This window comes from Monodon monoceros, unplaced genomic scaffold (genome assembly GCF_005190385.1).
Source record: "Monodon monoceros isolate NGI ecotype Baffin Bay Population unplaced genomic scaffold, NGI_Narwhal_1 Super_Scaffold_12, whole genome shotgun sequence".
Taxonomy (NCBI): domain Eukaryota; kingdom Metazoa; phylum Chordata; class Mammalia; order Artiodactyla; family Monodontidae; genus Monodon; species Monodon monoceros.
In genome coordinates, this window is record NW_021703768.1 from 161636893 (window position 1) to 161753298 (window position 116406).

General features: G+C 52.0%; 2 protein-coding genes across 3 annotated transcripts; one reads left to right on the forward strand and one right to left on the reverse strand.

Moving 5' to 3' along the window:
* The first annotated feature begins 21577 nt into the window (after positions 1-21577).
* Positions 21578-24164, forward strand: CCL25 (C-C motif chemokine ligand 25). Its single transcript, XM_029218537.1, has 4 exons — positions 21578-21680; positions 23282-23399; positions 23475-23611; positions 23946-24164. The coding sequence occupies exons 1-4, from the start codon at positions 21608-21610 to the stop codon at positions 24077-24079; spliced, it is 462 nt and encodes a 153-aa protein (XP_029074370.1). The 5' UTR covers positions 21578-21607; the 3' UTR covers positions 24080-24164.
* A 2876-nt stretch (positions 24165-27040) lies between these two features.
* FBN3 (fibrillin 3) lies at positions 27041-87286 on the reverse strand. 2 transcript variants are annotated; one of them, XM_029218591.1, is made up of 64 exons: positions 87108-87286; positions 86891-86973; positions 86202-86300; positions 85753-85848; positions 85414-85509; positions 83417-83614; positions 83180-83305; positions 82917-83042; positions 80291-80443; positions 80048-80179; positions 79527-79670; positions 79326-79445; positions 79081-79206; positions 75444-75566; positions 75046-75321; positions 74704-74757; positions 73006-73131; positions 72792-72917; positions 71505-71624; positions 71253-71390; positions 71091-71141; positions 70695-70820; positions 68673-68897; positions 68369-68494; positions 67889-68017; positions 66732-66857; positions 65677-65802; positions 65104-65226; positions 64809-64934; positions 63698-63823; positions 62230-62352; positions 61909-62031; positions 61308-61433; positions 61068-61190; positions 60420-60542; positions 59886-60047; positions 58816-58884; positions 57611-57736; positions 54027-54152; positions 53499-53648; positions 51062-51133; positions 48824-48949; positions 48412-48537; positions 47830-47955; positions 47356-47472; positions 45550-45678; positions 44932-45051; positions 44081-44206; positions 43260-43412; positions 43050-43115; positions 42705-42830; positions 41945-42064; positions 41700-41822; positions 40744-40878; positions 40453-40578; positions 39309-39515; positions 38641-38766; positions 37962-38084; positions 37667-37783; positions 32930-33058; positions 32722-32841; positions 30809-31043; positions 29911-30058; positions 27041-27425 (listed from the first exon to the last, which is right to left on the reverse strand). In XM_029218591.1, the coding sequence occupies exons 1-64, from the start codon at positions 87251-87253 to the stop codon at positions 27093-27095; spliced, it is 8472 nt and encodes a 2823-aa protein (XP_029074424.1). In that variant the 5' UTR covers positions 87254-87286; the 3' UTR covers positions 27041-27092. The 2 variants fall into 2 exon arrangements, with proteins under 2 accessions (XP_029074424.1, XP_029074423.1); XM_029218590.1 differs by lacking the exons at positions 51062-51133; positions 85753-85848; positions 86202-86300; positions 86891-86973; positions 87108-87286 and having other exon boundaries at positions 61068-61433; positions 61909-62352; positions 85414-85492.
* Between the last annotated feature and the right edge of the window lie 29120 nt (positions 87287-116406).

Below are 116406 nucleotides of genomic sequence, written 5' to 3' on the forward strand. Positions count from 1 at the left end.
CCGTGGGCCAGGCCCCAGTCGGCCCCCGCCGCGGCCATCGCTGCGCCGGCGCCGGCGACGGCAGCGGCGGCTCCTCCTCAGCGCGCACGACCCGCTCCGGCCCACGGCCCGGACACGCCCCCCCGGCGCGCGCGCCCATTGGCCGGCGTCCGCCACGGCGCGCTCCTCATTGGCCCGCGTTGCTGTCGCGGCGAACCGGGGCGCGCGGCGGAGGCGGGACTTCCGTCTGGCGCCGCCTGAGGAGGGCTCGGCTGCAGGCAGAGACGCGGGTGGCCAGCGATGGCCGCGGAGGGGGCCGACTGGGGCCTGGCCCACGGAGGCCGATGGATGGCGGTGGCTGAAGAGCCATGCCCCTTGTCGAGGGCATGCTGTGGGTCTCGCGCCTGTCTGTCCCGCCGCCGCCGCGGCCGCCGTCACCACCCTGCGAGGTAGGAACGGTAAGCACGCCAGTGCTCTGGGGACAGAACCCGGGTTCGAATCCCGGCCCCGACGTTTCCGCACTACGTGCCGTTGGGCATGGGCTGACGTCACGTCGCCGGGCCTCAGTTTCCTTATCAGGTGTAGTGAGGAAGTGGGGCCTGGGACGTGATCAGTGTACCATCAGTGTTGATTATTAGAACTAGCGGGTTTCCAGAGGCTCTGCCTAACATCCATTTATTAAAATTTAATTGAGCGCCTACTATGTGCCAGTCACTGTATGGACAGTGAACAGACAAAAATACCTGCCTCTATTTGGCTGACATTCTAGACTGGCGCTGTCCATGAGAACTGTAAGCGAACCACAAATGTTACCCACGCGCATAATTTAAAATTTCTCGTAGCCATACTAAAGGATAAAAAAAAAAGAGAAAGAGAGAGAGAGAAACAAGTGATGTTAATTTTAATCACGTGTTTTATTTAATCCAATTTATGTCCAAAATGTTATTTCAGCCTGTAACCAATATAAAAAGGTATGAGATCTTTTTACATTCTTTTTTCTTTTCATGCCTTTGAAATCTGGTATGTCTTTTACACTCGCAGCCCATCTGAAGTTAGACTGGCTACGTTTCAAGGGCTCAACAGCCACAACTGATAGCAGCTACCGCATCGGACCATGCAGAGCTAGATGGGGAGGCAGGAAAGAAATCAAGTGGATTCCACACCAAGTGGTGAAAAGTGGTAAGACTGAAAAGTAAATTGGACATAGGGCAAGGGTGGGGTGTGGAGGTTGCACTTTGAAAGAGGGCTGTCAGGAAGGTTGAGAAGATAGGATTTGCAGAAGGACCGCAAGGAGTCAAGAACACTGAACCAATAATCATGCCATTTATGGTTTTGTGCAGTGTGCGTCCAACAGAACTTTCTGTAATGATGGGCATGTTGGGTTTTTTTTTTTTTATCAGCACTGCCTAATTTAATAGCCACTAGCTCCATGTGGCTTTTCGGCCCTTGACATGTGGCTGGTGGCACTGAAGAACTGAGTTTTTAATGTACTTAATTTTTATTTAATTTAAATTTGGTCACCTAGAGCTCGTGGCTCCCAGAGTGGATGGCATAGATTTAGTAGAATGTCGACAAGTCCAGTGCTCTGAGTTGAGCTTGTACTGTGTGCTGAATGCTTTATGTGGGTTCTATGGAGTCCTTACAATAGCTCTGTGAGAGGGGAGCTATAGTCACTGTCACCGTGATGAATAATGTAGTCTTTCATTCATTCATCTGTGCTTTATCCTTGCTATCATTAATAGACTTTGTTTCTTAGAAGAATTTCAGATTTGCAGAAATGTTGCATAGAAGATACAGGGTTGCCATTTTCCCCATACCGTTTGTAACATCTTTCATTAGTATGATACATTTGTTACACTTAATGAACCAATATCGATACATTATTGTCAACCACAGTTCATGTTTGTTTAGATTTCCTTTGTTTTACCTAATGTCCTTTTTCTCTTCCAGAATCTCATCTAGGATACCACATTACATTTAGTTGTCTTCTCTCTCTAAAAAGAGATATAATTGACATACAATATTGCATTAGTTTTATGTATACAACATAATGATTTGATACATGTATATATTGCAAAATGATCACAATAAGTTTGGTTAATGATTAACCTCCATCACCACACAGTTACAATTTTTTTTTCCTTTGTGATGAGAACTTTTTAAGATCTATTCTTGGGACTTCCCTGGAGGTCCAGTGGTTAAGAATCTGGGCAGTGGGCATGGGTTCGATCCCTGGTCGGGGAACTAAAACCCCACATACCGCATGGTGCGGCCAAAAAAAAAAAAAAATCCCTTTAAAAAAAAAAAAATTATTTATCTGGCTGCACTGGGTCTGAGTTGCGGCACACGGCATCTTCATTGCAGCTTGCAGCATGCAGGATCTAGCTCCCTGACCAGGGATTGAACCCGGACCGCCTGCATTGGGAGTGCGGAGTCTTAACTGCTGGACCACCAGGGAAGTCCCAAAATCTATTCTCTTAGTTGTCCTGTCTCTTTAGGCTCCTCTTGGCTTTGGCAGGTTCTCCAACTTTCCTTGTTTTTGATGGTGTTGATGGTTCTGAGAAGGGCTGGTCAAATATTTGGTAGGGGGCTTCCCTGGTGGCGCAGTGGTTGAGAGTCCGCCTGCCGATGCAGGGGACACGGGTTCGTGCCCCGGTCCGGGAAGATCCCACATGCCGCGGAGCGGCTGGGCCCGTGAGCCATGGCTGCTGAGCCTGCGCATCCGGAGCCTGTGCTCCGCAACGGGAGAGGCCACAGCAGGGAGAGGAGGCCCGCGTACCGCAAAAAAAAATATTTGGTAGGATGTCCCTCTATTGGCATTTGTCTGGTATTTTTCCGTGGTAATACTGGGATGATGGGTTTGGGGGAGGAAGACCAAAGAGGTAAAGTGCCATCCTTATTACATCATATCAAGGATACATACTATCAGCTTTATTTATGCATGTTGATATTGGCTTTCATCACCTGGCAGAGTTAGTATTTCTCAGGTTTCTCCACTATAAAGTCACTTTTCCCCCCTTTCCTTTGGAAGGTAGTCGCTTTGTGCAGCCCACACGGAGAGTGGAGATGTCTGTTCCCCTTCTCAAGGGTGGATATCTACTTAAGTTACGTGGAATTTCTGCATGAAAGACTTACCTCTTCTTCCCCCCATTTATTAGTTTATCCAATCTTTTTTTTTTTTTTTTTTCTTTTGCCGCGCTGCGTAGCTCATGGGATCCTAGTTCCCCAACCAGGGAACGAATTCCAGCCCTTGGCAGTAAAAGCACTGAGTGCTGAGTCCTAACCACTGGACTTCCAAGGAAGTCCCCAGGTTATTCTTGTTATCTCTCTAAGCACATGCTCTGAGGGTCCGTGAGATCAGGAGACAGAAAGATGACTCAGCTTGGGTTCCTGCTCTCGAGGACGTCACTGCTGCAAGGGAGAAGAGGACGTGTAGACACATAAACCCAGTTAGTGTGACGAGGGCCAGGCACAGAGCACCACCTCTCATGAGGGCAGCGTCTGGGCCAGAGGACAGCAGGAACAAGGGTCTACCAGCCAGAGGATGTGGGAAGTGGGGCTTCCAGATAGAGGGACCAGCCAGAGCAAAGGCACAGCTTTTGTTCCCGAGCGTGGTTCAGGAGCAGGGAGCGGTGGGACACGCCAAATGCAGGTCATGAGGAAAGAGGATGGTGAGATGGGACTGGAGAGGTGTCTGTCTCCAGCTGCAAAGGGCCCTAGAGAGTCAGGCAGGGAAGGTGGGATTTTATCCATCAGACCAGGAGCCGGCAGACTACAGCCCGATTCCACCCATGGCTCTTCTTTTGTACTGCCTGTGAGCTACAAACGAGTTTTACATTTTTTTATTTTTTAATAAATTTGTTTATTTTATTTATTTATTTTTGGCTGTGTTGGGTCTTTGTTGCCGCACCCAGGCTTTCTCTAGGTGCGCAGAGCGGGGGCTACTCTTTGTTGTGGTGGGCGTGTTTCTCATTGCAGTGGCTTCTCTTGTTGCAGAGCACGGGCTCTAGGCGTGCAGGCTTCAGTAGTTGTGGCGTGAGGGCTGAGTAGTTGTGGCTCACGGGCTCTAGAGCGCAGGCTCAGTAGTTGTGGCGCACGGGCTTAGTTGCTCTGCGGCATGTGGGATCTTCCCTGACCAGGGATCAAACCCGTGTCCCCTGCATTGGCAGGCGGATTCTTAACCACTGTGTCACCCGGGAAGTCCCTACATTTTTAAATGGCTGGAAAAAAACAAAAGAAGAATAGCATTTTGTGACATGGGAAAATTACATGACGTGCAGTTTCAGCATCCATCAAGTTTGATGGTAACACGGCCGCACCTGTCGTCCATGTGTTGCTGGTGGCTGCTTTCAGGCCGCAGGAGCAGAGGTGGACTTGCTCAGGCAGGGCCCGCTTTCTGGCCACGTAAACGATGCAGTGACACAGGGCCTTGCACTTCTGCTGTCACTGTTCTGAAATTCTTAATCTATGAATGAGGAGCCCCATGTTTTTATCTTGCACCAGGCTCTATAAATTGTGTAGCCAATCTTGGCAACAGAGATCAGATGGCCCACAAAGCCTAAAATATTTACCCTGGGGCCCTTTTCAGAAAAAGTAGGTTGGTCTTGCTGTGGTGGGCAGAATAACTGCCCCACAAGCGGTCCATGTCCTGGTCTCCTGGACCTGTGAAGGTGTTCCCTGACCTGGCAAGAGGGACTTTGCACATGGGATTAAGGATCTGGAGGTGGGCAGGTGACCCTGGATTATCTGTATGAGACCAGTGTCATCACAAGGGTCCTTATCAGAGGGAGGCAGGAGGGGCAGAGAAGGAGATGCAGCAGTACTATAAGCAGTGATGCCATTGACATCTTTGAAGATGGAGGACGTGGCCGTGAGCCAAAGAATGCAGGCAGCCTGTAGAAGCCAGAAAAGGCAGGGAAACAGATTCTCTCCTAGCACCTCCAGGAGGACCGCAGACCCACCGGCACCTTGATTTTAGCCTGGTAAGACTAACTTTGGACTTCTGACCTCCAGGACTGTAAGATAATAAATGTGTCTTGTTTTAAGCCACCAAGGTTGTGGTCATTTACTGTAGCAGCCACAGGACCCTGATATTCCTGCCATAGGCAGTGGGCACCTAAAAGAATTTGTCTTTCAGCCAAAGAGAACTTTAAATGAGACACTTAACATGATTCTTTGCTTATTTGTTAGAAGGAAGGGACCCAGAGGCAGGCGGGGTGTGCACTCTTCAAAAGAGGCAGGCTGTCAAGAAAACCCCTCGGGAGAGCTGTCAAAGCAGGCATGGGCGGGATATGGAGAGGAGGAGGATTCCAGATGTCTTAGAGGTGGGATCTCTGGGACTTAGTGACAGTCACATGTGGAGAAGGTGGTGGCCCGAGTCATTAGGCACAGCGATGGGGAAGCCATGACATCTGGACCACTTACAGGGCTCCGAGTGTGTGTGTGTGGGTATCTTGGGGACATAAGAAATGGGTTTAGGGAACTCCCTGGCAGTCCAGTGGTTAGGACTCAGCACTTCCATTGCAGGGAGCACAGGTTCGATCCCTGGTCGGGGAGCTGAGATCCCGCAGGCTGCGCAGCACGGCCAAAACAATAGGTTTAAATGTCAGGGGTGCCGTTCACTGGTCAGCCCCCAAACAGAGCCGAAGCATTGAAGCAGAGCACCCATCCTGCTCTGGACAGAAGCCAGGCAGCCTGGTCGAGCCCAAAGAACCTTCTGGCACTTGAGCTCTTTGGGGCCCGACTTCAACCTGATTCCATCGCAAGTGCTGAATAGGTGAGTTATTTAGAAAACCAGAAAGCTGTACTGACCTTTCCCTGGACGGTTGAGTTTAGTTTTGGGTGGGCAACCCTTTGGGGCTCATGGCCCTGATTACTTCAGTGTTGGAAGAGTGGGTGGCCACGGGCGCTGGCTCCTTCTGGGTGTGGGTGGCCCGTGCTTCCTACTTGTACACATTTCTCATCCGAAGAGCCCGGCCCTGGAGCGGGCACGGAAGCACAGGGCTTTCGTCCAGGAACTGCTGTGCTGATAACCTCCCCGAGCCTCCGTGTGCTTATTTGTAGAAAACAGGGGGCGCCAGGGACACACGTAGAGCAGGCCCCAAGCAGAGCACATGATGCCCGGGACAACCACTGTGGTGCAGCCCCGTAAAGGAGATTCTATGCTTAGTGCCCGGGAGAGCAGGAAGGGCTCCCCAACTCGTCTGAGAAGCGAAGTCCCCAAAGGCCCCAGCATGAGATCCCACGGGTCACTGACCTGAGTGAGCGTGGCGAGTGTTGGTTTCCAGAATTACCTTTCTGGATCTGACCCATGCCCCTTACACTCGGGTGACCTTCCGGCAAGAACAGCAGTGGCATTTTGCATTTTATCTCCCACTGGGTCAAAGGTTAGAACAGCTTTGATTCTGAGGGTCACCGTGTTATTGACGGTGATCACTTTCACTTCCACCATCATGTCACCCTCCTCATTTCTGCCAGTGAGCAGGTAGTAACCGCTGTGTGACTTTTTTTTCTTTTTTTTCCATTTTTAAGATTTCTGGGTTTTTTTAAAAAACCCAACTGTCCTTTTTCATGCCATACAGGTTCTCCTTCTTGCTCTGTCTCTAAATGTTTTACATGTCTCTGCTGGGCTTTTTGCAGTGCTTCTTAAAAAATAAAAAAAATAAAAAATTAAGCAGAAATTCAGTGGTTTCTAGTATATTCACACTATCTCATTCCAGCACATTTTCATCACTCCAAGAAGGAACCCCATGCCCATTAGCAGTCCCTCCCCTAGCCCCTGGCAACGATTAATCTACCTTCTGACTCCATGGATTTGCCTGTTCTGATCACCTCATATAAATGGAATCATACAATATGTGGCCTATTGTGCCTGGCTTCTTTCCCTGAGCATCATGTCTTCGAGGTTCATCTGTGCTGTAGTGTGATTTAGTACCTCCTTCATTTTTAGGACTGTGTAGTATTCCACTGTGTGGATGGACCACATTTTGTTGATCCATTCATCCATCAATGGACGTTTTCTGGGCTGTTTCCACCTTTTGGCTTTAGTGAATCATGCTGCTGTGAACGTTTATGGACAAGTGTTTGTATGAACATGTGTTTTCATTTCTCTTGGGTAGATACCTAGAAGTGGAGTGTCTGGATGACAAAATAACTTTAACTTTTTGAGGAACTGCCAGGCTGTTTTCCCAAATCTTTTCCTTGTAAATGAGATGGAGGCTGCGTGCCTATCAGTCGTTGGCTCACCTGGCTGTGACCATTCTCCAGCCCTGTTCCTTGTCCAGCCTCCCATGGGAAGCAGGCCAGGGGCCTGTGGATTTGCCAGGGTGCCTCCCACCTGTCCCGACGTGCCGGGCAAGTGCAACCAAGGGTGGGTGTTCCCATTACGGGACCTCTGCCCCACCCTGGCAACTCCCACATTCCATGTAGCAGGAAACCCTCAAACCACCCAGCTCCCCAGACGAAAGGTCCAAAAGCACAGCCGGTGGCATGTCTCGGAGTGCTTCACGAGTGCTAACCTCTGATCTCGCGTAGTTAAGAGCAAGTTGCGCCGGAGGAAAAGCCAGGTGTGTTATCAGCTGTTAAAAGCTCACGCAAATTGATAAGAACCAAAGGAGCAAAGATCAGAAACAGACAGTTCACGGCGGGGGTGGGGGGGAGTCAACAAACCTCAGAGTGGCCCTCGGGTGCGGGCTGGTTAAGAAGATCATTCCAGGGCTGCCGGGACCCGGACACTGGCTTTCCTCAGGGTGGTGGCCGTGATAATCAGAAAATTCCAAAACCTTTGGAAGATACTTACCTAGCATCTTACAGGGGTCATAGTCTCACCCTTTGGTTAAACCACTGAACAGTGTCCTGAGCCCCCAGTGGAAGGGCTATTCTTACAACCTTTAATGAGTAGGGGTTGAACCCAGGCCATGGCAGTGAAAGCCCAGAGTCCTAACCACTAGGCTACCGGGGAACTCCTTTCAACAAGTAAAAGGTTGGCAGTGATCTAGACGCACAGTGACGCAGCTGGCTTGGGGAATCGCGCGTCCTCTAGAAATGATGGGCAGGAGCCCCGCAACCACGTGGAGTAAGAGTGCCTCTCAGGCGTGGGCTGAGCACTATGGGGACGCAGTTTAATCCTCACCATAAACCTGTGAGTTGGGTACTGTTGGATGGGCAGGAGGAAGGACTGAGCAGGACGCAGATAACTCGGGGGTGGGCGTGGGAGCTGGGGAGAGGGGAGGGCCCGGGGGGATGGTTTTCATGGACCACTCTGGGGAAGGAGAACCCAGCTGGGGTGGAGGGTCGTGGTTTCGTGGTAGCACCTGTGGGGTGTTATTTCCACTCCTCCACCCAGCCAGGGCCCAGCGGCTTAAGATGCTCGAGGGTGAAGGGAAGCGGGCATCCTCAGTGGTGCAATTAAAGTGATGGCTTCAGGTTCACACGGGAGGAGGAGGAAACCAAGGCCATGGAGAAAGGGTCCATCTTCATCTTTGTCCTCCCCACACACATCCCTAGGCACCCAATGGGCTGCCACCTTACTCAGGTGCATCCTGGGTGTGTGAGTTCACTAGGGCTGCCAAAAGAAAGCACAGGCTGGGGGCTTAAACAACAGAAACACATTTCCTCACAGTTCTGGAGGCGAGAAGTCCAGGGTCGAGGTTGGTTTCATTCGGAAGTCTTTCTCCTTGGCTTGCAGACAGCCGTCTTCTCCCTGTGTCCTCACGTGGTCTTCCCTCTGTGCATCTGTCTGTGTCCTAATTTCCCCATTTTATAAGGACACACATATGACTGCATATTGGATTAGGGTCCACCCTGTACTCATTTTTAACTCTAAGACCTCTTTAAAGACCCTAGATGCAGGGACTTCCCTGGTGGCGCAGTGGTTAAGAATCTGCCTGCCAATGCAGGGGACACAGGTTCGAGCCCTGGTCCTGGAAGATCCCACATGCCGCGGAACAACTAAGCCCATGAGCCACAACTACTGAGCCTGTGCTCTAGAGCCCACGAGCTACAACTACTGAAGCCTGTGCGCCTAGAGCCTGTACTCTGCACCAAGAGAAGCCACCGCAATGAGAAGCCCGCGCACAGCAACAAAGACCCAGCGCAGCCAAAAATAATAAATAAATAAATACATTTATTTAAAAAAAAAAAAAAAGACCCTAAATGCAAAGACAGTCATATTCTGACGTCCTGGGGGCTCAGGCTTCAACATATGAATTTGGGGGAGGGGGACAATCCAGCTCATAACACTGGGGGAGCATGTAATTCTGCCACAGCCCACTGGGTGTGGGCGGGGGAGCTCAGGTGGCCCTCATCACACACAGGCACTGCCCAGGCTTCCATAGGCCAAGGGGATTCTGGGGTTTGGGTACCGCATTCTCTGGTGGATGGAGCAGCCCTGGGGCTCCAGTGGGTGGACGGGGAGCCATACCTTAGGGGCTCTGACACAGCCAGGGGCCACGTGGAAATGCCCAGAGGCTGGCCACAGCAGGGGCAGGAGCCAGTGGTGATGGGAGAGGTGGGCCGTCACCCCAGACCAGCCCTCCCCTCCAGGAGCAGCGGTTTTCCTGGGCTCACCCCAGGGAAGTCCCACTGAATACATGCTCGCCTCCCCCTTTTCCCGGGGCCATTGCGCAGTTGCACCGGGGCTTCCTCTACCCAGATCACCGCAGCCCTCCTTCCTCCCACCCCGCGCCTTCCTCCCACCCCCTCGTCCCTCCCCCCAGAAATGCAGCCCCTCTGTTCCCACGCCACCTTGGGAGATGGGGCGCCGGCACAGGGTTTGGCTCTCGGTTAAGCGGTCAGCAGAGTGAGAGCCCTGCCCTCCCCAGCCTCTGCGGGCTCTTTGAGGGAACTGCTGGCCTTATCACCCCCAGCGGCCAGCACGGAGCCTGGCACCCAGTAGGTGTCAAAGGTCTGCTGACCTAATGAACCAGAAGCCAACTTGCTCTCAAGGGCCAACGGCAGTAAGACACTAGCCCGGTTTCACCATGTCGCGGCAGAGCCCACCCCGCTCCGTCCCCCCCACCCCAACAGGGGTCCCCTCCTCAGTGGGTGAGATGGACACCCACTCCTGCCCAGACCCAAGGAAGACCCGTCGGACTCAAGGGGCCCGTATTTGAGGGACGTCACCGACCTGAGCCCTGCAGGGTGGCGGCAACAAGGAGCTGGAGGGGGGAACACCCGCACCATCTCACCCCTCCTCCCGTCACGAGCCCTGTCACCTGCTGTCTAGTGTCCTGTGGGTGAACTAGATTGTTCCCCGTCCAATGACAGATGCAGCGTCCTTAGCACACCGTCTGACTCCCTTCCCTTCCCGGTGCTGCAGGGACCCAGAGGTCAGAGTGGGTCAGGCCCGGGGTGGGGCTGCGGAGCAGGGCGCAGGGAGAAAGCGCTACTACTCAGCTCTGTCTCCCTCCCAGGGCCCCACATTCCAGAGGTAGGAGCCTTCAGCCCACACACAGGCTTCCGTTCTGGGGTGGGCCAAGGGTCAGGAGGAAGTAGAAACAGCTTTTCCCCAGAAAGGTGGGGTAGGGGTAGATGGGCCACAGGTTGCTGAGCAGAAACCCTCCATGCGGAGAGAAGGGGAGAAGCCCCTCTGGGTTTGGAGAGACAGGGCCAGAAAGCGGCCGCAGTAGGGCTTCCTGCTGTTAGGGCCAGAGGATTCTTCCTGGTGGAGACAGAACCCCGTGCATTGCAGGATGTGTAGCAGCATCTCTGGCCCCCCACCTCCCCACCCCAACTGTGACAGCCAAATATCTCTCCGGACTCCTCTCTCCAGGTTCCTATGCTGATGTTAAGGGCCCTCAGGTCACAGCCAGGTCAGGTATTCAGGGAGCCTGCTGTTTTATGTGCCCTAGTCCCTCTACCTGGAACTCTCTGCCCCCCATCCCCCTCCCTACCTGCCATCTTCCAGAACTGAGTCTACATATCACTTGCCCCCAGGAGTGTTCCCCGCCCCCCTTAGGAGGTTGACCCCCCATGGGTGCTGTGGTAGGCCAAATAATGCCCTTCCCGCAAGATGTCTGTGTCCTGACCCCCAGAACCTGGGAATATGTGACCTTACACAGCAAAAGGGACTTTGCAGGTGTGATTAAGTTAATCACACCTGGAGATGGGAGATGATCCTGGATTATCCAGCGGCCCCAGCGTCAATCATGGTGGTCCTTATGACAGGGAGGCAGGAGGGTCTGGGTCTGAGAAGGAGATGTGATAACAGAAGCAGAGGTCAGAGAGAGATTTGAAGATGCTATACTGCCGGCTTTCAAGATGGAGGAAGGGGCCAGGAGCCAGGGGATGCAGGCGGTTGCTGGAAACTGGAAAAGGCAAGGAAGCCCATTCTCCCCTAGAGCCTCCAGAAGGAACGAGCCCTGCCGACACCTTGATTTTAGGACTTCTGCCCTCCGTGACTGTAAGAGAATACCAGGGATCAGGGCTTGGGTGGACCAGACAGACCTTCTCAGGCTTAGAACGCTGAGATGGAGAAACAGACAAAATGATCACTTTTTCTGCCAAATTAAAAAAAAAAAAAAGTTATGCACGTAAAGACCGAAAAGCCCTAATCCTTGCTTCACGTAGTTGACTTTGAAAGGCTTCCCACATTCTCCAACACGTCCTGGACCAGTTCTTTTCCCCTCATCCCTAGGAGAAAACATCTCATTTTTATAGCCATACGTCTTGACTTGGCAGAAGTTCACAGCCAAACAGACATATAGTCTACGAGGCACCTCAAGCTCTTTCATCAACAGCTAAAATACCAAAGCAGGGTTTGTGCAGCCTCAGCCCTCCCAAAAAAGGACCAGGGACAGAACCTTGGGAAAATGCTCTTGTCACAGAGATGACGGACACAAAATGGGTTGTAGATAAAATTCATCGGTACAGGACGTGGCAGTGGATATAGAACTCATCAGCACAGGACTTGACATGCAGCAGGCAGATTTACAGTTGTGGTTGCAGTATTCACTATTAACGGCCAAATAGCGTGGCATTTAAAACACACATACACACTCAGCAACACGGCACATGAGACAGAAGTGAAACTTGGGTCGCCTGATTTCTCACTAGGGCAGTTGTTCTCAGCAGGGGGCAGGGGAGACAGGGACTTTTGTCTAGGGGCACTTTGGGTTGTCACAACCAGGAAACAACGCTTCGCGGCATCTAGTGGGTGGTGGCCAGGGATGCTGTTCAATATCCTATAATGCACAGGACGGCCCTTGACAGCACAACACAAAACATAACACAAAAGTATCCAGACCCACAGGTCAGTAGCACTGGTGGTTCTAGGCTTCCATTTTCTTGGCTATTGAGGGTCCCCTGCAAGTCCATATGAATTTTAGGATCCGCTTTTCCATTCTTGTGAAAAACAAAAATGGTCATTGATATTCCGATAGGGATTGCATTGAATCTCCTTCTATTCCTAGTTTGTTGAATTTTTTTTAACATAAAAGGGTGTTAGATTTTCTCAAATACTTTTTCTACAACAATTGAGGGGATCATTTTTCCTTCGTCTTATTAATGTGGTGTATTAATTGACGGATTTTCATTTATTGAACCACCCTTGCATTCCTGTGATAAATCTACTTAGTCAAGTGTATAATCCTTTTAATATTCTCCTGAATTTGGTTTGCTAGTATTTTTGTTGAGGATTTTTGCATCTATGTTCATTAGGATTATTGGTCTGTAGTTTTCTTGTGATGACTTTGTCTGGCTTTCGTATTAGGGTAATGCTGACCTCAGAGAATGAATGAGTTAGGAAATGTTCCCTCCTCTTTTTCCTGGGAAGAGTTTGAGAAGGATTGGTGTTAATTCTTCCTTAAATGTTTGGTAGAATGAACCAGTGAAGCCATCTGGTCCTGGATTTTTCTTTGTTGGGAGGTTTTTGACTACTGACTCAATCTTCTTACTTGTTATAGGTCTTTTCAGATTTTCTATTTCTTCCTGAGTCAGTTTTGGTAGTTTGTTTTTAGCGGTTTGCCAGTTTCACTGAGGCTGTCTAATGTGTTGGTGTACCGTTGTTCATAGTATTCTCTTATAATCCTTTTTTATTTATTTCTAAAGCTCAGTAATGTCCCCACTTCTGTTTCTGACTTTATTTGGTTTTTTTCCTCTCTTCTGGGTCCCTGTTTTGCATCATGTTAGCATTCCTCACATGCTATGGCAACCCCTTTGTTAGAAAAACAAAAATGAAAAATCTCCACGACAGTAGGCACCAGTCTGTCTTGTCACTGCTCTAACTACCCAAGCTGGCACAGAGTAGACCTCGGTAAATATTTCCTGAGTTACTTCTTGCTAAGGTAGGGCATGAGAAGGATTGGGAAAGAGGCTTCCCCACAGCCCTCATGGGAAGACAGCCTGGTGACTGTTGAGTCTTCTTGTGCCTGAGCTGATGCCCCTCCAGTGCATCTTCCACGTGACCTTGGCAGAGCTGTGACACAGGCCTGACCACAACCCTCCCTCTGGCTAAATCCCTCAGCAGCTCCCCAGTGCCCTCTGGATGAAGGTGGCCCTTCTTAGCTCAGCACATGAGGCCCTGAATAGCCTATCGCCTCCCACCTCATCTTCCACTATCCTCCCCCCCGCACCTCCAGTCCCCAGCCATCCCGAACGTGGCAGGTCTCTCTGGTGTCCTGCTCCATCTGGCCGCTAACACCTGCTTGTCTTTAGGTCTCCATTCAAGTTATTCCCCCTGGAGACCTGATAGGGTGCCCTCTGAACCCCTACAGCCTGCCTGTGAATGTTTTTCTAGAATGCTGACCATGTAGCCTTGCAGCATCCCACGAACATCTCCCCCACTAGCTGTGAGCCCCATGTGGGGAGTGATGCATCTGTTACCTGCCCTCTGTCTCCAACTCTCTGCATATCACTTGACACCTGTTGTATTTCTTTTTATTTTACTTATTTTAGTTTTTGGCTGTGCTGCATCACATGTGGGATCTTTTTTTTTTTTTCACATGCGGGATCTTAGTTCCCAATCAGGGATCGAACCCACGCCCCCTGCATTGGAAGCACAGAGTCTTAACCACTGGACCACCAGGGAAGTCCCCCTTGACACCTGTTTTAAACTGTAGGCTTTATAATTATTCAGATATGGTGAGGCCAACAGATCAGGAGACGATTGCCACCGAAAAGGCACTCTGTTACTCACAGAGCCCAGAAGGAGGGGGCGCACACTGTACCATGCAGGGCCACATGGGGAGGCACCAGGGCCAGTCAGGAGGCAGAGGGAGCGAGGGGGAAATGTGGGCAAGAGGCTTTATTGTGGTTTCTGCGGGAAGGATTGAGTGAGGCAGGGTAAGCAGGCTTAGGACTGGCTAGTTTGAATAATTCCAGCAGGCTCTGGGGTACAGAGACTGTCCCTAGTTGTCTGGCACCTGGCCCTGGGGTGATCAGGGCTGGAGGATAGACGCCTGACAGACGAGGGGGTTAGGGTATGGGCTCTGGATTGTCTGGTTTGCATATGAAAGGTGCCCTTATAAGGAAGTCATTTACTATCTTTGGGAATCTGCTAGCCCTGGGAGGGATAGTACTTCCACGATCAGTAAGGCCCCGGCTGTCAAAACATCAGAATAAAAAACACATGCTGGGAGCACAGAGGATTCTTAAAGCAGTGAAACACTCTGTATGACACAATAATGGTGGGTACATGTCATTATACATTTGTCCAAACCCGTAGAATATACAACAGCAGGAGTGAACCCGAATGCAAACTATGGGCTTTGGACGATAATGATGTCAGTTCCTTAATGGTAACAAACATACCTCTGAGGTGCGGCATGTTGATAATGGGGAAGGCAATGCATGTGTGGGAGCAGGGGGTATACGGTAAATCTCTGCACCTTCCCTTCAGTTTTGCTGGGAAAATTAAACTGCTTTAAACAAAAATGTCTTAATAAAAAATAAAAGGAAATGAAGCTAGAGGTAGAAAATATAGTAAGTTCAAGCACTGTAGTAACCACTCTACTCAATCCCAGCTCTACAACTTACTCGTTCTGTGCTGTTTCCTTATCTGTTAAAAGTGATAAGAGTACCTTGCTCGTAAGAACGTTGAGGTTTAAATGAATTAATGTTTCATTTATAGTAGAATCCAACATATGCAAGCCTTACATGCACTGGCTATTTCTCCCAAAATATAACTGTTAGATGGTGTCTCACTTTGGTTACAGAAATAAATGTCTTGGGAGAGAAAGATGATACTTATAACGTAAACTCTAGGCCCATCAACACAAAAATAGGTTACTTTTTCCTGTTACAGATCAATTTTTTGATCACTTTACATTATATTAAGCTCTAGTAACAAGTTTCCTGCCATCTTTTGTAAAGAGAGAGAGAGGAGACAAATTGTATGAGGGGAAGCTTACATTCTACACCACTCTACTGGTAGAAGAGACAGGCTTAGGCTCTTATGGGAGGACCACAGAACCATTAGCAAAACATTCACGTGTTCACGTATCATAGACAGTGACTTAAGTTTGTATCAACTAGTGTTCTTCCTGAACCAAGGTAACTCAAATTTAAAATGTAGAACTTTAATGTACCCAGCTGTACAAACTGCCAGAAACTATAAACTACTTTTCATTTTTAACATTTTGAAATCCTCATTCTCCTACAAACACAAAATGAAGCCAACAAGGAGAACCAATTCTTCATCATTTCAGTTTGTGAAACAGATCAAATGCTTTGTGGGCATAACCAAAGGTAAAACCTTCAGTAGCTTACATTTTGTTCATGACGAGGCCAGTGTATAAACACTACCTAAAAACATAGTAAATTTTTCCAAGAGTAACAATAAATATTAAACTAAAAAGAGTTAACAAGCATTCAACAGTTCTCAAACAGATACTCATCAAAATGAGGGAAGTCTAATGTGTCATCTGCTAAAGAATTTAACGCTGAAGTAGAAAAAAACTCATCAAAAATACCAGTCTTCATAACAGCACCACTTCTATAGTGATTTGAATTAGTAGCTGAGTTACTAAGGTTTGAGGGTGGCAGTCTTGGGGGAGAATACTTTGCTAGGGACTCAGTACTGCAAAAAAATGATTTGTCAAATTTACTCCCAAACCTCCCCCTCCCTTTTTTTCTGATTGCAAAAGTAACACATGTTTATTGTAAGGAAACCTGGGAGAATACAGGAAAACACCGAGAAGATTTCGGAGCATTCATCTTAACACTTAGTGGTAATAACTACTGCAAACATTTTCATATTTTTATGCATTTAGACTTTAAGAAATAAATATGAGATTCTGTTGTACCTATTTGTTAATGATCTGTGTTAATGTTTAATGAGCATTTTTCCATCTTAGTTTTTGACAACTTTTAGATAGCTATATAATGTTACATTGTGTGTATTACCACTGTTTCACCAATTTATATTTTGAGGTGATTTGTATTGTTTTGGTATTGTTAATTATCCTTATTGATAAAAATTTTCACAGAAAAATAAATAAATAAAAGGAAAAAGAAACAATGTAAAATTTCGAATTGACTCTAACCTGTGGCTGGAGATGCATTCTCCAATAAGATAGATACCAGCCACGTGTGGCTATTTAGCACTTGAAACGTACTGGAAATGTACAGTAAGCCATGTTTTGAAGACTTAAAAGGGAAAATATCTCATAAATCATTTTGATTTGATTATATGTTAAAATGATGTTATCTTGGATAGGGTTAAATAAAATACATCATTGAAAACAAACCCAAAAAGACACACTTAATGCAGCACCCAAGCAGTATATGTGGAATGGAGTCTGACCTGGACTTGGAATCTGACCCCCCGCTTACTTAGGTAAATTAACCTCTCTGGACTTCAGCTGATTGTTTTTTTCCGTGTCAAGTGGGGATAGATATGAATCCCATAGGGTTTGCTGTCACTTCAAGTCACTCTCTTCAGAGGAGCCCAACCCATCCCCGGCATCTCCCTGTCACGCCTTGCTTCGCTATTTGCTACCTGTGTTCTGCACTGCTTACCCTGGTACCCAGCCCAGTACCTGGCATACAGCAGGCACGCGCTACATGTCTGTTGAATGAATGAGATAACAAATGGCCCCAAACAGGTATCTGGTGAGGATCAGTGACATCACCGTCAACTTCCATGCCTGGGACACATCTCCTTGCTCACTGCAGTCACCCCAGGACTTAGCACGTGGCTGGTATGTAAGAGGTGCCCAGAAAACCTGTGTGGAGGGTGTGAGTGGAGCTCAGTAGCTTCAAAGAGGGACTCACAACCCTATGGGACCCTCTCCTCAGGGCTCACCACCCTTGCCCCCCGTGTCACCCTTGCCCCTGCCCCGGCCCCAGCTGGCTCAGCCCCCACATGTCCAGTAGGAGCAGAAGAAGCACAAGGACCGAGGCCAAGGCCACGACCAGTGCTGGTAGCCCACCCAGGTCCCCTGGAACACAGAGGCAGCTGGTCAATCTGGGGAGGGAAGCCCCTAAAGGCCGGCCTTTCAGGAGGCAGCTGGGCCATCCACATCGGGAACACAGTGAAATGGTTCCCACAGGGCCAGTCTAGAAACCAAGTCCCTGAAAGTCAGGCCAGAGGCTTGCAAGGCATCCTTAAAAAAAAAAACAACCAAAAAACACCAATTTTCCCTCCTTCCTCCAGTTGCCTGGTAACCACTCTGCATCAGGACCAGAGTGAAAGGCAGCTGGGTATGTCCAGGCCTGGCAGACAGGGCACCCAGGGTCTGATATGCTCCCCATAAGATGCGCAACTATGTAGAGTTGTTGGGGGGTGGGTTTCCAGCTGCTTCTCTCAGAGGCCACCCGAGCTGGGCCCTGCAGGCACCGTAGGTTCAGGAGGGTGGTAGGCAGCACTGGGGTGGGGGTGGGGGTGGGGGTCTGATGCAAAAGCAACTGCAGGAGGACCCCTACTTCAGCTGGTGGTGCTTCCTCAGCATCCTTTCTGATGAGCTCTGCTCAATGGCCTTCCGCCATTAGGGGACTGTCCCCCTTTCCTTCACAATATTTAAGAAATAAAAGTTGGATTTTCCTGGCCAAGAATAAAAAGTTAGAAGGGGGAATGACTTGGCCTCTCTATTTTATTTCATTTTGGATGTGCCGCGCGGCATGTGGGATCTCAGTTCCCTGACCAGGGATCGAACCCGCACCCCCTGCATTGGAAGTGTGGAGTCTTAACCACTGGACCGCCAGGGAAGTCCGACTTGGCCTCTCTGACCCTCGGTCTCCTTCTCTGTAAAAGTGGGTCAACCGTTGAGCACCTGGGAATTTCCTCCAGCAGAGAAATGAGAGGGAGCCGGTATTCAGTCCGCCCCAGAGGAGCTCACTCCAAAGGCAGTAGTTGGAATTCCCCCTCACCAAGCCCACAGAGGAGCTCACTCCAAAGGCAGTAGTTGGAATTTCCCCTCACCAAGCCCACTGGCTGCCCCAGTCTGCAGTACAGCCATCTGTGTGCACCCACTAGAGGCACCCTGAGCTGAGCTGTGCCCTTGCCCACCCCTCCCCCACCCCGGGGGCACTGCAGCCTGCCCTGCAGTCCTTGGGGTGTGGTCAGCCCCTGCGTCTGGCTCAGCAGCAGGCTGGAGGCCACGCACAACGGCCCCATTCTCTGAGCTGCTGACCGGGAGGAAGCTTCTGTCCTCTGTGCCCGGTTCACACGTGCGGAGAACAGAGTCCCCTTGCTGGAAGCAGTTTACCCTTAATGCCTCCAGCAGCTGTAGGAATGGAGGCTTCCCCTCTCGCAATTTAGCCCTGACCGTGAAGCAACTGCGGTCCTCCGAACTCTGGGTTTCAACCCAGAGCCTTTAGTCCCTAAGCATCCCGTCCACTGCCGAGACACCTGGGTTCTGAGCCGGGTCCAAGAGCGCACAATCCCTGTCTGCCCCGCGCGCGTGCTGGTTCCTCTCACCCCTTCCTCCCCGTTAAGGCTGCCGGTGGGACAAATTGTGAGGTGCAGGGAGGTGGGCTCGCTCACGGGTCACCTCAGCCAAGGTTTCGTAACGCCACGTCTTGGCCGCTGACCGCTGGCGGGGCAGGCAGGGGCAGTGGGCCGCAGCGGGGAGGCTGGCCCCGGCCCGCCACGCCGCGTCCCCACGCCCTCAGCCACGCGGAGCCGCGTCCTGGCCCAGCCTTACCCACCCCGGGAGCAGCCACTGCCACCGGCACAGGACCGCGAGCCGGGCCGCCGAGTCTCCGCGGCTGTGGAGGGGCGGGGCGGGGCCCGTAAGCCCTGCCCTGGCCTAAGCCCCAAAGAGAAAGCCCCGCCCCGGCGCCCAGTGCCTTTCATCAGGCCCCGCCCCCTGTGCTAAGCCCCACCCACCCGGCCAGACCCAGGGAGTGGGTGGCGTGCCCCACTCCCTGCCAGGGCCTCCTGGTGGAGCGCGAGAGATGAGAAAGCGGTACAGAGTGTCATAAATACTCAGGGTGGTCCATAGCTAAGGATGCGGACAATAAAAAGGTTAAAAGCAATCAGCTGCGAGCTCTCTGCAGAACCCCCTTCCCCTTCCCCGACGCTCCCCACCCCACCACCCCGATCCCCACACCCCTGTTCCGGGTGGGCCGCGCTAACCCAGGAGAAAAAGAAACTACTTCTAGTTGGGTTTTGCTTTGCTTCCTGCCTGCGTGGTTACCTGGGGCTCCCTCTTTTCTTCCAAAACCAGAGCATTGCTTTATTGTGGTCGTTAATAACAGTTCTATTGAGATTATTCTCAATGTAATATTGGGGAAAATTCATGTTCCATACATTGCATGATAAAAGAAATTTTTACATATTGAGATATAGGGAAGCCATTCTGGCTTATACATGAGTTAACTTGAATTTGATGCTACCTAAAATAGCCTGTTTGTGGCCTATCAAACATGCACTGCAGTCTGCTTTAATTATTAAAGAAAAGGGCACATTGACCAGAAGTAAAGAATGTCCACGTTAAAAATAAAGATTAAAGCCCCTCTTCCTGGGATGCCAGGGCTGGTCCTCCTTTGATGATAAGACTCCCTTCCAGGTGCCAAGGTCATACTGACTTTTTGTGTACATGCTGGTCTGTTTTTCTGAAACCTTGAAGAAATGTCTCCCTGACTTGTTTAATATTCTTTGTTCTGACAAGATATAAAACTGCCCTGAAAACCCTGCTTCTCTGGAGCAGTTTCTCAGAGTAATCTGGGAAGTGGGCTTCTGGGCTAGTCCTCAGTTTGGCTCAAATAAAACTTTCTATTCTTTTCTTTTTTAAAAAATTAATTAATTAATTTGGGTTTTTTTGGCTGCGTTGGGTCTTCGTTGCTGCGTGCGGGCTTTCTCTAGTTGTGGCGAGCGGGGGCTACTCTTCATTGTGGTGCACGGGCTTCTCATTGCGGTGGCTTCTCTTGTTGAGGAGCACGGGCTCTAGGGCGCGCGGGCCTCAGTAGTTGTGGCTCGCGGACTCTAGAGAGCAGTAGTTGTGGCGCACGGGCTTAGTTGCTCCGTGGCATGTGGCATGTGGGATTGAACCCATGTCCCCTGCATTGGCAGGTGGACTCTTAACCACTGTGCCACCAGGGAAGTCCCCAAACTCCTTTCTAATCTTAATATTGATTATCTTCGCCAACATCACCCATTGAAAGTGTACCATTCCGTGGTGTTTACTATATTCACAGAGTCCCTTGACCATCACCACCATCTAATTTCAGAGCAAAAAGAAACCCATACCTTCCCTTTCGCCCTCACCCCCCCTATTCTCCCCTCCTCCCAGCCCATGGCAACAACTGATTTTACTTTCTATTTCTATGGGTTTGCCTGTTCTCAAAAACAAGGCTTTTCTGTGACACGATAAGTCATCCCATTGTGTGGAAGGAGAGAAAAATGCGGTGAAATCAGGGCCCCATGGGAACAGGCGGCTTGGGAGTGGGGAGCAGAGGTGGAGACTTTCCCCCTGCTCTAGGCTGCCTGGGTCCTGCCCCTGGGAAGCCAGTATCCACCTAGAGGTGCAGCAAGAGAGGGGCCGGGACAAGGAGGAGAAAGGACCCTCCAGGGAGAAAGCCGGGGTGCTGGCTGAGGGGCCTGGGATAGGGGGCACGTGAGCCTTCAAGGGGGCTCGTTGAGGTCAAGGCTGTGACTGTCCACCTGCATCCGTCCACCTCTCATCACTGAAGGAGCCAAATCCCTGTCCGTCCGTGCCCCCCCCCCACACCGCCCCGTCCGAGTACTTAGTTGAAGGTGTCATTGTTTTCTGCCGAGCTCTTTGATTTGGGTCCTTTTGCCCCTCGCGCCCAACTTCCAACAGGTGCATCCTGACATTGGAGAGAGGAGCTAGAAAGACATGGGGAGAACAGAGGAGGGCAGGGCGGGAGGGAGAAGCCGGGAGGTGGAGTGGGAGAGGAGGTGGGGAGGGAGCGGCAGGGCGGGGCTCCATCTATAAAGGGTGAAGCCTGCTGGCGTGGCAGGCAGGAGAGCTTGGGTCCACTCCAGCAGGTACCGGCTCCAGGGACCCCACTGGCTTTGGTGAGTCCTCCCCCCGAGACCAGCAGCAGGTCCCTCCAGCACACTTGTCCCCATCCTATGCCACCTGCCTCCCTTGCAGAGGGCCCTGGCTCGAGACGGGGGTGCTCCCAGTGCCTGCCACTGTCCATGTTGGGTCCTCATCAACCACCTACCCCCCCCTTCCTAGTTAACCCTCAAGGCGCCGGAGGAGGAAGACCAGCCTGCACTATGAATCCATGGCTCCTGGTCTGCCTGGTGGCCTGCTTCGTGGGTGCCTGGGCTCCCACTGTCCACGCTCAAGGTACTATCTCAGACAATACCTACCCTCCCCCCTGGAGTCCCCCTGTCCCCATCCTTCTTGTGCCTCCCCTGCCATGTGCCTGTCTCCTCCTCCAGAAGCCTCCCCCATCCCTTCACCACTGAATTCATTCTCGGGTGGACAGCTCCCCCCAGCAGGCATGCAAAAACTCCCAGCATTTGTGCAGCTCCTTGGGGGTGCATGGTCCTCAGCCCCTCCTTTCAGAGCCCTGGGTGCCTCCTCCACAGTCCATGACCCAAGGCCTCCCTCTGGACTCCAGCCAGTCCAGGGACTGCGGGCAGCGGGGCCGTTTACCCCCAGGGACACACTGCAGTGACCTGAACCTGCAGAGCCAGGGGTAGGAGTTGAGATCAGAACCTGGGAGACCAACAAACATGGGTCTCCATCTCAGCTTCCCCTACTCCAGCTACCTGTGCGGTCCGGCTGAGAGTTGCTACTCAGCGTTTATGAGCCCCAGTTTCCTCCTCTGCAAAGTGGGGCTCCAAACTCCTGTTACAGAGATGGGACGTGAGGATCCGATGGGCTGATTCCCGCAAAACTCTTGACCCAGTGCCTGGCAGCAGCACGGATAACCATTACTGTTATCAATGGGGAATTCTTCTCCTGCTCTCCCTAGCTTAGGCACTTGATGAGATTAGTGACCAAAGGTTATTCTGACTGCCCCCAGTGTCCCCCAGCTCTGCCGCTGCGTTCTGCATCCCGCTGGGCCGGAGGAGGCAGCTGAGCCCCAGCAGCTGGCCAAGCAGGGCCCCTGGCCAGGTGGAAGCCCCATGGCCCCACCCACCTGCCCCTCATTAGCTCTGAGAGGCCCTAGCCCTGCCCCCAGCAGAGCTTACCCTTTGCCCAGGAGGGGACTGGGCTTCGTTCCCATTGTCCTGCTATTAGAGGTCCATTTCAGGCGCCAGGCCCAGCCTGGGCCCATTGATCCTGGGGCCAGCGGGGCCCTCAGCCCCGGGGAACTGCCTGCCTGGCACTGCAACACAGGGTCCATCTGACTCCACTGCCCCTTGCTCTCAGGGTCAAGGTGGGGGATGGAGGGAGCCTCCAAGCCCTCCCCACGGCCCTCCCAGAACTGAGATGTGGCCCCTGGAGGCACGGGTGGGCAGAGGGACAGATCCCAGAGGACCCTGAAGGCCCAGCACCTTCTCCACATTAATTCATCCTCTGCTCATTCCACCTGCTCATTCTTCCAGAACCTTCTGGCACCACCACCTCCTCCTCGTCCAACCACGCCCCCCTCCCCTTCTCAGGGCGCTGCACCCCCTCCTTGCCCTCCGCCCCAGAGCAGGAATGGAAATGGCCTTGGTCCCCCATTTATTTCGTGGTCCTGGGCCCTACCCAGCAGGGGCCTGCGGGGCCCTTTCCAACTCCCGCTTCCTGTCCGCTTATCAAGGACCAAAGGTGAGCCGAACGGCCTCCTTACCGTCTGGGCTGTCCCCGGGCCTCCACAGTGCATGGGAGGGTTGTGGTGTGCGCGCGCGGGCTCGCGGGTGCCCAAGGCTGTGGGCGTTCCTGAAGAGCGCATGCGCAGCCGCACACGCACGTGTAGAGATGCGAGCCTCTGGGCGGCTGTGTGGTCGCAGGTGCTTTTGAGGACTGCTGCCTGGCTTACCACGGCCCAGCAAGACGGTCCATGCTCCGGTACGCCCAGAGTTACCATCGCCAGGACGTGAGCGGGAGCTGCAACCTGCCTGCGGTGATGTGAGTGGGACCATGGGGGAGGGGGTGGGGACTCTCACGCAACTTCGCTCCCCGCTTACACCCCCATCCCTGCAGCTTCTTCTTCCCCCAGAAAAACAAGATGGTGTGTGGGAAGCCAAGGGCCAGGTGGGTGCAGATTGGGATGAAGATCCTGGATGCTCGGAAGAAGACCCATTTAAAGCCCCACCACGGCACCCGGAGAAACTTCCAGGGTGGGTGAGACCCCAGCCCAGCATCTAAGGGGCCGACCCTCCCTGCTGCGGGCCCCTGAGCTTCTCAACCCCCAAAGGAGGGGATGGCAGGCCAGCATCTGACAGCTGCCTGCACCCCAAAAAGAGTCAGTGGCTTGTGAGTGGGAGGCTTGAGTGAACATGCAGCTCTTTTAGTCAAGACACTTTCAATTGCTAGAGATGGAAAATTCAAGCAAATGGGAAACTCATTGGCTCAAATAACCACCCAGTGGGCGGCATCAGGCTGGGCTGGATCCACGTAATCCAAAGGTATTGGTGGAGCTCTTATCTATTTCTCTTGCCTTCTCTCTGACAGTCCCTCATTCTGGGGTGAGGAAGTTGAGCTCTGGAAACTCCACACTACCATTGTCGAAGTTTAGCGGTCCCACCAGAAGCAGCAACAGGGAAACCTCCCTCCTGAGAACAGCTAATCCAGGTCAGGACTCTTGAGCATGTGACCATTCCTCCCCTCATCACTGCTGAGGAATGAGGGCTCCTGATCAGCCCGGACTGGGTCAGGGGACTCACCTCCAGGACCACGGAGGGCTGGCTCTGTGGTCAGCCCCACAGATTCGCATGGGGGGGGGTCCTAGGGGGCTGTTCATTATTACCCTGCTCCGGCCCAGGGGGCTTCGGCAAGTGCTGAAATGAAACGCCAAGTGTGTGGACTGAAAACTTCAGGGCGCCTGACTCCACTCCAGCGCCCCCTCCCCTGCCGATCCGCCCCGTCATTCCTGCAGGACCATGAGCCCGCACTTCTCTAGGATCAGCCAGCACGAGATGGGCTGGACCTCTGTATGCCACAGTTATCACCCTGCAGCCTCAGCTGCCCCAGCCCCTCTGTGCTTCAGGGCAAATCTCAGTCCCCGCACCTGAGGCTGCATCAGTTCCCTCCCTGTCACCCCTGCTACCTCCGGCTCCTCAGATAGCTGGAACAAGGGAGCTCTGTTATTTCAAGCCCCGTGCCTACTCCAGGCACCAGAGTCACACCTGCCTGGGCAACGATTCTTGGAAAGAGCCATCACTATAGTTGCCTACCTGCAGGGACACACCTGCCTGTGTCCCTCTGGGTCTTTGCAAAGCTTCAGTTCTCTCCCAGGATGTGCTTCTCTGTAACTTTTAAATAAACCATTGGTGGGATGTCATTCCTGTCTCTGTCACCTTTCATTGTGGGGTGCGAGTCCCCAGCCTGTGTTGAAACCCACGTGATCCCCTCCCACCCCAGGATCTGTGCTCTCAGCCTGGGGTGCTGAGCACCGGGGCCTGGGGCCAGGGTGCAGACTCAAAGGAACTTCCAGGCCCCACTACACTGTATGGGTACCCAGAGCAGATGCCATAAACTCTCTGAGCCTCGGTTTCCCCGCTGTGAAACAGAGGTGATAACACTGCCTGCCTCATACAAGTCTGTGGGGACTAAATACACTGCCGTTTGTGACATACAGCACACGCACAAGCTACATGTTAACACAGTGAGTATCCCATCCACTGAGCTCAGCCATCAAATTCAATAGATCCAGTCCAACCTGGAGCCAGGCAGGATGGAGCCAGGACACTGGCATGGCTGCCCAACTTTGAATCTGGTTCTTCTACCTGTAATCTGGTGTCACCTCGGCCAAGTCATTTAACCTCTCTGAGCCTCAGTTTTCCTATCTGTAAAATGGGGATGAGAATAACAGTATCTATTCCATGGGGTCATAGTGATGATGTAATAAGGAAGAACTTTTTTTTTTTTTTTTTTTGCGGTACGCGGGCCTCTCACTGTTGTGGCCTCTCCCGCTGCGGAGCACAGGCTCCGGACACGCAGGCTCAGCGGCCGTGGCTCACGGGCCCAGCCGCTCTGCGGCATGTGGGATCCTCCCGGACCGGGGCACGAACCTGTGTCCCCTGCATCGGCAGGCGGACTCTCAACCACTGCGCCACCAGGGAAGCCCAGGAAGAAATTTTATATTCTATTACAAGTTAATCACTAAAGGGATGTTGCCTATGAGCTTAAATTATACATAATGGCCCATCTTGGGCCAGGAACCCTGCTTCCCAGGTAGTGAGCACTAAGCTAAAATACCTTTGTTTAGCTCACATCCAGGCCAGGATGTTTAGAAACATCCAGGCCAGGCCCACCTGTGAATGTCTGCAGGAAGAAATGAACACATCCCCTCCAGAAGCTGACCAGAACAAGGAAATTGGTTTGACTTTACTCCCTCCCCTTTTAGTATAAAAGAAGCCTGAATTCTAACTCAGGCAAGATGGTTCTTTTGGGCACGAGTCCACCACCTTCTCGGTTTGCTGGCTTTCCGAATAAAGTCGCTATTCCTTGTCCCAACAACTCGTCTCTCGATTTACTGGCCTGTCATGTGGCGAGTAGTATGAGCTTGGACTCAGTCACAAGGACTGAATGGGTCAGTAATTGTACAATGCTTAGAATGGTGCCTGGTACATAGTATGGGGTCAGAAATCATAAGCCATTATTATCAGTAATGGTGAACCCACAAGGGATCCAATGGTTGCCACTTGCAGCCTGGCTTTGTGCCAAACTCCCAGGTCTGAAGTTGGTAGAACCTACCTGCACCTTGGGCTGGTGTCCCTCACCCCCAGGTGCAGGATGGTCTTCACCCACCTCTCCCGTACGCACATCCTCTTCAGAACCCTAGGCAGAAGTGCATCCTTTCCAAAGCTGCTGCCCTCCTGGGGCCTCCTGCTACCCCGCCACGTGAGCCTTGCCCAGCCCTGCCAAGGGCAGCGTCTACTTACTGCCAGAACCTGCCGAGGGACAGACTTAACCCAAAATAACTTTATTGTTGTCTCTGCTCCCGATAGAAAAGCATCCTCAGAACCCTAGCCCAGCTCCCCGTGGGAATGAACATGGCTGCATGTCAGCAACTCTGGCTGGGGCCCCGTGGGCCCTTCTGCTGGGAGGGACGAGCCCTAGGCCCACCCTAGTCACCCGTTCCCATGTCCCGCCAACCCCCAGGGCTGAGCCCCCGTGCAGTGCAGAAGTTTAAGCCCAAGACGGACCAGATACAGTGAAACCCAGGGCCCTCCTTGACCCTGGCTGAAGTGGAGGGGGCACGGCACAGCAGCTGCCAGCTGTCTCCAGGAAACACCGAATGGTGGGGTCCCTCGGATAGAGGCTGGGCTCGCTTGAGGTCATAGGATAGCATTTCGCTCTTCCTGAGTTTTGGGGTTCCACCTGGTCGGCCACTGCCGCCGGGGATTGATCCCTCCCAGCTCTAGTATTTCCCGCCTCTGGAAAGGAGGACCGCATGGGGACCCTGGGGCCCATCGACGCCAGGGCTTGTCAAGGGTCTCCTGGGGGCGGGGTGGGGGTGGGTGGGGCAGGGGTGTAGCAAACAGAGTGACATCCTGTGGAAGGAGGCGGGGGGTGGGGGTGGTGCCCAGGTGGTGAGTCTGGGAAGCGGGCTGAAGAGGGGCCTGGGGCCAGGTGTGAGGCGTGGGTGCCCCTGGACTACAGCAGCTGCAGCTGCACCTTTAGCCGCAAGGCCCGGCCTGCCGGCCACCCCTCAGGCTGGGTGCCCCAGGCCCCAGCCACGCTCACCACCTCCAGCTGGTAGGTTCCTGGCCCCGGCCTCCGACGCCCCAGCTGCAGGGAGCTGAGGCCGCGGAGGTGATGCATGCGGAAGAAACCTTGCTCGTTGCCACGGGCGATGATGTAGCGGACGCGGCCCCCCAGACCCTCCAGCGCCGGCCGCAGCTCTAGGATGTGCTCGGCCCGGCTCAGGCGGGAGAGGTTCAGGCCCAAGGTCAGCGGAGCCTCCGAATCAAGGCTGGCCAGGCTCGCCTGGGGAGAAAGACCAGGTGGATGATGGCAGGGGCTGGGAGAAATCAGAATGCGGTGGGTAGGGGACCAAGAGGAGAATTTTAGGCAATCTCTAAAATGGAGGAAAACACAGACCACTCCCTGCCCTTGACTCCTGTCTAGCCCTCCCCACCCATAAAGCCAATGGTCAGCTTGGGCTATAGTAGAGGATAGAGGTGGAGGCTGGTTCCCAGGTGGAAAGGAAACTTTTTCACAGGTTGACTCCAGACCCCTTGTTTCAACTGAGGGGCCTTAGTTCGATCCCTGCCAGCCTGGTGGAGGAAATGGAGAATTTTCCCTCAGATACCCAGACTGGGAGGCAGTCAGATGGCATCTGGCCCCAAAGCACCCAAGGTCACTCAAAGATGGTCTGGGGTGGCTGGAATTATGACCAAGGGCCTTGCGGCATGAGCCAGCCCCAGACACAGCGAGAGAAACACAAGACCCTGCTGGGCCATACAAAGGAGCTGCCCAGTAGCTATCCGGTTTCTGGAGGCTGGTTGCACTCCCTGCATCTGCGCTCTCTGAGACCCCCCCCCCCTCCGTGTGCAGATGACAAACCCCTCTTTATCTGAGCTCCTCAGAATGCTTCCTGATCCTGGCAGCCGGACAGGGCCCTGAATAAGCCAGCAAACCTCAAAGGCAGGCTGACGGGGGCTGGGTGATGTATCCAATCCCACAGGAGATTATCTGTGCTTTCTTCTCCTTTGCTCTGGGCAGAGCTGTTTGTTCTGCCTAATTTACATGCTGATGGAGTGTTTTGCTGTTGCAGGAAAGTGAAAACTATTCTTGTTTCCCAGCCCTTCACCAGGACTGTTGCTCAGACGTGTGCTCTTACTGACACCTGCTGGCAATCCGTGGGTATTGCAGGCAAAGACACAGGACCCTGCCTGCCTCTGCCCAGATCTGCTTGTGTCCATGCCAGGAGCCCTGACAACCTCTCCACTCACTCTTACTGAGTAGCAAGGGCTGGTGACACAGTGGCAAACCTGACAGACACTGGGCCCTATACCTGTGATGCTTACAAAAATAACGGTAAGTTAAATGGGCATAATACGTACACACTCTTTTCCCCAGAAAGGGGAAACAACTAGAAGGAAAAGGAAAGCAAAGGAACATTCATATTTAGATAATCTAATATTGAGAGCCCCTCAGACCCAGCATTCCTTTCCCACTTCTGCCTTCATTTTTTCCCCATAGTATTTATCATGTATCATACTTATCATGTGTTACAAAATATGATGTGTTTTACATACTTCTTATCTGTCTCTCTATTAGAATATCAGTCCTATGGGGACAGGGACTTTTTTCTGTGTGTGTGTGTTTTATGTGTTGTTCACTGTTGCTCCATTTTCTTGTTTGTTCGCTGTGAGTCCAGCACAGAGTAGGTGTTCAGTAAAATCTATGGAGTGAAGGAGTTTGGTTCCAGATGTGGGTAATGGCTTCTGTGCTCAGTGATTTTTTTTTTTTTTAAATAACAGAAAGTAATGACCTCAGAAGGTGGTGGCTGCAGAGGGGCCCGGGATGACTGCCATCCTGCTCTGCCAGGTTTTAGTTCTGTAACTTGGGCATGTGACCTAACCTCTCTGAGCATCAGTTTCCCCATCTGTAAAATGAGGATGATAGTGGTACCTACACCTCCCAGGGCTGTCGTAAACATTGAGAGGTTGTGAATGAATGCAGAATGCTTGGAGCAGCACGTGTACCCAGCAGGTGCTTAATAAATGGTTAGCTTTCAGATTCTTTGGGGCATAGTGGCAAGACCAGGCAGCAGTGGCCTCAAGGACTTTTCAGCTGTAGGATAAGCAAGCTGAATTTGTGACAAAACTGCCCTCCCTGCACAACCTGGTGGCGTCAGGGTCATAGCTGGAGCGGCCCCAGGGGACAGAGGGACTAAACCACAGGGCTGCTCTGCTGTTCTTGAGAGCACGGCGGGTGGGGTGGGGGAGAGACAAGGAGGGCTCAGGAGGCCTGAGCATAGCTCCAGGAGCATTGTGGGTGCAGGAAAAGAGGTGCAGAGGGTCTGAAGAAAGGGGATGATGGAAGCGGTTAAGCTAGCTGCTCTGAGCGCTACTGGTGCTAAATCCAGAGGGGCTCTGAGGGAGGGCTGTGCCAGCCAGGAGGTGACAGGTGACAAGTTCCAGGGTGCAGGCAGGGTTGGGGGGCCCAAGGCATTTTTCTTGCATTGAAGCTCCATGGAAGGGATCCACGGGAAGCATCACACCCAGGGCCTGTGTGGGAGGTGCCTGACTTCTCATCTGGAGCAAGGTGGGGTGCTTGGGGGCCTGTGTCCCCCAGAGAGCCCCCAAGGGGAATCCTCAGGCTGGGGAACTACACGAAGACCCAGAAAGGCACCACGATTTAGGGGACAAGCTGTGACATGGAGTCTGGTCCTCTTACCCTGGCCGGTTCCCTGGCTATCCCTGCCACTCACTGTGCCCCATGCCCAGTGCATTCCCCACGGTACCTGATAGTCCCCACGGGGGCTGCGCCGTGGCCGGTCACGAGGGGGCTGGCTGTTGATCTTGCATTCATAGCAGGCTTCAGGTGAGAGCAGCTCCTCGTCTGGGGCATCCTGAGGTCCAGGGCTGAAGCCCAGGCCAGAGACACAGTGCCTGAGCCAGGACAGGGGTGGGAAAGTGTTCAGGGCAGGCTGATGGGACCTCTCCTACCACCCTCCCACCCCCTACACTCCATTTGGAGCCACTCTGCCCGTGGGGGCAACTACGAGTGTACCAAGGTGCCAGTGCGGATTTGCATGTGCCTACACGTGTGTGTGTGCATCCCTTGGCTTTCCTGGGTGGAGGTGTGAACCTGCATGCATGCAGGGGTGCAGGATATACCTGAGTGTACCCAGGGGCGTATGCGTGTATGAGCCTGCGTGCACCCTGGATGCTGACATGTGCTTGCACGCATGTGCACATTGGGATACATGAATGAGGGTGCCCGGGCATGTTGGCACAGGTGTGAGCCTCACACACACTCACATGTATTACAGGGAGGCGTGCATCCTGCACTAAGCACATACAGGACAATTACTCCACGTGGGGTGTGAGCCTGTGTGTGCACAGGTACAGCTGCCACTGGGCCTCCGCACCCATTTCTCTTCTTTGTTTTGTTTTTGTTGGTTTCTGTTTTGGCCATGCGGTGTGTGTAGCATGTGGGATCTTAGTTCCTCAACCAGGATCAAACCCACGCCCCCTGCAGTGGGAGCGCAGAGTCTTAACCACTGGACCACCGGGGAAGTCCCCTGCATCCATTTCTCCATGCACACGTATGCACGTGAACGTGTGCACAGGCGTGTGTGTGCGTGTGTGCACTCCCAGGGTTCGGGTGTCTGTGTCCACCCCGCTCAAGCCCCTCACCCTTGCCCAGCCCGGAAGTAGCCTCGGGGGCAGCCGCACAGGAAGCCACCGGGGGTGTTGGCACAGCTGTAGCTACAGGGGCCGCCCCGCCCCGCACACTCATCCACGTCCTGGCAGCCCCCGAGGGCCTGGTTGAAGTCAAAGCCGGAGGGGCAGACGCAGCGGAAGCCGCCCAGCATGTTGCGGCAGGAGGCGCTGCCGCAGGCCGCGGGTGACAGGACACACTCGTTCTTGTCTGTAGAGGGGGAGGGGGAGGACGGGGGGAGGGGCAGGGGCAGGGGACAGCCTTCGCATCTCCAGATCCCTCCACATGCATCCGTCCCATGCCCACGTGGCAACTCTGGTTCCTCCTTCAGAGCCCAAGGCCAACGTCAAAACCTCCATCAAGCTCCCGGTGAGCCTCTGGACTAGGTCTGCTGTCCCCTACACTCCTTTATCCGCCCCCCAGCAACCCCCCCCACCATCCTGTAATTCTCCTTTAAAGCGTTTCTCAAAACTTCCGAGGAATGTTAAACGGTGGGATGGTCTAGAACAAGGTTTCCCCACCTCGGCACTATTCTCGTTAGGGGCCGTTTCATTCTCTGTGATGGCGGCCGTCCTGCACACTGCAGGGTGTTGAGCAGCATCCCTGGTGTCCACCCACTAAATTCCAGGAGCACCCAGTGCCCAGTTGTGACCATCAAAAATATCTCCAAGAGGGCTTCCCTGGTGGCACAGTGGTTGAGAGTCCGCCTGCCGATGTAGGGGACACGGGTTCGTGCCCCGGTCCGGGAAAATCCCACATGCCGCGAAGCGGCTGGGCCCGTGAGCCATGGCCGCTGAGCCTACACGTCCGGAGCCTGTGCTCCGCAACGGGAGAGGCCGCAACAGTGAGAGGCCCGCGTACCACAAAAAAAAAGACAAAAAAAGAAAAAAAAATATCTCCAAGACACTTCAAAACAGTGCCCAGTTGAGAACCACTGGCCTAATTAACCCCTGTCTCCCCCGGAAGACTGAACAATGGGAGGGCAGGGATGGAGTCTGATCTCAGCTCACTTCTGTATCCATGGGTCCTGGGCAAACCGTCGCCGAAGGAATGAATGAGTAACTAATGTGGAGCAGGCTGAGAAAGAGGGCTTGGCAGCAGAGGCAATGGTCTGCGGGGTCCCCAGGGGACAAATACCGAGGGACAGAGGAAAAGACGGAGAACTTAGCTGAGGACCCACCAGGAGGGGCAGGAGGACGAGCTGGAGAGAAGGCAGTGCTGAGGCAGTGGGAGGGAGGGGAAAGCCGAGTCACAGAGGCTGTGGGTGGAGAGTCCAGGAGGGGCAGGCAGTGGTGCCCAGAGCAGAGGGGGTGGAAGGCGAAATCTGAGGAAAGGTGATGGAGAGGATGCAGGAGAGTGGTCCCTACATGGGTACAGAGTGAAAGCCAGACTGCAGAGGAGGAACAAAGAGAGGTGGTGAGGACGTGGCTGTCATTGGGAGGTCCCAGAGCAGCAAACAGAAGGGTGCAGTGGGCAAGGTTGGAGGGAAGGCAGAAGGCTAGTCCCCCAAACCAAGGGCGTCTGCAACAGCTATGACAAAAGATGCAGCATGCATGCATCCACTTCCGTTGCCACATCCATGGCAGACGCCACTAATCAATCCCAGCACTCCTTTCCCGGTGATCACAGACACCATCTCAGAATCTCCACTGAGCCCTCCAGACCATCACTCCCTAAGAAACGGCCACCACTTTGCCAGGCTGACTCTGCAGACCCTTAACTCCCCAGCCTGCCCAGCAGCAGGGAACTACCTACCTTCCAGACCAGCCCGTCGGACCTTGAGGTACTTGTGCTTATCACAACATCCTGCCATGGGGGTGGTTCCTAGTTGCCCGCTTTGGACAGATTCTGGTGGGGGGTCGGCTTCCTCCCAGCCCCCACTACTCACCCACACACTGGCCCCACTGGGAGTGTGGGGTGAAGCCCTGGGGGCAGCCACAGCGGTAACCCCCCAGCTCGTTCTGGCAGCCGTGCTGGCAGCGATGAGGCCCGTCACATTCATCCACATCTGTGAGATGCCGTGAGGAGAGAAGGCTTGCCAGGCAGCCCTCAGGACCACCCCCAAGGCCTAGACCCCACCCAAAGCCCGGTTCTACCTTTGCAGCCATGGCCTGAGCTGTCCAGGGTGAAGCCTTGATGGCACTCACAGCTGAAGCTGCCTGGGGCATTGTGGCAGTGTCCACGGGTGCCACATGGGCCAGGCTGGGCCAAGCACTCGTCATTGTCTGCAGAGGACACAGAACGGGCAGGGCCACCTGCTGGTTAGGGGGTTCATGTCAGGCGCCACGATACCAGGACTACCACCTGATCAACTGTTCCAGGCAAATCTTTTACATATATATATATACACACACACACACACACACACACACACACACACACATTTTTTGGCTGCACCATGCAGCTTGTGGGATCTTAGTTCCCAGACCAGGGATCGAACACACAGCCCCGGCATTGGAAGTGTGGAGTCTCAACCACTGGACAGCCAGGGAAGTCCCCCAGGCAAATCTTAACCTCTCTGAGCCTCAGTTTCCCTCTCTGTGAAAGGAGATCCATAACAGTTCCCACTTCACAGAACTGTCACAAACACTTGAGAGCACGCACATATAGGACTCTGAATCTCATCTCTACCACCTCAGTGCTGTGTGACGTAGGGCAACCGACTTACCCTCTCTGTGCCTCAGTTTTGTCAGCTGTAGCATGGAGATGATAATATCTACCTCATTGTGTTTTGTGAGAATTAAATTAACCTAATCACATGAAGCACTGGGACAGTGCTCAACCTAAGAGTAGAAGATTAACAAAACCCCTTTTCCTTCTCTGTGGGAAAATGACCTGGGGTAACTGTCGCACTCTGTCCTCATGGAAACCTGACAATTGTGGGATGTCAGCCAGAGTTATGGATTGAACGTGTGTGTCCCCCCCGCCCCACCCCCAATGCCACCACTGCCAAATTCCCAAAACCCTAACCCCCAGAGTGATGGTATTAGGAGGCGAGACCTTTGGGAGGTGATTAGGGTTAGAAGAGGTCATGAGGGTGGGGCCCTCCTGATGGGATTGGTGCCCTTATAAGAAGAGACACCAAAGAGCTTTACTCTTGTTCTCTCCCTACCACATGAGGACACAGGAGGAAGGTGGCCGTATGCAAGCCAGGAAGAGGCCCTCATCAGAACCTGACCCTGTTATCATGTTAATCTTGGACCTAGAGCCTCCAGACTGTGAGCAATGTCTGTTTTTTAAGACACCCAGTCTATGATATTTTGTCATGGCAGCCTGAGCTAAGACAGGTCTGGTTATCAGGCAACATTGCTATGGTGGTCATGGTCCATGGTGGTAAATTGCATTGGGATTGGGGTCATGGAGAATGAACCATACATTTCTAGGGGGAACCCTAATTTAGGCTTCCTTGACTATGGAGATTTTTTTTTAAGTTTTAAAATTTTATTCTATTGAAGTATAGTTGATTTACAATGTTGTGTTAGTTTCTGGTGTACAGCAAAGTGATTCAGTTATACATAAATATAATCTTTTCCATTATGGTTTATTGAGTGATATTGAATCTATCAATACTTCACTATGCTATACAGTAGGACCTTGTTGTTTATCCATTTTACATATAATAGTTTGTATCTGCTAGTCCCAAACTCCCACTCCATCCCTCCCCTCCCCCTTGGCAACCACAGGTCTGTTCTCTATGTCTGTGAGTTCGTTTCTGTTTTGTAAATAAGTTCATTTGTGTTATATTTTAGAGTCCACATATAAGTGATATCATATGGTATTTGTCTTTGTCTGACTTACTTCACTTAGTATGGTAATCTCTTGGTCCATCCATGTTGCAGCAAATGGCATTATTTCATTCTTTTTTATGACTGAGTAGTATTCCACTGTATATATACCACATCTTCTTTTTTTTTTTTTTTTTTTTTTTATGGTATGCGGGCCTCTCACTGTTGTGGCCTCTCCCGTTGCGGAGCACAGGCTCCGGACGCGCAGGCTCAGCGGCCATGGCTCACGGGCCCAGCCGCTCTGCAGCATGTGGGACCCTCCCGGACCGGGGCACGAAACCGTGTCCCCTGCATCGGCAGGTGGACTCTCAACCACTGCGCCACCAGGGAAGCCCACATCTTCTTTATTGAGTATAGAGATTCTTGACACCAGGCACAGCCCTGTGGGAACCTGGAATCTCTCTTGGGTACAAGAGGCATTGGGACATGGGGCTTCTAAGCCTCTGTGTGCACACGCATACAGCTGCACACACACAAATGCCATAGTAAGTGTGCTCACCTTAAGAAGGAGGGAAAATAACTTGACTGTACAGAAAAAGGAGAAATGCCAGTCATTTCGTGGCTAGGAATGCTCACTCCTCCCACAGATATGCACACGGCTCACTCCTTCACCTCCTTCAAATCTTTCCCCTTTCAGTGAGGCTTGCCATTATTCCTGCAGCCCACCTAGCAATTCCACTTCTGGGTGTATTTATCCAAAGAAAATGAAAACACTAACTTGAAAAGATATCTGCACCCCTATGTTCACTGCAGCATTATTCAGAATAGCCAAGACCTGGGGACAATCTAAGTATCCAAACATGGATGAATAAAGAAAATGTGTTATATACGTACAATGGAATATTATTCAGCTATAAAAAAGAAGGCGATCCTGCCACTTGTGATAACATGGTTGGACCTTGTGGGTATTTTGCTAAGAGGAAATCAGTCAGACAGAGAAAGACAAATGCCGTGTGATCCCACTTATATGTGGAATCTAAAAACAAAACAAGAAAGCCAAGCTCACAGATACAGAGAACAGACTTGTGGTTGCCAGAGGAGGGTCTGAGAGGTGATTGAAAGGGAAGAAGGTGGTCAAAGGTACAAACTTCCAGTTATAAAATAAATAAGTCATGTGATGTAATGTACAGCATGGTGACTGTGGTTACTAATACTGCATTGAGGGCTTCCCTGGTGGCGCAGTGGTTAAGAATCCGCCTGCCAATGAAGGGGACACTGGGTTCGAGCCCTGGTCTGGGAAGATCCCACATGCCACGGAGCAACTAAGCCCGTTCACCACAACTACTGAGCCTGAGCTCTAGAGCCCAGGAGCCACAACTACTGAGCCCGTATGCCACAACTGCTGAAGCTGGCGCGCCTAGATCCTGTGCTCCACAACAAGAGAAGCCACCACAGTGAGAAGCCCGTGCACCGCAACAAAGAGTGGCCCCCGCTCGCCGCAACTAGAGAAAGCCTGTGCACGGCAATGAAGACCCAACGCAGCCAAAAATAAATAAATAAATAATACTGCATTGAATGAGATAATGCCATTTGCAGCGATATGGATGGACCTAGAGATTATCATACTAAGTGAAGTAAGTCAGAGAATGACAGGTATTATATGATATCACTTATATGTGGAATCTAAAAAGATGATATAAATGAACTTATTTACAAAACAGAAACAGACTCACAGACTTAGAAAACTAATTTATGGTTACCAAAGGGGAAAGGTGAGGGGGAGGGATGAATTAGGAGTTTGGGATTAACATATACACACACAAAAATAGATAATCAACGAAGACCTACTGTATAGCACAGGGAACTCCACTCAATATTCTGTAATAACCCTGTATGGGAAAAGAATCTGAAAAAGAATAAGTATGTGTCTATGTATTACTGATTCACTTTGCTGTACACCTGAAACTAACACAACATTGTAAATCAACTATACCCCAATATAAAATAAAAATTAAATTAAAAAATCTGTTAAGGAAAAAGAATAATACTGTACTGTATGTTTCAAAGTTGCTAAGAGAGTATATATTAAGAGTTCCCATCACAAGAAAAAAATTTTGTAACTATGTGATGCTGGATGTTAACTAGACTTACTGTGGTGATCACTTCGCAATATACATAAATATCGAGTCACTATGTTGTACACCTAAAACTAATATAATGTTACATGTCAATTATATCTCACTTAAAAAATAGAATTATGTTGTAGCCCTCCTGATTGCCTTCCCCTGCTTTCTACTTTTTCTTTCTTTCATGTCCCACATCACCTTCTAACACGCTACAGTGGTAATTTGTTATGTTTGTTTCTAGTCATTCCCTGGCAGAAGGGATGGTTCATGAGGCAGCAAGCTTGACCCGTGTGTTCAACTGCTGTGCCCTCAGGGTCTAGAACAGGATGAGGCAAACTGCTTCCGTAAAGGGCCAGGTAGGAAATATTTTTTACTCTGTTGCAACTACTTGGCTCTGCTGTTGTAGCAAATGAGCCACAGACAATATGTAAATGAATGGGCATGGCTGTGTGCCAATAAAACTTTATTGACAAAAGCAAGCAGGGGGCCGGGCTTGACCTGGGGGCTGGAGTCTGCTGAGCTCTGGTCTAGAGCACTGCCTGGTACACAGGTGTTCAGTAGGTGTTGGCTGAGTGGATTCGTGGGAGCCTGAAAGAAGCCACCCGTGTCTAGGTTCAGCCCTTGGGGGAGGTCTGGTTCTCCCAGGTCACAAGACACTAAGAAGTGACAGTTGGATCGCGTGACCCCCTTGGCTTTTGGGGGCACCCTGGGGAGGCCCTCTGCCGAGAGACTCGGCAGGTCAAGGGTGAGGGTAGGTGTCCTGGGCCAAGGTCAGAGAGACTCCTGAGGGTGGTCTCTCAGGTCCCTAAGGCAAGGAAGGAGACTGACGTCCCGGTTGCCACCAGGACGTAAGCAGCGACAGAGCAAGGGCTTTGTTCTAATCACCCCTGTGTCCCTGATGTCTGGCACACACTGTGCATTTGCCACTTATTTGGTGAAGGCTGGGGCCAAGCACCAGCCGCGAGGGCCGAAGGGGACTCACCAAAGCAGGCCTGGTGGCGCTGGGTGAAGCCAGGGGGACAGCGGCAGGTGAAGGCACCGATGGTGTTGACGCAGAAGAACTGGCAGTTGTGCTGCCTGGAGGAGCACTCATCCACGTCTGCAGCACAGAGGGTCCCAGCGGGCTCAGGGCAGGGCCCGCCGGGACTTGGGGCTTCCCAGGGGAGACACCCTGGAGACGGCACCCGACCCCATGCCGTGGGAGGGCATGTGAGATGCCCCTGTGGGGGACAGGGACAGAGCCCCATGGTGCATAGGTGGGGAGAGAGGGACGTCACCTCTGCAGATCCTGCCATTCTCCTCCAGCAGGTAGCCTCGGGGGCAGGCGCACAGGAAGCTGCCCTTGGTGTTTTTGCAGAGGAAGGGACATGGCGTGGGGACCTGGCTGCACTCGTCCACATCTAGAGGGGACGCAGCCCTCAGGAGGGTCAGTCAGACATTCCTGGGGGCTCAGGGGCTGGGGTCCCCACCCCCACCCTGCTGAGGCCTCCTTCCCGGACCCCAGCTATTCAGAATCTGTGGGCTTACAAAAGGAACCGTTTTTTTTTGTTTGTTTGTTTTCTGTAAAAAGCCAGAGAGTAAATATATTTGGCTTGGCGGACCAGACAGTCTCAATCCCAGCTACTCAACCCTGCCTCTGTAGCAGGAAAACAGCCACAGAGGGTAAGGAAACAAATAGGCGTGGCCATGTGCCAAGAAAACTTTATTAACAAAAATAAGCGGAGGGCTGGACTCAGCCCTTGGGCAGGAATTTGCCGACCCCGACTTAGATGAACACCTGCTACACAACGTGACTGAAAAACTTAGGATGTACCAGGTAACAGGAGGAAAGTGGTCCACATGGGCTGGGGGTGGAGGGAAGAAACAAGGATGCTTTGCTTCTGGTCTCGGTTTTCTCACGGGGATGTGTGCCAGGCGCTGCACGGAGAGGCTCACGGGGTGGGGCAGGGGGCTCACCCACGCAGGCTGTGGCAGTGGTGTCAGGCGCATACCCAGCCCGGCAGTGGCAGCGGAAGGAGCCAAGGTTATTGATGCACTCGCCATGGGGGCACAGGTGAGCGAGCACGCGGCACTCATCCACGTCTGAGGACAAGCAGGGCTCGGCTGGGGCCGTCCCCCCCTGGGTCACCAGGGCATGCCGCCTCCCTTGGGCCCACCAGCCCTCTCCCGGGAGGCAAGGCCAGCCTCTGCTTCCCCTCCCGGCACCCCAGAGCTGGTGGCCTGGCCCCTGTGAACCCCACCCTGAGGCGAATGAAACTCCTTCCGCTGGACGCTGAGAATCCCCGTGGTGGGGACACGCCCACACCACAGCCGCCTCAGCGACGCCTTCTCAGGGCACCCCGTCCACATACATGGAAGCAGAGATGGACGCACAAGCATTGCACACCAATCATGCGTCTCACTAATGAGCCCGCACACACAGAACAAAGGACACACGCACACACGCTGGCTCACACACCTGCTCCCCCATCCCACCCAAGTTCACGCACACACGCAGAGCGACAAACAGGCTCTGGTTCACGCTGGTCCACACACCTGCCAGCACGGAGATGCACACACTGGCTCACGTACTCTTAACACCGGCTGGAGCACAGACACACAACCATGAACAGATCGCCACCCACCTCGGCCGTCGGCGGTGTAGCCCGAGCCGTGGGGGCACAGCTTCTTGTGGGCGGCAGTGCCGGGCAGGGGACAGAGCTCGCAGTGGGGGCCCCAGCCGCGGCCACCCCCACAACAGCACTCGGCCCTGGTGACCGCCTCGCCGCCACTGGACTGAGCCTGGCACGTGGCCTGCAGCACCTCGGAGAAGCAGGGCCCTTGCCGGGTGTCTGAAAAGAACGGGTGGGGATGGTGGGTGGGAGGAACGAGCTGTCTGGGTGCCCCTTCCCCGTGGCGTCCAGCGGTGTTGAGAGTCTAGACGTGGGCTCCCAGCATCTCCGACGCATCTGTGCCCGTGCACGGGGTGACATCTTGCAAGCTGTGGTTGCTTAGTGCTGTTAAACGCCCTCTCGGGGCTGGGGCTGGGCTGTGGCGGAAGCTGCAGACCCCAAACCGGAGAGGTACCCCTGGGCTGCAGAGGATGGCTTCCTGAGGTCAGAGGGCAGCATCCCTCTGGCCGCAGAGAGAACAAGGGACAACGTGGAGGCAAAAGGTGGTGGCGTCCAGGAGAGACAGTAGGGACAGAGCGAGGGGTGACATCCAGGGAAGTGGGGAGGAGGCCACTGGGTTACTCCAGGAGGCTGGCTTGGGGGTCTGGGTGGGAGGTAGGGCATCGCTGAGACGAGGCTTGGGGAGCGAAGATGCTGAGCTGAATCTGGGGTGCATGGGGGATGGGGGTGTCCAGGAGACAGCTGGATACACACGCTTGATCTGAAGCTGCGGGGTGGAGACTGTGCTCGGGGTCGGGGGAGAGTAAAAAGGGAGAAGAGTGGCAAGGACTGTGGGGACAGGGACAGACAAGTCTCCGGGGCAGACGGTACCACTGGGTCGCCCTCCAGGTTTAGCCCTTAGGAAGTGGTGAACCCGGGGAGGGCCAGTTCCTGGGTGTGATGATGGACAGGGCAGGGGGGAGATGCTCTAATCTTCCAGGGGGTTTGACCGAAGGGACAAAGGGAAGCTGGGGGCGTGCGGTGGACACGTGTGTCTGGATTGGCTCAGTGACCCCCTCGGTGGCCCTGGCCTTGTCCCCGCCTTGGGGAGCTCCCAGGTGGCGGTGCCACACGCTGGGTGGCTATGTCCCCCGTACCTGGGTCTGGCCACACTCACCGTGGCACTCAGTGAAGCCAGGGCTGGGCTGGAAGCCCTCGTCACAATCACAGCGGAAGCTGCCTATGGTGTTGACGCAGCGGCCATTGGCACAGAGGCTGGGCTGGGCATGGCATTCATCGTCGTCTGAGGCGGGAGGGATGCGGCAGGCCGGGGAGTGGGGGGAGGCCAGAGTCCCTCGAGCTGGCCTCCACCTCCAGGGTCAAAGTCTGCCCACCCACACCCTCTGGCTTTGAACTCTCCCATCCGTCGAGGGCAGGGAGACCCTGCATGCCTGAAGCCCTCCTGTACCTGTGCAGCCCTCCCCAGAGCCCAGCTGGGGCCGCATGCCCGGGGGGCAGATGCAGGTGAAGGTGCCGATGAGGTTCTTGCACATCATGCCCCGGGTGTGGCAGTCCTGCTTGCTGTCTGCACACTCGTCCACATCTGCGGGCAACCCCAGACCAATGGCGGTGAAGACCAGACACACCATGGACCAGCTTCAGGATGTGAGGACCTGGACCCCACCCCCCGGTGGCCTCGGTGGGCCAGAGTGAGGTCCTTGAAGCACTGCCAGGCGCCCGTTCCTCCCCCGACCGTCCCAGACCTCCTGGGAAGCCAAGGGGGGGGATCACAACTGCCCCGAACACCCGCATGCCCTGCCTACATCAGGGTCTGTGAATCTGTCTGGCCTTCACTGTGGTCCCTGGAACACTGACTCTGAAATAGCCCTTGAGGGACCAAGTCACAGGCCAGGGTTTCTACCCTCGATACTGTGGACATTTGGGACTAGAAAATTCTTTGTGGTGGGAGCCTCTTCTGCACACTGTAGGATATTGAATAGCACCCCTGGCCACTCGATGCCTGTAGCACCCACCCACCCACCCAACTGTGACAATAAAAAATGTCTCCAGACATTGCCACATGTCCCTGGGTCGGGGGCACAATCGCTGTCCCCACTGTGCTAGCCCACTCAGAGCGTGTCCAGCCACAACTGGAGAGGTCTCCAAAGCCACACTCACTGTTCTGTTAGATTGGGGAGCCAAGGAGATGCTAGCACCCCCTTTCTTAACTATAAAAGCAGAACCACTACTCACAAAAGAGGACCCATTGCACCCTCACTTGCCTCAGCTCTCCCCTCACTTTATCACTTACCGCTCATTCCCACCCTTGGAGGCAGAGGTCTTATTTCTTCATTTTCTCTCGGGACTGAGGCATGGGGAGCCCCAGGGCCCTATCCACAGCCCGCCTGCCCATACGGGTCCTACCTCGGCACATGGCCCCATCCTCTCGCAGGGCATAGCCAGACGGGCAGGTACACACATAGGAGCCCTCAGTGTTGTGGCAGCGGAAGGCGCAGAGCAGGGGATTCAGGGAGCACTCGTCAATGTCTGGGGAGGTCAGTGGAGGTGCCGGCTGGGTGGGGTCTGCCTGCAGGACCCCCTGTCCCTCTCTCAGGCCAGCCCCCCTCACCCCTATCACACAGCCCAGGTCTGGGCAGGCAGGGTCGTACCCTCACAGGTCATCATGGGACCAGGCTCAAAGCCATCAGCACAGGCACATTCGAAGCCTCCAATGATATTGGTGCAGGTGCCTTCCCCGCAGGGGTGTCCGACAGAGCACTCGTCTGTGTCTGGGGTGGGGGTAAGGGGGTGGTCAGAGCCTGCAGAGGGCTCCCACCCTTGACGTGATCCTGTCTGCCTCCTGCTGACTTCCTACAGAGTGGATAGGGCCAGATCTGCTGCACCTCTAGGCCGGACGGGGGCTTCCCTGGTGGCGCAGTGGTTGAGAGTCCGCCTGCCGATGCAGGGGACGCGGGTTCGTGCCCCGGTCCGGGGGGATCCCACGTGCCGCGGAGCGGCTGGGCCCGTGAGCCATGGCCGCTGAGCCTGCGCGTCCGGAGCCTGTGCTCCGCAACGGGAGAGGCCACAACAGTGAGAGGCCCGCGTACCGAAAAAAAAAAAAAAAAAAAATGCGTAATAGGCTGGACGCAGGGCAGGCATGCAGTATGTGTTCGATGAATAAATGAATAAGTGAATGAGTAAATGAGTGAGTGAATGAATGAGTGAAGAGCAAGTAAATGAATGAAAAGTGTGCGAATGCGTGAATGAATAAGTAAATGAATAAATGAATGAGTGAATAAACAGCAAGAAGCACGAGTCGGTGGGGGAGAGTGACAGTGGCTGAGCAGCAGGGTGCTGCCTTGGGTGGTGTCTGCCCTCCCTGGCTCCTTCCTTCCCTGGGAAGCAGGCTGGGGCGTGCTGGTCACTCACCCACGCAGCTGACACCTGTGAAGTCCAGGCTGTAGCCAAAAGGACACTCGCAGCGGAAAGAGCCATCAGTGTTGACACAAAGGCCGTTAGCACAGACGCCAGGGTTCTCCGCACACTCGTTCACGTCTGCAGGTAGCGGAGGTTGCAGGCACGGCATCTGTCATGCCCTGGCCACACTCAGGGTCTCTTCCTTCCCTCCAGGGGGGGTGAGGTCCAGGGCTACCCATGGGACGAGGAGGGAGCCTGAGACTTGGGAACCAGGGTAGAGCCCAGACAGGGCTGGGCAGGAAAAGAGGAGACTGAGGTGCCTCAGGGGGGCTCTTAGCACGTGGGCGAGGGGCTCACCTTCCCGAGAATCATCTGGGCCTGGGACTGCCCCGTGGCCAAAGGGGCACAGCTCCTGAAAGGCGGCTGGACACCGAGAGGGGAAGGGAGGTGAGGGTCTGGGGCCACGTGCAGGCCCCAGGATGCCCCTGTGTGTAGGGAAGGCTGAAGGAGAGCAGATGGGGGCAGGCAGGGAGGGTCAGGGGAGACTGGACCGGGGTGGGTGCTCACCACTGCCCTCCAGAGGACACAGCTCGCAGGGGTCATTCCAGCCCTCGCCGGGCCTCTGGCTGCAACAGCACCGGGTCTTGGTGGTGTTGAAAGCTTTGGGTACCGAGCACTTTCCAGCCTCGAAATGGGTGAAGCAGAAACTCTGCCGTGTGTCTGTGGGGTGATTCCCCAGAGAAAAGCTAGGAGGGCTAGCCACCCCAGTCCTCATGAATAGGGTGGTCCTCACCCTACCAGCGACCTATCAGAACGCTCCAGAATCACTCCATGGTGATTGGTTCAGGGACGGACATGTGACCCACACTGGGCCAATGAGGGTCAGCCCTGGGGTTTTTGCTGAAAATCTGAGAATCCCTTCCAGCAACACCCCACATTCACATCTGTGGGGGTCATCTCAGGCTGGGAGAATGGTCAAACCTAGCCATGTTATTCTTGGATCAGAACTCCTTTCCTGGAGAGGCAAAGTGACTCATTCCAGAGAGCCAGAGGACCCAGATTTCAGACTCCAAATCCTCGTTACTGACTCCCAGTCCTTAGCCCTGGACCACCACCGGCCTGAGATGTCCTTACAGATAGGTTGGGGTTTGGTTCACCACTGGCCCCCATAACAACAAATACTTGTTGAGTTGCCCTGCCCTCTGCCTTGCTGCCCTAACCTGGGAGAGAAGAGGCCAGCTCAGCCTGGGTGAGGCTAGCCCACACTGGACAAGGCTCCTGGAGATACATACAAGAAACTGCAGCCCCCTTTCTGGGTGACCCAGCTCTTCCTCACCCCACCTCCCACCTCTTCCCTAACCCTGTGTGCTCCCTGGCCCCAGACTCACCAAAGCAACGGTGCCCGTTGTCAGACAGGACAAAGCCAGGCGAACAGAGGCACTGGAAGCTCCCGGGGCTGTTGGTACAGGTGCCAAAGAGGCACAGGTTGGGCTCTTCCAAGCATTCGTTGATGTCTGGAGGGGCAGGGACGTGAGGTGGGTGGGGTGCAGCAGGCCCTCCACTGGGGTGGGCGGCCTCGGCTGCTGGGAGGGGCAGATGGAGTGGGGGGCCCAGGCAGGGAGGGTCCAGGGACTGACGCAGGGTGGGGTCCCCAGGGCTCAGGATTAGCTGGAGCACCAGGTGGGCAGTGTGTGTGTGGGGTCTTTCCTAGAAGGTGTCTCCAGGGTAGGGGTCATGGTCTGGAAAAGTTCATCTTTAGAGAGTAAATTTATACAGAGCTAACTAAGTAAGACTAGATAAAATTAGCCTACAGTGGAAGAAGTTAGCTTGCGTTGTACTAGGCTAGCCCATCTGCTAAGGCCAGGTCGGCCCACATTAGCCCAGACTGTACAAGCCTAGTCCAAGTGGATGAGTGGACCAGAGGTGTTCAGGCCAGACTGGTCCTTGACCACCACTCATCAAGCGAGAAGTTCCATGTTTGGTGCAGTGAGACCCACACCCATGCCCATTTTATAGGATTCACGAGGAAGCCTGGGGGCCCCAGAGAGAGAGCACCCTGAGCCAAGAGAGCATCCTAATAACAATAACAGTATATGGAGCTGTACTGGGTGCTGTGCTAACTGCATCTCTTCACTCACCACCACCCCAGCTGGCATTCCCATTTTACAGATGGGGGAAGAACAGAGGCCCGGAGGTACCTCCCTGGCCCCAGAGCTGGGAGGTGAGGCCGGACACTCACCGACACAGTGGTCACTCTGAACCTGGAAGCCGGGGGGACAGATGCAGCGGAAGGAGCCCTCAAGGTTCTGGCAAGTGCCTGGCAGGCAGGTTCCCGCGAGGCTGAGACACTCGTTGGCGTCTGGGGAGAGGAGGAGGAGGGGTCCCAGCAACAGCTGGTGGCAGGGGCTTGCCTGGGGCTAGGACTGGCACCTATGGTCACTGCATGATGGCCAAGGCCCCCAGACAAGCCTTTCTGGATCCAGAGGAAGGGCTGATACTCAGGAAAACAGGGACATCTGGAGAAGAATATTCTTGGTCTTGATGGGGGTTATAGGTGGAGCCAGGGGAAGGGGAAGCAAAGTTCCTAATCTCAAGCCACTTACACACCCCTTTCATGGTTTTCATGGCATCCATTCAACACCTCTATTATACCATACTTCATAAAACTTAGAGCTTCAAGACAGCCTCACCCTAAACCACAAACCCTGTGAAAACATGGGTGTGATGTGCTGGTTTTATACCTTAAAATAAATGCATGCTTATGAAATGGAACCATGCTCACTTGGAAGTACCAACTGAAGGTAAACTTAGAGTAGGGGCAGGCTGAGATGGCTTCCAGCACCATGGTGAGACTCACCTATGCAGTTCTTCCCATCACTTGTGAGCTCAAAGCCATCCTGGCAGAGGCAGTGGAAGGAGCCTGCTGTGTTGAGGCACTGGCCAAATCGGCACACCTGCCCCACGATGGTGGTGCATTCATCCATGTCTGCAGATGGAAGATGGGCCACTGGGGTCACCCACATAGCCTAGGGCTCTGAGCCTCCCTTGCTCTTCTGTTCACAAAGTTGAGTGGATGGCAATGACTTCAATTTACTGAGCACTTATATACCAGCTGTATATTAACCCTCCAACTATCCTATAAAGCAGACGCCAATATTCTCTAATATGAGCATTTTAAGGGCATGAATTTGCCTGTACATACTGCCTTAGCTGCATCCCACCAATTTTGTTATGTTGTGTTTTCTTTTTCATTTAATTCATAATGTTTTCTAATTTTATTTATGATTTGTTCCTTTTTCTATGGATTCTTTGGGAGTATATTATTTAACTTCCAAACATTTGGGGATTTTCTGGATATCTTTCTGTGACTGATTTCTAGTTTAATTCACTTACATTCCAAGGACCTATCTTGTGTAACCTCAATTTTTAAAATTTTGTTGTTTATCTTATGGCCCAGAATATGGTCTTTCCTGGTGAAGGTCCATGTGCACCTGAGAAGAATGTATGTTCTGGGATGTTCTATAAATATCACTCAGTTCTAGGTGGTTCACATGATTGTTCAGGTGTTCTATATTCTTACCGATCTTCTACTTGTTCCCACTATTATTGAGGAAGGAGTGTTAAAGCCTCTAACTGTAATTATGAACTTGTCTATTTCTTTTTCAGTTCTATCAATGTTTACTTCATGTGTTTTGAAGCTCTACTGCTAGCTGCATATGCATTTATGATTGTTATGTCTTCTCAGAGAAATGACCCTTTAATCAATATATATTGACTCTCTTTATTTCTGGTAATATTCCTTCTTCAGAAGTCAATCTGGGGGCTTCCCTGGTGGTGCAGTGGTTGAGAATCCACCTGCCAATGCAGGGGACACAGGTTCGAGCCCTGGTCCGGGAAGATCCCACATGCCACGGAGCAACTAAGCCCGTGCGCCACAACTAATGAGCCTGCACTTTAGAGCCCGCGAGCCACAACTGCTGACCCTGCATGCCACAACTACTGAAGCCCACGCGCCTAGAGCCCATGCTCCGCGACAAGAGAAGCCACCGCAATGAGAAGCCCACGCACCGCAACGAAGAGTAGCCCCTGCTCGCTGCAACTAAAATAAAAGCCCGCAAGCAGCAACGAAGACCCAACACAGCCATAAATAAATAAACAAAAAAATAAATAAATTTATAAAAAAAAAAAGAAGTCAATTTGGTCTGATATTAAGATAGGTAGGTACTACCATTAACCTTCTTTTTACAGAGAAGGAAACGGAAGCACAGAAACGTAAATGACTTGCCTAGGCTCACACAGCTGGCAGATGGCAAAGCTGGGATTTGAACTCACACCACCTGACCTTGGAAACCACTTTCAACCACTGCACTGAACTGCCAGCATCACACAACCCACGTCTTGTCTTCACTGTTCACCTTTCTCTCTGTACTGTCCATCTCCTTCTTATCGACCTGAGTGTAAGCTCTAGTGAGGGACCCTTGGTACTTGACGATTGAAGGGGTTTGGAGAACTTTACAGTTAACTAGTTTTCAATCCCCTGAGGTTGTTTTCCTGAAGGTATCCCTGGGGCGAGATCCTTTATTTCAGAGGGGTGCCCTCAAGCCAAGGACCCACTTTTCAGTGGGGGTGCACTGAGGCTTGCCCACCAGCCTGGGCAGCTCACCCACGCAATGTCCGTTGTGTGTCGCCACAAAGCCAGGGAAGCAGAGGCAGCTGTAGGAGCCGACGATATTCTTGCAGGTCCCATTTCCGCATGGCTGCTGGTCACACTCGTCGACGTCTGCCAGAGCAAAGCCCCTGATCCCCGCCCAGCTCACCCAGGGCATCGGGCAGCTTGGGCAGTGAGGGCCTGGCTGGACCCAGCCCCCCTCTCCTGTACTTCACCCTGCCCAGGTGGATGGGAAGTGATGGCTGGGAAATATCCCTATTTATCACTTCCATTCTATAGATGGGAAAACTGAGGTGCAGGGAGGTGAATAAGTCATTTACCCAAGGTCTTAGGTGCCAGGGCTCACAGCTGTGAGTCTGTGAATCAGGATGGGCACAAGCACCATCCCCACCCCAGGGGAGGTGCAGACCCATGGCCCCTCGCCCTTGGCAGCCTGGCCTAAGAGGAAGGAGCAGAGGGGGCTCTCACCCATGCACAGGGTCTGGTCTGCTGAAGCCCGGAAGCCACGGTGACACAGGCACATGTAGCTATCAGCTGTGTCCACACAGTCGCCATGGCTACAGACGTTTGGGATCTCCCGACACTCATTCCGTCCTGAGGGAGGGCAGGGAGTGTGGTGCCCCCAGAGTCCCCACCCCACAGTGTGTTGCGAGCCATCACACGTGGCAGTGGGAGAGCCCGACCGCCTACCCATTCTAGCTGCTGTCCCAGGGGAAATGCTTCACCTCCCATTTCACCCTCACGACTCCCGTTAACAGATGCTCGCAGCACCCCCACCCCAAAGTACAGCCAAGGAGGGAATTCCCGGGCAGTCCACAGCTTATAACTCCACGCTTCCACTGCAGTGGGGCACGGGTTCGATCCCTGGTCAGGGAACTAAGATCCTGCAAGCTGTGCGGCACAGCCACTCCGCCCCCCCCCCCAAAAAAAAGTACAGCCAAGGAACAAAGCCCGGACAGAGCCGTGCCCTACCCAAGTCACAGCGGGAGGCAGAGTCTGGCTTTGTCCTACACCCCACTCCCTCACCTCCCTACTGAGGTCCCCACTTACCCACACAAGCACCCCCTGGCGACAGCTTGTACCCTCGGGCGCACTTGCAGCGGTAGCTGCCGGGGATGTTGATGCAGTTGGCATTCTGCTGGCAGGGGCTCTCCCCGCTGGCACACTCGTCCACATCTGGGGAGTACAGCCAGCGGGGTGGGGTTGAAAGAGACGCTTCCCTGCAGAATCAAACCCTAAACCCAGCCCTCCCCCCCCCACTTCAGAGCAGGTGGTCCCTCCAGAAGCAGCCAGAACCACATTGAGTGGGGTGATGTGGGATGGAGCCCCTCGGAAAGGCGTTAGCCTCATACACAGAGGGGGAAACTGAGGCTCACGAGGTTTAAGAGACTTGCCCAGAGAGCACAGGCTGGGAGGGGGGACCAGCATCCCACCCGGGGCTGGGGAGGCAGGGGGGCGGCACCTTCGCAGACCAGCAGCACCCTGTTGTAGCTGAAGCCCGTGGGGCACTCGCAGCGGAAGCTCCCAATCTGGTTGATGCAGACCCCACTGGCACAGATGGCAGGGATCTCCCCACACTCGTCGATGTCTGGGGAGGGCGCCAGCTGTCAGGAGCAGCTCAGCTCCCGGCAACGTCTGGGGACCCTGACCTAAGAGATCATGCAGTCTAGGAGAAGATGTGTCCCCCAACCAGCACACACTTGAAAAATCCTGCAGTGGCCAAACTATATCTGCTCACACCGGAAAGAAATCAGGATGTGGGAGGGAAGGCAGGGGGAGAGAGCCTCTTTCTCAACAAAAATGCACATTTGCTGTGACCCAGCAAGCCTGCTTTGTGGGGTCTCCGGGAACGAAGCAGTCCCGTGTGTGAGCAGGAAGCTGCACAGGAGGACCTGTGGTGACATTTAGCGAGAAATTGGAAACATCACCGGAGAAATGGATGACAAAATGTGGTCCCTCCCTACAAGGGAATACGATTCATCCTGAAAAAGGGGTGAAACACTGCCACTCACTACAACGTGGAAGAACCTTGAAAACATGATGCTCAGTGAGAGAAGCCAGTCCCCAAAGGACAAATACCGTACGATTCCATTTATATGAAACGTCCAGAACAGGCAAATCCAAAGAGATGGAAAGCGGAATAGTGGTTGCCAGGGGTTGGGGGAAGGCAGAACAGGGAATGACTGCTCATGCGGACAGGGTTTCTTTTTATGTGATGAAATGTTCAAACTTCAATTGAAGTGATGGGGCACAACTCTGTGAATATACGAAAACCCACTGAATTGTGCGCTTTTGATGGGTGAAGTGAATTATATCTCAATAAAGCTGTTGTTTATATAAAAGAACCTGGAATCTGCCTATGTGTCCATCCATGGGGGACTGACTTATGACCTGGGATGTGTCCACGTATGGAATACTACAAAGCAGGGCAAAGAGGGAGGCAGTGCTGCGTGTAGTAACCTGGCTGGTTCTTCACGACTCTTTGCTGGGTGAGAAAAATAAGTTGCAGACAAGACATAAGAAAGCACAGAATTTATGTAATTTATGTCCAACTCCCCAGAAAACAATGCCATACATTTTCAAAGGCGGATCTCTATGTGTGTTTAAATGCATGAAGAAAGAACTAGAAAGAGGGCTTCCCTGGTGGTGCAGTGGTTGAGAGTCCGCCTGCCGATGCAGGGGACGTGGGTTTGTGCCCCGGTCTGGGAGGATCCCGCGTGCCGCGGAGCGGCTGGGCCCCTGGGCCATGGCGGCTGGGCCTGCGCGTCCGGAGCCTGTGCTCCGCAACAGGAGAGGCCACAGCAGTGAGAGGCCCGCGCACCACAAAAAAAAAAAAAAAAGAACTAGAAAGAAATACTCCAGGTGTAAAGCATAAATTATAAATAAATAAATCTATTGTTTATATAAAAGAACCTGGAATCAGCCTGTATCCATCCATGGGAGACTGAGTTATGACCTTGGGAGAGTATGAAGGAGACTTAGATTTGAGGGGGTGACTGGAGGGGGAGTTGCTCTTATCTGCTCTGTTCCAATTGTTGAAAATAAGGAGAATACAACCGTGGAATGAAAACAACTGAAAATAGGTTCATCAATGAAACACCGCACAGCTGAAATTTGGCATTCAGGTATTGAATTGTACAAAACCTCATTTAACTTAAAAAGGGAGCGTTCTGCTCCACTGCAACACGGATGAACCTTGGGGGCATTATGCCGAGTGAAACAAGACAGACACAAAAGGACAAACACTGTTCGAATCTGTTTCTATGAGGTCAGATTTACAGACAGAAAGTAGAATGGGGGTTCCCAGGGGCTGGGGGAGGGGGATGGGAGTTAGGGTTTCATGGGGACAGAGTTGCAGTTTGGGAAGATGAGAAAGTTCTGGAGATGATGGTGGGGATGGTTGCCCAACAGTGTGAATGTAATTAATGCCACTGAACTGGACACATAAAAATGGTTAAAATGGTAAATGTTACGTGTATTTTTACAGAAGTTTAAGAAATGAGTAACAATTTAATAAAAATGCTCCCATTGCTTTTTTTAAAAAAGGGGCAGGATTCCTGGCCTGGGGAGTTGGAAGAATGAGGGTGTGGGGTAGGGGAGGGTGGAAGGGAAAGAGCTGTGGGGGGAGGGGAAGAGAGGGGGCAGGGCTCTGGGCACAGAGTGACCTGGGGCTACAGACAGGAGGGTGGTGGTCACTCACCGAGGGGCTTCCCTGTGTGGATGTCAATGACGAACCCGGGAACCTGGTTTCCACACAGGATCTGGTAATCCACTGGGCAAAGGAGAATGGGGAAGGCAGGGCGCTGGGGCTGCAGCCTCCCTGGGAGGACACCTCCTCCTCCTCTGATCAGCTCGTCCATCCCTGTAGCCCAGTGCTCACCTGGCCTCTGATAACTCGTCCCTCTCCCTCCCTCCACTCTGACCAGCGCTGGGAGGGTTACGGGTGCCATTCGCCTGTGCGGTGTGATCTTCTAACACATTGGCATGACCTCCCTCATCTCTTCCCTGCATGAGTGCCACCAGCTACACCCCACTGTCCTCACTATAAAATGCAGACTCTTCAGTCTGGACCTCAAGAACCTTCACCCTCAGCCCCACCTTTCCTCCAACAGCATCTCCTGCCCTCCTCTTATATGATTTCATTCCATGTCTGGATGTGTCCTGCTCTGTCATGCTACTGGGACTTTGCATATGCTGTTCCCTTTGCTGTTCCCTAGCATAGTCCACTTCAACCTTGAGGACTCAGGGCAGCCCGCCACTCTGGCCCTGGACAGCTGATGACGCCGTCCTTTGGCTCTTCCAGGGCAATTCACTCTCTGACTGTATCCCACTGCTGACACCAAGATGCTGCTTGCCTGACCTAGATTCCCAGGTGGGTGGGTGTCCCTGGACCCACCTGATAGACATGGGCAGGCATTTGGGCAGCGCCACCTTTCCCCAGGTCCCTGCCCTGCTCCTCACTCGCTCTTCTGCCTGTATCATGATGAGAACAGACCAATCTCAGTGGCCCCTATGCCTCGTGTGGACTTCTGTCTCATCATATTCAACCTGCACCTCAGATTCAGGTGCATAAGATTCAGGTAGGTACCTAACTCCCAGCACATAATTTGTGAGTGACATTTGACCTGTCTTGACAATCTCATGACCAGACTTGGCTGTCTGCAGTTTCCTCCCAGACTGCACAGCTTGGGTCTACCTTATTCTTATTTCCTAGAACCCAGAACAGGGCCCGGCACTCAGAGACAGCCAGTAATGACCCCTTCTCATACCACTACACTGGGTTGAACAATGACCCTCCACCCTGAAAGTTCATGTCCACCCAGACCCTCTGAATGTGACCTTTTTGGGAAATAGGGTCTTTGCAGATACAATCAAGTGAAAGTCAGCCTGGATCAGAGTAGCCCTAATGCAATGATTGGTGTCCTTATAAGAAATGAAGAGACATGTGGAGACACAGGGAGAAGCCATATGAGTTGAAGGCAGAGATGGAGGAGATGCAGGTACAAGCCAAGCAACACCAAAGAATGCCTGGAACCACCAGAACCTGGACGAAGCAAGTAAGAATTCATCCCTAGATCCTCTGAAGGAAGCGTGACCCTGCCCACACCTTGATTTATGACGTCTAGCCTCCAAGACTGTGAGAAAATACGTTTCTAGTGTTCTTTTCGGTATTTGTTGCCACAACCCTAGGAAACTAATTGTCTTAGTTCAGGCTGCTATAAGGAAATACCATGAACTGGATGGCTTCAATAACAAACGTTTACTTCTCACAGTTCTGCAGGCTGGGAAGTCCAAGATCAAGGCACCAACAGATCTGGTGTCTGCTGAGAACTCTTCCTGTCTGTCTTCTTGCTGTGTCTTCACGTGGCAAAGAGAGAACGTTTCTTGTGTCTCTTCTTATACGGGCACTAATCGCATTTAGAGGGCTCCATCCACATGACCTAATTAACTCCCAAAGGCTCCACCTCCAAATGCCATCACACTGGGGGTTAGGGCTCCAACATATGAATTTTGGGGGGACTCAAACATTCAGTCCATAGCACTAATACACTTGTAACCCTCTAGTTATCCCCTCTACTCACCGCTCCATTCCTGCAGCTCTTTCTGATGCCTGGGCTGGTTGCTAGATCATCCTAATAGGTCTCATCCCAACTGCCAAAAAGTTCTTCTGCTCAGTCCTTCTTTCAGGACTTTGCTCCTGCTGTTCCTTGCCTGGAATACCCTTCTTCATCCTGACCGACATTTCTGTAATCCTCCCCAGAGCTTCTGCAAGCTTGCTCCACCCGCAGCTCATGGGGCCCTGGTGCCTCTAACCAGCTGTGCTTTTCTCTCTGGCCCTAGGCACTCACTCACTGACCGCCCCCCCCACCAAATAATCTGTGAGTGTTCAAGGTTCTTTAGCACAAATGAAAGCCTCACTGATCCATCCTGAATTCCCCGAGTCTGTGAAATAGAAGGATGCCTTGCCCTCCTTAAAAGTATTGATTTTTCCATACGTTGATTGGGATGGAACTTCAACTCTTCAGCTCTCATCAAAACAACACAGACTCATCTGGGAGTCCTAAGTGCGGTATGCCTCATTAAACACTGCATTAAAAAGGGCCAAGCTGGAATGAAGGCCAGGGAGGGGCACTTACAGCTGGCAGGAGTTGGGCAGGCCTCGCAGGGTCTATTCCAGGCCTGGCCAATGTTGTAAGAACAGCAGCACGTCTTCCGGGTCACGTTAAAGGTCAGCTCATTCCGACATGTACCGTTATAGTGCCGGAAGCAGACACTCTTCCTCATGTCTGCAGTTGGGTTGGGGTGAAGGATGCAGGCAAGAGACACCAGAGGAAGAGAGCCAGAGAGATAGGAACTCATTCACAAATCCATTTGGAAATCACTGGCTTGACTTCTCCCCAACACACATGAGGGTGCCCTTCACATTTAGCCTTTCTCGGGCAGTGCACAACCTGGACAACCATACACGGCAGCCCTGGGTCCCTGAGCCCTGCAGCCTTGCTCACTGCTGCATACCAGCATCTCAAATACACTCACCCTCCCTCTCTCCTCCCACAAACGTGCCTCTCCACACTCTTCCAAGGCTTGGAGACTCCCAGAAGCCCCTCCCACACCCGAGTGCTTTTCCCACAACTGCTGGGCTCCCCCATCATCACACTTCGTACCCATGCAGTTGTTGCCACCGTTGACTTGCAGGTATTCCGCTGGGCAGACACAAGTGTAGTTCCCCAGAGTGTTGTAGCAGGTACCAGGGCCACAGATGCCCGAGTGTGCAGAGCATTCATCGATGTCTGCAGGGTGAGGGAGGAATTGTCTGCATCCAGGAGTTGTCTGGATAACTCCCCACCCCAGGTCTGCTAGAGCCACTTCGCTATGCGGTTGAGTTTAGTTTCAAGATTAGGTTAAAATGCAGACATCTTAGTGATGTGTAAAGATACGGCACAGTATTAGGTGGGGAAAAAAGTTTACTATGATCCCACTTCTATTAAGAAAAAATATGACCTGAGCTCATGAGTTAATGATATTATCACCAAGAGTGGGGCAATCATGTGCTTCCCAGTGTGATGCAATAGGAAGCAAGAGCCCTATGAATAAAGTATTCTTGAAAGAAAAAAGTTGATTCTCAATCTGATTGATCCCTTAGTCCAGAAGCAGCACACATTTTCTGTAAAGGGCTGGCAGTAAATATTTTTTTCAGTTTTGCGAGCCAAACCATGGTCTCTGATGAGCTATTCACTTTGCCATGGTAGCTTGAAGGCAGCCAGCCACAGACAATGGGTAAACAAACTAGCATGCTGTGCGCCAGTACAACTTGATTTATGGCCACTGGAATGTGAATTTCATGTCATTTTCATGCGGCACAAAGTATTATTCTCCTTTTGATTTTTTCCAATAACCTAAAAATGTGAAAAGCGTTCTTAGTGGGCTATACAAAAACAGGTGGTGGAGTATTAGCAAGCTAAGAGTGACATTTCCAAAAATGGCAGAATAGGGAATGTCAGAGCTTTATTCCTCCACAAAAACAACTACTGGGCTGAGCAAAAACTGACAAAATTAACTTTTGAGGAACTCAGGAATCCAGTCAAAAACTTACAAAACCAGGGGATCTGATATATAAAATATCCTAGAGAACCCACAGAATGAAAACTATTAGAGCTAATAAATGAAGCGGGCACAACGCAGAATGCAAGATCAACACACTGACATAGAAATTTCAGTTGTATTTCTACAAACTACCAAAAGGCAATTGAAAAGGAAATTAAGAAAATAATTCCAATTATAATAGAATCCAAAAGATTAAATACTTAAGAATAAATTCAAACCAAGAGGTGAAAGACTTGTACACAGAAAACTATAAAACATTTCTGAAAAAAATTAGAGAAGACCTAAATAAATGGAAAGACATCCTGTGTACATGGATGAAAAGACTCATTTTTGTTAAAATCGCAATACTCCCTAAAGTGATCTATAGATTCAATGTAATTCCCATCAAAATCCCAGTGACTTCTCTTCTTTTGGCAGAAATGGAAAAGCTGATCCTAACGTTCATATGAAATTGTAAGGGACCCCAAACAGCCAAAACAATCTTGAGAAAAGAAAAAAAAGTTGGAGGAGTCACACTTTCCCATTTCAAAACCTACTTACAATGCTATAGTAATCAAAACAGAGTGGTACTGGCATGAGGATAGAACTATAAATTAGTGGAATAGAATTTAGAGACCAGAAACAAACCAAGACATCTACAGTCAATTGATTTTCAACAAAGTGCAGAAAGAAAAGTCTTTTCAGCAAATGGTGCTGGGACAATTAGATACCAACAGGCAAAAGCGTGAAGTTGGATCCCTACCTCACACCATATACAAAAATTAACTCAAAATAGAAGACCTAAACGTGAGACCTAAAACCATAAAACCCTTGGAAGAAAACACAGAGGTAAATCTTGATGACCCTGTGTTTCGCAATGGATTCTTAGATATGACACCAAAAGCACAAACCACAAAAGGAAAAATAAAACAGATAAATTGGATTTCATCAAAATGTAAACCTGTTGTGCATCAGCAGACACTATCGAGAAAGTGAAAAGACAACTCACAGAACTGGAGAAACTCTTTGCAAATCACATATCCGATGGGAGTCTCATATCCACTATATATAAAGAACTCTCACAACTCAACAACAGAAAGGCAAACAATCCAATTTTAAAATGGGCAAAAGACCTAAATAGACATTTCTCCAAAGGTACTCAACCTCATTAGTCATTAGGAAAATACAAATCAAAACCACAATGAGATACCATTTCACACCCACTAGGATAATATTTTAAACAATGGAAAATAACAAGTGTTGATAACGACGTGGAGGAACTAGAACTCTCTTATGTTGCTGGTGAAAATGCAAAATGGTGCAGCTGCTGTGGAAAAGTTTGGCAGTTCCTCAAAAAGTCAAACATAGAATTACCATATGACTTAGTGATTGTAGGAGTTAGACAAAATGTTTGACAAGGACTGGCTACAGAATTTGTCCAGGGCAAAGTATATGAAGAATTTCAAGATGGTGACAGCAGAGCATTAAACAAAGCGGGGGTGGGAGGGGTGGGGGAATGGCACCCTTTGGAGTACAGGGCCCTTGAGTCTGAAAGCTGGGAAATGCTGCAAGCCTGCAGCCCTCAAGGGCACAAAGTGGCCCTGCGAGGCTCCACAGCCAAGGTTAACATTCAGGTTGAAGTCTCCCTGCCCTGTGACAGTCAAGAAATGCAACACAGGGCCATATCTGATGACAGGACTTTTCCCTTTTTCCCTTGAGAGTCTACGGAATAGGGGAGGCAGGGAGGGATGAGATATTTTTCAAGCATTTTGGGTTCTGACTCTGGTTTGACAGCTCCCACCTCCATGTAGAAAGGAAATTGGGCTATCAATCTTAGATCTCTCCCTTCTTTCACCATTTCCTTGAGTTTCTAAATTAGAGTGCTGATCAGAGTGAAAGATCTACTGTCGTCGTGTGCCGATGTCAGTGTCTGGTTGCGTGCAGGTGCTCAGTTAATATTGTTGAAAAGAAGAAAAAGGATGGATTGGTGGACAGATGGATGGATGGATGAAGGAAGGAAGGAAGGAATTTCATATATTGCATCAAAAGAGCTCAGACTCAAGGATAAGAATGGCTGGGCTCAAAGCCAGTTTCAATCACTTACTAGCTGGTACCTCTCAAGTGACTTAAGCCCCTTGAGCCTTAGTTTCTGCATCTGAAAAATGGGGTCATAATAGGAACATCTTTCTCATGAGGCTGTTGTGGTGAATGAACGAATGACAAAGGCAGGTGCTCAGCACCGTGGTGACGTGCAACCACAGACACCAGTCAACTGTTGATCGTTACTAAGATGCGGAAGAGGACAGTAAGGAGACAAGTGAAAAGGAAAGGCATGGCTGTTCCTTTGGTGTCTTTCCCTTCCCCCTCTTAGCTCTGGGCCTTGCTCAGCTTTTAATCAAAGGGAAGAAGGGCATGGTCGCTGAGATAAAGCCAGGTCATTTCTGAGTGGGAAGGAGGCTGGAGGTCAGGCAATGGAGAGACGGGCAGGGGGCAGCGGAGCAGAGGGTAGATTGGGACATTCCGAGGAAACCTTCCCAACCCTTCTAATGGGCCCCAGGCAACAAAGCAGGTGAGAAGACTCCAAGGGGCATGTGAGGCCCCAGTACCTGAAAAGGAGGTGAGGCTGAGCAGGAAGGCAGGGAGGATGGGGTGGGTTCAAGCTCACCCTCACAGATGCGGGTGTCCTCATTGAGGTGGTAGCCAGGTGGACACTCACACTGGAAGCTGCCAAAGGTGTTGACACAGTTGCCCCCCTGGCACAGCCCTGGCAGCTCCTGGCATTCGTCAATGTCTGTCAGGAAGTGAGGAAGCTGTGATTGGAAGGTAAATCCAAGCAGAGGACTTGGGGGACACCCATGCCTTGCCCTGGGCTCTCCAGGGTTCTGGAGAGCCAGTCCTGCTTCTTTAAGAATACTCAGGGACTTCCCTCGTGGTGCAGTGGTTAAGAATCCGCCTGCCAATGCAGGGTACATGGGTTCGATCCCTGGGCTGGGAAGATCCCACATGCCATGAAGCAACTAAGCCCGCGCGCCACAACTACTGAGCCTGCGCTCTAGAGCACGCGAGCCATAACTACTGAAGCCCACGCGCTGCGAGCCCGTGCTCCACAACAAGAGAAGCCACCACAATGAGAAGCAAGCACACCGCAGTGAAGAGTAGCCCCTGCTCGCCGCAACTAGAGAAAGCCCATGTGCAGCAATGAAGACCCAAAGCAGCCAAAAATAAATTAATTAAAAAAAAAATACCCAAGAGCTGTTGGATATTTGGAGGCTGCACCCAGACTCTCCTGGGTCAATGTCACCCTGAATTCATCCTCTTTCCCTTCATTGGATAGAACATCCTTTCATCTATCCATCCATCACAAAGTTCCGTCTTGATGGAATTCTCCAATCTCATTACCCCCATGGATGGATGGATGGATGGATGGATGGATGGATGGATGGATGAATGGATATGGGAGGATGGATGTGTGGATGGGTACATAGGTGGATATGAAAAGTGCTAGATGGGTGAATAAGCAAATGGGTCAATGGACGAAAAGATAAATGAGTGGATGGATGGGTGGGTGGGTAGGTGAGTAGATGGATGAACATACTTACATATATGGATGGATGGATGGATGAATGGATGGAAGGAAAGAAGGAAGGAAGAATGGATAAATAGGGAATGGATGTATGGGTGGGTAGATGAGAGATGAATGGATCGATGGGTGGATGGGGGTTGGATAGGAGGATGAATCAATAAACCAACAGGTGGAAGAGGAGATGGCTGAGAGGATCTGCCCCCAACCCCAAAGCTGCCCAACTCTGTTCCTCGCTGAGGGGGGAATGAGAGGAAGGTCAATCAGTGGATGGTCTACCAGGAACTCACCTTCCAGAATGACGGTGATGGGATTGGGCCGGAAGCCCTCACCCCCCGGGCACAGGGTTCTGTACTCAGCTGCAAGGGCAAGAGGTGCTTGTGAGGGGCTGGGGGATGCGGCATTTGGGCAAAGCTCAGGGGAAGCAGGGCAGGGGAGGTCCCCTAGAAAGGGCTCAAGAGTGGGCCTTACATCCCTTTAGCACAGAAACTACATCCCTTACCTCCTCAGCCTCTTGGGGCCAAGAGACATTGATCCAATCCTGGGGGATCCAGTGTGTGTGTGTGTGTGTGTGTGTGTGTGTAAACATGTGCTCACAGTTCAACATGTGAGCAGATGGATCTTGTGGTAGTAGCTGGAGGTAGGGAGGGATTCTTTGTGATCCAAAACCAGACCCTAGTGTGACCACAAGTTTCCCCCATGAAAGGAAGACCCTGGATGTACACACACACACACACACACACACACACACACACACACACACACCTGAATAGGTGGACAGCTGCCTCCCTACTTCACACCTGACGACTTTGCACATGCTCTTCCCACTGCACCCCACACCCTTCCCCCTACTCTGCCTGGAAAACTCCTACTCACCCTTCAAAACCTCATTCAAGTCCCTATGTTGGGAAGGCTTCCCTTACCCTCTTCCTGTCCATGGCTTCCTCCTGACCCATCACTATGCCTCAAACAGACCCTTAGGATAGTTCCACTCTCAACAGTCCAGGGACTGTTGGTTTACGGGTAAGGGGCAGTGTGCAGCAGTTGTGGTCCATCCTTCTCTAGGTCCCCACCCCTACGACAGGACACAGAGGAATGCTCAACGTTTGTTGATTGACTGAGTGAGCAAGTGAATATAAACACACAAAGAATTTGCAGGAAGAGATGGCAGAAGGAGACTTTGGGGAGAGACCTAGATGATGAACTGCTGAGAATATGCTGTGTGACCCAGGGCGAGCCCTTCTCCCACTCTCGTTCCCAGTGTCCCTCCCTTAGCAGAGATGACCCACTAAGCCCTGCGGGAGCCTGGACCAGGGCTAGGTCTCTGCCTTCCCCCGCCCCCACTCCCCCAGGGACTCACTGGTATTGGCCAGCGGGCACAGCTCACAGGGGTTGCCCCAGGCCCGTCCCAGGGAGCAACAGCAGGATGCTCGGGTGACGCCAACCCCGATCTCCACGCTGCAGGAAATGCCACCGTCCCCTCGGTCCTGTGTGTCCAGGAAACAGTTCCCGACCCGGGTGTCTGAAAAGGCAGAAAGGGATGGTTAGCAAGTGGTGGGGGAGAAATGCTGTGTGTGTGCGTGCGCGTGTGTGTGTGTTTGTACTTCTGTGTACGTGTAACTGTGTGTTACTCTATGTGTGTTTGTGTGTGCATGGGTGCCTCTGTGTGTGACTGTGGAAGTGTGTGCATGCATATTTCTGTGTGCATGTGTGACTCTATGCATGTGTCTGTCCGTCTGTCTAGAGCAGAAGGCTCTATCTCAACAGACGATCGGGATGATCACTCTGGCCAAGGGCCTGTGTGGCAGGAGCAGGTGGATCTGGGTGACCCAGGCTATGGCCCCATCCAGCCCACTGACCCCAAAACCCCACCCGGAGTGGAGTGCGTGCTCACCCACGCAGCCCACCCCGCTGGGGTTCAGCTCAAAATCCTGGGGGCAGTTGCAGAGGTAGCTGCCAGGGGTGTTGACACACAGGCCGTTGATGCAGTTCACGGGGTCTGCACACTCATTCACATCTGTGGGGTGGGGGCACCGTCAGCAGGGAGCCCTCCCTTGACCCACTTCCCTCCTGCCTTCTTCCCAAGGAGTCGAGCCCTGGCTGTTGGGGGCCAGGCTTAGGGGCCAGGTCACATCCTCCCCCGGGAAGAAAGCCTGATGGGACAGCAGCCTCTGGGGTCTGCCCCGTCCCAGGCGGCCCCACGCCCTCCCCTGCTCTGTTCTACTTGGCCTGGAGGTTTGCCCTTGACAGCTCTCCCTGCCCCAGATTCCACGAGCTAACCTACAAAAAGCAACATTCAGGACATGTTTTGAGCCAGGGGCTGGCAGACTACAACCTGTGGGCCAAATCCGGCCCCCTATCTGTTTGTGTGAATAAAGTTTTATTGGCACACAGGCACGCTCATTCATTCACTTGTCGCCTGTGTCTGTTTCCAAGCAACAGGGCAGAGACTGTATGGCCGAAACCTGAAAATATTTACCGCTGAACCCTGTTTGGGACACATGAGCTGCACGCCCCCTCCCCAGCCCCATGGACCCCACACCTGTGCAGTTGCCGCCTCCGCGGTCCAGCTCGTAGCCCTCATCGCAGACGCAGCGGAACATGCCTGGCAGGTTCTCACAGCTCCCGAACACACACAGGTTCCCGAGAACACACTCGTCCACATCTGGGGTGGGGGGACCCCAGCTCAGCGCAGCCCAGCCCACCTGGCATCCTGCTCCTGTCACCCCCAGTGCCAGCACCTCCAGGGACCTGCCCACACCCCGGCAGCCCCAGACCTCACCCTGGCAGGCGTGCTGGTCCTCTGTGGGGTTGAAGCCCATCTCACATTCACAGCGGTACCCCCCGGGGGCATTGAGACACTGCCCGTTCTCGCAAAGGTCCACATTCTCCGCACACTCGTCCCTGTCTAAGGGGACCCAGAGACAGAGGGCTGGGGGTCAGCTGGCCAGGACCCACTCAGGGTGGGCAGGTGGCCCCTGTCATTCAAATCCTTCAGTCACCCAGGGTTCCAGGGAGCTGGCAAGTAGCCCGGGGAACTTGGAGGGCAGGTGACCAAGTCAGGGCCAGGGAGCAGATAGGGGACCTGGTCACTCAGGATTGGGGTGGAGGGCCGCCAGGAAGTAAGCAAGTTCTCCTGTTCCCCACATCCATAAGGCTCCAATGCATTCTGAGTCCAGGGGAGAAGACTGCCTCCAGGGACTCAGGCTCAGGCCCGTGGCCCCAAATGCTGAAGGCCTGTCCTCTCCGGCACCCACAGGGTGGGTGGGTGGATCAGTGCAAGTCGGGAAGCCAACTGACCACTGTGGCCACCTTGGAATCCAGCTCCCATGGCTGTGCCTCTCGGGCCCCTCCAGCCCTCCCATCCTAACCCCTGACCTCACCTTCGCAGAAGTAGCCGTCCCCAGCAAAGCCCGGGGGGCAGGCACAGCGGTAGGAGCCGGGGGTGTTGAGGCAGTCAGCTCTCGGGCTGCACCCATGCTCCTGGAAGGCGCATTCATCCAGGTCTGCAGGAGATGGGACCCGGAGTCCCCTGGGTGTGTGCACCGAGGGGCTGCAGGGAGGCAGACCCTCCAACCCCAGCCCTGACCGGCTCCCCTGGACATGCCTGAGCCCAGCCACCCCTCCCTGCCACCTGCCTCCCCCTGCACCGCCCCACCTACCTCTACAGCTCTTGCCCGGACCTCCTGCCCTCAGGCACTCACCGTGGCATTCGAAGCCATCCCCCACCCAGCCTGGCTGGCACCTGCAGCTGAAACTCCCAGGGACGTTGAGGCAGGAGGCGTGACCATCACAGCTGTGTCCCCCAAGCTCACATTCGTCCACATCTGAGAGGAGAGGGACCCAGGCATAGGAGGGGCAGGACCAGGAGAGGGGGTGGAGGATGCAACACCCCCGGGAAACCTGGGCCCAGTAGAAATAGGGCTTCAGGTACAGAGTGGCAAGACTCAGTGCAGGAGCAAGGGAGAGAGCAAGGATCTTCCCTGGGGCAGGGCTGGCCCAGACATGTCCCCACACCACTGCGGGAGCTTCCACCTTCACCCAGAGCCCAAGAGGAAAACCCCCAAACCCAACAGGGCATGACTCCCAGAAGCGCCCAGAAATGGTCTGAAATGGCAGCATGAGAGACTTAGGGCAGACGCTAAGAGTAACTGTCCTAATGCACGTGCTCCCTCTCTAAAGCAGGATTTCCTTCTAAGGCAGTGTGTCTGATCCTCAGCCAATTTTGCATCACGCTTATCTCGGCCATGTTCATACACCATCTAAGTGAACTGCTGTTCGCTGAAAGTTTCTTTACACTGCCTCCCATTTTTACTCACGTGAACATACTTTAAAGAAAAATAACGATCTCTAAGAAATCACGGGTTTGATACTGTTTGCCAAGGTTTCTGTCTAGTATGCATTAAAATAACTATGTAATTATGGCAGGTAGAATTATGTTCTCCCAAGAAAGTGTGTTCCAATCCTAACTCCCAGAACCTCTGAATGTGGCCTTTTTTGGAAATAGGGTCTTTGTAGGTGTAACCAAAATCAGATGAGGTCATCCTGTACAGTGGGTTCAAAACCAATGACTGGCGTCCTCATAAGAAGAGGGAAATTTGGACACAGAGAGGAGAACACACTGTGATGATGGACGTGGAGATTGGAATGGTGTGTTCAAGGATGCCAAGGACCAATGGCCACCACCAGAAGTGAGGAGAGAGGGATGGGAGAGATTCTCCCTCTGGGGCCCCAAGAAGGAACCAACCCTGCCGACACTATGATTTCAGACTCTGGCCTCCAGAACTGTTAATACTAGAGAGAGTAGATTTCTGTGGTTCTGAGGCACCAGGTTTGTGGTCAGGGGGTTCAGCAATCCTGGGAGGCTAAAACAAGAACTACGGAAGTGTTTAAATGTTCATCCCTGTACCACTTAAGAGCATCAGGCTAGCATGCTCTGGGAACTGGTGTGGATACAAAGGGACCCAGAGCTCCCCCCGGCAGAGCTGTTAAGGGAGCCCCAGGGGCACGTGATCGGTTCCTAAATTTTGCTTTAACGTGAGGCCCCACCAGTGGAAATGTGTTAAGAATGAGGTCTGGCTGTACTCTGTTCCAAGGGATGGGGCAGACCCCATGAACCCTAAGTTGGCCCCTCGGGGGCCCCCTCGCCTGCTCCACTGACCACCAGCTCACCGGAGCAGCCCGCGGCCCCCTTCCTGACGACGTAACCCAGCTGGCAGTGGCAGACAAAGGAACCCCTTGTGTTCTCGCAGACCCCATGGAGGCAGATGTAGGGGTTCAGGTCACACTCGTCCACGTCTGTGGGATGACAAGAGAGGAAGCAGGTGAGGGTGGGGATGCAGCAGCATTGCTAAGTGCCCTGCCACATGGGTCCCCTGCATCGGGGTTCTCTTTGCCCATCTTCAGGGGTGGGGAACTCCCCCAATTCCACCGCTGGGCAGCCGCGAATGTTCAGTCAACAGTCTACAGCACATATTCCGTGGAACACATTGGACATGCATTCCCAAAAGGATTTTATACCAATACATTTAGACAACGCTGAGTTAGACAAAGCTAACTGGATTTTTTTCTCCTGCAGGCCTTTTCAGAGCCTTTATGCCAACGTGGATCTGCAAGAAGGGATGGAGGAAGCAGCATTTCCTATTTAACTTGGTCCTAAGCCCCCTTTTCTTCAGTGTTTCCTAAGACACCTGTGATCGGGAATGCTTTAAGCTGCCCTGGGCTGGACACATCTCCCTGGGAGGGTTATGTTTTTTACTTCCTGGTACTTCCTCACACTGGCCCCAGCTCTGCCCTGATGGGGCACCCAGTAGACATCTGCTCCTTGGGCCCCGTGATGACCTGCAGCCAGGACAGGACGGTGATCATGGCCCAAACAGCTTGGATCCCCAAGCAGGGCTCAGAGAATACAGTGTCTTTCCATCTAGCTCACCTTCCTCTGCAGAAAACCCCTTGGTCTGCAGTGATCCTATACATTGCTTTCAGAACAGGGCACATGCCTCTGCATGCACTGGGTGCACGGTAAGTGTTCAATAACTGTTCATAAAATAACAAGGTTCAAGGGCCTCTGCTGCTGTGAATGAGATCCCACGGGTCTTGGTGCAGGGGCTCTAGGCACAGGTGGCCAGGAGCAGACTGCCAAGTGCAAAGCCTCATCTACCCTGCCCGCGTGTGACGGGGATGGGACTGTCGTCTATCTTGCCCACGTGGCCTCCTTGTGGAAGGCCTGGTGGGTGAAGTGTGAAGCTGCCTCCTCCACCTGTATGTAGTCCCAGCTCCTCACCTACACACGTCCTCATGTCCAGCGTGGCCACAAAGCCGTCGTAGCAGAGGCAGCGGTGACCCCCCGGCACGTTGATGCACTGGCCCCCGTCACAGATGTCCGGGTTCTCCTCACACTCGTCCACGTCTGGGGGAGCAGGGTGGGGGGCTGGGCTGCAGGCAGGCAGGGATGGAGGGGGAGTCCCAGGGACCCTGCTGCAGGGCCAGCGGCCTGTCCCGCGTCTGGCCGGCTGCGTCTGGGTCAGGAAAGGTGTGTTCCCCATCCCACGCGGAGGGAGGGGGTCGCGCCCACCCACCTGCACACGCCCTCCCATCAGGCATCAGCGAGTAGCCGTGTCCGCAGCCACACCGGTAGCTGCCCTCGGTGTTAATGCAGTGCACGTGGCACCCACCGTTCCCAGAGCGGCATTCGTCCACGTCTGCGGGAGGCAGGGCGAGGTAGAGGTCGTGGCGGGAGTGAGGTGGGGGTCGTGGCGGGGTGGGAGGCAGGGCGAGGTGGGGTGTGGTGGGAGCGAGGTGGGTTGGCGTGGCAGGGCGGGAGGCAGGGCGAGAGGCAGGACGAGGTAGGCGCATGGCGGGAGCGAGGTGGGGGCGTGGCGTGGCGGAAGGCAGGGCGAGGTGGGGGCGTGGCGGGAGTGAGGTGGGTGGGCGTGGCAGGGCGGGAGGCAGGGCGAGGCGGGGCATGGCGGGAGCGAGGTAGGGGCGTGGTGGGACGGGAGGCAGGGGGAGGTGGGAGCGAGGTGGGGGCGTGGCGGGGGCGGGTCAAGCAGGGGTCTGACTAGGGGGCGGGGCCAGCAGAGGCAGGGACTTGGAGTGACTGCTGTGGTAGTGGGGGCCTCGGCTGGGGCTGGGGGCGGGCGCGGTCTCACCCACGCAGCCTTGGCGGTCAGGTGTGCTCTGGAAGCCGGCGTGGCAGGAGCACTGGAAGGCACCGATGACGTTGACGCACTGGCCGTGGGGACACAGGCCGTCACTCAGGGAGCATTCATCAACGTCTGCAGGGGGAGCACATGGCTGGTGGGGACAGCAGGTAGGGGAGGGGCCCCAGGGAAGGCCCGGCCTGTGTTCAGCCGCCATCTGCAGGACCCCGAGGCACTGGGACACGTGTGCACTCCGATGCATTCATGCTCCTGGCATCCACACGCCACCACAGGTGTGAGTCCACACCTCACCCTTGTACAAACACGCACCCACACCCAGATCCACGTGCCCACCTACAAGACCACGTGCACACCCACGTGCACACCCACAAGACTCACCCAAAACACACCCTTGAATACACACACCCTCAGCAGATAACACCCACACCCTGATCCATGCACTTACGTGCACACAGCTCACACACAAACACACCCTCACACCCACTCACATGCAAACACAATCACCCTCAGTAGACACACCTTCACAGCCACAGGCACACTCATAAGACTCACAAATACACCTCATCCCCACTCATATGCAAACATACCCTCGACACACACACCCATACCCACATGCACACAGCCCCATCCACAAACACACCCACCCGCGTGCCAACACACATCCACACCTAGACACACATTCTCTCACAAGCTCATGTAGATGCACAAACGCCACATCCCCTCACATAAGAACACACATCCTTGTGTAGACACACACTCAGACTCACACATAAACACCCATGCACACACTCACTCTTGTACACATTCCCAGGTACACACCTGCATGCTCACACAGACACACAAATACACACTTCCTCCGTCTCACACCCATGCACGGTCATATCACACGGACGCACAATGACCTGCACCCATGCTACCTCATGCATGTGACCGCTCACATGCATAGAGACTGACACACGTGTGCACACATATACATAAGTATGTACTCAGGGAGATGCACAAACACACACTCCCATCATCTCCCTCATGCAACCCACACTCACCCTCACAAGCAGTACCCTTGGCCACCAGCGCATGTCCAGCGGGGCACTGGCACTCATAACTCCCATCCGTGTTGGTACAGGTGCCTCCCCGGCACAGCAGTGGGTCCCGGGCACACTCATCCACGTCTGGGCGTGTGGAGAGAGAGAGAGGAGGTGTGAGGACGCTGACCTGGCAGGGTGTGATATGGCTTGTGGAAGCTTCTCCCTGTGCCCCTCTCCCCCAGCCCTGTCACCCTGGCTGACGCCGAAAGGGCCTGGAGTTTTGGGACTTGGGTGACCCATGGGAGTCAGACTGGGAGGGAAGCTGGAATTCTCAGAATTATCAGGGACACAGGCTGACACTCCTGGAGCTGAAGGAGGCCCTGAGAAGCGCCCCCCGGAGGACACAGAGGGAAGGCAAGGCCCAGCCCCTCCAGGCATCAGCACAGGGAGTGGGGGACCTCACCACCCACCCCCACTCTCCTCCCACTCCAGCCTCATGGGCCTCCTTCCACCCCTCAGGTGCTGTTCCCCCTCCCACCCGGCCCTCCACACAGCAGCTCCTTCTATCCTTCACGTCCACCCCAGGGCCTTTGCATGCACTGTTCTTTCTTCAAGCCACTCTTCAGCCCCTCTTCACCCCAATTACTCCCACTCTCTCAGCCCCACAGAATGGGATACATCCTAGGGGTCTATGCTCCCACTGCACCATATGGCCCTTTCAAGTGCTTATGACAGTGTCTCTTTATTTGGCATTTGTTTGGAGATTTATTTTATTAAACATCTATCTCCCCATTAGGTCACGAGCTCAGAGAAAATGGCCCTCTGCTGCCGAGCTCTCTGTGGTTCCCCTGAGTAGATGCACATGAAATGTTCACTGAATGAAAAAGTGAATGAAAGGCGAAGAGGCTCCTCTGTCCCGGGCCCCCTCCTCTTCTCATGCTACGACCCCCCAGGAGGCCTGCCCGAATCTTGGTTCCCAGGCTTCTCATCTGAATGCCACACCCAATGTCCAGCAGCCTACAGGGATGACGCCCACACTTGCTGTGTCCCAGCTGGATCATGGCTTCTCCCCACTCCGGCCCCCTCCACCTACATCCATCACAGCGATGTCACCCCCATCCCTCGGCTTGGCCCCGAGACCCCCAAGCATCACCCTGCCCGGGGTGGCTGCCTACCCATGCAGTTCTTCATCATCATGAAGCCACTCTCGTAGCCGTGGAAACACTCACACTCGAAGTTGCCCGGAGTGTTGACGCAGGTGCCCTGGCCGCAGAGGTCAGGGGAGATGCGGCACTCGTCAATGTCTGTGGAGAGAGTGGGCACGGGCCGGGCCTCCACATCTGCAAACACCCAGGGGTGCACAGGAGCCCCAAGCTGCTGAACCCAGGTTAACAGAGGTGCCGTGACTGCACCCCAGACGAGGGTAGGGAATTTCCTTCCAGCCTGGAGGCCCCTGGAGGCCACCTCTGCCAGCCCCTCCTTTTGTAGCTGGGATCCCGAAGGCCCAGAGAGGGTGTTGAGCTGTCCTCGGTCACAGAGCAGGCAGGTAGACAGGCAGGAAAAGGCCGGTTCTTGTCTTTCAGGTGCCTCTAGTTCATGGCCCCCATCCCTGTAGGCGCCCCCCAACCGCCCAGGAGGCAGATGCGGGCACGTACCTGTGCAGTTCCTTTCCTGGGCGTCCAGGGCAAAGCCCCCAGCACAAGAGCAACGAAAGCTGCCCACGGTGTTGCGGCAGGTGCCGTGTGCACACAGCCCGGGGAAGGCTTTGCACTCGTTCACATCTGCAGCATGGGAGCACAAAATGTCACGCTGCCCCGATGTCTCTGGGTCCCCACCGCCTGAGCGTTCACCCCTCTGGCCACAGATGTTTGCTCTCTCCCAAACACACGTCCCATCTCCAGGCCTCTACCCACGCTGTGCCCTCTCCCCATCCACCAGGTTCCCTGAGCCCAAACACACCTTTATAGAAGGGCTGGCCTGAGAGGAAGTCCCGGCTGGCAAAGCCCAGCCCCCGGGGACACAGGCTGGCAAACGCTGGGGACTCAGGCTCAGGGCACGCCTCGCACGCGGCCCCCCACGCGGCTCCCAAGGAGCAGCAGCAGACGTCCATCCGGTACTTGCCGGGCAGGGCGGCCCCACATTCATCCTCATCCCAATGCAAGAAACAAAGCTCCAGGCGCACATCTGCAAGGAGGGGCAGTCACCAGTCCTGCCCCTGCCACACTGTGCCTGCCAGGACAGGCATTAGAGCCTCCTTCAGCAGCTTCTTCTGAAACTTCCTCCCCAACGGGAAGAGTGACTTCCTTATGCTGAGATTCGATATCATCCAATACTTCTTTTTTTTTTTTTTTTTGGCAGCGCTGTGTGGCGGGTGGGATCTTAGTTCCCTGACCAGGGATCGAACCTGGGGCCCCCAGCAGTGAGAGCACCGAGTCCTAACCACTGGACCACCACGGAATTCCCAACAGTTACATTTTAAAAATGATATAATCCAATAGTTACATTTGAATAATGGTATAATCCAAAACTTACACTATAATAACTTGCACTGCTAGGTGCTTGCTATGTGATGGGCACTGTTCTAAGTTCATCAATCCATTGAATCCTCAAAATAACACCAAGAGGAAAATATTATCATCATGCCCATTTTACAGGCAAGAAAACTGAGGCAGAGGAGGGTTAAGTAGCTGACCTGAGGCCAAACAGTTAGTAAGAGGTAGAGCGGGGTTCAAACCAGGCCATCTGGCTCCAGAGTGTGTGTGTTTAACCTGTAAAACTCCCTTAGAATAATCTGGGAGTGGATAAGCCTTCCTCAGCACCAGACACGAGGGTCTAAGAATGGGGCTGGTTAACTACGGCCTGGGGTGCCAGCCTCCTGTTTTTGTAAATAAAGTTTTATTGACACACAGCCACATCCATTTGTTTCTGTACTGTCTGTGGGTGTTTACACTACACAGCAGAGCTGAGTAGCTGCAACAGACTGTGAGGCCCCAAAAGCTGAAAACATTTACTCTCTGGCCCTTTGCAGAAACAGCTGGCTGATCCCTGGTCTAAGACAACTTCTCACTCTTTACAAAAGGAACATACGTTTAAGTGGGTCCATTTGAGGACAAGACCCTGTTACAGAATCTTTAGGAAAAAATAAAGATAAGCAGAAGTGCCATGACACACAGGGATCTGTCTTAAGTTCCCATGTACCCAGTGGCTTGGCCCAGGGCTGACCAGACTGAGCCATTTCACCTGGCCGTGAATTCAGCAATGGCTTTTTCCTCTTTACTCAGTTACTTTCTTTCCTTGCTCACCTTTTGGAATCAGCAAGAAGACCCGCTGCACACCTGAAGCTCAGTTTAGAAGGAAATCGAAGTTGAGAAGGGTCATCAGGGCCCATCTGCCTGACGTTGACCAGGCTCCAAGGTGACCCCGAGGAGGCTACCAATGGATTGATGGGACTACAGGAGGAAAAGCTGATAGAACTCGGAGCACTACCTGCTGGCCGGCACATGCTTTTGGCCAAGAAATGTCCTGTTCGAGATGTTGATAGGGACAAAGCAAGAAGCCCTCATCGAGGGGGAAAATATCTCAGAGCCTTTGAGACTGAGGGTAAGCCATTCAGGGTGAGGGTTTGAGCCCTGGACGCTGAGGAAGGTTCACCAGCATCACTTAGCACTCATGCTAGAGGTGTCTCCTGCTCAAATCCCCCCGTGTAAACCTTACTCGCTAACAAGAAAGAATAAATGAAGGTTGCAAGTATTATTCCACGAGATTTTGCCATCTGCAATGAGCTTCCTTAGAAGGGCAGTTAAGAAGATGCATCCCCCAAAACAAATGTCTTTGGAGACACGTGGGCAGGAGGTGGACAGTGAGCAGAGGGTCCTGGAGGACCCCCGAGATCCTGCTTGTCCCTAGGAGGGGTCTCCAGCCGCTGGGAGTGGAGGCAATGAAGGGCAGGGGGCCCTGCATGGGGACCCAGCCCGCACTCACCCACGCACAGCCGGCCCGTGGCATCCAGCGTCAGGCCCTCAAGACACTTGCAGTGGAAGGAGCCAGCGGTGTTGAGGCAGCGCCCATTGGGACAGACCCCCGGGAAGACCTCACACTCGTTCACATCTGGGCAGCAGCAGGCAAGGAGGAGAGGCAAGGGCTGGAGGCTCCCAGGAGCTGTTCCCCTGGGGCCTCAGGACACCACGTGGTCCTTGGGGAGGGGGAAGGGGCAGTGCCAGCCTCAGGGGCTGGCAGATCGCGGGGAAGACCCAGGTACCAAGGAGGGAGAATGTCTCGATCTCAAATGACTTCAGGGAGGGGCCCCAGGCAGCCCCCATGACACTCGCCCACGTGTTGCTTGGAGGGCGAACCGCAGAGGGTGGGGATGGGGGTTACCTTCGCAGCTGAGCCCCTTCACGCGGGCGAAGCCACGGGCACAGGCGGGGTCTGTGGTTGGGGAGAGGAGTCACTCTCTCCACTCAAACACAGGGGATCTGTCCGCCCCCCCAGTTGTCCCGATGGCGTGGGAGCCCCCGGAGCCCCCCTCCAGGGCATTACCCATGTCACAGCGTTCGCAGGGGCTCCCCCAGGCAGCCCCAAGCGTGGCGCAGCACTCGGACCGCAGGGTGGCTCCATGCAGGTTTGCCTCGCAGCGGCCATCCTGGACCTTTAGCCAGCAGGTGCCTTTGGTGCTGTCTGCGAGGAGGGGCTTGCTGTCTCACCTGGCGGGCCCACACCTGCACGCCGACCCGCAACGACCCAGCCTACTCCGGGGCGTTGGGGTCCCCGCTGCTCCGTGGGGCCTCTCACCTAAGCACACGGTGCCGGAGGGTCCCAGGCGGCTGCCGGGGGCGCACTCGCAGGCGTAGGAGCCGGCCAGGTTGCGGCACACGCCGTTCACACACGGATTGGACAGGCACTCGTCGATGTCTGCAGGGACAGCCCCCCCACCAGCCGCCCCACCCCACAGCGAGTCCTGAGCTGCAGGAGGGGGAGCCCCACCTGACCAGGGGCCCCTCCTCCCCACGGCTGCCAAAGTCCAGAGGCAGGGGGCGCAAGCGGTCAGAATTCAAGGAACGGACTGCGCAGGCTCAGACGCACGTGAGTTTGCACTGAATCGTCTTGTGCACCTGCACAAGCACGCTGACGTGCAGGGTCCTGGGAGCGCACACAGGTAAAAGTGCAGAGGGATAGGCACGGTGGGGAATCGTGGCCCTCAAAGGGTCGGTCATGGCACAAGACAGGTGAGAGGCAGGAGGAAAACCCAGAGGGGATGGAGGCCTGGGTGTGGCCAGGGTGGGGGAGGGTTGTCAGCTGGAAAGAAGACAAAGGACCAGGGGAGGGGTGGGGCCAGGCGAAAAGCTTGTGCGTGACTGTGTGCGTGTGTGCGCGTGCAGGCGTCTGTGAGTGCCAAGGGATCTGTGCAATGGGCAAGGTCATCACAACAACGTGTGTGTGGGCAATGGCGAGCATGCACACTTGAACACGCGTATGTGTCAGTGACTGCGCGTGTGGGAGAGGGAGGATGGGCACGTATTCTTGTGTATAAGCGTGAGTATGTATGAGCATGTGAGTGCACAACTGTGCAGGTATGTGAGGGTGTGTGTGACTGCACACATAAGTGTGTGTGGCTGTGAGCCTAAGTGTGTGAAAGGGTGAGTGAAAGAATGTGGGCCCACACATATCTTTGAAAGTGTGCACGTGAGGGTGTGTGACTGTGGGAATGTCTGTGAGTGTGAATATGGGTATGTGAGTGTGTTTTGTGTGAGTACCGGTGTGTGTAACTGAGTGATCATATGCACCCATGTGTGAATGTCGGAGGGTCTGAGTGTCTGCATAAGGGTGTGCCTTTGAGGGTGTAACTGTGGCTGTGAGCATGCGTGTAAAGTGTGAGAATAAGTGTGTGAATGTGGGTATTGTGTGTGTACCTGAGTGTGTGTAACCGTGAGACTGTGAATACATGTATGCCTCTGAGCGTGTCTGTGTGCGTGAATGCAGGTATACATGCGTCTTTGAGCATGTGTGTACCCAGAGCACGCAGCGTGCATAAGGATCTGCATGCATGTGTGCGTGGCTGTGTGCCCCGCGACCCTGTACCTTCGCAGGTCTCCGTGTCTTGCCAGAAGCTGAAGCCCTGGGGGCAGGAGCAGCTGTAGCTGCCAGGGCTGTTCCGGCACCGCCCGTTGTCACACAGGAGGCTGTTGAGTGCGCACTCATCCACATCTGCAGGATGAGGGGGGGAGAGCGGGGTGAGGGGTGTGCAGTGGGGGCGGCCCACCCACCTGCCCGTCCACTTGCCGGGCATGCTCACCCATGCACTCCTTGCCGGCTGCAGCTGCCTCGTAGCCCAGGTTGCAGATGCAGCGGTAGCTGCCCCGCAGGTTCTCACACATACCGTTGGCACAGACATCAGGGTCGAGGGCACACTCGTTGATGTCTGCACCAGGAGGAGGGCGTCAGCAGCTGCCCTGGCTCCCTGGAGGCTCCAGAAGCCATGTCCCCGGGGGCCAGAGCTCCAGCCTAGACCCTGCCTCCTTCCCCTTGAAACCAGGGTTTCTCAGCACTGTGGATATTTGGGGCCAGATCACCCTTTGCTGTGACGGGGGGCATCCTGTGCATTGTAGGATGTTGAGCAGTATTCCCAGACTTACCCAGGAGGTGCCAGTAGTACCCTCCCCAATATCTGTCCAGACATTGCCAAATGGCCCCTCGGGAGGGGGGACAAAACTGTCCCCCGTTTGGAACTCATGGAACAGATGTTTATACAGCAGCGACATAATTTTGAAAAAGAAAGCGCAATCATAATCACTACCGTTATAGGATGTTTACTATTTTGCGCCAAGCGTATTAGCTCATTTGATCCTCACAACATCCCTGAAATGGGTCTTACCGTTGTCTCCACTGTACAGACAAGGAGGCACAGAGACGGTAGGTAACTTGCCTGAGGTTATTCAATCAATAAATAGTAGGGCCAGGATTCGAACCCACGCATCTGGCTCCAGACTCTGTCCCTTTAACTGACAGGGGGTGGGGGAGGGGTGGACATCTGTCCTGCCCTGATGGCCTAGCAGTGGATGGGAAATCTGACTATTCTAAGTCCTTTTATTTCTTGCTCAGGCAGAAAGGCTGTTTCAGGAAGGGACGGTGTCATAGGTTGGAGTCCTAACCCCCAGGATCTCAGCATGTGATTTTATTTGGAGACAAGGACTTTACAGAGGTGATCCAGTTAAAACGAGTTCATTAGGGTGGACCCGCAATCCATTCCAATATGACTGTATCCTTATAAAAGGGGGAAATTTGGGGTTCTCACAAGGAGAACCCCATGTCAAGAGGAAGGCAGAGGGGTAATTCCCTGGTGGTCCAGTGGTTAGGACTCTGCATTTTCACTGCCGAGGGCACGGGTTCAATCCCTGCTCGGGGAACTAAGATCCTGCCTGCTGCACGGCGTGAAAAAAAAAAAGATGAAGACAGGATGAATTAGGAGTTTGGGAATAGCATACACAATACTATATATAAAACATAACCAACAAGGACTACGGTATAGCACAGGGAACTCAATATTTTTAATAACCTATAAGGGAAAAGAATCCGAAAAAGAATAGATATGTATGTATCTATGTATGTATCTACGTATCTATCTAATAGATATGTATGTATCACTTTGCTGTACACCTAAAACTAACACAACATTGTAAACTTAAAAATAAAAAAAAAAAAAAAAAAAAGGATGAATGCAGAGATCAGGGTGATGCTTCTACCAGCTGAGGATTTAACAGTGAAGTGCCAGAAGCTGCGGGAGAGGCATGGGACAGACTCTCCCTCACAGCCTCAGAAAGAACCATCCCTGCTCACACCTTGATCTCGGACTTTTAGCCTCTCCAGAGCCGTGGGAGAATAAACGTCTGCTGTTGAAGCCTCCCAGCCTGTGGTACTTTGTTACGGCAGCCCCAGCGACATGACAGTGCCCAACCACGACCCCACCCCTCTGTCCCAGCACTGCCCCGCTCACCTCTGCCATCCGTGGTGATGCCAAGACCGCTGCTACACAGGGCCTGGAACTCGGCTGGAGTGGCGGAAGCAGAGCGAGAGGGGTCAGTGGCCATTGCCGAACCCAAACCACGCCCAAGACGTGGCCCCTTGGAGATGAGCGAGGGTCTGGGACTAAGATGCCCCCCCCAATGGGAAGAGCAACTTCCTTCCGTGTCTTCTTGGGGAGAGAAATCCCCACCCCCCCCCCCCCCCCCCGAGCCCAGCCCCCCCCCCCCCCCACTGTCCCCTCCTGCCCCCTGGGTGATCAACTAGAAGCAAGAACTAAAGGAAAGCGGGTGGACGTGGGGCAGCCGACCCTCACCGGAGTTCTTGGCAGGACACAGCTGGCAGGGCTCCCCAAACCCGTGGTCGGGGCTCGCACAGCAGCACTCGGATTTGGTGACGGCACCGGGGAAGGGGCGGGCACAAGAGCCCTTGTTGAGGGTCCCGTAGCACGTGCTACGCACGTGGGTGTCCACGCACACGCGGCCATCCGCGCCCACCGCGAGCCCCCCCAGGCAGTGGCAGCGGAAGGAGCCCTCGGTGTTGGTACAGTGGCCGTTCATACAGATGCCCGGTGTCTGGCACTCGTCGATGTCTGCGGGGGGCCGTGGGCGACTGCGACAGGTCCCAGTCCCCCGCCACCTGCCCTTGCCGCCTCCCCTCACCTCTTCCTCCCCAATCCCCATCACTCCCCTGTGGTCCAGCCTCCAGCCTCACCCACGCAGTGGCGGCCACCGGGCGCCAGCAGGAAGCCGGGTTTGCAGAGGCATGAGAAGCTGCCGTCCTCGTTCAGGCACACTCCGTTGGCACACATGGTGGTGGTGGCACACTCGTTGTGGTCTGGGGACACCAGGAGAGGCTGGTTCCCAGCAGGGTCCCAGCAGTCACCCCTCTTTGGGCCAGCCCTGCCTGGTAGACCAGCCCCGCCCCCTCACTTTTCCAGGGACCCTTCCCAGGGCAGTTCGAGCCTGACAGGACAAAACGTGACTGTCGGGAACTATGTCGACTTGGATATAGTGAACTGCTGGAGTGTGAACTCCCCTGGGGCAAGACTGGGGCCACTAGCTCGAGTCTGCATCTTCCATCCTGGCACACCGTAGGTGCTCCATAAATAGATGCTCAAAGTCGAATACGTGAGGTGTGGTGGTTACACAACATGCACTAAATGCCACCAACTGTTCCTTTAAAAATGGTTTAAATGCTAAATATGTTATGTATATTTCACCACAATAAAAAATGCAAAAAAAATGGAAAAAATGAGGTAGTGTTTGCATGACTTTATGAATGTAGTAAATGCCACCAAACTGTTCCTTTAAAAAGGGTAGGGGGCTTCCCTGGTGGCGCAGTGGTTAAGAATCTGCCTGCCAATGCAGGGGACATGGGTTCAAGTCCTGGTCCGGGAAGATCCCACATTGGAGCAACTAAGCCCGTGCACCACAACTACGGAGCCTGTGCTCTAAAGGTCGCGAGCCACAACTACTGAGCCCGCGTGCCACAACTACTGGAGCTGCGCGCCTAGAGCCCGTGCTCTGCAACAAGAGAAGCCACCGCAATGAGAAGCCTGCGCCCTGCAGCGAAGAGTAGCCCCTGCTCACCGCAACTAGAGAAAGCCTGCTCACAGCAACGAAGACCCAACACAGCCAAAAATAAATAAAATTTTAAAAAAAAAAGGGTAGGAATGGAGCTGATACACACTACTGTACATAAAATAGATAAACAACGAGGTCCTACTGTATAGCCCAGGGAACTATATATTCAATATCTTGTAATAAACTATAATGGAAAAGAAAAAAAAAGGGTTAAATGGTAAATTGTACACTATGTATATTGTGCCACGATTTTTAAAAATACAAAAAAGAATTGCATAAATGAGATGGTCGTTGCACGACCTTGGAAATATCCTAAGTGCCACCAAATTGTTCACTTAAAAATGCTACGTTTACTTTCCTGCAGAAAAGAATTGAATAAATGTGGGTGCACAACATTGGGAACTACTAAATAAACGCCACTGAATTTTTCACTTTTAAATGATTAAATTTATCTTGTGTGAATCTCACTTGAATTTAAAAAGAAAAGGGCAAAAACCGTCAGCTGAGAAGAAAACAGTCTAATTTAAAGAAAGGCGGTGGGTGCAGAAATGATTTGTTTACCAAAGTATCAGTTTTGAACAATAAAGGACTGTACCAAAAGGAAGGAAGGAAAGAAGGGAGGGAGGGAGGGAAGGAAAGGAAAGAATAAATGAAGAAAAGGTCCACACCAAAACTTGTACATGAACATTCATAGCAGCTTTATCCACAACAGCAAAGAGTGGAAACAACCCAAATAGCCATTAACTGATGACGTATAAACAAAATGTGGTCTACTCGTATAATGGAATGTCATCTGACAATAAAAAGGAATGACGTTCTGACAACCGCTACAACATGGGTGGACCTTGAAAACATGATGCTCAGTGAAAGAAGCCAGTCACAAAAGGCCACAGAGTACGTGATTCCATTTACACAAAATGCCCCGAACAGGCAAATCCATGGAGACGGAAAGTCGATTAGCCTAGTGCCGAGGGCTGGGGGGAAGAGAGAGGATTCTGGAATGACTGCTAATGGAGAGGAGGTGATAAAGAGGTTCTAAAGTTAGATTGTGGTGATGCTTGTACTAAAAGCCATTGAAGTGTACACTTTAAATGGCCACTCTTATGGTATGGAATGATATATCAATAAAGATGCTAAGAAGGTTTTTTAAAAAAAATGAAAGAGGGCTTCCCTGGTGGCACAGTGGTTGAGAATCTGCCTGCTAATGCAGGGGACACGGGTTCGAACCCTGGTCTGGGAAGATCCCACATGCCGCGGAGCAACTAGGCCCGTGAGCCACAATTACTGAGCCTGTGAATCTGGAGCCTGTGCTCCGCAACAAGAGAGGCCGCGATAGTGAGAGGCCCGCGCACCGCGATGAAGAGTGGCCCCCGCTTGCCACAACTAGAGAAAGCCCTCGCACAGAAACGAAGACCCAACACAGCCAAAAAGTTAATTAATTAATTAATTAATTTAAAAAAAAAAAAGAAAGAATGCACAGGGAACTATACTCAATTCTTTATAATAACCCATAAAGGAAAAGAATCCAAAAACGAATAGATACATGTATAACTGAATCACTTTGCTGTACACCTGAAACTAACACAACATTGTAAATCAACTATACTTCAACTACAAAAAATAAATTAAAAAAATAAAATTTATACGTACCAAGAAAAACACTGATTAAGGATTTCAACTCTTACTGGTTACAGACTATGCAGAGATCTGAAGGAAATATTAAAGACTTGACAGTAGGGCTTCCCTGGTGGCGCAGTGGTTAAGAATCCGCCTACCAATGCAGGCGACACAGGTTCGAGCCCTGGTCCGGGAAGTTCCCACATGCCTCAGAGCAACTAAGCCCGTGCACCACAACTACTGTGCCTGGGCTCTAGAGCACACAAGCCACAACTACTGAGCCCACACGCCACAGCTACTGAAGCCTGTGCGCCTAGAGCCCGTGCTCCGCAACAAGAGAAGCCACCACAATGAGAAGCCCGTGTGCAGCAACGAAGACCCAAAGCAGCCAAAAATTAAAAAAAAAAAAAGAGAAAGACGATGGTAAAATTATAAAACAATGAATTAATCAAAATTACTTTCAGTAGGTGATATCTAACTAATAAAAAGCAATGCAAATAAAAATTATAATGATTTATGCACAGACATAAATGACTATACCTAAAGTTAATGCTAAGAAAATAGCTAATTTAATAATCAACTTTCTAAATGTATCTAAAAATCAACAGAAAGTAAATGCTCTGCAAAAAAAAAAAAAAAGAATGAAAGGAAGAAAATCCTTCCTGATGAGGGAAGACTACAAGGCAGGTCCCCTCAGAGAGGGTGACAGAAAAGAATAAAGGGAGCCCCCGGTGGCCCCTACAAGCTGTGGGGAGCTTGGGTGGCACCCCCATACCCCACAGGGAGCCTGAGATCGGGGCGCTCTCCACAGTCCTGACCCACCTCTCTCGGAGGCCAGACTCTCTTGAGGACAGGTGAGGGGCCATGAGTCAGGGGCAGGGGCAGACGCAGACAGCTGATGGCATGGTCTTACCCCAAAGGCCCCTTCCTGGGGTTCAGGGCATGAATTCAGGAAGGAGAGAATGAAGGAGTGAGTAGGGGCTGGATAGACCACAAGGAGGATCTCAGATGGGCTGGTTCGGCTCAGAAAGGGGAGCAGAGGACCCACCGTGAGGAGGGAGGTGGGTGATGCAGCACGAGTGGCAAGATGCAGAAGGCAGCTACTGGGGCCCAGAAGCCGCTTCCCCACCCGCTCACCCTCAACTCACCCACACAGTTCTTGCCATTGGGGCCGAGCTCGAAGCCTGCATTGCAGACACACTGGAAGCTGCCTGCTGTGTTGACGCAGCGGCCGTGGTGGCAGAGGCCACTGCTGGCGATGCACTCGTCCATGTCTGGTGGGGAGGCAGGCGGGCAGTCAGCAGGCGTCCTCCTGGCCCCCAGGCTCTAATTCAGATGCAGGTTCCATCAGTCAGGCTCCCGGTCACCCCCACTGTCCGATGGACGGCCATACCCACGCACTCCTGCTTGGTGAGCGTCGCCTGAAAGCCCTCCCAGCACCGGCAGTGGTAGGAGCCAGGGGTGTTGACGCAGTCTCCGTGGTGGCAGGGGCTGCCGGCACACTCATCCACATCTGCAGGCAGAGGACCCTGAGCCCCAGCCCACCAGGGCGCTCCCCTGCCCCCAGCCCACCCCTGCCCCAGCCGCTGCTCACCGATGCACTCGCCCCGAACGTCCTGGGTGTAGCCCACGTTACACTCGCAGCGGTAGCTGGAAGAGGTGGGCAGGCAGCGGCCATTGAGACACAGGTTGGTGAAGTGTCGGCAGATGTCAATGGTCTGGTTCAGCGTGGCTGTGCCTGTGAGTAGGGCCGACGTGGGGCACCCGAGCATGTGCTGGCCCCCTGGGTCTGGACCTCACCTCCGGGTTCAGACACCCACTCAAGAAGCTGGAACCCTACCCCTATGGCCAGGCTCTCCCACTTCAGCCGAGTCCTGCCCCACCTCCACCCTGGCTGAGACCCCCAGCCCCCCACGCCAGCCTTAGACCCTCACCCAAAACCCAAACCCTGACGTGGAGGCCTGGATCCCCAATCTACCCCCAGCCCCAGACCACTGTCAGTACTTTCATCCCTACTGCCCAGGCCAGGACCCACACTCCAAAGCCCTGACTCTCTGTCTCTGAGGCCTGGACCCCCTTCCCCCAAGGGAGGAGTCTTGGATCCCAAGTCCTCACCAATATTGGTGTCACCAAGGCCCAGGCTGGGAACCCCACGCCCACTGGATCCGAAGCCAGGGAGGCCGGGGAAGGGGCCTGGGTAGGAGGGCAGCAGCGGGAACCCCAGGGCACACAGTCGCTGGAACTCATCTGCAAGGAAGCGGGGTTGGAGGCCAAGCCTTCGGTTGTGCCCCGGGATCCCAACCTGCAGGCCAAGCTCTGGGGGCAGAGGAAGGTGGGAGGTGGCCCCAGGCCACTCACCAGAGCCCCGCGGCGGACACAGCTCAGGGGCCGGGCCAACTGCCCAGCACCTGCCCGTATCACAGCAGCACTGCCTATGGGTATAGTGGCCAGCGAGGTCTCCGGCACAGCGGCCCACGATCAGCGCCGAGAAGCAGGTGCCGGCACGGTGGTCTGCAAGCGGGTGGGGGGGTCGGGAGGATCCGTTACCAGACTTCAAATCCCAGCTCTACCAGCACCATCTGCAGGACAGACCTCCTTGCCTCTCTGTGCCTCAGCTTCTCCATCCATGGATAGGAGATGCTCAGAGCACCCACCTCACCTCGGTAGAGTGTTGCAGAATGCACCGTATCTGGCACGTGGCCAGTCCTCACTGAGTGAGGATCTTATTACCAAGATTTCCAAATTACCCCAGGGAGGGAGACTTAGGCTCACGCTGAGCAAAAGTGTCCCAACATCTAAAGCTGGCATTGTTAGGAAGCTCCCTGTCACTGTGGGTATTCAACCACACTGAGTAAGACCCCTGGTTCAGGGGGTTGCCCCGGTGAGAAGTCATGCTGGGTGTTCAAGCAGAGATGCTGGGATCTGTATCTGTGTGTCCCCGCCTACCAGCCCTGGGCATTCTGGGGAAACCTAAGAGGCTGTGAATTTGAGGAGGGGCTGGGGGAGCAGACTGGTGGACTGATGGCTGCAACTCTTGGAGAGACTGAGGCAGAGACTCCCCAGGTACGAAAACCACAGACGCTTCCACTGTGCCCTCGAGCCTGATGGCGTTACACGGTGATCATATTTCTCAAGCCCTGACTCTAAAAGAGCATATTTTTAGGTTCGAAAACCCACAAATGTTGGCCAGTGGCCCACAGCGGAAAAACCCCTCCCACCAGCCGGGAGGGCCCTTGCAGCTGTCCCTGAGCTGCCCGAGGCGGAGAAAACAGCAAGCGTTTCCACCTCCCCAGCCATACCCCGTGCACCTGGCGGGAGGGTAGGGGGGTGGTCCCCAGGTGCATGTGTGGGAGTCGAGGCTCTGCACTCCCAGCCCCACCCCTGGCCCACGAACAGGACTGGGCCTGCCCAGGCGAGAAGAGGTCAACAGACTTGTTCAGGGTCACACAGCTGCTGGAGAGCTAGGCGGGATGAAAACCCAAATCCCTGAACCCCAGGGGACCTGACCAAGCAGCTACTTCCCAAGTAGGGAAGACGAGACAAAATGTAAGAATTTTGACAAAAATGATGCTGCCCTTGCTTATTAAGCACCTACTGCGAACAAACCCAACTTCCCTGCTCCCCTGTCTTTGTGAATGTGTATTGAGTGCCCCCTACATCCAGCCCTGGGCAAATCTCTTCCTAAATTGTTATTTAATCCTCCCCATGTGGTTTAGAACAGCCATTATCTCTGTTTCACAGATGAGGCAGCTGAGGCCCAGAGAAGTTAAGTCACTCGCCCAAGGTCACAGAGTATGCAAGCAGCTTAAGTAGCAGTTGGAACTCAGGACTGAATTCCAAGTCCATGTTCAGAGGACACCTGACCTTGGTTCAAATCTAGGCTCTGCTATTTAGTGGTTGGGAAATGCGCTACAGTCCAGGGGACGTGCCCAGAGGTAGCCTCCATGCCAGCCAAGATAGCCCCCGGAGGTGGAGGAATAAATAGGTCTGGCGCTGGTCATGGTACACTGGCAGAACTCCAGACACAGTATTCCCTGTCCTGGCTGGTAGAGACCCAGCCTGAGAGGTCCGAGTGGTGCTGGAGACCTGCCAAGCCCACCCCACCTCCCCAAACCAAGACGCTGTCCATGCCCCACCACAAGTGTTCCTGGCCAGCCCTGTTGGCCACTGGCAACCTGTGAAGTCTAATGACCAGCTCATCAAGACAGCAGGACAGGGAGTGAGAACCCAAGGATCCTCCTGCCCCAGCCAGGAGGGTGAGTCTCCAGGGAGAGGCACAGCCCAGATGACCCCACCCTGGCTGGGGGCAGGGAGCGGGGTGGTCTGGGGAGCTGGGGTGTGGGTAGCTCTCTCTTCTGGACTTGCGGATTTGGCTTAAGCAAACCTCCCCTCTCTGGGCCTCAGTTTATCTCAAACACAGTGTGGGGGAAGACGGGGTACTTTTAAAAAGTCTTTGGGAGCGTAAAGAGGGATACAGAGAGGGGGCCAGAGAGGCTAATGGGCAGAAGAGCGTAGAGACGGAGGCCAGATAACCAGATGGGCATCAAGATGGGGGCATAGAGGTGGGGGCTAGGGGGCATAGAGGTGGGGGCTAGAAGGACAGAGGGGCATAGAGGCGGGGGCTAGAGGGGCACAGCAGCGGGAGCCAGAAAGGGAAGAAAGGCAACCAGTGAGCCAGAAGGGCATAGAGTCCGAGGGGCAGAGGGGCACAGCCAAGACACCGAGACAGGGGACCAGAAAGCCAAAGGGCATAGAGATGGGGGCTAGAGAGCCTCTCAGACTGGGGTCCAGAGAGCACAAAGGCCAATGGGTAGGGAACCAGAATTAACGAGGGGATGGAAACCGGGGTCCGAAAAAGACAGAAGGGCATAGAAATCGAAGGGCTAGAGGAGCCCGAGGACCAGAGGGTTGCAGACATAGATGAGCAGAGGGTCTGTCTCCTACCTGCCCTCTGCCCTTCCAGCCCCCCTGGGCCCTGGCTCACCCAGGCAACGGGTACCGTCCAGGCTGCTGGCATAACCACGGGGACAGGTGCACACGTAGCTCCCGACCGTGTTGGTGCAGTCGCCCCCGGAGCAGAGGCCTGGCACACTGATACACTCGTCCACGTCTATGTAGATACATGTCCGGTTAGAGTCCAGTCCCCCACCAGCCTTACCCCACCTCCACCTCCTCCTCCTTGTAGGGGAGCCTGAGCCGCCCAGAGCGGAGAGGAGGTCCCAGCTTGAACCTCTCCCCGTCGCCCACCTTCACACTTGGCGCTGTTCTCACTGAGCTGGTGTCCAGCTGGGCAGCGGCACTCAAAGGAACCCACAGAGTTGACACAGCTTCCCCCCTGGCACAGGCCTGGGATAGCCTGGCACTCATCCACGTCTGCAAGGGAATGAGAGGCACGTCAGAGGGAGAAACCAAGGCTGCTGAGGGCTCCCACTCAGCCCTGGCTCCCAGGACCTCGGTCCTCACGCACTGGGCCCCCCCACTCACCTTGGCAGGCCCCCGTGTGTATATTGGGGATGAAGCCCCGGCGGCAGGGGTGTGGCTGAGCAGAGCAGAGCTCACATGGGAAGCCCCAGGCCCGGCCCACAGTGGCACAGCAGAGCGCCTTGGTGCAGACGAGGCCTGTCAGCTGGTGCTGGCACCCCTCCAGGCCCACTCGACCAAAGCAGGGTCCTGTCCGGTAGTCTGCAGGGCAGATGGATGTGGGCAGCTGGCCTCAGGCTGCCCCCACCCCATAGTTTTCTGCATTTCCATCCCGGCAAGCCCAACTCAGGCCTCTACCTCTCTCGCCTGGACCACGGCAGTAGCCACCTTCTCAGCCTCCCTATACCAACACACCAGGTTTTTTTCCTGACCACAAGCCTTTACTCATACTGTTCCCCTTCCTTACCTGATGAACTTCTATTCACCCTTCAAAACCCTTTCTCTCCAAAGCATTCTCCAACCAACCTCCAAGAGAGGCCAGGACCTCCAAGCCTACAAACCCCAGGGCATGTCTGGAGACCCCCACCGCTCCCCCAGGCCCACCCTCCCTTCAAGCCCGGGCAGGGACCCATGGATACCCCGCTGGAGAGCCTCTCTCATCCTTGAGCACACATCTGGCTCTGCCAAATCTCCCAGACCCAGCATCCGCCCAAATGCTCTGAACCCACAACTCTGCATCCCTGACACCCCCTCCCCACCCAGCTGAAGGTGGTCTCACTGGCCCCCCCAACCACCGTGCACGGGCCCAGATGTGACTTCCTGGCTCCATCCTCCAGATGGCTCCAATCAAGGGGCTGGCACTGGACCAAGGGAAGCCCCTTCCAGAAGGAGACGCCAAAGCCAGCCCCTAGGCCTGTATGAAGGAGGGGAGACCCGTGACAGTCCTGACTTCCTAAAGCAAAACACGGCCCCCAGAATCTCACCTCAGTCATCCAGGACCCTGGAACCCCACTCACTCCTGCCTAGGCACCCAACCCTGCCTCTCTCTGGGGCCCCCACCCCCGCTCCAGGCCTCTCCTCTCCCACCCTCTCCACTAACCTTCATTTTCCCTCAGCCGTCCCGACTGCTCCCCAAGTCAGCCCGAATTCCAACTCTGTTTTCTCGCCAAATCCAGTTTCCAAATGCTCATTCTCAAACCCAGGTAACCCCCAGCCCCTCCAGCTTCTGATTCATGGCTATACCCTCTCCGACCCGGCTTCAGCCACAGATGGGCCTCCATCCCCAGCAGCACCCTTCACACTGGGGTGAGTCCCAGGGTCCTGCCCATTTTTGCCTTCCTGGGCTCCTTGGACACACACGGCACTCTGATGGCTCCTACAGCTGCAAAACTCGCCAGCCTGGGCATCCCCAACGCCACCTGCTTTTGTTCACTTTCTCATTCTCAGCTGCCCATGGCCTCCATTTCTCTGGTGGACCCTTAAATTGCCCTCCCTTTTCTTCCCCAAGAACCTCAATTATCCTCTGGGCTTCAGCCCCGTGGATGGGGCAGCCCCAGGCCTGGCTGTCCAGCTGCCTCCTGGGTGACCCACAGGCTCCTCGGCCAACACTGAGCCTCAGGGTCTTCCCCCTCCCTACCCCCCGCTGCACCACCTTCCCTCCAGTTTTCAGAGCAGACCTGGGATTTGTCCCTGCTTCCATCCCTCCCCTTGCCCACCCCACCCCCCAACATCCAACTTCTCACAAAACATTGTTCTTTACACCGTGTTTGTCTTGGTTACGGCCTCCCAACAGGTGACCTCCACCCACCTCAGCCCGTGGGATCATTTCAACAGTGAGGATGAAACATGAGGGGGCGTGTCCATCTCATGAACTCCGACTTATCCCTTCTACAGGAAGCCCTCCGTGACTCCCTTCCCTGGAGCACAGTTTCTCTGCCCTTCACAGCAGCAGGGACAGCAGGAAGGAGGTCAGCTGGACCCTCCCAGGGCCTGGCCACGTCTCAGGGGCTGCCAGGAAGCCCTCCTCCCCCCAAACCCCTGCCCCACGCTCAGCTTGGTACCTTTCTCACACTGAGGCCCCATGAAGCCGTACACACAGGCACAGCGGTTCGGCCCGATGCAGCGGCCCCCGTTGTGGCAGCCGTGGTCACAGACGGCTGTGGAGGAAGTGGGGGGTGTGGCCTGAGGTCCTCCAGCAGCAGAGGGAGCTGGGGCCCGGACGGGCCCTCCTTCACGCAGGAATCCCCATAATCCGGCCCAGACCAAGAGATAAGATTGTGACAATGAGTGTGTCCCCTCCAATCCTGGTCCCAGAGGAGTGACCCGTGGGCGGTGGGCAGGTGGCAGCAGAGACCTGACCTCTGGGGTCCCAAGCCCAGGTGTGCGTGATGGGTACTCACGTTGCCCACACACGGTGCCCGTGTAGCCCCTCTGGCACAGGCAGGACTCCCCTCGGCAGCTGCCCCCATTCATGCAGCTCACACTGCACCCCGACCCTGCGGGCGGGGAAGAGGGACACACAGGAAGGCCCCGAGATGCATGTACAAGGCGCCGGGACCAGGTGCGCCCAGCCTGGCTCTGGTCCTTCAGCAAAACCAGCCTGGGCTCCCGGAAGCTTCGGGAAGCCTCTCACCTTCTCTTCCCACCCCTGGGGGGTCACTTGCTTTCTTTATTTTTTTTTAAGCTTATAATTTTTTTTTCATTTTTTACTTTTTTTTTTTTGACCTCGCCACACGGCATGCGGGATCTTCCCCGACCAGGGATCGAACCCAGTCTCCCTGCGTTGGGAGCGCAGAGTCTTACCCACTGGACCGCCAGGGAAGTCCTGGGAGGGTCACTTCCTGCTCACCTCGGCTCACCCCGCAGCTGGGGGCCAGCTTCCCATCAGCACAGGCGCACAGGTTGGGTCGGGAGCAGAAGCCCTCGCCGCAGGCGTGCCTACAGACCGCTGGAGAGTAACAGGTGACGGTCAAGGCCAGGACCCGAATCCTCCGCCATCCCCACCCCATGGGTGCCCCGGGGGCCGAGGCTCTGCTAGAGCCATTGGGAGACAGAGGTGCTCTTTGGGCCAGAAACGCTGAGTAGTAAGGACAGAAGCTGGAGGTGCTGGGGCACTGGCTGTACTGTTGGGGAGGAGGCGAGGGGGCATCTCCTGGAAGCAGAGTCGGATTCTAGACACATTAGAACGGGGTGCGTGTGGGAGTGGGGAAACAGAGAGATTGAGACACACACACACAGAGAAAAAGACAGACACAGAGAGACAGAGACTCAGAGAGAGACCAAGACAGAAAGAGACAGAGACTGAGACAGACGGACGGACCAACAAGCAGACAGACACAGGGAAGTTGTACGACAAAGAAACACGGGCGGGTGGCCTGGGAGCCTGCAGACAGAAGCAGGGGCCATTCCTGTGGCTTAGCCAGACGTCCCAGGCCAAGTCCACTTTTAAACAAGGCTGGACTTGCTGGCAGTAAGTAAGAGAACTACCCTAGTGTCCCCTGCCTGCACCCCCCACCTCCAGAAGGGATCGACACTCACGCACAACACACTGGTTCCCACCGGGCAGCGTCCTCCAGCCGGGGCAGCAGTAGGCATGAAATCGGGAGCCACACACATTCGGCCTTCAGGAGAGCAGGCATGGCTGGTGAGCCCCTGCCCAGCTGGACATCCCCTGGGCCTCACCCCCCGCACCTAGCAGGACAGCCCAGCCCAGCCCACACCCCAGGGGCTTCTCGGCATCCCGAGTACCACACACCCCTGCAAGAAGCCTGGGCTGCCACGCCTGCGCACACGTCCGAGACCTGCAGGCTCCACAGCCCCATCCCAACGGCCTTGGACACCCGCCACGCATGACAGGGCTGTCCAGGCCAGCAAGAGCCGAGCCAAGGGGTCCCGGGCCATGGTGTGGGTGCCGGCCCCTCTCCTTGTCAAGCACAGACCCTCCAGAACCATGACGTGTCCCTCGGAGGCTGCGGAGAGGAAGCAGAGTCAACCTCAGCAAGAAGCCCTTGGCCACGGGGCACCCACGAGAACCAGAAGCAGTGGGACCACTGCTGGGATGGAGAAACTGGGGGCTTGTGGGAGCCCAGGGAGGCATCCAACCCCGACCCACAAGCAGGTGAACAGTCAGGGGAGGCTTCTCGGAGGAGGTGTGATGTCTCAGCGATGGAGTCATCCAAGAGAAGGGTGTCGGGGCAGACACAGCACACTGAGAGCAGAGGCAAGAAGATCGTGGACCGCTGAGTGGAGGGGAGGGGGTGGCAGGCAGCCAGGGTGTTTCAGGAGTGCATACCTGTGTAATGGAGCTTCTACTTGTACGTCAAGGGCAATGGAGAGCCCTTGAAGGGCTCTAAGTGGGAGGAACAAGGGCAGAAATGGGTGTTTGATGGAGTGTGGAAGGACTTGCAGAGTCCAGGCTCCAGAGGAAGCACGCAGTTGAAGAGGCTGGGGCAGGCATCCAGATGAGAGGAAAGGATTCCAGGAGCAGGGGGCACAGGCTAGAACTTCCCAAAGGACAGAACATCCCTCTGCCCAGCAGGGAAGGGACAGCTTTTGTGCCCACTTCACAGAGGAGCAAACAAAGGCCATCACACATTTAGCAAAGGGCTGAGTGGGAGCTAAAGCCCAGGCAGAGGTGAGGGACGGGAAGAAGATCAAGGGTACCCTACCCTCCAGGAGGTGGCTGGCTCTCTCCAGGACCTGGAAGGATGGGAGGGAGGCGATGGGGACACGGCCACTCCTGGCAGAGGAGATGACCAGGCAAAGGTTAGGAGGATGGAAGCTGAACCCTCAGGGAACAAAAGGCAGACCAAGTGGCCTTCATGGGGGGCCCCTTTCAAGTCCCACTTTCCACACCAGGGAGAAGAATTGGGCCTGGGTGCAGAACAGACGGGGAGTCTGCTGTGTGCCCTTGGGTCAGTGGCTGCCCCTCTCTGGGCCTTGGGGTGACATGAGAGTCTGACCAGGTGGTCCCAAGGTCCTCTGAGAAGGAAAAGACCTTTGTCACCTTTGACGGGGAAGCGAGAAAGAATCAGCCCGGCTGGTGAGGGGCACCCGTTCCTTGCTCCCAGGCTGTCCCGGCTGGTCTGCACTCCGAGCACGCCTTCTCTAGGCAGAATTCAGGGCCCACGGGGCCTCCATCTCCGGCCTGGCTTGATCCAACTCCTCCCTCACCCCCCACTTTGCCTCTGAGAACCGCGCCCGGGAGTTTGTGGAATGAATGAGCGGGGGGACGGCGCGCACTGCACGGGGTAACTGGGGGAGGCGGCGGGCAGGAAGCGAGGAATCCCGGGCTCCGCGGACGAGGAGGGGGCACGCGTCCTCAGAGCCCGCCAGCCGCGTTCTCCACCGGTCTGAGCCGGGGACGCAGGCCCGGGAGCCGCGATCACGCTCGGCCCCGCCCTCACCTGCGGGTCAGAGCCCGGCTGTGTCCGCCGCCCGCGCCCTTACCCGAACCCGGGCCGAGCCCCTCCCGCCCGCGCCAGGTCCCCGCGCCCCACGCCGGCGCCGAGCGTAGCGCGGGGAGGGGAAGGGGCTGGGTGCGGGGCTGCCGGCTGCAAACAAAGGAATCCCCTCCCCCTCCGTCGCCCCGGCCCCCTCCTCCCGCCCTTGCCTCCCCCCGACCCGCTGCTCTCCGGTTTCTCCGCCCGCCGATGGTCCCGCGCTTCCCCTACCTGCCAGCGGCGCGCGTGGAGGCAGGCGCGGCGAGCGGACGCGCGGGGCTCGGCGTTGGAGGGCCGGTTTGGCGCGGCGCCGGGGGCCCGGGGCGGGAACGCGAAACCGAGAGGCCGACCCCGCCGAGTTCCCAGCCCAGAGCTGCCACACGGGGGGAGTCGGGGGCGGGAGGAGTTGGGGGAGGGCGCGTTTGCACCTCTGAAGCTCCCGGGGCGGGGGCCGGGGGCTCCGATGCCGGGCGGAGGGAGGGGCTGGAGCTGGGGGAGGGCCTGGGGCTACGGGAGAAACTCCGAGGGGCTGAAGAAATGGGATGGGGGGCACAGAGCCGTAGGCGTGGGCTGAGACGCGGCGTGGGGAGGCTGGGGGGACCACGTTTTCACATAGAAATTGAGTGGTGGTGCCCTGAGATGGGGCTGCGATTTGGGGTGGCCTGGAAGAGAACCAGGCTTGAAAGGTCCCGGGACTCACCTGGAGGCCCACTCCTAAGTCCTCCCGAGCCGCCGCCTCCTCCCTCAGGCAAGGAGAATTCCAAGGGTGACTTGGGGAACTTACCTGGCGCCTGGGGCCTGGATTCTTAACTAGACTGACATCCGGAAGCCCCTAAAAATGTAGGCAAAACGATGGCCAAAGATGAGTTTTCTAGAGAGGAGGTCCACATTTTTCATCTGATTCTCAAAATGGAGAGTTTAAGAATCCCGAAGTTCTAGACTTTCTGAGCCTCAGTTTCTCCACCTGTCACAGGGGCTGAATTTCAGAATTTCTGCTCCCTAGCTGGAGCTTATATCCAAACAAAAATTTCTAACTTTCCCCACTACTTTCCCACCTCTGAAAACAGACACCACCAGACCAGTGAGCCTGAATATGGGGATTAGTCAGAAGGTGTTTGTTGGACCTGAGGCTGTTATTCCACTCAGCAAACTCCTATGCATCTGGCAAAGCCCAGTTCAAAAATCCATTCCCCACACCGAAATTGTTAGTTTACCCTATTGAATTCCAAAGCTGATTGTGCTGATCATGCCTCCATCAAAGTACTTGTGGAATGAAATAAATAGCAAATAACAATTTGAGGTGATATTTAGCAGGTGCTTATGTTCCAGACTTGGTGTTAAGAGTTTCATACACATTATCTCATTTAATCACCAAAAAATCTCTACGAGAGAGGTAACTTTTATAATCTCCCAATATGGGTCCCAAGAGACAGACCTGGACTCTATGACACTCCTGGGCCAGAGAGAAGGAGGGGGGAAAGAAAGGAGCATTCTTTTTTTTTTTTTTTTTTTACTTATTTATTTTTGGCTGCGTTGGGTCTTCGTTGCTGCGCGTGGGTTTCTCTAGCTGCAGCAAGTGGGGGCTTCTCAGGGGCTACTCTTTGTTGCGGTGTGCGGGCTTCTCACTGTGGTGGCTCCTCTTATTGTGGAGCATGGGCTCTAGGCACGTGGGCTTCAGTAGCTGTGGCACGCGGGCTCAGTAGTTGTGGCTCTCAGGCTCTAGAGCGCAGGCTCAGTAGTTGTGGCGCACGGGCTTAGTTGATCCACAGCGTGTGGGATCTTCCCGGACCAGGACTCAAACCCGTTTCCCCTGCCTTGGCAGGCCGATTCTTAACCACTGCGCCACCAGGGAAGCCCAGAAAGGAGCATTCTGCCTGGGAATGGGAGTCTTGAAGGCTCAGTGGAAAAGAGCAACTATGAAAAGTTGGGGGAAAGATAAGCTAATGCCTAGAGACAGGAGAATATGGAACATGTGCAGATTGAGCAAAACTGGAGCTTTTGGGGAGGGGAGAAAAGGGAAGGCGGGCAAGAGGGAAGCTGGAGGGGTAAGCAGAGGCCAGGAGCCCTCAGTAGTGTCCCCCCACCTCTGAGGGGAGCCATGGTGGGCTTCCAGGAAGAGGAGTCACTCTGAAGCTGCTCTGTGGGGTCTAGAACTGGGTCTGGGGAGCAGTGAGGGCTCCAGGGCTGGGCTAGGGGGGCATGAGGAAGAGCGAAACTTTGGGGACAAGATTCAGGGCATCCTGACTGAGGGAAAGGGGTTTCCGGGGCCAGTGAGGACGGTCAGGAGGGGTGGTGAGGTGTGGGGAGAGTGAGCTAGGAAAGGAACCCCAGGATCAAGTTGACAGAGGTGTGGAATTCCAGTGTGGGAAGGCCCGGGGGCTGTTGTGGATGAGCCAGGTTTCGGGGACACCTGTGTCACCGCTTCTTAGGCTCCTTTGCCAAGGTCCACCCTGGTCTGCTCTTCAGCCACCAAGTGTGCCTTACACGGGCACTGGGATAGGTTCTGGCTGCCCCAGAAGCAGCCCAGCATATGTGTGGAATGTGGGGAGGTACAGTTCCACACCAGGGACACGGCGTGACCAATACTTCGATGGCTAAACCCAGAGGTGGGCTGGTAGATCAGGCAGTGCTTCCTTCTAGAATTCTCCCTACCCGCTCTCCAGAAGCCAGGGGAGAAGGAATCCATCAGGTGTGGCGAGACAGAGGCGGTGTGGAGCTGTTGGAAGTCTCAGTGACACGTGGAAGTTCTCAATGACAGCAGGGAGTGAGTGTTTTTTGCCACTGCACCCTCCTCATTACTGTCACACCACCTTGCCTTCCACTGCCTGAGTCTGTTACACTGTTGTCCATTACCGACACGATGACTCTGTTGCATCACACTGTCATGAAGAGACATTTAGGCTCTTACTCCCCCTCCAGCATCCTAGTGTACCCCAACACTGTCATAAGGGTAGAGCATTCACACAGTCTCCCTGTCAATATAGTATGACCACCAAATTCTTATTACAGGGTCACCTGTCAGTGTCACCCACTGCTGTCGCCCTCTCACTGTCACCCATCCATAGGACACCTTGCCGTTTTCTGGTTTGCTCCACTGCCTGGGACATTCATGTTGTCTCCTGTCACCGTTATACCTTTAACTTATTGCTGTGACATTGTCACCCATTAACAGTTGTACCGTCACCCAGAGTGTCAGGATTCTTAAACTGCAAGCAGCAGAAATCGGTCACGGCAGAAAGAACCGTTGATCAGGTGCAGAATCCCTGGGAGGCTGGAGACCCAAGCCTGGGGGTTCTGCAGCTAGCAGAGTCACCACCAAATCACCCACAGGTCGCGTCCCACCAAGACACCATCCATTCCCTCTCTGCTCCCCGGGCTCAAATGGTGCTTAATGATCCTGGACACTGGAAACCAGTGCCACCCTCAACAAAACGGAGTCCAGGGGGCCCCGCTTCTGACGCCAGCATCCATCAAAGTTTGGGGCAGAGTTACCTGGCTGGAGGACTGTGGGGGGGGGCGCGGCATATGTTCCCACCTTGCTTCAGGGGGACTGGGAGAATGGGGATCTGATGTCTTGTTTTGTCATGGGATCCACCTCGTGAAGGGGGCACTTCTCAGACCCGGGGAAGGATCATCTGAGTCACCTGATGGCCAAGGAGATGGCAAAGATCCTATATGTTGTGTTGTCCCCGTCTGGTCATCAGTCACTCTTCCTGCCCCACCATCTCCCTACTGTCACCCATTACCACGGCAGTGTCTTAATACTGTCATCTCTCACTGCAGCACTCTCCTTACCGTCCCTTGTCACCATCATATGGCTGCCCTACCAACATTACACCAATCCCTAGGGTATTTTCTTATTGCCATGTCACCTGTTGCTGTCATGCTTACCATGTCACCTGTTGCTGTCCCACTGTCTCCATCACCCCCTGTTCTTGTTCATCGTCACCTGTCCCTGTCACATTGCCACACCATTCATGCTACCCTGAGGACCTCCATGCTGTTATCCTGTAGGGTCAGTATGAAACGTCTAAGTCATCCCAGCTCTATTCTTTCTCCCCACATCCCCCTGCCCCAACTTTCTGTGCTGTCCTGGAGTCGTCTCTTGCAGACAGAACTCAACTGTGTGCGTCCAGGAGCAGAAGATTCCGAAATGCCCCATTAACGTGGGCCTGAGGGAAGGACAGCCAGGGCTGGCACAGCTTGTCCAAGAGCACAGGGCCAGGGCTGGGGACAGAGACACGGCGGGGGGGATGGGAGTGCAGTGTGTGCTGTGTGGGGTACACTGATCCTGCCCAGGCCTGGTGGTCTGGGGACAGAGTTCTCTTTGTCTGAGCACGGGAAGCAGCTGGGCTCAGGGAGGATGGAGCACATGGCCGGGGATTTTGGCCAGATGCCTGGGAATGAGGCTGGGGAGGTGGCCGGTCCTGGAGTTCCCGGGAAGGTCAGGGGCAGGCTGGGAGGGGCAGAGACAGCAGCTGAACCCCGAGGGCTTCCCCATCTGGTTCTCCAGGAATGACAGCTCCCCACCTCACAACCATTCTCACAATAGACCCCCGAGGCAGGCTCTGCTATCCCCATTACACGGATGGGAAAACGGAGGCACAGAGCCCCAAGTCACTCACCCTGTCCCCAGAGCCAGTAAAGATCACAGGCAGAACTGAATCCAGGTCACAAAGCCCCAAACCTCAATCTCCTGGGCAGAGGGAGGCAGCTGAGTCCTCTGTCTCTTTGATACACAAATATATATTCTTTTCTCTTTAACAATGAACACAAATGTTAACTCCCATACGCATTGTTCCGTCCTTCCTTTTTTTCTTTTTGTAAACATTTATTTTACTTGTCAACCAAATAAGTAAGTGCCTCTTAATGATTATCATTTTTATTGTATTTTAAATTATATATGTATGTATAAATATTTTAATTTAAAAAAAATTTTTTTGATGTGGACCATTTTAAAAGTCTTTATTGAATTTGTTACAGTATTACTTCTGTTTTATGTTTTTTGGTGTTTTGACCATGAGGCATGTGGGATCTTAGCTCCCCGACCAGGGATTGAACCCACACCCCCTGCACTGGAAGGCAAAGTCTCAACCACTGGACCACCAGGGAAGTCCCTATCTATCTATCTATTTATTTATTTATTTTAGGGACCGGGATAAAATTTATTTTTTATTTTTTTAACTTACCTTGAATTTATTTTTTTAATTTAACTATAGTTGATTTACATTATAGTGTTAGTTTCAGGTGTATAGCACAGTGGTTCAGTTATACATATATATCCTTTTTAAAAAAATTTTTGCTGAAATATCGTTGATTTACAATTTCAGGTGTACCGCAAAGTGATTCACATATGTATATATATACACATATACTTTTTTTTTACATTCTATTCTATTATAGGTTATTACAAGATATTAAGTGTAGTTCCCTGTGCTATACAGTAGGTCCTTGTTGGTTATCTATTTTATATATAGTAGTGTGTATATTTTAATCCCACATTTATCCCTCTCCCCCTTCCCTTTTGGTAACCATAAATCTGTTTTCTATGTCTGTGAGTCTATTTCTGTATTGTAAGTTCACTTGTATCATTTTTTAGATTCCACTTATAAGCGATATCATGATATTTGTCTTTGGCTTACTTCACTTAGTATGGTCATCTCTAGGTCCATCCATGTTGCTGCAAATGGCATTATTTCACTCTTTTTCATGGCTGAGTAGTATTCCATTGTATATATGTACCACATCTTCTTTTTTTTTTTTTTTGCAGTACATGGGCCTCTCACTGTTGTGGCCTCTCCCGTTGCGGAGCACAGGCTCCGGACGCGCAGGCTCAGCGGCCGTGGCTCACGGGCCCAGCCGCTCCGCGGCATATGGGATCATCCCGGACCGGGGCACAAACCCTTGTCCCCTGCATCGGCCGGTGGACTCTCAACCACTGCGCCACCAGGGAAGCCCTCACATCTTCTTTATCCATTCATCTGTTGATGGACATTTAGGTTGCTTCTATGTCTTGGCTATTTTAAATAGTGTTGCAATGAATATTGGGGTGCATGTATCTTTCCTATTGTTTTTTAAATTAAGGTAAAAATTTACATAACATCAAATTAACCAAAGTTCACAATTAGTGGTGTGCAACCATCACCTCTATCTAGTTCCAAGATATTTTCATCACCCCAAAGCGAAATCAAGGACCCATTATCCCTTCCCCCCAGCCCCTGGCAACCAATAATCTACTTTCTGTCTCTATGGCTCTGCCTATTCTGGATTTTTCATATCAGTGGAATCACACAATATGTAACCTTTCAATCTAGCTTTTTTTACTATTAATAATGATTTTGAGGTTCACCCATGCTGTGGCATGTATAGGAATTTCCTTCCTTTTTATGGCTGAATAATATTCCACGTATAGATGGACCATAGTTTGTGTATCCATTCACCAGCTGACACACATTTGGGTTGTTTCCACCTTTTGGCTCTTGTGAATAATCTGCTGTGAATGTACTTGCTCTTTTCACTTATTAAGACATCTCGGTACTGCTTCTGTGTCAGTTCTGAGATAACTTGCTCCTTCATTTTTATGTCTACAGAGGACTCTTTGGTGGGCTGAACTGTGATTTATTTACCTAGTCGCCTGCTGGTGGACTTACAGGTGCTAGACCTTTGGTCATTTCAGACAGTGCTTCAGGAAATAGCCTGGTACAGGGGTCATCCTACACTAGACATCATGCAGGGTTTCTAGAAATCTTTTTGTTATGGACAGTGTCAAGCATATACAAAAGTAGAGTGAATATATAGACAGTGTGATGAGCTTCCATGGCACCATCATTCAGCTTCAATACTTATCAATATATGGTCACCCTTGTCCCCTCCCACCCAGCCAGCCTGTCCAATGAAGGAACAAGGGACAGAGCGGAGGAGCATGGGTAATGACAACTCTCGGCAGGATCAGCTCCTGGAGAGCAGGAGCCTGAGGTGCACAGGGGACCACTTGTCCCCCGTGATCCCTCTGAAGCCAGAGTGATGGGGAGGATGGGAACAGCACATCCACAAGAGCATGCAGGGAGCTCTAGGGGAGCACTAAGAATCCTCTCGGGGTGGCAGATGTGACTTAGCCATCATGTGGTCGAGTGGTTACTCAGCTCAGGGCAAGGAAGGATGGCCATTGCTGACAACAAAAGTGCTGGCCTGGAGGAGAGATGGAAGAAACGCTGGTCATAAAAAACACTTGGAGATGGCCAACAGGCACATGAAAAATGTTCAACATCGCTAAATACTAGAGAAATGCAAATCAAAACTACAATGAGGTACCACCTCACACTGGTCAGAATGGCCATCATTAAAAAATCTACAGGGAATTCCCTGGTGGTCCAGTGGTTAGGACTCCATGCTTCCACTGCAGGGGGCCCAAATTTGATCCCTGGTCGGGGAACGGAGAACTAAGAACCTGCAAGCGTGTTCACATGGCGCAGCCAAAAAAAAAAAAGTCTACAAATAACAAACGCTAGAGAGGGTGTGGAGAAAAGGGAACCCTCCTACACTGTCGGTGGGAATGTAAGTTGATGCAGCCACTATGGAAAACAGTATGGAGGTTCCTCGAAAAGCTAAAAATAGAGTTGCCATATGATCCAGCAATCCCACTCCTGGGTGTATATCCAGACAAAACTCTAATTCAAAAAGATGCATGGGGCTTCCCTGGTGGCGCAGTGGTTGAGAGTCCGCCTGCCGATGCAGGGGACACGGGTTCGTGCCCCGGTCCGGGAGGATCCCACATGCCGCAGAGCGGCTGGGCCTGTGAGCCATGGCAGCTGAGCCTGCGCGTCCGGAGCCTGTGCTCTGCAAAGGGAGAGGCCACAACAGTGAGAGGCCCGCATGCTGCAAAAAAAAAAAAAAAGGATGCATGCACCCCTATGTTCATAGCAGCACTATTCACAATAGCCAAGACATGGAAGCAACCTAAATGTCCATCAACAGATGAATGGATAAAGAAGATGTGGTATGTATATGGAATACTACTCAGCCACAAAAAATAATGAAATAATCCTATTTGCAGCAATGAAATAATCCCATTTGGATGGACCTAGAGATTATCATACTAAGTGAAGTAAGTCAGAAAGAGAAAGACAACACCATGTGATATCACTTACATGTGGAATCTAAATTATGACACAAATGAGCTTATCCACAAAACAGAAAGAGACTCATAGACATAGAGAACAGACTTGTGGTTTCCAAGGTGGTGGGAGGAGGGATGGACTGGGAACTTGGGATTAGCAGAAGCAAACTATTATATATAGAATGGATAAACAACAAGGTCCCACTTATAGCACAGGGAACTATGTTCAATTTCCTGTGATAAACCATAATGGAAAAGAATATTTTTTTAAAAGAATGTTTATATATGTATAACTGAATCACTTTGATATAGTGCAGAAATTAACACAACATTTTAAATCAACTATACTTCAATTAAAAAATAAATTTAAAAAAAAGACCCTTGAATGTCCAAGGCAGGAGCTCCCAAATGGGAGGGCTTCCTGACACTCCAGAAAGAGAAATTGGAAGTGACAGAGGGGACAGAACCACAGAACCGCAACGGGCAAACATTTCCTGAGCTGAAGACAGGCTTGTGTCTCCGAAGGAAAGGGCTCCTGACTCTTAGACTCCCCCCATTACGCACCCCCGAGAAGAGACACATGCCTACCACATCGGGAATGTCATGAATTGGAAAACCAAGAGGGAGCTTTCTCATCTGGAACCACCAGAAGACAGAAGACAACAGAAAACCATGCTGTACTTTCGAGAGGCTTTTTAACTGTGATGCCGGTGAGATGCTGCCTCGTATCCACCAGGATAACTATTATAAAAAATAAATTAAATTAAATTAAAACCGGACAATAACCAGTGTTGTTGAGGATGAGGAGAAATTGGAAGCCTTGCGCATTGCTGGTGGGGATGCAAAATGCTGCAACGGCTGTGGAAAGCAGCATGGTGTTTCCATGAAAGGTTAAACCAAGAACTACCATATGATCCTGTAATTCCACTTCTGGGGACCTACCCAAAAGAAGTGAAATCAGGGTCTGGAAAAGATATTTGCACACTTATGTTCATAGCAGCATGATTCACGCTAGCCAAAAGGTGGAAACAACCCAAGTGTCTATCAAAGGATGAATAGATACACAAAATGTGGTCAATCCATACAACGGAATAGTATTCAGCCTTATTTTTATTCAAGAACAGAGAAATATTTATGTGATTATTACACAACTACCCTCTAGAAAGATTTTATGTTAGTTTCCTAGGACCGCCATAACCCAGTACCATAAACTGGGTGACTTAGAACAATGGAAATGTATTGTCTCCCAGTTCTGGAGGCCAGAAGTGTGAAATCAAGGTATCAATAGAGTTGGTTCGTCCTGAGGGATGAGAGAGAAGGATCTGTTCCAGGTCTCTCTCTAGCTTTTGGTAGCCTCAGGCTTCCCTTGACTTGTAGATGGCTGTCTTCTTCCTGTGTATCTCCATAATACCTTCCCTCTGTGTGTGTCTGTCTCCGTATTGAGCATGTCTCTTTGTTACCTGTAGTTTTCATGCTTTGATACCGGAGGCCTTGCTGACTCAGGGACTGCCCCTCCCAGGACTAATTCCTAGGCTCACCTGCCCGTGCGCCTTTCAAATGCAAACCAACCAATCCAGAGCCCACACCCTCAACCACCTCCTTTATCAAGTTCTCCCCCGCCATAATCACCCCAGGGGTGGGTGCCAGACAGCTAGAGCCAGTCCCTATGCCCAGAGCTTGCTGAAATTATTCAAATTGGCCAATCCCAAGTATGGTTACCCTGCATTGCCTGGCCTTTCCCCGGGAAACCACAATTAAAGGCTTCTTCCCATCTTTCCCCCTCGCTCCATAGGCCTCCTGACCAACCCTGGTGCTTCTCCGTGTGGCCCTGCATGGCATACTGTGCCCCCTCCTTTTAGGAGCTGTGAGTAACAATGTACCTTTTCACTGGCAGTTGTCTCCTGATCTGTTGGCTTTGTCATACCTGCAGATGAAGACCTGCACTTTAAAACAGCCTCTGCACCCTAATTTCCCTCTTCTTATAAAGACACCAGTCATAGTGGTTTAAGACGTGCTCCAATGACCTCATTTTAACTTGATTGCCTCTGTAAAGACGCTATTTCCAAACAAAGTCACATTCTTTGTTAGGGTTAGGACTTCCTTTGGGGGTTAGGACTTCAATATGTCTTTTTTGGAGGAAGGGATGCAATTCCAACCATAGTTGGTTCTATCAGTTAACACTCACCCGAGCCCCTGAGAGAACCTGTTTGCCTGTTGACTGACACCAGGTGTGACACAAGAGTGTTTTCGATCCCTCTGCATCCAGTGTGTCCTGAGCCCTCCAGATTCCAATCTGGGGCAGCACACCGGCAGAGCCCACGTGGGCTTGCAGAGTTGAGGTCACCAAAGTGTATAAGCAGCTTGTGCCTGCTGAGGACCTGTTTCATTTCATCTGGAGGAGGCTAAGGTGACCCCCTTCTCAGGGGACTCTAGGACCACACTCTCAGGGACCTCGCCTGAGGACAGAGTCAGACACAAGGCATGGGCTCAGGGAAGTACAGTGGGGGAGGTCGGTCAACCATTCCAGGTCAAAGTGTGGAGGCCACATTTGAAGAGATATTTGCACACCCATGCTGAAAACAGGATGATTCACAACAGCTAAGATGTAGAAGCGACCCCAGTGTCCATTGACGGATGAATAGATAAACTAAATGTGGTATCCATATGATGGAATATTTAAAAAAATTTTTAATTGAAGTATAGTTGATTTACAATGTTGTGTTAGTTTCAGGTGTACAGCAAAGTGATTCACATATATATCTATATATGTATGTATATACATATATAGATTTTTTTTTCAGATTCTTTTCCCTTATAGGTTATTACAAAATATTGAGTATAGTTCTCTGTGCTCTACAGTAAGTCCTCACATATAGTAGTGTGTATATGTTAATCCCAAACTCCTTCCCCCACTTTCCCCTTTGGTAACCATAAGTCTGTTTTCTAAGTCTGTGAGTCTACTTCTGGTTTGTAAATAAGTTCATCTGTACCATTTTTTTTAGATTCTGCATATAAACGATATCATATGATATCTGTCCTTCTCTGTCTGACTTACTTCACGTAGTATGAGAATCTCTAGGTCCATCCATGTTGCTGCTGATGGCTTTATTTCATTCTTTTTGATGGCTGAGTAGTATTTCATTGTACATACATATGTGCCACATCTTCTCTATCCATTCATCTGTCAATGGACATTTAGGTTGCTTCCATGTCCTGGCTATTGTGAATAGTGCTGCAATGAACATTGGGGTGCATGTATCTTTTTGAATTAGAGTTTTCCCCCGATATATGCCCAGGAATGGGATTGCTGGATCATATGGTAGCTCTACTTTTAGGTTTGTTTTGTTTTGTTTTCCTTTTTGGTAGCACCACGGGGCATGCAGGATCTTAGTTGCCCAACCATGGATGGAACCTGCTCCCCCTGTGGTGGAAGCATGGAGTCTTAACCACTGGACCACCAGGGAAGTCCCTATTTTTAGTTTTTTAAGGAACCTCCACACTGTTCTCCATAGTGGCTGCACCAATTTATATTCCCACCCACAGTGTAGGAGGGTTCCTTTTTCTCCCACCTGCTCCAGCTCCATATGATGGAATATTATTCAGCCTTAAAAAGGAAGGGAGGTCTTCCCTGGTGGCACAGTGGTTAAAAATCCGCCTGCCAGTGCAGGGGACACAGGTTCAAGCCCTGCTCCGGGAAGATCCCACAGGCCGTGGAGCAGCTAAGCCCGTGTGCCACAACTACTGAGCCCTCGAGCCACAACTACTGAAGCCTGCGTGCCTAGAGCCCCTGCTCCACAACAAGAGAAGCCACTGCAGTGAGAAGCCCGTGCACCGCAACAAAGAGTAGCCCCCGCTCGCCACAACTAGAGAAAGCCCGCGCGCAGCAACGAAGACTCAATGCAACCAAAAATAAATAAATAATTTAAAAAAAAAAAAAAAAAAGGAAGGGAATTCTGACACTTGCTGCAACAAGATGAACCACGAGGACATGGTGCTCAGTGAAATAAGCCAGACACAGAAGGACAAATACTGTATGGTCCCACTTACATGAGGTCCTAGAGGAGTCAAATCCATAGAGACAGGAAGTAGAGGGTGGGGGCCAGGGGCTGGGGGAGGGGGTGGGGAGTCAGTGTTTCATGGGGACAGAGTTTCAGTTTGGGAAGATGAGAAGGTTCTGGAAATGGATGGTAGGGATGGTTGCCCAACAATGTGAATGTACTTAATAGCACTAAACTGCACACTTAAAAATGCTTAAGCAGGGCTTCCCTGGTGGCACAGTGGTTGAGAGTCCGCCTGCCGATGCAGGGGACACGGGTTCGTGCCCCGGTCCGGGAAGATCCCACATGCCGCGGAGCGGCTGGGCCCGTGAGCCATGGCCGCTGAGCCTGCGCATCCGGAGCCTGTGCTCCGCAACGGGAGAGACCACAACAGTGAGAGGCCCTCGTACCGCAAAAATAAAATAAAATAAAATAAAAAATGCTTAAGCGATCATTCCACAGTGTATATGTATATCAAAACATCACACAGTCCACTTATAATCAATACAATTATATTTGGCAATTATTCCTCAATAAAGTGGGAAAATTTTTAAAAATAATTTCAATAACGATTAGGATAGTAAAATATTTTAAATTTATTTTATTGAAGTATAGTTGATTTACAATGTTGTGTTAATTTATGCTGTACAACAAAGTGACCCAGTTATGCATATACATATATATATTCTTTTTCATATTCTTTTCCATTGTGGTTTATCACAGGATATTGAATAATTGAATAGAGTTCCCCGTGCTGTACAGTAGAACCTTGTTGTTTATTGTTCTATATATGATAGTTTGCATTTGCTAATAGGATGGTAAGTTTTATGTTATGTGTATTTTACACAATTTTTGAAAAAACTATGGAGGCCACAGTCTCACTGCTGAGCTCATCCAAGCCCGGCCTTTTGGCAAAATTCCTTCTCTACCTTCGGCCTCTCTGTCTCTGAAGGTGTGGGGCTGGGTGAGTCTGATTCCTCTGCCATCATTGTTCCCCAGGGCAGCTCCAGAAACATGATATCATGTTAGTTTCATTGAGGGCTCAGAGTTTTTCTTGGTTTTTGTTTTCTCTCTTGATGGAGAGAAGTCTGGATGAATAATTGCTGGCGGCCATTTTATTTCACAAGTCATGCATTTCCTGTACCTCTGACGGTTCTGTCACATTTCTAAAGTCACAGTCCTCTCTCTGTCACTAGAGAGGGCAGACCTGGCCACTGTTTTCTGGGAGACAATTAGGGCAGCAGCGCTGGTTGTGTCCGAAACACGGGGCTTTGAACTTGAGGCAATGGTCATACGGCATCTGTCAGATGCCTTCTGCCCTCTGATCGGCTGGAAACTTCCTCCCAGGTTGGAGGGTGTATGAGCTTCCCATGGCCGCTGTAACAAATTACCACACACGCACAAAATAACGCCAATTTTCGGACTTCCTTGGTGGCACAGTGGTTAAGAATCTGCCTGCCAATGCAGAGAACTTGGGTTCGAGCCCTAGGCTGGGAGAATCCCACATGCCCCGGAGCAACTAAGCCCGTGTGCCACAACTACTGAGTCCGTGTGCGACAACTACTGAAGCCCACACACCTAGAGCCCATGCTCTGCAAAAACAGAAGCCACAACAATGAGAAGCCTGTGCACTGCAACGAACAGTGGCCCCTGCTTGCTGCAACTAGAGAACGCCCGCTCAGCAGCAAAGACCCAATGCAGCCAAAAATTAATTAATAAATTAATTTTTTTTAAATGCCAATTTTCTATCTTACAGTTCTGGAGGTCAGAATCTGAACTGGCTTTCACTGGGCTAACATCAAGGCACCCTCAAGGCTGCAGTCCTTCCAGAGGCTCTGGGGAGAGTCCGTTTCCTGGCCTTTTCCAGCTCCTGGAAGCCACCTGCATTCCTTGGATCGTGGCCCCTTCCTCCATCTTCAAAGGCAACAGTGTAGCATCCTCTTATCTCTCTCTGGCCCTCCTGCCTCCCTCTTTTTTTTTTTTTTTTTTTCTTTTTTTTTTTTTTGCAGTACGCGGGCCTCTCACTGCTGTGGCCTCTCCCGTTGCAGAGCACAGGCTCCGTACACGCAGGTTCAGTGGCCATGGCTCACGGGCCCAGCCGCTCCGTGGCATGTGGAATCTTCCCGGACCAGGGCACGAACCCGTGTCCCCTGCATCGGCAGGCGGACTCTCAACAAATGCGCCACCAGGGAGGCCCCTGCCTCCCTCTTTCAAGGACCCTTGTGATTCCACTGGGCACACCCATGTAACACAGGAGCATCTCCCCTTCTGCATATCCATAACTTAATCCCGTCTGCAAATATGTTTCCATGTTGGGTACCATCTTTCACAGGTCCTGGGGATTAGGGTGTGGACATCTTTGGGATGCTCTGTGTAGCCTGCCACAGAGAGTTTTCCTGATAGAGAAGAAACTTCATCCGCTCCAGAGGAATAAACGAGATATGGAGTCTGAGCTCTCAACCTCCAGATCTTGCTTTCTTCATCTTCCAAATAGGAAAGAAAATCTCTCTTTTGGTGATTTTCTGGGGAAAATCAAGTGGGATCAAGTTGATAGAAATGTGCAGTGGCCACGTGGTGGCCCAGGACCCAGGCACCCAGTGACCTAGGCCTGAGGGCATCCTCCATTTCTGTAACAACCATTTACTGATCACCTACTGCATACCAGGCACGGGGGCACAGGAAGGAAGCAGAAACAGCTTCAGACCCTGCCGTCCTGCAGTTTATCAGAGTCTGGGGAATGTTCACGCAACCATTTATTGAGTGCCTGCTGTATACCAGGCATTGTTCTAGGTGCTGGGGGGACACAGTCGCAAACAAAGCAAAGACCCCTGGAACTCACATTCTAGTGGTAGTAAGTGCCATGGAAGGGAGGTACTGGTGCCCCAGGGCCTGACTTTGGCCAAGGATCAGGGCAGGCTTCTCCAAGGCGGTAACACTTGCTCTGAGATTGGCCAGATAAGGAGGAGTTAAAAGTGAGAGAGGGCTTCCCTGGTGGCGCAGTGGTTAAGAATCCGCCTGGCAATGCAGGGGACATGGGTTCAAGCCCTGCTCTGGGAATATCCCACATGCCACGGAGCAATTAAGCCAGTGCGCCACAGCTACTGAGCCTGTGTGCCACAGCTACTGAATCCCATGTGCCTAGAGCCTGTGCTCTGCAACAAGAGAAGCCACCGCAGTGAGAAGCCCACGCACTGCAACGAAGAATAGCCCCCACCGGCCGCAACTAGAGAAAGCCCATGTGCGCAGCAACAAAGACCCAATGCAGCCAAAAATAAATAAAAATAAAATAAATTTTGAAAAAATACTGAGGGAAAGGAAGGGAAGAGCATCCCAAGGATAGGGAATGGCATGTGCAAAGGCCCTGTGTGAATTGCGTGGCTGGAGCACCAGGAACTAAGGGAGAGGGGAATGAGAGGTGAGGCTGAGACAATCTACGGGGATTTTCTTGCTATTTTAAAATCAACAGGGAGCCATCGAAGGTTTTCATGCAGGGAGGTGATTGCAAGTGGGTTCTGCAAAGATTGGGGTCACTGGGTCAGGTGTGGATTAGTCCTGCTGGGAGAGGGAAAACATGGGTACCCACCCCCAGCCCTACCATCTGCACCCATCTCTCTGGGGCTCCGGCCTAGCCTGTCTCCCGATGGACCCATCCACCCCCCAGCTGCTGTCAGAGTCTCTACTTGCAGCTTCCTGCCCTGACCCCAAGCCTCAAGGATACCACTGGTTCAGTCAACATCTGTTAAACACCCACTGTGTGCCAGGAGCTTTACATTTGTTATCACATTGAGTTCCACCGATAATCCTACCAGGATGGTGTGAAGTCCAAGATCAAACGTGAAGACCGAGGCCCAAGGAGGCAGTTGGTTAAGTGCAGACTGTTGGTCCCAGAAGCTCAAGCACCACTGACTCTCGGAAGACACCCACGATCCAGGGTAGCCCCTAGGTCCTCAGTGAACATTCACTGAATCAATCAATGGATGAGTGAATGAATGAATGGTGGGCAAGTCCACTGTGGCTGGGGGGAAGCAGTGGAAAACATCCTCTTCTTTGGAGAGAGGTGAGTTGGACTCAGATTGAGAGGGGCCTTGAAAGCTAAACCTGGGAGTGTGGCCATGACCTGGTGGCATCAGGGAGCCATAGAGGGTTCTAGGCAGGGAGCCACACAATCTGATTGATGTTTGAGTTGGACCAGATTGCCAAGAAGGGTGGAGTTAATGGAGCCTGCCACTAGGGGGCACTCAAGTCTTCCCATAGATTGTCTTCAGAGCTGTACTGTCCAGATGGTGGTCGCTGGCCACAGGGAGTGGTTGTGTACTTGAAACATGGCCAGTCCGAATGGAGATTTAAGTTTAAAATACACACAGGATTCTGAAGACTTCATAAGAGAAAAAGAATGTCACATGCCTCACTGATGCTTTTATAAATATCAATGATGTTGGTGATATTTGGGCCACATTGGGCTAAAAAAATATTAAATTTCATCTGTTTCTTTTTTACTTTTTTGTAATGTGGTTAAGATTGTGCAAATGGGTCGCATTTATATTTCTATTGAACGGAACTGGTTTAGAGAAAACAGTTACCGTTTTCAACAGTTGCCAGGGGGCAAACTACCCTCTTTTCCTCTTATTTTCTCTTATATTGGCCATCCTTCAAGGTAACCATCCTACAGTGTTTTCTACCAGGTTATTCTTCCTGCTCATTGACTAAAAGTACATAATACAGGGACTTCTCTGGAGGTCCAGTGGTTAAGACTCCGTGCTTCCACTGCAGGGGGCATAGGTTCCATCCCTGGCTGGGGAGCTAAGATCCCACATGCTGCATGGCATGACCACAAAATAACAATAATAATTATATAATAGTACATAATAAATAGACCAAAAATAGAGAGTGAGGGTTATTGTTTTATAAATTGGAATCATATTGGATACACTATTTTTTACCCAGGGTATCTTATGGAAACTGCTCAGGCCACCTGCTAAGGTCCTAATTCACTCTTTGTAATTGTTTGATAATCTCCCATGGTATGGATGAACCATAATTTGTTCAACCACATTCCCATTAACTGGTTTTCTCTTGCTTTATAGGTTTTACTCCCTCTGCTACCTAGAAGAAAAAAAAAGCACTGCAATAAATATTTTTATACCTATGTCCATATGTGCTGATTATTTTATTTCTAAAGAACAGAGTTCTAGGAATGAGATTGCTGGGTGAAAGGCTTATGTTTTTTTTTTTTAGTATATTTATTTATTTATTTTTGGCTGCGTTGTGTCTTTGTTGCTGTGCCTGGGCTTTCACTAGTTGCGAGAGCAGGGGCTACTCTTCGTTGAGGTGCGCGGGCTTCTCATTGCAGTGGCTTCTCTTTGTGGTGGAGCACGGGCTCTAGATATGCGGACTTCAGTAGTTGTGGCTCGTAGGCTCAGTAGTTGTGGCTCGCGGGCTCTAGAGCACAGGCTCAGTAGTTGTGGCGCATGGGCTTAGTTGCTCCGTGGAATGTGGGATCTTCCCAGACCAGGGCTCGAATCTGTGTCCCCTGCATTGGCAGGCGGATTCTCTTTTTTTTAAATAAATTTATTTATTTATTTTTGGCTGCGTTGGGTCTTCATTGCTGCACGCGGGCTTTCTCTAGTTGTGGCAAGAGTGGGCTACTCTTTGTTGTGGTGTGCGGGCTTCTCATTGCGGTGGCTTCTCTTGTTGAAGAGCACAGGCTCTAGAGCGCAGGCTCAGTTGTTGTGGCGCATGGGCTTAGTTACTCTGAGGCATGTGGGATCTTCCCGGACCAGGGCTCAAACCTGTGTCCCCTGCATTGGCAGGCAGATTCTTAACCACTGCGCCACCAGGGAAGTCCCAGGTTTATGTATTTTAAATTTTAATAGATTTTGTCAGGCTGTAGATATCAATGAACTGAATCTAAAATTTCTATGGAAAGGCAAAGACCTAGAAGAGCCAACACAATACTGAAGAACAAAGTTGGAGGACTGACGCTACCCAATGTCAGGACTTTCTATAAAGCTACAGTAATCAAGACAGTGTGGAATTGGCAAAAGAATAAACACACAGATCAATGAAACAGAATAGAGAGCCCAGAAATAGACCCACACAAATATAGTCAACAAATCTTTGACAAAGGAACACAGGCAATCTAACGGAGAAAGGACAGTCTTTTCAATAGATTGTGCTGGAATAATTGGATGTCCATATGCCAAAAAAAAAAAAAAAGAGAGAGAGAGAGAGAGAATCTAGACACAGACCTTACACCTTTCACAAAAATGATCTCAAAATGCATCGTAATGAGTTACATTGAATAGGCAAATTCACAGAGACAAAAAGTTGAATAGCAGTTACTAGAAGCTGCGGGAATGTGGTATAGGAAGTTATCATTTAAGGGTACCATTTCCATTTGGGATGATGAAAAGTTCCTGAAATAGATAGTGGTATGACTGCACAACATTGTAACTGTAGGTAATGCCACCAAATCGTACACTTAAAAATGGTTAACATGGTACACTGTGTATTATGTATATTTTACCCCCGGCCCACACACATAGAATCATAGACCTGGATGTAAAACACAAAACTATAAAACTGCTAGAAGGAAACATAGGAAAACATCTAGGTGATCTTGGGTTTGGCAATGGGTTTTTAGATACAACATCAGAAGCATAATCCATGGGGAAAAAAATTGATGTTGAACTTTAGTAAAATTAAAAACTTTTGCTCTGCAAAAGATGCTATTAAGAGAATGAAAAGACAAGTCATAGACTAGAAGAAAATACTACAAAACATTTCTGAAAAAGGATTTGTATCCAAAATAGCTGTTGCCAGGGCAAAGTGTTTAAACCCTTTTGGAGAGCACATTCCTGCCAGCCATGCCCGAGAACACTTTTTGCCACAGTCTCACCAGAAATGAGTGTTATCACTTTTCAAAAATTTTGCCAGTTTGAGAAAGTGGCATCTCACCATTGTCTCAATTTGCATGTCCTGACCCCCGGCCCATCTGAGCATCTTTTCATCTGATTTTGGTGACTTGGATTTGCTTTTTTTTTTTTTTTTTTTTTTTTTGCGGTACGCGGGCCTCTCACCGTTGTGGCCTCTCCCGTTGCGGAGCACAGGCTCCGGACGCGCAGGCTCAGTGGCCATGGCTCACAGGCCCAGCCGCTCCGCGGCATGTGGGATCTTCCCGGACCGGGGCACGAACCCGCGTCCCCTGCATCGGCAGGCGGACTCTCAACCACTGCGCCACCAGGGAAGCCCGGATTTGCTTTTTTGTGTACTGCTTATTCATATTGTTTAACCTTTATTTCCTTTTGGATTGACTTCTTCTCAATTTGTACATGCTGTTTGTCAGCTGAATTATTGATTTCAAAATTTTGTGGTATCTTTTGTCATCCAGAGTTTCCAGTCTTGCCTAGGGAAGTCTCTTTTGTCCTCAGGTCATATATATAGCTACTTAGATTTCCTAACCACGTTCTTATTTTTTGTACTTGAGTACTGAATCTATCTGGAACATATTTTTGTTTATTGTATCAGCTGAGGGTCTACCTGTTTTTTTTCAGATGGTTTGATAGCCGTGTACCAAAGTGTATTCAAGATTGGGTCAATACCATTTAAAAAATAAATCACGCTATTCCCTGGGAATTAAAATACCACCTTTTTCATGTATGTTGCGACCTCTTCCTGAATTTTTGTGATTTTTTTTTTCCTACTCATCTATTTAATTAGTTCCATTTTAACTATTTCAGTTGAAGTATCCCCCTATTTTTTTTTACATTTGTGTTGACTGGTCTTCCGTATAATTTTTGTCCAATTCAGGAAAAATAATTATGCTTTCCACACTGGGATGCTGAATGTAATCGCATTAAGTTTATAATTTTTGGATAACATATTTTATCGATATTGACCCATCAAAGAAATGCTATGTCTTTCCATTACTTCAGATCTTGCTTTATCTTCTTTAATGAGATTTTATGATTTTTTATACAGTATCATATATACTAAATATAGTATAATATTTACTGTTGATTTTAGGGTAATTGCTTTTATTATATTTAAGCAATTTCTTTTTTTTTTAAATGTTACTTCACTTTCACTAAAAAAGACTGCTGAATTTTATCGAATGTTTCTTAGTACATATTAATAGGATCTTGTGGGTTTTCTTGTTTAATTTGATAGAGTGCTTTTTATTGGAACTCTCTGGAATTCCAGAGATAAAGCTGACTATGTCAGACTGTAGCTTCTCTTTTGGACAAATGACAATGTTTGATAACATTTAGAATTTTTCTATGTTCTTAGGTGAGATTGATCTGTATTTTTCCATCCTGTCATTATGGTTTTGGAACTGAAGCTGTGAAATGAATTCATAAAATGAGGTCATAGATTTACTGGGTGAGTTTTCTGTATTTTTCTATGGAATAGGTTGAATAATTTGGATTATGATTATTTAGAGAAACTTTCTTAATATAGTTCTTTAATCACCTTTCTAATATCTTTTATGTTCATTGACCTAATCAGATGTTCCACTTGGGCCAGTGAGCAGAATGTGCATTTTTCTCAGAAATCATTGATTTCCTCTAGGTTTTCCAGAAAGTTGCCTGAGCGGCATATAGAATCCTCTTATTTGACTGGTTGCATCTATGCTGACACCTTATCTCCTTAGAGGTCCCTAATCGTGTTTATTACCTCCCCCCACGCCACCCCACCCCACCCCACCCCACCCCACCCCACCCCCACTCTGATTTTGACAAATTAATCAGGCTTGTGAGAGGTTGTCTATTTCATTGGTTTTTGTTTGTTTGTTTGTTTTTGCGGTATGCAGGCCTCTCACTGTTGTGGCCTCTCCCGTTGCGGAGCACAGGCTCCGGACGCGCAGGCTCAGTGGCCATGGCTCACGGGCCCAGCCCGTGGCATGTGGGATCTTCCCAGACCGGGGCACGAACCCGTGTCGCCTGCATCGGCAGGCGGACTCTCAACCACTGCGCCACCAGGGAATGGTTTTTAAAGAATCCACTTCCTTTCTCACCCTGTTTGACCTTCCTCCCCATTTGATTCATTTCCATTTTTCCTCTCTATCTATTCCATCTTCCTAATTTCTTTTTGTTCTTAGTCTAATTTGTTAAAACAGTTCCATCATTTTTGTTTCCTTTTCCTTTCTCTCTCTCTTTTTTTTTTTTTTTTTTTGGCCTGATCTTAGTTCCCGGACCGAGGATCGAGCCCGGGCCAAAGTAGTGAAAGCGCGGAGTCCTAACCACTGGACCGCCAGGGAATTTCCACATCTTTGTTTTCTTTAACAATGGGATAATTAAGGCTCTGAGCATTTCTCCAAGATCAGTTTTATCTGTTTCACAGATTTTGATATAAAATGTTACTTTCACTGTTTTCTGAATAGTTTACCAGTTCCCTTTTGGCTTCCTTTGTCATTCAAGGCATTGCCCTTTGTCACTGCTGATCTGTTTGGGGCAAGGAGGGTGACAGGAGGGTATGGGGTGGAAGGGTGGGCTTATGAGAGAGCTTATGGGGGGTCTTTGCCCACTTCTTTCTTTTACTTCCATTCTAGAATGTTACCCATCCTAGAGAGTTTAGTGTGTGTCTTTTTCTTTGTTTCTGATTCTGCAAGATGTATATTGAGCTATGTGCCTGTGTTTTACATTTGCCCAAATGATGCTGTGCTCTCTCACTCGCTCTCTCTCTTTCTCCCTCTCGTTCTCATTTCTTCCCTTCTCTATTGGTATTTTATTTTCTGATTAAATCAGAATCTGCATTTGTTTTCCTTGAGATATCTTTCACATACCATAAAATTCAGCCCTTTTAAAGTGTACAATTCAGTGGTTTTTTATTATATTTGCAAGGTTGTGCAACCATCACCACAATCTAATTCCAGAACATTTTCATCACCCCAAAAAGAAAGCTCATACCCCTTGGCAGTCACCCCTCATCCCCTCTTCCCATTGCCTCTGGCAACCGTGAATCTACCTTCTGTCTCTGTGGATTTGCTTGTGTGGACATGTCATATCAATGGAATCACACAACATGTGAATTTTGTATCTGGCTTCTTTTACTCAACATAATGTCCTGAGGTTCGTCCATATTGTACTGTGTATCAACACTTCATGGCTGGCTAATGTGCCATTGTATGGAAGGATGGATCACATTTTATTACCCTTTCATATTTGATAGACTTTTGGGTCATTCCCACTTTTTGGCTATTATGAGGCACTTTGTTAGGAAGGTTTATCCAGGTTGCTTCATGTGAGGCGTGTCTGTTAACTCCAGCTACACTCAGGACTTCTGGCTGTACATCTCCCAGTTTCACCATCCATCTACTCCCCCAGCAATGGACCCCAGACCCCTTCAAATCTCTACCAAGCAAAACAAGTATGTGATGAACTTGATTATTCCTCTTTTTTATTTTTAAAACAGCAATCTGCTGTGTTATTGGTCTACTCAGTACATCTTCTGCTATTTCTCTGAAGATAATAATTCAGTGGGGTTGTGTTGTGCTTTTTTTTCTCCTTCAATTGTTTTTATTTTCCGGAGTTTGTTTATTTTTCCTGTGTTTATTCTGGTCTCTACCTTTCATTTTGGAGGTTTCCTTAAATCTTATATTTGAATGTGAGGTCCAGCAGCTGAAATGGTAGGGGGTTCATGTCAGTGGGGAATTTCATTGAAGGCAAACTTTCCCAGAGGTCCCCCCACAAACGTCAGTCGCTATAGGTCCTTTCTCTGAAGCCATTTGGTTTCTCCAGAGAAGGCTCACAGTCTCCTGTGTGTGTGGGTAGGAGGTGGGAGGGAGTACCCTTGGCTTTCTTGGGGCCCAGCAGGGAAGCGCTGGTGATCTTCTCCAGTACGGAAGCTGTTAACCTAAAACAATAAAACAGCCAGTTATTTTACAAGCAAAATGGGTTTATTCGAGAGCAGCGAAGAATTGCAATTCGGGACATGCAACTATGATGAACCACATGCAAATCCAGTAAAACAAAGGACACTCTTTTATAGAGGAGAAGGGGAAGTTGGGAGGGAATATTGTAAATAAAAAGGCCATTGGAGGAAACTGGGATTAGAAGTATAGTGGCTTTTCATTGGCTGAGCTGTTGCCAGGCAAGAAGAAATCTTTCTTCTCCCTGCTGGGTAGTAAAGTAGTGTCACTTCCCGCCAGAGATGCAAAGCATCTCTTCCTGCTGGAATTTGTATTGATACATGTGCATGGGAGCGCCCCCTTCTGGCCTCCCACCTCTATTTTAGTGAAGTTTCCCATTATTAATTTTCACAAAGCTTTCACCCCATCCCTTGCTTAAACATGGTTCCTTTTCCTCCCTCCTCACGCCTGGTACCTCCCATTTGGGAGCTAATTTCACAAGAGAATCAATTTCCTACCCCTCAGGAAATTCCTACCATTATTTCTTCAAATATTGTTCTTATTGATAACAGCTATTTGTTGCACACCATTCTAGGTCCTGGCAATATAACACTGAGCAAATCAGACGATTTATACCACTTGGAGCTTGCCTGTTCTAGTTCCTTGTGCAACCTTCTCTATTGGAATACCTGGATTTATCCTCCATGCCCCTTAAAATTTTTCCTGTGGTTCCCATTTCTCATTAACTAGCCTTATCTATAATTGGTTATTTTTCTAACCATCTGTTTTGTTTCATGATAATTGACATTTTTCCATGTCCATAAATTTAGACCTCATTTTTAAATTTTTCTCATTTTTTTAATTGACCATATAGTATTCTATTATGTGGCCATAGCATTATATACTTAACCAATGTTCTATCGATATTATTGGACATTTAGGTTGCTTCTAATTACTTACTCTTATGATAACATATATACTTATATACATATAACTATATTGCATAGGTATACATTATATATAGATATATATTACATACATCTATATTATATAACTATATGTAATATATAATGTATAAATATAATTGTATATGTATAGAATATATATTATATATATAACTATATGTTTATGTAATATACATATTATATATATATATATAACTTTAATAAGTCTTTAATAATTTTCTTAAGATTGAATCCTAAACGTTGAATTTCTGGGTCAAAGGCCATTTATTCAACTTTTGGATACGTGTGGTCACTCACCTTGCAGAAACGTCCGTCCACCAAATGGGCAAAGTAGGGGCTCCAGTGAATGACACCCCCCCCCCGCAGATTCCTGGAAAACAAGCACCATTCTGGGGAGATAAATTAATGGAAAAATTCACGTTCAGTGGCCAGAATGGCCATGAGAATAGCCCAGGCCCTGGAGACACTGTCCACAGCTCCAGACGGGAAGGATGGGGCTGGTGGGATTGGAAAATGGTTGTGCCCTGCCGGGTAAGGGACACAAGAAAGCATCTTCCTAGAACCCAGTCAAAGAGAAAAGAACTGTAGCTGGAATTAGGGGGCTTAGCCATGGCCGGAGAATCCGCTCTGGTGAACTCTGCCCTTCTTGTGCCATTCACAGACCGGATGCCTGGCTTCCCCTCCACGTCTGGGGCTTTGATCCAGGACAAGGAGAAGGCCTCTGAGTCTGGGGCAATGGGCAGGCTGGATGAAATCCCCACTCATTACTCTATAGCTCTAGGCTCTCAGGTTCAATCTTCATGACTCTTGATCTCCCATCTGGAAGATGCAAATAATAATAATCCCTGCCTTCTAGGGTCCCCATGGGGATTTGAGTGTCAAACATCATACATCAACAATAACAATCATGAAGTAATACTTAAGAGTCAGAATGTACTTTTCCTGTGCCAGGCCCTGCCTTTCTTCTTTATGTATATTATCCAACTCACGCGACAGCCCCTCACAACTGGTGTTGCTGTCATGCCCATCTTGCACAAGAGTAAACTTTGCGTTTGAAAGAGGTTGAATAATTCACTGGCAGAGCTGGAATTTGAACTCTGTCCTGCAGTTCCACAGCCCACACTCTGATTCCTGTGTGCTCTTGCCTCTTAGAGGGCACACTTTTTTTTTTGCAATCTACACAAAGACAGCCTGTGCCCTGGCTGGGGCTTCCTGCTGCTTCCATGGGGAAGCTTAGACACATTGTAACTAATTATAATCATGATTATCAACCGCTACTATGTCTAAACTTCAGTGGGCCCTGAGAAGATCCAGCTTGTGGGCGTGCAAAGCTGATACCTTTTCTGATCTCTAGGAACCTCTGGGAGGTTGGTCTTTCCACACTGCAGCCCCTGCCCTGCCCACCTGCTCACCTGTGCCTGCAGTTTGTGGTTCGGCATTGATTTCCCACTAAAAGGGCTCTTTAAAGATGTCGTACAGGGCTTCCCTGGTGGCGCAGTGGTTGAGAGTCCGCCTGCCGATGCAGGGGACAGGGGTTCGTGCCCCGGTCCGGGAAGATCCCACATGCCGCGGAGCGGCTGGGCCCGTGAGCCATGGCCGCTGAGCCTGCGCGTCCGGAGCCTGGGCTCCGCAACGGGAGAGGCCGCAACAGTGAGAGGCCCGCGTACAGCAAAAAAAAAAAAAAAAGAAAGAAAGATGTGGTACATATATACAATAGAATACCACTCAGCCATAAAAAAGAACGAAATAATGCCATTTGCAGCAACGTGGATGCAACTGGAGATTATCATACTAAGTGAAGTAAGTCAGAAAGAGAAAGACAAATACTATATGGTATCACTAATATGTGGACTCTAAAATATAACACAAATGAGCCTATCTATGAAACAGAAACAGACCCACAGACATAGAGAACAGACTTGTGGCTGCCAAGGGGGAGGGGGGTGAGGGAGGGATGGAGTGGGAAGTTGGAGTTAGTAGATGTAAGCTTTCATATATAGAATGGATAAACAAGGTCCTACTGTATAGCACAGAGAACTATATTCAATAACCTATGATAAACCATAATGGAAAAGAATATTTAAAAAGAATGTATACATATATGTGTAACTGAATCACTTTGCTGTACAGCAGAAATTAACACAATATTGTAAATCAACTGTACTTCAATAAAAAAAAATGTTTTTAAGTCTCTTTAATCTGCCTGGGAAAAGATGAGGGGAGGGCGAGGATGGGAGAGGGGCCCTTGCAGGCAAAACTCCTCCCTTCCCTCCCTTCCCAGGTCCCCTGCCCTGAATCTATTCTCTGACCAGGAAACCTTACACCCTCTTTTGGGAAAAACTACCTGTCTCCTCTTTACCCTGTTCCCAGCCGGCCAGATACTGAGGTTTCTCTGACGTGGAGAGCCTCTGTGATCTGGGTGCCAGCCGAGTTGCATAAACTCAGGTATCTTGGAAATCAGCCCCAGCCATGCCCAGCCCCCTGGGCAGATCCATTTATCTGCCGATGGACACTCGGGTTGCTTCCACCTTTTTGGCTACAGTGGAATGCTGCTATCAACATGGGTGTACAAATATCTCTTGGAGGCGTGTTTCCGTTTAATTCTTCTCCTAAATACTAACATTTTACAAAACCGTTCCGTGCTTTTGAAATCAACGGTGGAAGTTGGACACCTTTACAAATTCACCGAGGTGTGCTAACTCAGAGATTAGCATTGTGGACTGCCCAGATTCAGCTCCTGGTTCTGTCACTTCTTCTGTGACTCCAGGCAGATCATTTAACCCTTCAATGCCACCTCAGCTTCCCTCCTCATCCGTAAAATGGGGGAGAATTACAACAGCTGGTTTCCAGATCTAAATGTGGTGTTTCAGTACATGCCAAGGAAAAACACAAACACAGATAAAGCACCCATCACAGTGCATGCATCTAAGCCGCTTCTATTAGTGTGTCCCGACCTGCTTCCTCCCACGTGGCAGCTACACAGGGTCCCAAATCGTGGAGGGGCCCCTGTTTTTATTTAACCGGACCACAGTGGGCAGACATTCATGTTTTCCTACCACAAATTACATAGCAAGGAATCTCTTCTCGAATTTCCTTGCACATGCAAGTTTATTTGCAGGATGCATTCCCAGGAATGGGATGGCTGGGCTTCCCTGGTGGCGCAGTGGTTGAGAGTCCGCCTGCCGATGCAGGGGACACGGGTTCGTGCCCCGGTCCAGGAAGATCCCACATGCCGCGGAGCGGCAGCGCCCGTGAGCCATGGCCGCTGTGCCTGCGCGTCTGGAGCCTGTGCTCCGCAACGGGAGAGGCCACGACAGTGAGAGGCCCGCGTACCGCAAAAAAAAAAAAAAGTGGGATGGCTGAGCCGAAGGGCATATGCATTTCACAGTTTTATAGCTGGCCTCTGATTGCCCTCCTCCGGGGCTGTGCCCAAGGCTGGGTCACACCTGCAATGACTGACGGGCTGGGTCCCCACAGTTCAGCCCACACCTTGTCTTCTCAAACTTTGCTCTTTGCCCATCTGATACCAGAGAGGCTTAAGAGGGCGTGTGAACGGGCATGGGGACAAGTGAGGCTCTGATGTCCTGGGGGAGCAGGCGTGTGTGTGTGTGTGTGTGTGTGTGTGTGTGTGTGTGTGTGTGTGTG

Bases quoted from the DNA above. Each gene is read 5' to 3' on its own strand.
- CCL25 (XM_029218537.1), top strand. From the start codon at position 21,608: ATGAATCCATGGCTCCTGGTCTGCCTGGTGGCCTGCTTCGTGGGTGCC. The intron at 21,681-23,281 runs GTACTATCTCAG...GTGTGGTCGCAG, and splicing joins TCCCACTGTCCACGCTCAAG to GTGCTTTTGAGGACTGCTGC. The intron at 23,612-23,945 runs GTGGGTGAGACC...TCTCTCTGACAG, and splicing joins CACCCGGAGAAACTTCCAGG to TCCCTCATTCTGGGGTGAGG.
- FBN3 (XM_029218591.1), bottom strand. From the start codon at position 87,253: ATGGCCCGGGACCCCTTGGCTCGGCTCTTGCTGGCCTGGACAGCCCTG. The intron at 83,043-83,179 runs GTGGGCGACGGG...GTATCTACATAG, and splicing joins GAACAGCGCCAAGTGTGAAG to ACGTGGACGAGTGTATCAGT. The intron at 30,059-30,808 runs GTGAGGGGCTTG...GTCCTGGCTCAG, and splicing joins TACTTCCGGGCTGGGCAAGG to GCACTGTGTCTCTGGCCTGG.